At 39.1% G+C, this 144179-nt stretch overlaps 4 protein-coding genes across 7 annotated transcripts in view; 3 read left to right on the top strand and 1 right to left on the bottom strand.

Annotated features, from left to right (window-relative positions):
* LOC114660678 (uncharacterized) overlaps positions 1-37121 on the top strand; it is a 157849-nt gene extending 120728 nt beyond the window's left edge. For both annotated transcript variants that reach the window (XM_051934012.1, XM_051934013.1), the window contains 8 exons: positions 8088-8153; positions 11604-11732; positions 16173-16281; positions 21388-21441; positions 26380-26448; positions 30888-31012; positions 31787-31869; positions 36381-37121. In XM_051934012.1, the coding sequence (XP_051789972.1) occupies positions 8088-8153; positions 11604-11732; positions 16173-16281; positions 21388-21441; positions 26380-26448; positions 30888-31012; positions 31787-31843 (609 nt within the window). In that variant the 3' untranslated portion in view covers positions 31844-31869; positions 36381-37121. The remainder of the gene's footprint in view (positions 1-8087; positions 8154-11603; positions 11733-16172; positions 16282-21387; positions 21442-26379; positions 26449-30887; positions 31013-31786; positions 31870-36380) is intronic.
* A 38115-nt stretch (positions 37122-75236) lies between these two features.
* Positions 75237-98671, top strand: pih1d1 (PIH1 domain containing 1). Of its 2 annotated transcripts, none has more exons than XM_051934011.1 (11): positions 75237-75341; positions 80595-80696; positions 81661-81734; positions 82090-82275; positions 82371-82432; positions 84062-84143; positions 86141-86237; positions 88491-88517; positions 89707-89797; positions 94256-94399; positions 98483-98671. In XM_051934011.1, exons 2-11 carry the CDS (start codon positions 80662-80664, stop codon positions 98522-98524), a joined length of 840 nt encoding a protein of 279 aa, XP_051789971.1. In that variant the 5' UTR covers positions 75237-75341; positions 80595-80661; the 3' UTR covers positions 98525-98671. The 2 variants fall into 2 exon arrangements, with proteins under 2 accessions (XP_051789971.1, XP_051789970.1); XM_051934010.1 differs by having other exon boundaries at positions 75253-75341; positions 81665-81734.
* Positions 98672-98704: 33 nt separating this feature from the next.
* prl (prolactin) lies at positions 98705-131995 on the bottom strand. 2 transcript variants are annotated; one of them, XM_028813528.2, is made up of 5 exons: positions 131657-131995; positions 102774-102943; positions 100053-100163; positions 99695-99877; positions 98705-98975 (listed from the first exon to the last, which is right to left on the bottom strand). In XM_028813528.2, exons 2-5 carry the CDS (start codon positions 102936-102938, stop codon positions 98766-98768), a joined length of 669 nt encoding a protein of 222 aa, XP_028669361.1. In that variant the 5' UTR covers positions 102939-102943; positions 131657-131995; the 3' UTR covers positions 98705-98765. The 2 variants fall into 2 exon arrangements, with proteins under 2 accessions (XP_028669361.1, XP_028669360.1); XM_028813527.2 differs by lacking the exon at positions 131657-131995 and adding an exon at positions 114401-114533.
* Positions 131996-140638: 8643 nt separating this feature from the next.
* The window catches only part of tnnt1 (troponin T type 1 (skeletal, slow)), a 13436-nt gene continuing 9895 nt past the window's right edge, over positions 140639-144179 (top strand). The window contains exons 1-4 of the mRNA XM_028813526.2: positions 140639-140781; positions 141086-141146; positions 141242-141358; positions 144166-144179. The exon at positions 144166-144179 is cut by the window's right edge and continues 64 nt beyond it. Coding sequence (XP_028669359.2) covers positions 141260-141358; positions 144166-144179 — 113 coding nt within the window. The 5' untranslated portion in view covers positions 140639-140781; positions 141086-141146; positions 141242-141259. The remainder of the gene's footprint in view (positions 140782-141085; positions 141147-141241; positions 141359-144165) is intronic.

The raw sequence follows: 144179 nt of genomic DNA, 5'->3' as shown, positions 1-144179 counted from the left end.
CTTGATCGCATTGAAATGCGAATTAGCACCTTCAAATGTGATGTCATGGTCATTGCTCAGAAAAGAGTAACTTGTTCTCTTCAGTTAAGTGGTGAGTAGCTCCTCAAAGTGAAGGGAATTCAGGTGCCTTAGGGTCTTATTTGTCTATGAGAGTGATCATCAGAGTGATCAAGTCATCACTGCAGCAGCGGTTTCTCACCAAGGTGGTAAAGGTGTAGCTAAGTCCTAAGATCAAGCTTTCAGTTTTGCCTGTAAGTCTAAATCTTAATTCTAAGCTATGGTTACAAACACTAGGTACTGATTGAAAAAAGGATTGTAAGTACAAGCTGCCAAAATGCAGTTCTGGAACAGGGTTGCTGGGGTCTCTGTCCATGATAAGGAAAGGAGCAATGCGTCACTGGAGCCCTCAAAGTAGAGCCATTGCTTCTCCATATTAAGAGGCACTACAAAAATGATGTGGGTAGGATGCCCTCAGAGCACCTCCCTCACAAGTTACACTAGGCACAGCCCACTTGGTGAAAACCCAGGAAATGCTGGAGGGATTATATCTCTTCATTTGGACTGAAATTAATTAGAACTCCCCAGCAGGAGCTGGAACAAATTTCTGGGAATAAAGTGGCCTGGTCTATCCAGCTCTGCCTGTTTTTACCACAGAACTCACTTGAATAAACAGAGTGAGACAGATTAAGAAAACTGAAATGTTTACCTATAACTAACTGAGTGTGTGTGAATTTTATAACAGTAATAGTGTGCCTCACCTGCAGTGCATCTCATCCCAATAGTGCAGTTACATTGCAGCACAGCTTCCAGTGGTACCTACTGGGAAAAAAAAAAACTTTGGTAATGGTCGCTAAACAGAGAAGAATGCACTGCATACTTTATGCTTCCTCTTAGGTTTTTAACACAAAAAACGGAGGTGTTGCATTGCTGTGAATGGCCATTTCTTAGAAAAAAAAACAGAGCTCACTAAGCAGCTTCACTAAAATAGTCTCTCTATTATAAAAGGAAATCCTGAGATGAGACTTTTTCAAAGAGATAATTTCAAGTCACACAAGATGAGACTTTGGCCGTGAGATTTTTTCAAGTCACCTCTCAACCATATTCAGCCACGCACAAGTCCCTCTCATCTCTCATTCGTGTGAATGCTTTTGACAGACACAGTTCCTGCTCTCTTAGCTCTTATAAATTTTTATGTTTTCCTCACTTTAAGTTCCCAATAAAAGAAGACTTATTATGTCCAAATCTTATTGAAGAATTTCATCCCGAAGGTTATCAACAGAAGAAATGAGTACACACACGGGCAATCCTAGCACAGAGGAACGATGAAGTCAAACAAATTAACGTGAAAATTGTTGATCAGTTACACAGCAAATGTGTATCAACAGACTATGTTGAAACAGTTGGTGGTGATCGTGTGAAAGATGAAAACATCAACTTATAATATCCCGAAGAATATCTACAACCGTTAACACCGTATGTTCTTCCACCGCCCGAATTACTGTTGAAAGAAGAATGTATTCAAGAAAGGTAATGTAGTACATCTCCCGCAGATAGCATTAGACACCAAAGGAGATCTTGATATGCCATTCATATTAAAGCATTAACAGTTTCCCTTTAGAATAGCTTTTGCAAAGACAATTAACAAATCACAGAGACAAACATTCGAAAAAGTCGGTTTATTTATTAGAAAGAAAGAAACGAAATTCACTCACGGGCAGTTATACGATGCCCTGTCACGATGTAAGTCCAAACACACAGAATCAAAATTCAATGTGATATTGACAAAAATTTAATTAAAAAAATTGTTTTTACTGAAGTTTTACAGTAGACGTGTAAGTTTAAAAAGTATTTGCATGTTAATTTCAAATACAAACAGAACTAAATCATATAATGCAACAAATAACTATTAATGCAACATGAAACATAATTTAGTTTCAAATTATTATGTTTCACTATTTTTTAATAAGGCTAATTACTTGCTGTAATATAAAATAGTTAGTTCTATTATGCATATGTAACAATTCCCATGAAAATAACAATCTGTTTAAATTGTACATCCGCATCCCCATACGCGAGCGGATGAACCGCAAAGTGGCTAGTGCATAGTGCCGGCCCGGGGGTTGGCTAGCAAAGCGTTTTAATAGAGACAGGAACAGGACATTAATAATCCAGACCTCAGAGGAAAACATCTTTAAGCACATTTTCCTTGCACAGTGATACATATCACAAGATAGCAGTCTTTCTCCATTATGAAAATGGGTTTTGGCATCGTGAGACCTTTTTAGTTTCATCTCTAGACTGTTTTGACTTGTTTCTGGTGGTTCATATGTTTAAGTGTTTTTATTGTTGTTCTGAAATTAGGTATGGTTGTTTGCTGTGGTGTTCCATGTTGGTTTCTAATGGTGGTGGCTATATTATGTATGGTAACTATGCCCATTGACAGTCATGAAATCAGATAGCATTGTCACAGTTGATGTCATTGTGCAGCCCCAATTTGAGATAGCAGTACACATATCTAGATATCCTTTGTTTGGATCAAAGAACTACGTATCTCTTTGTGGCTTTTTCTAGTGTTAGAGAAAGTGAAAAGTTGCTTCCAAGGTAACGTTAGCGTTAGGACATTTGCTTTGCTCTGTAGACTTTGATTCTCATGTTTTAATTTAGCCCCTTGCTCTCTATTTTTCTGCCTGTATTTTGACCCTTTTGTCTGACCCCATCTTAGATTTTTGCCTCATCATTGTGTGTTTATCTCCTAATTCTTTTCTTATTCCCAACCCTTGTAATGTCCTTACACTTCTCATCACCAAATTAGTGTGCTGGTTAGAGGAGGCCATCACTGATGTGGAGCTTGGCCTGCCCCAGGAGTTTAACAGTTGATAGGACATCATAAATGCATTATTTTGTTCATTTACTCATTGGCTTGTACCATATTTTTTTAGTACTGAATGCTGAGAAAAGAATATTATATTCATATGCATTAACTATGAAATAGGTAATACATGTATGTATTTAGTATGTAGATATTTAAGTCATTATAATATGGATATTAAACTGCTATATTGACTTTTAATTTTGTGTATACTGAAACCTTTTGCATAGAAGGGTTCTAGTCAGAACTCCTGCAATTGAAGATTAACAGTAGTTTCTTGGACTATAAGAATGTTGTGTCAGCTCTGATGCCTGTGACATTTTTTCTGATTTACATCTGAGCTTAACATGACTTAATGGCTTTGAGTTCAGCTGCAAACTGACCTGTGACAAGCTTGTTACTGTTAAGAATAATTTGACATCAGACAGCAGTATCTATATATATAATTCAATAAGTCCATGGCAAGCAAGATGCACGCAAGACATGGCAAGCAAGACGCACGCAAGACAGAGCCACACCCGCCAATGGCAAGCAAGACGCACGCAAGACAGAGCCACGCCCGCCAACTCACAGTTCACTAAGCAGCCGACCATGGCACGTAAGACAGAGACCAGACCATGGCAAGCAAGATGCACGCAAGGCCATGGCAAGCAAGATGCATGCAAGACAGAGCCACGCCCGCCAACTCACAGAGCCCCGCCCACCAACTCTAAGACCATGGGATACGCACGACAGAGCCCCGTCCGCCAACTCTAACCCTCCTCCCAAGTCCACCCTCGCTCTCGAGGCACGTAGCACCTCACCAAACACTGCCTTAGTCACTTTCGTCTCTGCTACAGTCCACATGCACCTCTAAGCCACGTTGACTTTTCATTGTTCTTTTCGGTTCCGGCTGCTTTTCTTCTATATATAATCCACCAAGTCGCCTGACCATGGGATACGCACGCACACAAGACAGAGCCCCGCCCGCCAACTCTAATCCTCCTCCCCGAGGCATGCGCACTTCCTGCTCATGTGCCCGCCCCCAACTCCTCATCAAACACATCCTGAGTCGCTTTCTCCCACGTCCACCCTTGCTCTCGAGGCATGCGCACTGCATGCTCATGTGCCCGCCCCCAACTCCTCACCTGAGTCGCTTTCATCTGTGTACAGTCCACATGCATCTGTGAGTCACGTTGACTGTTCATTTTCCAAACACATCCTAAGTCGCGTTGGTCTGTGCTACGGTCCACATGCACCTCTGAATCACGTTGACTGTTCATTTTCCTAACATGGCCACCACTTCACATGTATTTCATGGAAGCAACTCTTCTTTCAATGTTATACAAATTACTGCATCAGGTAACTGTTTGTTTCTATCAGTCGGATATTGTTGGAAAAAAGTCATTGACGAAACTGTTGCTCTCGAACTTCGCAACATGGCTGTAACCTTTGTTTGCCAACATTGGGATAACTTTGGCGACGTGCTGTCCGGTGTTCTTAGTCCGTTGTTCTTATTGTATAGTCATACAGTATGCTCAACAATACGCTGACTACATGAATACTTCCGGAATTTATGGTGGTGAGGCAGAAATTGTGGCGATGTGCCAAATACTTCCAGCTACTATCACCATTCACTTCCGAGAACGTCCTCATGCCTCTCCTCGAGTTTACAATCTGGGCCAACGTCTCTCCATATCCCTGCTCTTTAGCGGTCGTTTGGATCATGGGCATTACGAAGTTCTCTTGCCTCTCACAAACACACGTGCTGACCTTCTGTTGCCATCTATTGACAATGTCGGTATGTGCACACAAAATACACACCCACGTGATCTCCACACTGATGTGCCATCACCTTCCCACTATCCTCTTACTGAAAAACATTTACAAACGCATTTCACACCGGAATTTCAATGCAATGTTTGCTCCAAGACCTTCACACTACAGAAATATCTCAACGCACATTTAAAAAAACACTGCACTGAACAGACGCATCCCACAAAGTACTTCAATACACCATTTGTTCCAAAAGCTTCCGATTGCGGAGATTTCTTAAATAATTATGCGGCGTATGCTACGCCGCGGGTTGGCTAGTAACAAATATTAAAAATAGTATGTCCAGAGAAATTTCTAATCTGGAGTTGCCAGAGTAAATTCAGTAGTAACTGTAGATATTGATATCCAGAGTACAGTATATTGTTCTAGTACAGTATATAATTAATCATTTAATGGAGAGATTCATCCACCAATCCATCTATTCATTTTCTAACCTGTTTATTTAGATGTGCTTGCACATATTTGTGGTCTCAGTCAGCATTCTAAAATAAATTAGTATATTGTATGTATAATCACACTAATTATTTCCAATTACCCATTCCTGTAATCAGCCTGTGATTCTGACAGATTACAAATGCAGGTGGTGGTGTCTCAGTATCTTTGAGCATGTACTTCATATTGTGTTCATAAGAATTATTATGAACACTTTGATATCACTTCATTTTGTTTTTGTCTGACACCTCCTGCCTCCTGACGAGAAAAACCCTATGCGTGCTGCACCATTCGATTTGTCTTGATATCTACTTATGCAAGAAATCAAATTTTTTGGGGTTCCTCTCAGTTTTTGGCCTAATAGACCCAAAACACTCATCTATAAGCCATTTTTAGACCATATTTTGTGCAGGAAATTAGACTTCAGCAAAAATGTTTAGAAGATTTTAAAGTTGTACATGCCACATCAATCGACCCCAGGGTTTCACACCTTTATCAGATAAAAGAGGTCATATTTACTCCTTTTCACAAAACTTCAGAAAAACAGGGGTTGGTAAGATAGGCATGTGGGGTATGGTGGGTTTTTTTTTGTTTCTGTTTCGAGGTCGTTGATCATTTGATATTTTATTCTTTCCAAAGTCATAGCCCTCTAAAACAATCCCAGCAAGTTGAAAGTGTCAAATTTCAAACACAAGCATGTGGGGCATCATTTTAGACTATTTCAAATTCAGTGATTATAAATATGATGTTATTTTTGATTTTTGAACCTTTACTAGGGATCTAGCCCTCTATGGATCTCTATCAGAGGATGTAACATTACAATTTCTATCATAATAGTGTGTAGTACTAGGGTGTTGTACCATGTTAGCCATTATGAATGTAGAGAAAAGCCAAGCAAAATAACACCTTTTATTGGCTAACTAAAAAGATTACAATATGCAAGCTTTCGAGGCAACTCAGGCCCCTTCTTCATCTTGCCTGAAGAAGGGGCCTGAGTTGCCTCGAAAGCTTGCATATTGTAATCTTTTTAGTTAGCCAATAAAAGGTGTCATTTTGCTTATCATAATAGTGAATATTTAGACTTAACATTTAAATTGGAGCACATATTTTAATATTTTAAATATGTGATGCTACTGTTCTTGTTTATTATGCATTTCTATCTCATGAAGTAAATCGTTACATTTCTTATGAACACTTTGGCTTACTCTATTTCATACATTTTAAGTTCTATTATTCCGTAGGTCTCTGAATTAGGACAGGGATAGGCATTAAAACCAATATGGTTAGGGTTACAGGGTTTTGGAACATTCTCCAAATTCATTACGCACAATACAAAACATTACAATATTAAAACATAAGAAAAACTAGACAAGATCAGACCATTCAGTTCAACAAAGCTCACTAGTCCTATCCATTTAATTCTTCCAAAATAATGTCAAGTCTAGTTTTGAAGGTCTCTAAAGTCCTTCTATCTTCTACACTACTTGATATTTTATTCCATGTGTCTGTGGTTCTTTGTGTGAGCAGAAACGTTGTAATGTTTGTGTGAAATTTACCATTAACAAGTTTTCAACTGTGTCCCATGTTCTTAATGAACTCATTTTAAAATAACATCTTGATCCACTGAACTAAACCCTCATAATTTTAAACATTTCAATCATGACACCTCCTAATTTATTTTCTCTTAAATAGAAAAGTTTCGGCTCTTTTAATCTTTCCTGGAATCAACCTAGTTGGTCTCCTGGATTTTTTTTTTTTGTGTTGCCACATCCTCCTTTAGCCTAGAGACCAAAACTGCACACAGTACTCCAGGTGAGGTCTTGCCATTGTGTTATAAAACTTACACATAATCCCACAATTATCAAATTTGGAGTTGCCAATTAACCTAATGCACAGCTCTTTGGAACGTGTAGGGAAAACTGGGGTACAGACAGTTGGAAAACAAATCAGAGGTACAAAGAGAACACAGGACTTTGACAAGGACATCGACCAAGTCAGGAATCAAACTCACTGTCCTGGCACTCTCAGGAAACACTATTAGACAATGTGCCACAAAACCATCTTCATCTTGTACAAATGTATGTACAGGAAAAAAAAGATCATGAAAGGTCGTCTATGTATACCCTGTTTATTCAGCCCTTATACACTCATGTTTCACACATCAATCCATCCATTTTCTAACCCATTTAATTTACTTCAGGGTTGCATGGGACACAGTTTGTCTTGGCAACATAGAGTATAATACAGACAAAGCTTTGTCAGGGCACTGGTCCCCTATGTGGCACATTCAAAGGAGGTCCAGTTTGGAGTTATCAATTAGTCTGCACTTGGGATGCAACTTATACAATACCAAAAATCCAACCCACTACCAGGTTTTGTTACAATTACATAAAGTAAGTTTTAATTCCTTAATTTGAATCCAGATACCCATTTTTAGTAGTTACTCACAACAACCTTCAACTGGATGTGTAACATTTAAAAATAGATGGCTGGACTCAAAATAATTTATGTAATTATAAAAAGAATCGGTGGTATAACTGTTTCTTGAGTTGGCTCTATCGCAAGGTTGAAAAATGTTTTATATACATACAGTTAATTCAAAACGCATTCAGACTTCTTCACTTTCCACAAAGTGCTGAGTTAAAAGCTTGAACACTTTCATATAGTAAATGAGATTTCATTTTTTTAATTTTAAGAAGTGTGCAAACCTTTCTGAATACATGTTTTTACTTTGTTATTATGGCTTATTTTGTGTAGATTGATGGGCACAAAAAGTATATATGTATCCATTTAAAATTAAATCTACAAACAAATAAAATGTGCAAAAAATGAAGAGGTCTGAATACTTTCCAGATCTACTGTATATATATGTTCACTTATCCTGTGAACTGTAGTGTATTAATAATGCATCCAAGATGTTTTTAATCTTCCTAACCCCAGCTCTAATGTGCATTTACTTTTTCCCCTCCAGATGATGCGTCTTCCTTCCGATTACCTTTTCCCCATCTTCATCATAAGGCAGGCGAATGTACAACAGGTGAGTGACACATTGTGTAGCCTGGACTCTCACAAGGTTTTTTTTTGTAAGCCTAAGTGACAGTGGGAGTTGATACTGACTGAATGGTACACTACAGACAGCAATGGAAGAATATGAAACTAGCTTTGTGGATATTAGGATAAGTTCAGTATTTTAAACACTTTTTTTTTTCATAATCGTGGTTTACATTCATTTTCCATGGTAAAAATTGTTGCTAGATAAAACTTTAATTATTAATATAGAAAAACGCATCTCCTCATGGCAGCGTACACAGACAGTCTGCGGAGTACCAGAACAAAAGTGAAACAAAGACCTTAAAACTTGTTAAATATTTTCACTTTGCATCAAAGAATGTTCCCAAGCATCAGTTCACCTTTTGAGAAGCCACACATATTGGAAAAGTGCGTATCCATACTGTAGTTGTACTTGTTTCTGCAAGAATGAACTATTTTAAAGAGTTCCGGCTCTCCACTTCATTCCTTGTCTATGTACTTGGCAACCTTTCACCTCCAGGACATGGTTTCTGGTTGCTAGCGTAATGATTTTTGCAGTTACAGTTGTATTTTGATGGCAGTTCTAGCACTTAAGCCATACGTTTTTCTGGTAAAGTTTTAATCTATCTTATGATCTAAATAAATAAAAGAAGACAAGGACACATTTAGCCACATTACTGAATGTAATCAGTATTAGCTAGAATAAACCAATAAATGGTTGTAACAAACTGAAGATGAGAAAGGAATAAGACAGGACTGAATAGAAATGAATGTACAATGAAGCTCAGGATAATGGCAATTGGTTGTGCACATGTGGGAATAGTTTTATAATGCCTAATATGAAAAAATTCCTTTGCTGTAAAAAGTGTGACTTACTACTGTGACATCTGTAAAACACAGAGATATTTAGTTACAGGCACACTTGGTTCATCTAGGCTACCATTTGTGACAGCGATCAAGATGATTTGTAAGCCATCATCAATTACTTAATCCATTCTTTTTTTGCAATTAAACTGGAAGAAGTAAGCAAAACTGGAATGAATAAGTGGACAACTTTCGTTAGCATAAATTAGCTGATCTTGGTAGCTGCAGCAGCTTTCTGAAGATCTTAACTAGAAGTATTAAATATAATCTAAAAGTTACAGTAAGGGGAAACTATTGGCACTCCAACTTTTACTTTGTTTTCAAGTCCTGAGTATGTGTATTTTAATAATAATAATAAATTTTATTTATATAATACCTTTCCCATGGTCAATGTGCTTCTTATTCAAACAATTTTAGCTAAAAGGCAAAGTTATTCTAAATACTGGAGCTACAGACACATGCATTTCTTTGTCATATTCTACGTTATCACTTCGGATTTGCACCACGGTGTCTGTCATACACACTATTGCTTACATCAAAATGCGTTTTTTATTTATAAATAATGATTCAATTAACTAAACAAATTTCCAGAACAAATGAACATTACGCACAATTTTCAAAACATTTGACTTCAAAAGCAATTAACTAGTCCTATAAGGGGCAGTGTTCTTTCAACATAACTAATGTTGTACTTAACACTAGAATCCCTGAACCCTACGAAAAAACTCATAACCTCAGGCCATCTGAAATTCCTTCGCAACTCACCATTCAGAGTCTTTTGTGCTGCAAATGCGTCAATCAGCACAAGCAGCCTGCTATCCCATCCCCCTACCTCTTCAGCTCAACTTGGGCAAAACGTTCTCCCAGCTCAAGTGTGTTTATCTGGGTGTAATGTGCCTGGAGTTGTTATAGGCTAAATGTCCAAAAGGTGCAAGTATAAAAAAACAAGTGTGCTTTTTAACCTAAGAAAAAGAAATCGGGTTAGGGTACGACGCTGACACGACTGCTTGGGCGATATAGCTGTAAGAACTGCTGACATAATCAAGGGTTTGATTCTGAGTGCTTCCTATATTTACCATTTGGAGTAGTGAGCTGCTCTTATTATTACTATAAAATAAAAACATACATTTGATTTGAGTCTGTAACAGCTGGTGTAAATTTATAGTACTTGTAAAAGGTAGCTTTTTTTTATTTTTCTTGTTCAGTTTTATTCTCTAAGTCACATTCACGCTCCCCCCGATCTGACAGTGCTGTTTCCAAATAAAGATGTGCTATAAGTAAATAAAGTAAAGTAAAGTAAAGATAAGTAAATAAATATAGGTAAACATCATTTAATGTGGCATTTACATAAGTAATATATAAATGTTTTTCATATAAAGACCACTAAAAACATAATCGCAAATGGAACTTTGCACGATACCTTGGTGAGCTCTGTAAGCCCTGCTGTTTCGTTGAATGACATGTGTGTGGCAAATTCACTGGTAGGATGACGGCCAACCTGTTGTTGCATCCAAACAGTGCCATATTTTGCCTTTATGCCTGGTGTAGCTGCTTTGCCCTTATGTGTGAGTGGACTTTTCTTGTGGGGAGGGCTTCTGTTCTCTTTCTCCGATGTAGAACCCTCATTCTCATCTGAGTTCACTTCTGTTAAAGCATGTCAAAAAAAAACAACCTTTACAAGCACCATAAATTTACACCAGCTGTTACAGACTCAAATCAAATGTATGTTTTTATTTTATAATAGTATAATTAGAGCGGATCACTGCTCAAAATGGTAAATGTAGGAATTGCACAAAAACAAACTCGCAGCCTCTTGATTATGTGTTAGTAGTTGTTACCGCTGCACCACCCAAGCGGTTGTGTCAGTGTCGTACCTTAACCCGATTACTTTTTTTTGGGTATAATCTTGAACAAATGTGCATTTGTTTTGTTGTACTTGTACCTTTTGTGAAAGTGTTTATTTGATATTTGGACTTCACACATTATACACTTCATGTCAAAATTTTGTCATTAATACTATAACATGAAAATAGTTTTTGTTTTAAGTATGTATTCAACATTTCCTGTCATTCTACATTTACCTAGATCGTTGTAGACAAGGAACACACATGAAATGCATGTGTTCCAAATAACGATATATTATTTATTCTATACAACTCCAGGCTCCTCACACCCAGATAAACAGACTTGAACTGGGAGAATTTTTTGTCCGAGTTGAGCTGAGGTGGTGGGGGGATGGGACAGCAGTCTGCTTGGTGCTTGTGCTGATTGACACGTTTGCAAAACAAAAGATGCTGATGGAGAGTTGCGGAGGAATTCAAGGTGGCCCAGTATTACAAGTTTTTTCGTAGGCTTCAGGGATTGTAGTGTTAAGTAATGGACTACATCAACTGCATTGCAGTTTTCCAGGAAAACATCTTCCCTGCACACCTTTTCATAATTTTTTGTGTCCCACATAGTGACATTGGTAAGTGAGAACAGGTGTTCGTGTACTGATATTTCAGCAGGGCATAGGTGTGGAATTTTGTTCATATTTTGGGAGGGGGCCGAGTTCTCAGTTCTCATAGTTTTTTTTTTTTTTTTACTTTTTCAGAGTGTACTCGACCTGGCAATGATAAAAAATGCATTGACTCATCTGCAACAAAAATCAAAGAACGAGCTACAAAAGAAAACCAGTGAAGTTCTTGAGTCAATTTCAATGGAAAATATGAATTGCTATGAGGTGAGATGACTTTCTGTGTCTATTCAGGCAGTTACTATTGCAAGTAGTCACCACTGCGCCACTTTAATTCCATATTATAACAGTCAGTCATTGTCCAACCCGCTATATCCTAACACAGGGTCACGGGGTCTGCTGGAGCAATCCCAGCCAGCGCAGGGTGCAAGGCAGGAACAAATCCTGGGCAGGGCGCCAGCCCACCGCCAGACACACACACACCAAGCACGCACTAGGAACAATTTAGGATTGCCAATGCACCTAACCTGCATGTCTTTGGACTGTTGGAGGAAACCGGAATACCCAGAGGAAACCCACGCAGACATGGGGAGAACATGCAAACTCCACGCAGGGAGGACCTGGGAAGTGAACCCCTCATATTATAACATTCCTCCTGAAAACCTCATTCTAAAAAATCAATCAGACATAGCATATGCTTTTTGGTCTTATTTATTGAGTAGATTCAAAGCCAGCATATAAATTAGCAGGATGCTACTCTGAGCAGGTTAGAATTAAACACTATAGTATTAATCACTTACAGTTAGGTCCATAAATATTTGGACAGAGACAACTTTTTTCTAATTTTGATTCTGTACATTACCACAATGAATTTTAAATGAAACAACTCAGATGCAGTTGAAGTGCAGACTTTCAGCTTTAATTTAGTGGGGTGAACAAAGCGATTGCATAAAAATGTGAGGCAACTAAAGCATTTTTTTAACACAATCCCTTCATTTCAGGGGCTCAAAAGTAATTGGGCAATTGACTCGAAAGCTATTTCATGGGCAGGTGTGGGCAAGTCCGTCGTTATGTCATTATCAATTAAGCAGATAAAAGGCCTAGAGTTGATTTGAGGTGTGGTGCTTGCATGTGGAAGATTTTGCTGTGAACAGACAACATGCGGTCAAAGGAGCTCTCCATGCAGGTGAAAGAAGCCATCCTTAAGCTGCGAAAACAGAAAAAACCCATCCGAGAAATTGCTACAATATTACGAGTGGCAAAATCTACAGTTTGGTACATCCTGAGAAAGAAAGCAAGCACTGGTGAACTCAGCAACGCAAAAAGACCTGGACGTCCACGGAAGACAACAGTGGTGGATGATCACAGAATCATTTCCATGGTGAAGAGAAACCCCTTCACAACAGCCAACCAAGTGAACAACACTCTCCAGGGGGTAGGCGTATCGATATCCATGTCTACCATAAAGAGAAGACTGCATGAAAGTAAATACAGAGGGTGCACTGCAAGGTGCAAGCCACTCATAAGCCTCAAGAATAGAAAGGCTAGATTGGACTTTGCTAAAGAACATTGTGGCATGCGGCTGGGGGTGGCACCCAGCTGGGATGCCCAGGAAGACCGGAGGAGGGCTCACGCCTCCTCCAGAAACACGAGGGGGCGACCGCCCTGGTTCCTTTGGGGGCCACGGGTACAGAGCTGGGAAGCTCAACCCTGTAGGGGCCCGTGGTCACCGTCAGGGGGCGCCCCCATGCCTGGAGAACCCTGGACGAGTGGGGACACCCAGAGTGCTTCCGGGTGCGCATCCGACACTTCCGCCACACTGGGGAGTGCCGGTGGAAGATTGCTAGGAAGCACCTGGAGCACATCCGGGTGCGTATAAAAGGGGCCGCCTCCCTTCATGGAGAGGCTGGAGTCGGGAGAGAAGCAGGACAAGGTGCTCTGGAGGAGACAAGGAGGCGGCCTGAAGAGTGAAAAGGCAGTGTGGTTTGGCCTGGACTTTTGGGGACTTTGGGGTTGTGGTGCACTTAAACTTTGTATATATTAGTGTAAATAAAAGTATGGTGGTGCTTCATAACATGTCTGCCTGTCTGTGTCCGGGGCTCGTACCACACTGGCGTAGTCGGTAGGAAGCTCCGCCTGGTACAAGGCGGGGACCTGTTACAAAGAATAATGTTGTGGATGGCCCGGCACAGCAGGGGAGCACACCCACGTGCCGCAGGAGCGGCGTGCCCACAGCCCCGCAAGAGAGACTTGCCCCACAGACCGCTAACGGACTGTGGTCGCAAGGTTATCTCCTGGTGTGGCGGAAGATTGACGGGCCTTACCGGAGTGCAGCGGGCTCCAAGGAGTATGCAGCCGCTGAAGGCGCCCGGGACGGCGCGGTGTCGAAGGAGGCCATGCCGAGGCAGCTGCTTCGGATAGATGGGGCCCGACAGGTAAGTTCCCTGCTCGCCGGCAGCCAGTCCTGGGGGGCTGAGCTTGTTTTAAGTTTTGCAGGCAGGGCCTGCCCGGGTCTGCGTCAGTGGCAGACACGCGCTGATCTGCGGGGCTTTCCAAATGCGGCAGCAGCAGCAGGGGCTGCAGAGAGGGAGACGCTGCAACACAGCAAGCTGTCTCATCACCGCACCAGGAGGAGAAGAGCCAAAATGGCTGCGGACCGGAAGTCCCTCCCCGTGACAGGCACGGGATTGGACGGTGTGTCTTGTGTGCCCGACGATGATTGGATGGAGGTGGGACCAAGGAATGTCTGTCTCGTGCTGGGGAGAGACCCAATTGGGCCGGAGGGAAAGGCCCACAGGAAGCAGTCGACGTGTTTTGCTGAAGGACAGGTAAGCTCACCGTCGGCTGACTTCCTGAGGCGGGTAGGCGGGTCTCCAACAGTAGATGCGGCGCTGAGAGTTGTGCGCGAGATGAGGGGAAAGCCAGTGAGAGGGTTGGCAGGACGTGGGCTGATGAGTGCCCTGGGTCCTAGCGCCCTACTCCCAGACCTGCAACAGTCTCACGTCGCTCTGTAGGGACACAAACCGGACAGGGTCTGTACCTTTCCCATAGGCAGACTCAAACCGTTACAGCATCCCAGAAAGAACGGAGGAATCGAGAGGAGAATGCCGGTTCCTCCGACAAAGGAGGACGTGATGCTGGGGCGCCCCCATGCCTGGAGAACCCTGGACCCCAGCACTTCCGCCACACCAGGAAGTGCTGGGGGGAAGACGAGTGGGGACACCCGGAGTTCTTCCGGGTGCGCAGCCGGCAGTTCCGTCACACTGGGGAGTGCCGGTAGGAGATTGCCGGGAATCACCTGGAGCACATCCGGGTGTGTATAAAAGGGGCCGCCTCCCTTCATGGAGAGGCTGGAGTCGGGAGAGAAGCAGGACAAGGTCTCTGGAGGAAACAAGGAGGCGGCCTGAAGAGTGAAAAGGCAGTGTGGTTTGGCCTGAACTTTTGGGGACTTTGGGGTTGTGGTGCACTTAAACTTTGTATATATTAGTGTAAATAAAAGTATGGTAATGCTTCATAACATGTCTGCCTGTCTGTGTCCGGGGCTCATTCTACAACATCTAAAAAAGCCAGCACAGTTCTGGAAAAACATTCTTTGGACAGATGAAACCAAGATCAACCTCTACCAGAATGATGGCAAGAAAAAAGTATGGAGAAGGCATGCATTATCCAAAGCATGCCACATCATCTGTAAAACACGGTGTAGGCAGTGTGATGGCTTGGGCGTGCATGGCTGCCAGTGGCACTGGGACACTAGTGTTTATTGATGATGTGACACAGGAGAGAAGCAGCCGAATGAATTCTGTGGTGTTCAGAGACATACTGTCTGCTCAAATCCAGCTAAATGCAGTCAAATTGATTGGGCGGCGTTTCATGGTACAGATGGACAATGACCCAAAACATACAGCCAAAGCAACCCAGGAGTTTATTAAAGCAAAGAAGTGGAAAATTCTTGAATGGCCAAGTCAGTCACCTCATCGTAACCTAATTGAGCATGCATTTCACTTGTTGAAGACTAAACTTCAGACAGAAAGGCCCACAAACATACAGCAACTGAAAGCAACTGCAGTAAAAAAGTATCTATCTATCTATCTATCTATCTATCTATCTATCTATCTATCTATCTATCTATCTATCTATCTATCTATCTATCTATCTATCTATCTATCTATCTATCTATCTATCTATCTATCTATCTATCTATCTATCTATCTAAAGGCCTGGCAGAGCATTAAAAAGGAGGAAACCCAGTATCTGGTGATGTCCATGAGTTCAAGACTTCAGGCTGTCATTGCCAGCAAAGGGTTTTCAACCAAGTATTAGAAATGAACATTTTATTTCCAGTTATTTAATTTGTCCAATTACTTTTGAGCCCATGAAATGAGGGGATTGTGTTAAAAAAATGCTTTTGTTGCCTCACATTTTTATGCAATCGTTTTGTTCACCCCACTGAATTAAAGCTGAAAGTCTGCACTTCAACTGCATCTGAGTTGTTTAATTTAAAATTCATTGTGGTAATGTACAGAACCAAAAAATTAGAAAAAAGTTGTCTCTGTCCAAATATTTACAGACCTAACTGTATTATAACTGGGAAATGCAAATTTTCTTATCAAAAAATACAAACATAGAATGAGTTACCATTTAAGTATTTTGCTGAAATACAGAGATGGTAAGACAAACTAATTTTCCAATGTCTGCTCTATTTTACAGCACCTGTGCCCCCACAGCAGAGATGAGGAACACTGGAATATTTCTACAATAATTGAAAAATACAGACTTGTATTAAAGACAACAAACCTTTCTGCCGCTGCTTGTACAGGTATTCCTCATGCTGGGTATGATAAACCACTACAGATTATCCACAACTGTTTTTACATTATTTTTTAAAACTGTTATCACAGTTGAAGAAGCAGAGTTAGAATCCTTCAACTTTCCCACCACAATGCGCAATCCTGTCAGCTTTATTTCACTAATGCTGACATGTCTTCAATGTCCCAACCACTTATCAGGCGATGCTCATTCATCCAGTAAATATTTGTGATAGTGCCATCTATAGTGATAGTCTGCTCATCACATGCCGAACTTTAGAAAGCGCTTTGTTTTGGGGATGGTTGTGCAGATGTATACAGTAATCCCTCCTCCATCGCGGGGGTTGCGTTCCAGAGCCACCCGCGAAATAAGAAAATCCGCGAAGTAGAAACCATATGTTTATATGGTTATTTTCATATTGTCATGCTTGGGTCACAGATTTGCGCAGAAACACAGGAGGTTGTAGAGAGACAGGAACGTTATTCAAACACTGCAAACAAACATTTGTCTCTTTTTCAAAAGTTTAAACTGTGCTCCATAACAAGACAGAGATGACAGTTCTGTCTCACAATTAAAAGAATGCAAGCATATCTTCCTCTTCAAAGGAAACAGAGAGTAAAGCAAACAAATCAATAGGGCTGTTTGCCTTTTAAGTATGCGAAGCACCGCCGGTACAAAGCTGTTGAAGGCGGCAGCTCACACCTCCTCCGTCAGGAGCAGGGAGAGAGAGAGAGAGAGAGAGAGAGAGAGAGAGAGAGAGAAACGAAGTCAAAAATCAATACGTGCCCTTTGAGCTTTTAAGTATGCGAAGCACCGTGCAGCATACTTAAAAGCTGCACACAGAAGGTAGCAACGTGAAGATAATCTTTCAGCACTTTTAGATGAGCGTCCGTATCGTCTAGGTGTGCGAACAGCCCCCCTGCTCACACCCCCTACGTCAGGATCACAGATAGTCAGCGCAAGCGAGAGAGAAAGAAAAGTAAGTTGGGTAGCTTCTCAGCCATCTGCCAATAGCGTCCCTTGTATGAAATCAACTGGGCAAACCAACTGAGGAAGCATGTACCAGAAATTAAAAGACCCATTGTCCTCAGAAATCCGCGAACCAGCAAAAAATCCGCAATATATATTTAAATATGCTTACATATAAAATCCGCGATAGAGTGAAGCCGCGAAAGGCGAAGCGCGATATAGCGAGGGATCACTGTACACTACATTAAGTAGACATGCTTGCTGTAATTTATTGGGAAGGTGACCTAGGGCATCATGTATAATGCCACGTGTAGAATTCACACTATAACATGGCGTAAGCACAAAAGCGTAAATGTTCGTACGCACGAAAAAATCCAGATGCATAAATCTGTGCGAACGCCAACTTCCACCTTCTTCCACTACATAAATCCCGGTCAGCGTGAAAAGTAACGCACGTGCACGCACCTGCTGTTCCACCCTAACTCATCCCAGAATTACGCCTCTTTGAATATGCAAATCAATATAAATAGCTCTTAAGCTCAGCCTTCTGTGAAAAGACAATGGCAAAAGCAAGAGGGAAAATGGAAGAATTTCAGCGAATACCAAGCGGAGGCAATGAAAAACGTACTATTTGTTGGTTTAAACAGTGGTATAAACAACAGAAGGAAGTTGATCGAGTGACATAGCGTGTCGGAGAAACTCGAAAGCTTAAGTTTACAAAGTCGCACAGTGCCCAAAATAAAAAAGAAGTTGTCACATATCAAAGTCGCCGTGAAAAGGCGAGTCATAGCCTACCGTCTGAGTGTCATATGAAAGCTTATTAGGGTACAGAGAAAAAAAAAGGAACATAGTGGGAAAAAAGCATGAAATGTCAACTTTAATCTCGAAATTCCCACTTTAATCACTTAGTTTATTTTGTCATTAAAGTAGAACATCATAAACTTCATCTTAAAATCGTTTAATTTATTAGTTTCTCAAATCCCGTCGTAACTATAGTAGCACGTTAAATGCTTTGTTTTGTATTTGATCTTCTATGTGCTCTATGTGTGTGAATCACTACGTGCTTCTGGGCTTTCTCTTCCTCCGACAGGACACAGAATCCATTACATTCATAATATTACAGCTCTCTGAATAATTAAAATACTGAGATGTATACGTGATATCATTTTCATGATGATAGGAGTTAAAACATGTTATTAAACATGGAAACACGGTGGTGCAGTGATTGTTCATTTCTCACGCAAGATGCTTGCTGCGCTGTGCGTGACCTTTGATGAAATAATTTATTCCAGCAGTACTGTCTCTTTCAAACGTACTAACCCCCAATTCCTGTCCTTACTTTTCTTTCTCCAAATACCCAATCGCCACACAATCAGCTCTGTAATAGACGTTAAGCCACAGGTGTCGAACTCCAGTCCTCGAGGGCCGCAGTGGCTGCATGTTTTCATTCTAATCATCTTCTTCATTAATGAGCCGTTTTTACTGCTAATTAACTTCTTTTGCTTTAGTTTTAATTAACTTGACTCAGGCCCCTTAATTGTTTATTTTTCCTTAATTAGTAGCCAAACAATAATGACACATCAAACAAGCCACCTGTGCCCATCACACAATATCTGAAAATAAAGAAAGGTGAAGGTCTCAGTAAGGTTGATCTCTCAGGTCACCAAAACATTTTGAAAATGTTCTTAGAAAAAACAGAAAAATCAATAGATTTGGAAATGTCTGCTGTGGCAGAATGAGAGCAGCAACAAGCCATTGAATTAAATAACGGGCTTAATTAATGGCAAGAATCAGCTTCTCATTAAGAGACTGTTTGGAGTGAAATTGGTTGGAGTTTGAAATCCCAGTTTAGCTAGTCATCTGTTGGCTCGTTTCACGTCTCATTTCTGTTTGGCTGTCATTTAATGAAGAAAGAAATCAATTCAGAGGACTGACTCCTTAAAAACAGGGCTATTAAAATGAAGGGAAAAGGAGTTAATTAGCAGTGAAAACTACTCACTGATTAGGAAAAAGGGTTAGAATGAAAACCTGTAGCCACTACGGCTATCCAGGCCCAGAGTTCGACACCCCTGCGTTAAGCCATCTGTAAGCTTAGAACGCCGATTCTTCAAAACTTTTAAGGAACATTGAAATATCTTTGTAGTATGTGTTTAATTATTCTATCCATCTATCCTTCCAGTGTCGCACAAGCACCAGCAGAATACAGCACAAGGCAGGAACAGTCTGTGAAAGGAGCGCTAAGGCACCGTGTCCTCACATGTTTAATTATTAACAATATAGATTATTTTAATGAAGTTAAAGTTTTATCTGTATATATATATATATATATATATATATATATATATATATATATATATATATATATATATATAATAACATATTTTGCTGCATTTCATCTTAAAAATGATATCGTCATCATATGTAAATACGCGCTTTATAAAGTGGCTCAGGTTGTGCAATATTATAACTGTAGTGCAAGTTTACAGTGAGGTAATTGTACTTATAAGTACAAACAGTTCTACAAGGAGCACGTGAGGGACTGATTGAGTGCGTTTATAGTTCTTGGGATGAATCTGTTTCTGAACTGTGAGGTCCGTACAGGAAAGGCTTTAAAGCGTTTGTCGTGTGAGAGCAATTTAATAGACAGCATGGCTGAGGCAGCATGTGCTTGATGCTGTACACTGATTATTCTCTTTCTGATCAGCTGCTGTAGATCAGTGATTCCACACTCAGATACAGTGATATAAATACTCCAAGTGGTGCAGTGAGAGTAATATGGAAAAAGATGATCCGATGTGGCAATCCTTAACGGGAGCAGCTGAAAGAAGAAAAAGAAGGTGTAGTGAGAGTAACAACGCTAAAGCAGCTATGATATTTGGAAAAGTTTAGATATTCCCTGGACCATTATATTGTTACAGGTTAATTACAATCAGATGCCTTAAACTAATAAACAATATGCAGTTAGTTTCAGTGTATATGATTAAGCCGCGTCAGGGACGTGGATCTAAAAAAGAAATGTTAACCACACAAGAGCAGTAGCACTGCTTTGACACTGGGTGCCGCCAGTTTGCAAAACTGAGCGGAGAACTTGCGTACACCAGGGTTGGAGCTACCTTGAAAATGTGCGTGGCTTTACGCCAAGTTTAGGTTTTATACATCGTGATTTGAGCGTGGAAACGTTTATACGCAACATTTTTGTGCTTACGCGCTGTTTATACATGAGGACCCTGGTGAGGGAAGAATGGGACTCTGGAAGAGATGGAGCAGTATTGGTTCCAGTATTTTTCATACAGCACCTTTTGTGATTAATCCTATTACAAAGTCTTTGGAAATAACCTTCATTTTTTAATAGGTGTCATACATGCACACATTTATGAAATTTCATATCCAAATCAAAGTTGTGCAGAAATGAGTCCATGTCAGAAAATTTGCCAATAGATGATGCCAGTACATCTGAGAGTAAATAATTTGGACACAAACAATTCAGAGATAAGTTGTCAAACTTACAGCATGTTTTGGGAATGTGAGAAGAATGAGGATTCCATAGACAGTATTTGTGTAAACACAGGCAGGAAATTTCACACCCTAAAACTGATCTGGTGCTGAGTGAAGTACTGTTTGCTACACCACTTTCGTATCTTCAATATTAGTAAATCATGACAAACTATTCAAAGTAACACACACTAAGATTGCATATATTGTACATGAGAGAACATTCGGACAGTAAAGAGATTCCACTGAAAACATTAAGGTTGGTTGTAAAGAGATGTGCATTGTTGTTAATAGCTGTGGGACAAGCAGTAGGTTGAACTTCTTGTAGTCAGTTGTGCTTGGGTCCTCACAAGGAGGAGTTCTTTTGTATAGGTTTTCACTTCTGCATCATTGGCTGAGATCCCCATGTTGAAATTAATGTCTAAGGCATACTGTATCATAAACTGAGGAGGTTTATTTACATAGTTTACAGGGGTCATTGGCATCTTTGTTTTATATGAGGTAGTATCAGCAAATCCCACAAATAAATGGGGGATTTGCTGATACTAATAAATAAACCTCAACCGTAGTTTCTGAATTGAGATTACTCAGATGGAGCTACCTATTCACTGTCCCAGTCTATTGGTTTGATTCAGTTTTTTTCTTTTCTTTCTAGAATATACATCACAGGAGACTGTCCCTCCCATTGGGACAGAAGTCAGCACGTATGGTGAGTTTTGTTTTTTCTTGCTTTTGACTACATTGTCCAAGCTCTTAGAGGGTAAAAGGAATTATTCATCATTCACTTCACTCCCCATCTTCTACTACAATATTTGGTCATCTGAAACAATACTATAAAACACACTTTGAGTATACAGTAGTGTACTTACGTAGGTAGCATTTTTCATAGTAAATATATCTTTAACCCTTTCCAGTCTATGTTTTGGCCACACTGCAACACAGAAACAAATCTTGATTGCTTTGCAAAAAACGTCTTTATCATCACTCTTTTTCCTTTGACTTTACTGCTGTTTTTGCCGTGGTTTATCACCAAATTCTCATGGACCACCTGAAGAGCTACACTGGACCGCCTTCAACCTCCTTACACCTTGGATGCACCTTTCTTGCTCTACATTGTTTATCTACACTATGGGTGAAAACACTAGCAGAATGCTTGTGAAATGTGGTGTTTATCAGGTCTTGTTCTTGGTTCACTGTCCATCTGTATCCATAGAGTCCCATTGGGTTGCCTTATGCACAAACATAACTTCATACTTAGCCCTTGCTGAAGCCAAATAGTTTTACTGGGAAAAAAAAAACTCCTTGATGCAGACAAACTCAGTATCTGCTTCAGTGACATAATAAGACACAAAAGTCTCTGGTGGAACCTTCAGGAACCTCAAGACACTGAGCATTTCCCTATTTAAATACTCAAATATTCTACTGTATCTTAAATTTTGATCATCATTCTACTTGTAACTGTCACACCTTCTTATCTGAATTCCCATAATTCTCTCGTCAACTGCTTCTTTGTAAATATAGCTTCTAAATTCCTGGCTCTGTCCTAGCACAATAGTTACCCCAACAACTCTGGCCTCCTAGCAGACACAGAGTCATCTAAAACTCTGCTATTAACTTGAACTGTGAACATGATATTGAATCTAAACTTTATTGTCAGGCAAAGTAGCTGTTAGGAATTTCTGTTGGTGTTACGTCCATACATATAAAAAAATGCATACAAAAGGCAGCACACTATATAATAGTGTATTGAAGGGAACAAATCTGCTGAGTATTTTTTGATAAGAGGAGTTATTTTTTCATCCCATTTCATTCAGAATGTGAGTGATAGTGGAGACAAAAATGGAAGTGATTCCATCTTCTTCGCAGTGACACCATTTATAACCAAAGGAGTGAGTAATGTGGAGTTTCTCCCATTATCTACAACCATTTCCACTGTTTTCAGAGTATTCAATGTGAAATTGTTGGGGTGCACCAACTAGTCAGCCAATCCACCTTCCACCTGTATGGCACCTTGTCCAAATCAGGGCACCGTAACCAGGCCTTTCTGGGTGGTGAGATCAGTAAAACTCAGCTGTTTAACAGATGGGTCACTTGAGGTACAGTCATTGGTGTAGATAAAGAAAATAAGAGGTCACAGAACACACCCTTAAGGGGACATGTATTTATAACCAGTAATCATTATTAAAGTATTCCAGACAGATATTCTATCACTGGCGCTTAAGCCTTGACTCCACCTTTTCCTGCTTCCAACATTAACTGTTTCATAACATTTTTAGCTTTTTCTTTTTAGAAAACTGTGGTTTGTCATTATTTTATTGGATGATTGCTTTTTTGGAACAACATTTTTCTGGCAAAAACCTATGTAAGAAGTAACTGTGTCTGCATTTTCACCTAATCCAGCAAATGCTTCTCTGAATACCTCCCAGAGAGCTGAGTCCATGCCATCCTGTAGTCTCCTCACTCTCACTACCCTCCACTTATTCACTGGTTTTATATCTGGTTTAGCATGATCAGAGTTGCCGTAAGTGGTGGGTGGAGTGCGATTGTAAGAATATGGAATAGTTCTGTAGCAGTAATCCAAAGTTTTTCCATCTCTAGTAACACATTTCATCATCTTGTATTTAGGGAACTCTGAGACCATGGTGGAATTATTACAGTCGCCTAAAGTCACCAGTGACTGTGGATTTTGGGTAATTATTTTTAGCAGCTAAGGTTTTATCTGCTAAAAGCTGAATTACACTGGTGGCATTTGATTGAAGGAGAAAATAAACTCCATTCACAATGACTGATGCAAATTCCCTCAGCAGCTAGAATAGTTTACAATTAATTGTCAGCAGTTTCAGATAAGGTGAGCATCATCTTCCCAACACTTTGACATCTATGTACTACAAGCTTTTAATAAAGACACACTCTGTCATCTTTGTTTATTGCACTGATAATAATCAGTGATTGGCTCCAAAATTATTTTACTCAGGAAAATTGACAGCTTCATTGCGTTTTAAATCATTTAGCCAAGTCTTGGTAAAACAAAACCCTGAAGCAAGAGAGTAATCAGTCCTAGAGTGCCAAAGTAATTGATACTCATTCATTCCATTGCACAGCGATCTGAAGTTTGAAAGAAATTTACCTTGTAGAAGTGGATGAAAGCCTTGTCTCTTCTACAGTTGGGCAAGTGTCCAAATCTACAGCCCTGCTTTCTTTTGTTAGTGCCTGGCAATGCTCCAGCCATGCCTCCCTCCTCCTCCACATTTAGCTCCCCTGTCATGTTAAGGGATACCTACATACACTGCTGACCTGAGGTCCATCTGCAGTGAAATCAGACATGTGAGGAAAAATTCAGAAACTGAAGATAAAAAAAAATGGTTAGAATCCTTTTACCGTTGAATCTCTTATTTACTACAGATTAGCATGGAAATGCACTGTATAGTTGACTTCATTTACTAACAAAAGTGACAAAACAAACAGATATAATGAAACCATATTGCCTTGCTTCAATGCCATCGTTAAGGCAGAGAACACTTTTAGAAATAACTGTTTGTCCATCTGTGTAACCCATAACATGTAAACCCATGAGACAGCTAAGATCTTCTCTTTCCCCAGTTATATTGGCAAGGCACCATCAATTGCATAACTAAAAGCAAAACTGTTCAATTTTGCATTGTATACAGTAATCCCTCCTCCATCGCGGGGGTTGCGTTCCAGAGCCACCCGCGAAATAAGAAAATCCGCGAAGTAGAAACCATATGTTTATATGGTTATTTTTATATTGTCATGCTTGGGTCACAGATTTGCGCAGAAACACAGGAGGTTGTAGAGAGACAGGAACGTTATTCAAACACTGCAAACAAACATTTGTCTCTTTTTCAAAAGTTTAAACTGTGCTCCATGACAAGACAGAGATGACAGTTCTGTCTCACAATTAAAAGAATGCAAACATATCTTCCTCTTCAAAGGAAACAGACAGGAAAGCAAACAAATCAATAGGGCTGTTTGGCTTTTAAGTATGCGAAGCACCGCAGGTACAAAGCTGTTGAAGGCGGCAGCTCACACAGAGAAAAACAGTCAAAAATCAATACATGCCCTTTGAGCTTTTAAGTATGCGAAGCACCGTGCAGCATGTCGCTTCACGAAGCAGCTGCACACAGAAGGTAGCAACGTGAAGATAATCTTTCAGCATTTTTAGACGAGCGTCCGGATCGTCTAGGTGTGCGAACAGCCCCCCTGCTCACACCCCCTACGTCAGGATCAGAGAAAGTCAGCGCAAGAGAGAGAGAGAGAGAAAGTAAGTTGGGTAGCTTCTCAGCCATCTGCCAATAGCGTCCCTTGTATGAAATCAACTGGGCAAACCAACTGAGGAAGCATGTACCAGAAATTAAAAGACCCATTGTCCGCAGAAATCCGCGAACCAGCAAAAAATCTGCGATATATATTTAAATATGCTTACATATAAAATCTGATAGAGTGAAGCCGCGAAAGGCGAAGCGCGATATAGCGAGGGATCACTGTAGTTGGTTTTCCTGACTTGAACTGTCTGAAATGGACTTTGCTATTTTTTAATCTGCCACATCTTCAGCTCTCGACTCAATGCAAGCTCTTGTCCAAGCTCTTCCTGGTAGCAGTCACTACAGCATTTCTTTCTTATAACCCTGTTGCTTTTTCATTTCAGAATGAAATTGAAAAGGTTGTGAGGAATAAAGGTTGTTACTTCCTGGAATGGAGATATACAACATTAACTAACAAAAAACATTGTTCTCTAAAAGCCTTCTGTATACTTCAACAGATACGAAGTGCGTGTGTCCATATGCGCCCTCAATGCACATTGTTATCCTTACATAGTGTGTACAGTCTGTGTGATTTCACCTGCAGCACATCCATGGTCAAAAGTTTGATCCAAATATGCAGTTTAAGTATGAAGTGAAAGAAGGAAGGAAGAATGTGGGGATTTTTTTAAACAAGATTATGCAAAAGAAAGTTAAAAGCAAGTGACCAGCTAGTCATGCTGATTATGGTTTGATATAAAGCAAAAAGAAAAAAAATGAAGTCACTGATTCCAAAGTCCATGCATCTGACCGTTGTCTTCATTGTTCTGTTATCTGCATTACTACTTAAAAACTGCAGTTTCTCAGTGGTGTTGTTTCCTTTATTTTGTTTTTTATTTTTTTACTTTTTTTTTTGGATTTCCTTAAAGAAATACTTGTTAAGAGTGTTGTGGAAATGGCTCTACTGTGTTCTGATTCACATTTTAATGTTCCTTGGTACTATATTTTGGTGACTGAATTCTCCAAACTCTCAGTGGAAACTCTCACTGTAGAAAGGAAGCTAACTCAACATATAAACCTCCGAAGAAAGTAACAACCAAGTTTGGTCTTTAAAACAGAAGGATGTTCAGCCTCTAACCCTGCTTCAGACAAATCACTTTTGAGAGCAAGGTCCAGCCATTTCCCCAGCGTACATTTGTTTGAAAATTGTAGCAAGTTATTTAACCTGTTGCTTTTTCAAATATATACTGTATATATACAATAAACTGTAATGTATCTTGATCAAGTCACCTGAGGCATAGCTATTTGACAAATATGTAAAACCACTTCAGTTTGCAGAATTTGTTTGGTTGGTCTGTATTCAAAGTTTTTTTTTGTTTGTTTTTTAGGAATGGATATTGTATCTCCAGGGTTTGCTAAAATCCCACAAGGGCAAAATGCCAGCAGCTTTGAAAAAGGTAAGTTATACAGCCATTTGGCACAAAGTACTAAGGATCAAAGGCTACAGGCACACGGTAAAAAAAAACCAGTAAAAAACACAGTAAAATGAAAATATTCTTTGGTCCTAATCTAAATGAATATCCAGCACAGCATTGCTTAGTTTCTGTGTTCATTACTAAATGGAGTCTTTTTCCTTTTATTGCAAGTAAGCGTTCGTACAACGTCCAAACCTTTTTTTTAACTACAGCTCTGATTATAGCAGTGAAAATATTGGATGACCTTCCTCCTCCTGTCTCTTTTGAAAAGCTGCATGGTTTGTGTAAGGATTCACATGACATGATATTGTCCCTCACTTGTCTGTCTTTTAATTCAAACAGTTTTTAATTTAGAAGCACTGTGTCTCAATTCATCAAAATTGCCTACCTCTACACAATTTTCTGTTTGCCTTGAAGATAAAAAAAGATAATAGTTGCTTGCAGAATCATGTCAAGACCTGTTTTGCATAAATACACAGTACATAGAAGAACAAGTCCAGCAGCAGAACAACAACATGTACTAATCAGAGGTCCCCATATCAGCATGAAATGTTACTGAAGCTCAAAGAAAAGCTCAATAAATAAAAATCCATGGATGTGAAGTACAAGAAATGTCTTTACTGCGTGCCCAAGCAGTTTTTATATTTCATATTTGGAAAAGTCACAAATAAATATTATATACATCAGGCCTTAAAGGAACACTCCCCAGAAAAATTGTGATTTTTTTATCAGCTATTTACTCCCAGCTGTTTGTTGTGATAGCTGATAAAAAATTTTAATATTTTGTTTTTCATGGAGAACACAAATCAAAAAGTTTGATACATTGGACTTCAACAGGGTCAGTGCTGAACAATAATAATCAATATCAAAACACCCATAAAAAACAGCTATAGTATCATGATGTAGAACATAGTGGGAGGTAAAGCAAAGAATTGTTCTTTTACATTCAAAAATCAGATTTTCCCTTTGAATTAGACATTTTAATATAATTACAATTAAATAGTGACATTTGATCAGACAGTGGGCAACATAGTGGCACAATGTAGCACTGCTGCTTTGCAACAAGTAGTTTGGGGTTCATATCCCATGTCCATGTGTGTTTCCTCTGTGTGCTCTGGCCTCCTCCCACAGTCCAAAGACATGCAGGGTAGGCAGTCTGGCAATGCTAAAATGGCCCTAGTTTATGTATGTGTGCATGTGTTCTTCCTTTGACGGCCTGGCACCCTCTCCAGGGATTTTTACTGCCTTGAACTCTGCTTGTTTAAATAGGCTCCAGAGTCTGTGCGACTTTGCTCAGGGGAAAGCCAGTTTGGAGGATGGATGGATGGATGATCTGATGCTTGTAGTGGAATGAGGTTACACAGTGATATAATGTCAATGCTGTGTATACTTCCTGGTTGTCCGAGATTATGGATACAATCAAAGTCTTACAGTGTATTATTGTAAATTCCAGAATCATTTTCTAAAAAAAAATGTTGTTAATGATTCTGACTTGTCTTCTGTTTTTGAGGATTTCTTGGTTTGATCTTGGACTTTGTAAGCAGATTTTGCTATTATTTAGCACTGGCCCACATTGAAGTCCATTGTATCAGGAACTTTTATCTCTATTGACCATGAAAAGAGATTGAATTTTTTATAAGCAACACAGCATAAGTAACAAATAAAAAATTATATTTTGGGGGTCGTATTCCCTTAAAAATATTTGTGCAATCATTCTTTTACAGGACTATTCTAATTGAATTGAATATACAGGTAGTCCTCTACTTACGATGGCGTTACGTTCCGAAAATCAGATTGCAAGTCAAATCAATCATAAGACACATAACCTAGCCTAAGGTACTATACTCATAGCCTACTTAACCTAAACCATGGAAACTGTGATCAATAATGCACTAATTAGTTAATAAATTGGGTAATATTTTAACAAAACTCAGTGTCGGCTACAGCAGTTTACAATAATTACTAAACCATGGATGTTTTATTAATTATTGTAAAGTTTAAAAAAATGCAAAAGCTTTGCATACATGTACTGTAAAAGGGTATCCTTTTGCACTTCACTTACCAATGGAGTCAAGTTCATTGTAAAATACACACTTGGCTAATGTTAATTGGTGGTAAGTTATAAATAATACACTAAATAATCCTATCTGGTACATGCTTTGAAAAAACATGAAAGGCTAAGCCTTTTATCATATTGTACTCACCAATAAATTTGTCTTTTGTGTGCATACGTGACCGACAATATGTTGTTGATGCCTTAAACTAACATTAATTATTGGATAATACAGAAGCAGAGTCATAAATACATTCTTTTTCAGCTCTTGATTCAATGAAAGTTGCATCACCTTTCAATTCTGTCTCTCTGTGACTTTCACGAGATGTTGAAGGCTGGGGCTTGGACGCATCGGATGATGTTTTCTTTAAAACGATATCTATTGATTATTATTATTATTGTAGCTTAGACTGTCCATTTCTTCATACATAAGTTAATAGCAAGCTAATGCATCATGAATATATTTGTCAACTTTTGTAAATCAATCATAGCTAACATCCATCTCTTCAAAAAGTTTAAGTCCTTGCTCGATGAAGGAAAATGCCTCTGCCATTTTCTTTGTTGTGGACTTTTTTTCTTGATCTGCCTCAATTTCTTCTTCCTCTTCAAATTTCTTTCTTTCTTCCTCAAGTTCAATCAAGTCTTCAGTTAAGTCTTCCTTCTCAACATCTAGATGTTCTTGAATATCTTCTACTGCTACTTCCAACGCCAACGTTTTGTCTAGCAATACAATCTTTTTATTTATTTCTTTGACAGCATCATCTTTCTGAAAACCTTTAAATGTGTTCAAATACACTTTCAAAAGATTTTTTCCATACATTCGTGCATTCCTTTGTTACTTCTTTCCATGCTCTAGCTATGTTCCTAATTGCATTCAGAATGTTGAATTCCTTCCAAAAAAGTTTGAGTTCCCTTTCTTTGGTAGCTTCCACAACCTGAGCGAAAGTGTTAATAATACGCCTTGAATGTGGCCACAGCACATTGAATCCATCTGCAACTTGCCATAAAAGTTTGAGTGTAGGTAGGGTCGTCATAGCGTTCCTTAAGCGTATCAAAAAGCATATGTGCCTGTATCATGAGTAGGCTAAGCGGTATATGCTTTTGTTGCTGATCTTCCATCCATGTTACAAGTAGTCATTCCATATCCTCTTAAGGCCCTGCTCTCTTCTTAGTGATTATCGTTGAATGCACTGAAGCAGATGCCTTGATAGCCTCCATTATCCTTTTCTTGTCTTTGATAATTGTAGATATCGTCGACTGGGATAGCAGAAGATCATGTGCAGTGGCCATGACCGGCTTTCCCCATTCATTCAGGCTTATTATCTTTAATTTCTCTTCCAAACTAATGGCTTTCTTTTTCTTCTTTTCACCACCAGCATGAGAGGCATTTGGGAGTATGGAAGACACATTTGCACACTGTTCAATGGGCTTTGAAAAGAAATCACAGAAAAAAATTGTGAACTACAACAACAAGATCAATGATCTCTATCGATCGTTAGTGAGATTGAGGCATCTCACAAGGCGGGAGTACCCGGCTTCCTGGCAGCATCCCAACGTATCATACCGCATCACACAGCCCACAGAAACATTTGCTTGCCGCGCCAACTTGAAAATTTAGATTTTACACAATTTTATAAAAATTCTCATATCGCTATTACCATTGTAACTTCAAAAAATCGTAAGTTAAACCATCATAAGTTGAGGACCATCTGTATTTGAATTGTTGTTATTTTTTATCAGAAGGAAACATGGTCACTTTTCTCCTGCTTTTTGAGGATTTACTGGCACACTATCTTCTAAAGCAGTGTTTCCCAACCTTTGTGGTGTCACAACCCGGTTTTTCACATGCTAGAGTGTTCGTGACCCATTTAGGGGTGGGTTCCCCCTCCTTGAATTTACCACAATTGTCTGGGCCCTCCAGAACGTCAGAGCTCTAATAAATCGAGCACTATTTTAAATGTTTTTTCCTCCTTGGTAAATCAAGCACGATTGTCAGAGCGGGAAGGTCACATCGGCTGCAATCCAACTGCGATGCTTCTACTGTGAATCTGGAGCAGTGGGAGGATGGGATTTTGTATCCAGTCAGCTGTGGCTTACCTGCAATGCTGCTGCAACCCACAGGTTGGGAAATGCTGTTCTAAAGTATTTCAAGTTAACTGCCAGCTGATTTGATGCATCTTGGTGTTATGCTGTTGTGACCTAGGAGTCCAGCAGAAAACAAGGTTCTCACAAATACCTTTGTTTTTGCTAATATTTTTTTTCTGGAAGTAATGAGGAGATTCATAGTAAGTGTATAAGTCTAAGGTATAAAAGTAAAACAAATTTTTGAATATAATAACCAAATGAAAATGTGTTTTTCTCTTTTAAGCTACAGAAGACTACAACCATCTTAAGATGCAAAGAGACATCCTCCTGGCATATTCTGCTTTATTTACCCTTCTTGCCATCCTTGCACCTATAGTTGCTATCAAATGTTCAAGAAACCGACTAAGGGTAAGGCTGTCTGAAAAGATTTGGCATGTATATAAAGCTGGAGCAATGTTTTAAATCTGATGTTTCTACATTTCATATTCAGAAACTGAGCTCCTCCTGGAGAGTGTGGTGAATCTGTTCATTCTTTTTGCAGTAAAGAATTATATATAGCAAAAGTGAAAGTTTGCAGGGTTCGCTTCCCAGGTCCTCCCAGCGTGGAGTTTTCATGTTCTCCCCGTGTCTGCGTGGGTTTCCTCCAGGTACTCTGGTTTCCTCCCACCGTCCAAAGACATGCAAGTTAGGTGCATTGGTGATCCTATATTGTCCCTAGTGTGTGCTTGGTGTGTGTGTGTGTGTGTGTGTACCCTGCCCGGGGTTTGTTCCTGCCTTGCGCCGTGTGCTGGCTGGGATTGGCTCCAGCAGACCCCCGTGACCCTGTGTTAGGATATAGCAGGTTGGAGAATGACTGACTGACTGACTGAAAGTATGCATTTTGATAACTGGTCCCCCAAAGTCATTAGAGTGAAAACAGATGGACCAATAACCCAATGCCTATAAAATGAGCGTGGGAAAAAAAATCCTCACATTAGAAGATATTTTTAAAAAGATAGGCAGGACAGATGCACTGCTGGAAGTGTGGTACCCCGTATTAGCATATACATTTAATTAAATGTCATTGACCATATAACCTGCCTTCTACAAGATTCGGAAAAGCACTGAAATTAGTTGAGTAAGTACCATGTATATCAGAAATGGGAAAAATACAGCCATGTTCTGCACTCTTGTTTCCCTCAGAACTCAGGCTTTCCTACCCAAGCTGAACAATTACCATTAAACAAAGCAAACCCGTGAGGCAGTGGAATGCACTTAAGATAAAGGTATCTTTCTATTTTAAATTCATAGAAGTTCAATGTGTAAAACCTGTTTAAAAGTTTTTATGACACTTGTAAGTTTTTAGAATTATATGCCTATCAGAGTGAATATGTTTCTGTGTAAGCATCCATGCTAGCAGTGATATTCATTTCAGCCATTAGATTCAGGCTTTACCACCCACACTCTTGCAGTACCTCCCACAGGATGGTATACAGTTATAAGCCTTCTCCATAATATGATCCCAATCTTTAGAGCACGCCCTCTTGTCCCCATTTTTAATGATCAGAATCACAACCTTAGTTTGTCAGTCTAAAAACTTTGTTCTCTACCATTATACACAATTCTATACAATATTAAAGAAGCTTGCAAAACAAGACACCTCCCAGAATATTCTGTAATAACCAGTGTGCCTAAGAGCAATCCAAAATTATAACTAGCAAGATGATGCTCAATTTTGTTGGACCTCATGCAGAACAAGAATAACAGGACCCACTCCTATAGCCAGGCCTTTAGCTGGTGGCCAGGCAACCCATAGAGCTCAGTCAGGCTTACTAAAAAAAGCCACTAGAAACTGCAAGATGAATGATGAAGACTGGGCGCGATATCAGTTAAGTGACAGGTATAGGTATGACAGATCTTAATATTCTGACTTAAATTACTTTTCAGGAATACACTGTGTTTTCTTGTATTGATGGGATGACAAGCAAGGTGAAGTGTTGGTTACCAGTAAATGACATATATGTTATTTTATTTACATTAAATGAACAAGCAAGTTCAGACAAAAATGTGCAAATGTGGATGTTTTTGATTTCTTTCAATATTTGTTCTTACTAATATTAAACTTTGCAACAAAAAATCCCAGTAGCTAAATAAGAGCTTAAGCTCGTTGTTGTTTCAGTATTGGCATGATGTGCTGGTAACCTATCTGATTAACACAAAGTGTATATTCAAAATCAGAACAGCTGTCTTACTTCTTTTTTCATTTTAATTCTCATATAATATTATATGCACAGAAAAATGCACCCCACAATGGTTAATCAGCTCTTACATTTAGTTCACCCCGCTGTTAGCGTGGATTGAAACTTTTGATCACTGTGCGACAACTTACCTGCTCCGGCTCAGCTGGAGTGAAGTCCAGACTCGGAGACATTAAATCATACTTATCCACCCTCCACTCAAGCACCCCAGTCGACAGCAGAAACAAACAAACTTTTCTTTGGTCAAAGAAAAAAGATTCAGTATGTGAAAAAATGAATATACTGGAAAAAATGCAATGTAATAACATACATCCCAATATCCCAATACAGATGCAAATAAATACAGTAATAGAAAAAAAAAAGAAAAACCTGACAGTGCTCTGACCTCCCTTGTCCTCCGTTGTCTTATCCAGAAAACATACATAATTCACAAAATAACAAACAAATATTCATATACACAAAAAGTCCAATGAAATCATGCAAACCTTAGAGATTGAAACATGGATGAAAGTCCCAAATGATGAAATGACAGAAAACTGTGATATTCTGAAGTATGAGCCCAAACAGTCCCACCGTTGACTCCAGGAGGCAGTCCAACAGCCCTGGGATATGGCTGATGAAAAGTCCAAACTCGCTTACTGCCATGTGTACCAGGATAAACAGTGATGATCTGTAGATGCCTTTGATGCAATAAAGCAGTGTTTGATGTGACGGATCATGGTTGTTCGATGCCTTCTTTTTCTCTTTCTTTATGAAATGCGGGGTCCTAACTTATACTGTACACAACCCAGAAGTAACAGGAACCCCCATCTCCTCAACAGTTAAGTGCCATGCTTGGGGACATTCTTTGCAAATGCAGTGAAAAAACTCTTCTTCAGGTATATATATTTTGTACATGGAAAAGGTCAAACAAACACAAATGTATACTAAACAAATCTGAATGTTATGTAGCCCTGCTACAAGCTGAGTACCAGTTTCTGATCCTTTTCCTATGTAACCCTCACCTAGGGAGAGGCTATTAGGTGGCTTTTATTCCCCTCTGCCTACCCCCAGAACCTCTTCCCAAATTTGAGTTGCTGCAGACAAAGCAGACTTTAACTCTCTCTTGTAGCCCTTGGACTATCTGCGCTCCTGAGTCATCTGAAAGTCATAAAGGCCTATATCCTCTTCCTAGTAGAGGTCACAAAACATTGTCCAAGACTAGGATGCCGCCACACTGAAGCCTTGACCTTTTCCCGTGCAGTGTACCCTGTTTGGAGAACACCACACATTTACAAGCCCTACAGTCCCCATGGGGTAGTATCCATATTATTTTACTTGCATGGCAAGTTATACTGTCAGCATAAGCAAGTTTCATACATGAGGCCCCTGGAAAACGTGCATAAGCCATTTCTTTCACAAAGTTGGGATTCATAAAGCAATGTTAATTGGGTTAAAGTTACAGAACGTTTCGACCACCCATAAGTCCTACGCAGAAAATCTTACTTCATTGCATATTTCAATTAAATTTTAAGACAAAAGAGTTAAGTAGCAGCACTGGTCACTAATTAAAGAAAGGGTTATACAGTAATCCCTCCTCCATCGCGGGGGTTGCGTTCCAGAGCCACCCGCGAATAAGAAAATCCGCGAAGTAGAAACCATATGTTTATATGGTTATTTTTATATTGTCATGCTTGGGTCACAGATTTGCGCAGAAACACAGGAGGTTGTAGAGAGACAGGAACGTTATTCAAACACTGCAAACAAACATTTGTCTCTTTTTCAAAAGTTTAAACTGTGCTCCATGACAAGACAGAGATGACAGTTCCGTCTCACAATTAAAAGAATGCAAACATATCTTCCTCTTCAAAGGAGTCAGGAGCAGAGACTGTCATAAAGGCAGAGGAAAATCAATAGGGCTGTTTGGCTTTTAAGTATGCGAAGCACCGCGGCACAAAGCTGTTGAAGGTGGCAGCTCACACCCCCTCCGTCAGGAGCAGAGAGAGATAGAGAGAGAGAGAGAGAGACAGAGACAGTTTGTTTTTCAGTCAAAAATCAATACGTGCCCTTCGAGCTTTTAAGTATGCGAAGCACCGTTCAGCATGTCGTTTCAGGAAGCAGCTGCACAAAAGATAGCAACGTGAAGATAATCTTTCAGCATTTTTAGACGAGCGTCCGTATCGTCTAGGTGTGCGAACAGCCCCCCTGCTCAATCCCCCTACGTCAGGATCAGAGAAAGTCAGCGCAAGAGAAAGAGAAAAGTAAGCTGGGTAGCTTCTCAGCCATCTGCCAATAGCGTCCCTTGTATGAAATCAACTGGGCAAACCAACTGAGGAAGCATGTACTAGAAATTAAAAGACCCATTGTCCGCAGAAACCCGCGAAGCAGCAAAAAATCCGCGATATATATTTAAATATGCTTACATATAAAATCCGCGATAGAGTGAAGCCGCGAAAGGCGAAGCGCGATATAGCGAGGGATCACTGTAATGAAAACCTGCAACCACAGTAGTGCTCCAAGTCCACAGTTGGAGACCCCTGGATTATAGTATTCATTGGTCCATTCATTCTCTGAATCCACTTATCCCGGGCAACTGGAGCTTAACCTAGCATGCAACGGGTAGAGGCAGGAACAACCTCTTAACAGAGTGACAGCCCATCACAGTATAAACACTCATACACACACACACATACATCAGGGGACGACTTAGCATTACCAGTTCACCTAACCTGCAGGTCTTTGGACTGTGGAAGGAAACTGGAGCAAACCCATGGGGACTCAAACGCAAACTTCCTACAATAAGCACCTGAGTTAGGCCTCCAGACTTCTTACTATGAGGCAGCAGCACTACTGCTATGCCACTGAGAACCTAATTTGTCAATTAACATATCCTTAAAATTAAGGCCACTGTATTTCTAAGATATTGTAGTAACATAGTACATGCACTGGGGGAGGCCACCCAGCCACTCCTTAAACTCCACCAAATGTCAGCAATACCTGAAGATCACATTCAATAACATTTTGTTTTCAGTTTTCTCTCATGGTTTGAAAATAAAGACTTGACTCAGGAACATGGCCAAATGTAAATGGTAATTAGATATTTGAATATTCAAGAAGGGCATTTTTTAAGCTGTAGAGGGTTACTGGCTAGAGGTGGTGGCTAAAAGCATGTGAACACACATATAGTTTTAAGTTAGGTGAGATTTATGAAGACATTTGGCATGGACCCTGGCATACATTTGACTTTATAAGTCTTTCTAGAGCAAACAAAATTTCAGTATGGCATCTAAACAAGGCCCTGGTGATTAATAGTAATTGTTAAAATTGTGAAATCTACCAAAAATCAGCTAAATAAAAAAAGTATTTCCATGGATCCATTAGTTTTCTTAAACACAAGTTTTTAAAGTACAAGATGTACGTATAAAAAAATGTTTTTTTAATGTATGTTATTTTCCAGAAAAATCATGACAATGCTAGTATAAATATCGGAGTTGAAAGATTGGTGGTCTGGTCAGACAACAACAGTTACACGTCTAATCTCTCTTTTTTGCCTCTCTCAGAGTTTGGTGGTTTCAGCCCAAGCCTCCCTCATAAGTTGTTAAAATGGAAATCACCTGCAGAGAACACAGGCACTGGATTCCCCAGGAGCATTGTTTACATCCCTTACTTGCCTTCCATGGATGGAGTTTGGGTGTCACTACAGTGGACTGCAAGCTTAGCAGACAAAAGTGTTTTTCACTCTGTCAGAGAACTTGATGAGGACAAGGAAGATAAAATTGAGGGGCCAAATTACACAAGTCTGTGATGGCAGGAAGGCTCAGTTTTACAGGATGCTCTTGAATAAACATCTCGGAATCAAGATGATGACCATGAGGGCTCATGCTGTGCTGTTCAGGCTCTTCAAATGGAAATGGAAGTGTTGGAGATCTGAATGTGCAAACTAAAGGGAAAGTGCAGTATTGTTCAGTGACACTTAATATACTGAAAAAGATCCCATTGTAATTTGGAGCCCTTGAAAAAATTAGTTTCTTTGGTCAAATGTTACATAAGTTGCTGTTGCGGACTTAACCATCTGTGTCATCAACCCAGTCATACCTGTAGGACTGAAGAAATCCATGAAGTAGTGTAGCTGCTGAGCAGGACAAAGATTCAGTATTGGCTACATGTTAACAACAAACATGGTGGTTCACATTAAGAACACTTTCTTTGGTCTATTAAGTATAAATTTAATTAGACATTCAAAAGTCAAAATTAAAACTGAATAAATACATGGATATTCTTATTAACTATCCAGCAACGTATGATCACTTTTTTAAGGTTTTATTTATTTTTTCATGCTTACGTACTATGTTTTCATCTCAAGCTGCTCATTAATTCAGTTAATGTTTATAATATTTCTCAGTATGGATTATTGTAAAATATTTTAAAAAAAGATTAATCTAACAAGTGTGTTATCATACCGTACTAGTACAGGGGTACTCAAACTTTGTCCTTTGGAACTTCTGTGGCTTCAGGTTTTTGCTTCAACCAGATTCCTAATCAGTGACAACAACCGATAACACCGATGTCATTTAATTAGCTGGTATTTTTTCTCTTCTCTTATTCTACATTCAGAAAAGCACAGCAGTATGATTTTTATATTTATAAGACATTTAGAAATATTTCTATTTTTACAATAGATTTAAATGCTTAACTCTCTTTTGTCGATTTCATTACATTTTGCCCTTTTTCTGTGCAGTTTGCTCCCTTCATTGTATCTTAACAGTAACAGTTAAAAGCGAGCAGAGCAGACACCCATGCAAACTACACTGAATCATGAAAGGCTGCAACTACTTTAGTGACATTGATTAAACAGTTAAAACACCTGCAAAAGTACAATGAAAATCAAAATGAAAATATTGTTAAAAAGAAAAAAAATACATTATTCCCATATAACTGCTTAGTACATTTTAGTAAAAAAAATATTTTTTCCAGACTTCCATCCATCCATCCATTTTCCAACCCGCTGAATCCGAACACAGGGTCACGGGGTTCTGCTGGAGCCAATCCCAGCCAACACAGGGCACAAGGCAGGAACCAATCCCGGGCAGGGTGCCAACCCACCGCAGGACTCACACAAACACACCCACACACCAAGCACACACTAGGGCCAATTTAGAATCGCCAATCCACCTAACCTGCATGTCTTTGGACTGTGGGAGGAAACCGGAGCGCCCGGAGGAAACCCACGCAGACACGGGGAGAACATGCAAACTCCACGCAGGGAGGACCCGGGAAGCGAACCCGGGTCCCCAGGTCTCCCAACTGCGAGGCAGCAGCGCTACCCACTGCGTCACCGTGCCGCCCTTTACCAGACTTTGTTTTCTAATTTCTATATTATTCCCAAAACAGAATAAGGGAAATAACAGTTTGCTTAATTAGCCTGGGAGCAGGTTGGAACAAATACCTGCAGCCACAGTGGGTCCCCAGGACCGAGTCTCACGACCCCTGTACTAGTATGTTGCCTAATTGGTCTTTCATCCATCCAACTATTTCATGAAATGCAGTCAGCATCAGGAGAAAAGCAGAAACACATTGCAGGTTAATCTACAGGTGCCAGTTAGCCTTTGTGATAAGCTAGGAAAACACAGTATGCAGATGTACAAAGTGCACATAGTCAGGCCTATCCCTGGAGCAGTGAAGAAGTATCCTTAAAGGGCAACAGTCACAATTTTATATCTTTTAATAGTAAAAAGTACTCTTTTCATATAGGAGTTTTGAAAAAAATCATGACCTGAAACAATGCAGTCATCCTTATGTAGATTGCCAGAAAAGAGAGGCCCACTGATGCCAATCCTCCAGTACTGCACTTAGCTGTTATTCTTAAGATTTCAGTTCTTCTCTAAGGCCGGGCTGGCTATGCATGGCGTAGTCCACACCACAGCATTGATTCTTGGGATTTGAGTTCTTTTCCAAGTGCAGTTCTAGTACAGTGATGTCATTTTCTGCACTTTAATACTGAAAATGTATACAAAAACTGGCATGTTGTTTCATGCTGTGAACTCCTATATGAAAGAGTACTTTTTACAATTAAAAATACAACAGTTCTCCTTCAACTCCTGCACCTCCAGGCATCCAAAGTTGTTCTAAATTGTTTTTGTAAAGAATCCTCTTTTTAGGCAGCTTCCATATCAGCAAGGTTAGCCACTCATTATTTTACATGACCAAGACACAAGGGTGATCTGACTTTTTGCTGCGTGATGTCAATTTAAAAGTTCTTTCTGAATATTTCTGAATCTAGTGTAAACAAAAGCCTTAATCTTTTGGGTTTGGTTTCCCCGATATTGTCAAAAATTTACATGTTTTTCTTTTGTGGCATTTTCCTGTGTGACCCCAATTTAAAACATTTATTACAAAGCTGCATTTGGACACTCTGTGACACAATCTACAGATTGTTCCAAAGTGTTATCTAACTAGCTGTTTAATTAAATAAAATTTAGAGGTCTGGCACAGAAAGCGTGAGGATATGTGCCTGAAGCAGATTTTACAAGAGTTTAACAGTTAATAGTGCTGTCAGAATAAAAAAAAAAAAATACTATCTATTTATATTATAAATGTAGTAAGAGGAGAGCTGCAAAGATGAAACAGGGAACAAGAGGAAATTCATTAAGGGAAGGAATCCCTGGGATTGTGTCTTGAGCATATTAAATATAAAGATGAGAAGAGAAGTGCATCATCGCTGTGTTTGAAAATCCCACCTCCCTCTCTCTCATTTTATAGATAGATAAATATATATTAGTGATGAGCGAACTCCATGCTGTTTGCTTTGCATCGAGTTTGGAGAAATCACAGAACTCGGCGATATGCATTGAAGTCAATGGAGAAGGACTAAATTAATTAGATTTGACTGGATTATAATGGTGCTATCATCTTTAAAGTGTCCCTGAGGTCTAGGAAAACGTCTGCCTGTACACGACCGATTATTGTGGCCAAAAAGATGACCTGAGCTCTGTGGCAACAGTCCCAACCACTGCACCACTGTGTCTCTTTGAGATCAAAGAAGGAATAATGCAGTCAGAGATGCACAGTCACATGTTTCGTCAAAGCAAAGTGGAAATGCTGAAATCGTAGTCAAAAGTCAGAAAAAATATATAGGTCTTCTAAAGGCAGAAAATTGAAAGTGGCGTGTCATGATTGAAGCCAATGGCTCATTCTATTTTTTAAAGTCGCACTGAAGGCTCTCCACCTCGCACGTCTCTCGCACCTTTTCTTCTATCAAAAAGATAGAAACGTCTTGTAAATAGTAATCAATCTTTTGTTATTATTTCATAGAGTATTTTGTGTTATTGCGGCTTCAGGCTCCTTCAAGGTTTGTTTTTTATCTCCACGTGGCTAATTATGCCTGCACAGGGCATGCGCCTCCTTCTCTTATACTGATGTGGAACTCGAAGATCAATCAGCACATTTGGCGACAAGCAAAAATAACTCCTTATTTATGCTGTATATCCATCCATCCATCCATTTTCCAACCCGCTGAATCCAAACACAGGGTCACGGGGGTCTGCTGGAGCCAATCCCAGCCAACACAGGGTACAAGGCAGGAACCAATCCCGGGCCAACCCACCGCAGGACGTACACAAACGCACCCAGCACACACTAGGGCCAATTTAGAGTCGCCAATCCACCTAACCTGCATGTCTTTGGACTGTGGGAGGAAACCGGAGCGCCCGGAGGAAACCCACGCAGACACAGGGAGAACATGCAAACTCCACGCAGGGAGGACCCGGGAAGCGAACCCGGGTCCCCAGGTCTTCCAACTGCGAGGCAGCAGTGCTACCCACCGTGCCGCCCTTATGCTGTATATGTTTCATAAAAAATACATTTTGAGAACCTGCATTATTTAATTATATGTTCTACTACTAAATAAGTCCTGCAGAGTCTGTAATGCAGATGATCAACTTTATATTTCCTGGAGACGGTCCCATCCACTGGTGGTTTCTACAGCTCCAGAGGGTGTTGCATTGGCCTCACAAAGCAATATGGGGCACTGGGGGAAAAAAGTTCTCCTAAACCGGCCAAATTATCAGTAAATAATTCAACAAACAAGGGTGAATGCAAATGCAGCAAATGTGTTGTGAATAATGCTTTGTCAAAAGTCGCTGATCAACACTAATGGATATCTCTCTATTATAAAAGAAAATCTTGAGACAAGACTTTTTCCAAGAGATTTTGTCAAGTCCCGCCCTCCTCTCAACCATTTACAACCATGCCCACGGTACACTTACCTTTCATTCGTGTGAATGCGTTTGTCAGACACAGTTCCTGCGCTCTCAAGCTCTTATAAATTTTTTACGTTTTCCTCACTTCAAGTTCCCAATAAAAGAAGACTAATTATGTCCAAATCTTGTTGATGAATTGGGCAATCCTAGCACCGAGAAACAATGAAGTCAAACAAATTAACGAGGAAATTGTCGATTTGTTACACTGCAATGACATGTAAAAGTATAACAGGCGACAAGAAAGGTAATGTCGTACGTCTTCCACAGATAACATTAGACACCAAAGGAGATCTTGATATGCCAATCGTATTAAAACGTTTACAATTTCCCATTAGAATAGCTTTTGCTATGACAATTAACAAATCACAGGGACAAACATTTGAAAAACTTGGTTTATTTATTAGAGAGGAAGAAACTAAATTCACTCACGGGCAGTTATACATTGCATTGTCACGATGTAACTCCAAACACAGAATCAAAATTCAATGCGATATTGACAAAAAGTTAATTCAAAAAATAGTTTTTACTGATGTTTTACAGTAAAAGTATAAGTTAAAAAAGTATTTGCATGTTAATTTCAAAGCCAAAAAGAACAAAAACGTATAACGCAACAAATACCTCTAACGCAACATGAAACATAATTTTCTTTCAATTCATTAACGTTTTACTTTTTTTTCTATGGATAATTACTCGCTGTAATGTAAAATGGTTAGTTCTAATATGCAAATGTAACAATTGCCATGCAAAAAACTAATAAACTAAATATTTGGGGTGGCCAACTTTTGCCTTCTGTTTGGTCCACTGTCATTCAGTTTCTGAAGGTCCTCTTACAGTCAATTGTTCCAAGCCTCTTGGAGAACTTGCCACACTTCCACTGCACATTTTAGCTGCCTGACTTGTAATTCCTGACTGGTTCGATAATGCTGAGATCAGAGCTCTGTGAGGGCTGTACTGTCTCTTTCGGGGTCCTTGTTCCTGTTTTAACTGCATGTTTATGATTTTGGTCATGTGTAATGCTGCAGAATGAAGCTGACACTTCCTTGATTGTACTGCATGATGGATAAAATCTACTTGTGCTTCTTAATAGTGAGGAGGTCATCAAGTCTGATGAAATCGCCAACTCCTTTTGTGGAAATGCAGCCCATAAACTCCACTATGCTTCACTATTGCCTGCAGAAATTCATTGATGTACTGTTCTGTAGTCCTTTGGCCGACAAGCTGCCTTGCGTTAGAGCCACAAAGTTCAAATTTTGACTCATCAGTCCAGAGCACCTGCCTCCATTTTTCTGCACCCTAGTTATTGTCTTTTCCTGCATTAGTTATTTTTTTGGCTTTATTTCAACCTCAAAGGCTTTTTGGTCACAACACATCCATTAAAACCAATTCTGATATGGTCTCTATGTGCTGTAGAAGCGTTTACCAGGGTTAAAGTTGATTCTGATGGTTCAGGGCTGATATCCATGCTAGATATCTTCTGATTTTGAGAAGAAGTATACTCAATGTATTTCTCATTTGCTGCACTCAGTTTTTGTAGCTGACCACTGAGTTTCCGGTCCACAACTTATTCCTGTTTGTTTGTGCTTCTGTAGAACCGCCTAGACAGAACATCTGGAAACATCATCACCTGTAGAATATCTGCTTGGGAGAGACAACAATGATACAGAATGACCATATTGTGTCTTATCACTCTTCTCATTTTTGCTATGGTGCAAAATTCAGTTAAACTGCCACATCTACCACAACCTCAGGTTATTATTATGGCCAACTCCATCTGTTTTTGAATCCTACACACAACTGTTTGTTTCATGTAATCATTTTGGTTCATCCTACACACAATATCAGTTGCCATTAGCACCTATTTGTTATATTTGCATAAAGTTAAACCCACAAGCTGCACTGTTGCAACGACAGTTTTGTAAGCTGCTGACAAATGTGAATTGTGAGAAAACCTGATGGAAAAGGAGAGGGGATTTCAAACCTCATTAAATTGCTGTCCAGGAAAAATGTCACATTTTACATTTAATAGCAAATAGTAATTTTTATTCAGTTCATTCTTATTATATATTTTTATTATGTAAAGCACAAGTGTTAACAAAAAAAAGTATCTGGTTGGGGCGGGGGCATGGACCCCCTGTGGTGCAAACCCTCTTTGTCAAGCTCTTTCTTGTTCCATTTTTAGAGACAGTGTTTATTAAGTATGTAAGTTAGTAAGCAATATTTAAAATCTCAAAATGGAGGGGGAGCTGTTCTTCTGATTGGAGGATTTTGACTGTAGTACCTGGCAACCCTGAAGGTCACCACGCCTGTCAGTTATGTACACACACTTTCAATTGAAATGCTTTTTGTCCCTGCCATTGTTACATTTGCTTCTGAATTTTCAGGTGTGCTATATTTTTTTAGACGGGAGCTCTGTATTTAAAAACTAAGTGAGCTTTGTAAAAGGAGGGTGATAAAATGACACTTTTCAGCAATTGTTCAGGTTTATCTTCAGTTTGACACAAATACTTCAATAAGAAATCAGGTCCTTAATCAGATCTCATCAACAAATAAACATGTAAAAATAATTCAAGTACAGTAGAATAGTAATAATAATAATAATACAGTAATTGACACCCAATGAGTCTGTATGAAGGCATTTAAGGCAAAATGACAAATCATTAAAACAAATTGACTTATCCACTTGCACTCTATACGTAATGCCTTGCTTTCTTATTTAGATATCCCATTTTACTATAAAATGTATTATTCATTATTACATCTTTAACAAATAACTTTTGTTATATGTACTTGCAACAAAACCAAAATAAAATATTCTTGGACTCAGTTTTTCGAAAATAACATCTCCACTATTTCTCCAACTCAAAGAAGCATTTCATTGTGAATGACTATCAGAAAAATAAATAAAGAATAGTCTTGAGTAGTGATGAGCGAACACCGCGGAGTTCTCTTCGTCATGAGTTTGGCAAAATCATGGAAATGTTTGTGAACTTTGCCAAACCACACAAAATACACTGAAGTGAATGGGGAAGACAGAACTGAACTAGTGTTGATTGGCTTTTAATGGTACATTGGTGTTTTAAGTGTCCCTCAGGGCTCCTGCCAACTATGTTGGACTCATTATTGTGCCCAGAAATGTGATCCGAGTGAGCTGTGAGCCTGCAATACTAACCACTGCGCCACTTTGCTTCTGCAGCAAAAGAAGCAGATGGAATGATTATCAAAAACAAAATAAAACAAATTGCCAAACACTAGCAGTTAGCTAAAAAAAAAAATACACGCGTAATTAGCCAGGCAGCATTGTATGGTCAATGCACAGGGATCAGTGTTATATGTCCAGTGGCAGTACTTCAAGTTGAAAATACTGCAAGTTTTTATTATTTTTTTTTTAACACATGTAGAGTGGAAGGACGGAGTACTCATTGGATGGTGACATCACGCATGTCCGAAGCAGCTCTGCAATGATCTTACAGTTTGCTTGCATTTCAGTTCTGTGTTTGGCTGCTCTGTGATGTTATGCTTCCTTGCAAAGCATCATGGGATGCTGTGGAAAAAAATGTGTGCCTAAGCCATCAGCAAGGCGAACTTCCAGGAAAATATTCAGTGAACAAGGTCACCGGTTGTGTACATCATATTTGTTGTGAAAAAGGCTTTGGTGAATTTCACAGATTATCATTAGGGTAGTCTTGAGTTATCACTACAAATTAAATTCAAAATGGACGTCTTTTTATTACAATTGGCCAGTGGAGTCAGGCCATGTGAATAGCTGAGTTCTCTATTGTAAGACTCGAGATATCTAACAGAACAGCATCCTTTATTAGTTAGGTTCATTTGCATAACATGTTTAAATACATTAATTTACACCAAACAGCAGACAGATAGATAGTACTTTTAATAACATCCTTATGTCTCAATATAATCTAATGGTCCCATAATAGTTATTTCAAGCACTTTTTCACTTAAAATGATGGATTAAGCATTTGCAAATCCATTTCATTTTCTAATCTTCTTATATAATACGCTACCATGGCTGTCCATTTGTCTGTCCAGGATTTTAAATCACCATTAGGCCTATTGACCTGAAATTTGGTACACATATACTACATGACCTCTACTGTCCGCTTTTGGAGTGATGAATTTTATTACTCTTTTTATTTTTATTTTATTGTAGAGTCAACTCTCGGCAGCGGGCTACCAGGTGGATGTGCGGCACATGCATACGGGCACCATTTTCATCCCTACCACCTTCACCGTCACTTCCTCTACCTCTTCATATCTTAAACCATTCTTGAGGCAGATTGAACTTAAGTGAAAAATTATACAAAACATACTAAGTAATTGCAACACAAACACTCAGTTTTAACGCGAAAAGATGCCAATGGAAGAAGTGAAGAAGCAGGCAACTAGAATGTAGAAAATGAGCTGCTCACAAAGCAGCAAGCGCATCAACCTCTGAGCAAACGAATGCTAAATGTACAGAGAAAAAAGGATGAAAGCTATGAGTCAAGTGTATTCACTGCAGGTTATCGTGCAGACCGCCATTACTGGTTTAATATATTTAAGGCAACACATTCATTTCCTTGCTTTGTACACCAGTCATTTTTTTATTGCAACATTATCATTTTCATGGATTGCAGAAAGCATCAATAGGGGTGTTGTATGATGTGAAAGAGATTGCAGCCAGACTCACACTACAGGCCATCACCAATGGTGGTATTTGGTAATGTTACAAGGGTTGATTTATTCAAAGCTAAAAACTGCTACAAAGAGCAACTCTGCATTGTCATCAAAGCATAAAATTGGTACTGCCCCATTATACAGTGGGCTTGCATAAATGTCTACCAACCAAAACAAGTTACTAATTACTTTTACTCACTCAAAAGGACCATCCTCAATTGTTTTTTTTTTCTATTTTTTCCCCCCTGTATTTTCTTATTTCAAAAAGTAAGAAAAGCTGGTTGTTTATTAGTATTTTGTGAACTTAATGGCGATATGCAGGTGGACAACAGTGTTGGCTTTTCCAAAAACGCAAGGCTGTGCATGATAAAAAAAAAAATGTTGTGTAATCAGCTCATTTCAAATTTATTGTGCGGTGTAGTGTATACAGTAAAATAAACTGCATGCTTGGTCAAGTGTATCACTCCACCACCACCGTCTGGCAGCCTGAATCTTGCTTCGTAGACTACAGTAAGTCAAATATAATATTGCAATAGGTAGTGATGAGCTGAACAGCGGAGTCTCCTTTTGAGTATGTTAACATTTCACGTCTGATAACAAAACTCAATAAAACAGTTACTTGGATCTGGGAGACAAAAAGAGGTACTGCAAGATAAATGCTGTAATCCCATGAGGTAATAAAATTGCTGTCACAGATTGGTTGAGGAAAAAATTACAATGCTTTCTGATGACATCCCACTTTTGCCAAAGCTTCTGTTTAAACCTGGTTGGCACTGTTCAGATTATCTGCCACATCATACTCCTTTCACCCTAACCCTAACCCTAACGCCTAACCCCAATGGGCTCAGTTTCACTTGAATTGCTGTAACATCACTATAGGCTAAAATTAGTGCCCCTGGTTCCATGGTCTATAATTGTTTTTACTGTTTCTTTTACTTACTGAGGTTGTGGTACATAGCATGATTGTTTTTCTTGGTGGTTTTACAATTTTTGACCATTCATTGAAAAATGTGGTGTCTGTTTTTGATAATTTTTTAAATTACATTTTTATTAGAGTTATTGAGTACCTTTTATAACAGATTTCTGTTTGCTAGGTTAAAAAAATGGTTTCTATAAAGAATGGCACAAGTAAATAAAGCATGAAAATAAAAACTGGCAAATTAAAACCATTGCGTGACATTGTGTGAATGTGAATGAACAGTATATTTCATTTTGAAAATTTTTCAGGCAGCATTCCATTTGGCAGTTGCTCACCATACCAGGATACATTGCCTGGCATCCCATAGCCTGTTACCTGAAACCCCACGGCCATCTACAGTACCGCAGATCCCACAGGCAGAAGGAGAGTCAGTACTGATTCCAAGAATACATTTATCACCATCAAATACAGACCTTCCTGTTAATATAAAGTGTAGGCAGTTTGTAATTAAGGCTGCATTTGCAATGACAATGAACAAGCCACTTGGGTTAGTAGGAAGAGCATGTGATGTGAAGGTATTGCAGAAACCATTGTAAGGAGATTAGTAGCAACCTCAAACATAGTTTATCATGAATATTTGATTAATCCTGAAACTAAAAAACAGAGGTGGCTTAGATTAATGTACCACCAGTACCTTCAAAATAGGAGGAAAGTGGGGCAGCCCCTACAGAGTCTGGTTGCAGACCCCCAGACACAGGACCATGTGATGTAATTCAGGGGCCTATGGCTGAAGGTGGAAGTGACGTAGGTTTAGAAAGCCAGTCCTCTGTCCAAAGAGGAAGTGATGCTGATGTTCAACACCCTAAAACACCATTTTTATTAGGTTTTTTAGATTGTGTGTCACCAACCTATTAAGTCCCACATTCCTTGAGTAATTCCTTGGAATTAGCTTACACATATGATTGCAAAATCAGCACACATCATGCTTGCTACTGGCTTGACTGTGTCCTTTCACACTGGACAGAACATCCATTTCTATAGCGTATGCCCTCCGCCACCACCTGCAAAATTAACAATAGATGGGTTAAAAACGGTTAAAAGTACAGTGCGAACAAACTGAAACGGTGTATTTATATCGAGGTCACAGTAAGTAACCCACTTAAAGAACTTCCAACGCTACTGAATAATGCTGTATAACACATTATTCTGCCTTTCGCTACAAAGGAAGCTTCAATGGCTTTTGTACTTTTTCATACCTTTGCCTGCAGATGTCGGGTGTCTCGGAATTCAACGCGCCTTTGATTTAGCGCAGGCGCATTAGGACGTGATGGTCTCTCTTGAGCGTTTGGATTTCACGCATGCTCAGTGCCTAAACGCCATCGCGCACGTCACTAATGTCGGAGACGCGGCGGCTCGTTCAGCTTTTTCATTCCGCACAGTGCTGATGGTAAGTGTGCATTGGAAAGTACACTTGTGTACTAATAACGGATCTTAAACATGTCTCAAGCACCCTAAAATATCGGGCTGCGATCCAGTTCAAATTTCACTTTCGAACCTGGGAACCCTAATTTCCATCCATTTTCCAACCCGCTGAATCCGAACACAGGGTCACGGGGGTCTGTTGGAGCCAATCCCAGCCAACACAGGACGCAAGGCAGGGAACCAATCCCTGGCAGGGTGCCAACCCACCGCAGGACACACACACCCACACACTAAGCACACACTAGGGACAATTTAGAATCGCCAAACGACCTAACCTGCATGTCTTTGGACTGTGGGAGAAAACCGGAGCACCCGGAAGAAACCCACGCAGACACAGGGAGAACCCAGGAAGCGAACCTGCTAAACATCCATCATAGCAAACAAACGCTGAGTTCTTTTCACATTAAATATACTGGTAATTACTGCAATTTTTCGGATTTTTCTTTTACATAAATAAATTTAAAATCGATACAATAAAAAGCGCTTTTCGCCGTCTGGAAATCTTCCTCAATCAACATGTATGTTTTGGAGGCTGCTGGCTTGACACAATTCCGAACGCATTGGCGTTGATATTGTAGCGACTAGGGAGGGTGAGACACAAAACAAGTGCTGGAAAACGTGGTGCTCCAAAAATGCTGAGTTTATTAAACAAGACTGGACAGAACAGCCATAAAAAACCTTCTGCTCCTTTCTTTCTTTTAGGGTCCTACACACCCCCCACCACACCCCCTCCTTCCTGTCTCCACCTTCCCCTTGCGCATGCACCTTCTATCTTTCTATGTAGTTATAAAAAAACACGAAGCCTTCCCTAAACAGAGGGAACAGAAAACATTAATTACAGTACGTCACACTGACCCCCCCCCCCCCCCCCCCAGTCCCTCGCCCCGAGGGATCACAAAATCCAATAAGCGTTTTGGTAGCCTTCTTCTGCGTCTGGGCCGTGGAGGGACATGTTCCTGAGATCCAGATCTGCCACCATTATGCTCCCCTGAACCGGTGCTTTCAATTGGAATAGGGATGGGAGTCAATGGTGGGGCATCTTCGGGATCCATGTTTGAAGGAGAAACTAAATGGGCACCTAAATATGGTGCAAGCCGATCTCGATGAAGAACAAGTTTCTTCCCTTCTGGTGCAATTTGTACACGATAAACTACTTCCCCTAGGCGAGCAAGGACCTGACAAGAGCCTACCCATGGGCTATCCAGCTTTGGGCAACGCCCTCTTCGACGCCGAGGGCGGTATACCCAGACCTGTTCTCCCTCTCGAAAGTGCCTTCCTTGGGCTCAGATGTCATAGTTGCGCCGTTGTCGCTCCCCTGCAGCCTTCAGCTGGTCCCTGGCAAAGGCATGGGCTTTCTCCAGTCTATCTTGCAAACGGCGGCTATATTCGGGACCTGGGCAAGGAAAGAGCGAATCAGGGGGAAAGCCATAAGCAAGGTTTGGGGGAGTCCTGATCTCCCGTCCTAGCATCAAGAGTGCAGGTGTACACCCAGTAGACTCTTGGACAGCAGAACGGCATGCCATGAGGATAAGTGGTAATTGGTCATCCCAGTCCTTCTGACCGTGGGATGTGAAAAGTGCAAGTTGGACACCCAGAGTCCGATTAAACCGTTCCACTAATCCATCACTTTGTGGGTGTAAAGGGGTAGTCCGAGTCTTCTGGATCCCCAGCTGCTGACACATCTGCTGGAACACCCGGCACTCAAAGTTGCGCCCCTGATCAGAATGAAGTTCATTTGGGATGCCAAAACGGCTAAAGAAATCCTCAATAAGTGCCTGGGCAACAGTCACAGCCTCTTGATCAGGAAGGGCATAAGCTTCTGGCCATTTTGTAAAGTAGTCCATTGCTACAAGAACATACCGGTTTCCCTTCTCTGACCTAGGAAAATGGCCTAACACATCAACACCTACCCGTTCCATGGGAGCTCCCACCTGATACTGCTGTAGGGGCGCGTGGGACTGTCCGGGAGGGCCTTTCCGGGCTGTACATACATCACACCTCCTGCAGTGATCTTCTACATCCCTCCGGCAATGACCCCAGTAGTATTTCTGTTGTATCCGGCATAAAGTTTTTCTTATGCCAAAATGCCCAGTTCCTGGGGCCCCATGGTGGTCTTTAAGAACTTGCTCCCTGAGGGCTTTTGGAACCACCAGTTGCCACTGCAGTTCACCTGTGGCAGGTACGCACCAGGACCGCATTAGAATCCTATCCTGTAGAGCAAGACTGTCCCACTGTGCCCACAAGCCCTTCACTTCCAGGGATTCTTTTGCCACCTCTACCCAACTGGGTTTACGCTGGGTCTCTAACCACTGAATGATCAATTGTAGGGCTGGATCTTCTTTCTGTCGGCCCTCCCAATTTATGAACATGTTTATCAAATTTAAGGCTCGACACTCCGGACTTGTCTCACCTGCTCTTTCAGCATCCTGGGCTTCCTGACGATCACAATGACCACAACCCTCGGCTGCACACGGCCTCCGGGACAGAGCATCTGCATTGCTGTGACGCTGTCCAGCTCGATGTTCCACACAGAAATTGTATGCTTGAAGCTGCTCGATCCATCGGGCAACCTGTCCCTCGGGTTCTCGGAATGTCAGCAGCCATTGTAGAGCAGCATGATCCGTGCGGATGACAAATGGAAGCCCACATAGTAGATGTTTAAAATGCTGAACTGCAGAAACTACAGCCAGGAGTTCCCGGCGAGTCACACAGTAGTTTCTTTCTGCTTTTGACAATGCCCGACTATAATAGGCCACCACCCGTTCACCATCTGAATGTGTCTGGGAAAGTACTGCCCCTAAGCCCACATTACTTGCATCAGTGTCCAAGAGGAAAGGCAACTTCAGGTCAGGAGGAGCTAAAACAGGAGCCTGGCTGAGGGCTTGTTTAAGGCCACTAAATGCCTCCTGACATTCCTCTGTCCAGTGATAAGGCACATCTGTGTGCAAGAGATTATGTAGAGGTGCTGCAATTGTGGCAAATCCTTGGATAAACCTGCGGTAATATGAGGCCAAGCCTAAGAATTCTTTAACTTGACGTCGGTCACTCGGTTCTGGCCACTGCTTAACAGCATTTACTTTTCCCTCCTCAGTGGCTATACCTTCGTGGCTGATCTCATGACCCAAAAATAAAATTTTCTTTCGCATCAGGTGGCATTTCTGTGGGTGAAGCTTTAGTCCTGCACTCTGTATCCTCTGTAAAACATCCTCTAGGGCTTTAAGTGCATCATCAAAAGTATTCCCATGTACTAAGAGATCGTCCAGGTACACCAAACACTGTGTAGGTGGAATCCCAGCAAGTACTCGTTCCATCAAGCGTTTAAAAGTCGCAGGGGCATTGCATAGTCCAAAGGGCATGACCCGGAACTGCCACAAACCTCGCCCTGTAGAGAATGCAGTTTTAGATTCCGCAGGTAGCTGACCTTCACATGCTGACATCTGTTGCTGCAACCCGTCAGGTCCGTGCTCGGCTTGGGCCACCTTCGAAAACACCCGCGGCGGGTTGTTCCATTCATTGCTCAGCATATCCGGATTTATAGGCAACGTACCTCGCTGAAGCTCTGCAACCTGGCTGGGCGGGCTTGGTGTCTCGTAAATGCGTCTCGTTTCATCTTCCACGTGTACCACATCGTATCTTGGCTCTCGCTTTTGTCCCCAGAAACTTCCTTGCAAAACATTATCGCACTCTATTGTTACCATGTGTTCATGACTCACTGCATCGTGTACTTGAGGCTCCGTGTTAACGCTGCGGCGAGGTGGCGTTTGCGCATCCCATACGTTTGACAGCATAGCCGGGCGCTGTGCACTTTCCCCAAGGACCCGTCTAAAAGATGCGGTTAAGTCTTGTATTTCTTGTTCGTTCACTCTGGTAGTCGCTATGGGAGTTCGCTCCATCGTCCCACTCCTGACACCACTGTAGCGACTAGGGAGGGTGAGACACAAAACAAGTGCTGGAAAACGTGGTGCTCCAAAAATGCTGAGTTTATTAAACAAGACTGGACAGAACAGCCATAAAAAAACCTTCCGCTCCTTTCTTTCTTTTAGGGTCCTACACACCCCCCACCACACCCCCTCCTTCCTGTCTCCACCTTCCCCTTGCGCATGCACCTTCTATCTTTCTATGTAGTTATAAAAAAACACGAAGCCTTCCCTAAACAGAGGGAACAGAAAACATTAATTACAGTACGTCACAATATTATTTTATTCATTTGTTTTTAGTTTTTTTTTTACTTGGTAGTTGAATTTTAAAGTTGCAGTTAAAGTGTTTGCCAAATAAAAAAATATAATGAGGAGCTAGTACTTAAAGATCATTACAGCTGAAAAAGGCAAACAGGCTCACCACGCCGCGACCTATAACAAATATCGACGAGCACTGACTTTGCATCTTTTGCACCTCGGGAGCAAGCTGGGGACTAAAGAGTGCGTTTAATGTGTTTAATTAATCAGGAGCAATTTTGTAGCCTTGTAAAGCATCATGGAGCGCTGGGGGAAAATGTTTGTCTAAGCTGGTAGACAGCAAATTTTCAGGAAATACCAACAGAACAAGATGCAGAGTACAGAAAGATATGGAAGAAGATGATCCGCTGTGGCAACCCCTAACGGGAGCAGCCGAAAGAAGTAGAAGAAGTTCAATGAATAAGGGCGGTGGGCCAACCCAACAAATCTTGCTGTGAAAAACGCTTTTATGGAGTAAAGACATGGCAATCTCCCTACATGAAAGTGTTGGGAATGCTACACCTTTGGGCCACGGGGGGAAACGACAGCGATGATTTGGGTGTGGCAACCAACCGTTGTTCTAATATTGTACCAGACTTGCAACGCACCAGGCAATACGCAAATTTCATGTGCAATGAAAAAACCTAGTAACCACTTTTTTTTTTTCAAAATTGAGTTGTTTTTGGAGTTACTAGGTCTTTCCATATATTATAAGGTAGTGGTGATGGCCAGATATGTCTTCTTTGCGGTCATAGCACAATGGAAGAAGGTAGTATGTACACAGTATTTTACAAACTGCAAGACAAAAACCTAGCAACTCCACTGACCAATGAGGAAAGACCACCTACCAATGAAGACGTCGGATTACGATTGCGCGATTTAAAAGCTGCGACTATGTGCTTTAAATGACAGTTGTTGTTGATTCGTGAAAAAAAACAATATTGTGTACGTGAAGCTCAGGAAAAACGAATTCTAGAGATCGTTAATTGTACGGGCCACTTTATTTTCTCAATTTGCCGAAAATTTGAAAGATGTGATATACTAGGTTTTTCCATAGTGGGTGAGAGATGTATGCATTTTCCACTGCTCCATGTGAGGTAATATTGAAGATGTTTGGTACTTTTCATGTCAATGTTATTTCTTCACACTCGTGATATATATTCATTTGCCACATAAAATGCTTTCTAAAGTGGAGCGTTTTTAATGTAAGTTTTAGAAGTACCTTGTCTGTGCAGCCCTCAATGGGACTAAATCGTAACCTTTCATTGCCATCCTGGTGCACCTTTAACCCAAAGCTGCACTCGCGCAAATCGGCACATACAAAAGATCACTGCCTGTAGAGTGGATGAGCAAACATCACAAGAACTATCACAGTATCAAAACAAAGGTGGCCATGGATGCAAACTGTACTGTAGTAGCCATCATGTTACCAAAACAGAGAGACGGTGCTGCATCAGTGATGGACATTTGCGTTCACTTTAAACGCCCGGGAATATTCAAGAAGGCAGGCGGAGACAACTGGAACATTGGATAAAAAGGGCCTTAGAGAAAATAAAGGGGGATCACAGAGAGAACCACACACGTCATGCGACTCTGACAGAAGATCAGGAACACTGGAAGAGTGAGTGCTGCTTCAGAAACTGTGGGAGAATAGCCATGGCTAGTTTAAGTAACTGTTAATTTACCAGGCATTTCTCATTGCAATAACAGTGGGAAGGCGATTCATCTGAAAGTTTGGCTAAAAATCATTCATTGTTAAGTAAACATATCCCATTATCGAGCTTAACCCTCATTTGTTGTGCGTGCTTCGGTCCTTTCATCTACTGTAGGTTGTTTGTTGTGAAGTGGCAACACTTACATTTAATGTCCTACCTTATGTTTTACTTTTGTTCTGCTACTATCATTATTATCTTTGTGGTGAAGTCCTAACATTAGTATCAGAAAACAGAAAAATGTCATCATGAGCGCCACTTTGCGGCTCAGGGTGTTGTAAAATCGTAATGTAATTCACGTTCAAATGTGGACTTCTAGTGTTTTGCTGGAAGAGGGCGTAGGACGCTTCATAACTACTTCTCCCGACTAGTACAAATTCTGATCCTACTCAGATTTTTAGTGCAATTCCTAAGATTAATTCTGGAAACATTCCCCTTTACCAATATGAAATAATAATTGGCCCAGGTAAGAAGAAAGAAGTGTAAAACACTGCCTGAAAGCTTTTTGAATGCATGCTCATCGGATTACACGATTTCAACTGCGTTAGTAATATAATGGAGATAAGGTCCAGCACCAGTATAAAATGACAGGGAGTAGAACTGGTAAGAAAACGTCATCGAACACTGGATACAAGTCTTTAAAAGAGGTAAGGGACAACTGGGACAATTTCTGCAAGTAGCAGACGGGCATGCATTTTCACGGCTTGGCCCCCCAGCACTGGAAATGGACGTTCCTTATGTTGAACTGACTGCCCATCGTTTTAAAAGTGCATATGATGAGTTTTAATCATCCAAGTTCAACCGTGCATGTAATGTACTTGGGGAAAAGAGTTTCGTAGTTTATTGTACAAAAACGTTTGTTACAAAAAAAAAGTGCTACCACGGCCTGTCATTTAAAAACTCCACCTCAGCTGAATTTCGAACATACTATAGCACCAAAACCACTGACCTGCTCAACACTGGGGCGTTTGAATTGCATCTCTCTGTAAACTTCCACCCTCCAAAGTACACTGCAACAACACCTGGAAAAGACAGCAGAGAAAGAGATCGAGTAGGAACATCTCAACCACTACGGCAACATTCTCAATATTCAGCTGAGGTCTCCAGCAAAGCCTATTGTGGACTGTACACTGATTTTAAATACAGCTAAGTATAAAATAGTTGCTTGTGTCGTGATCGACTTTTGCTGTAGTTCTGGCGTCGATATTGTACTGTAAGCAGACGGACTTTCAGCAGTGCATTTCCCAGCAGTGAACCAGGCTGAGATGAGGAGCTTACGCCCCCTGCTGGACACACTCTGCAAACTGCATTTGATGGGTGAGATATGCCTCTTGGAGTCTACTTTAGGGTTATCTTTTTCATTGTTAGATATGATAGTGGAAATTAAGTTGTAGACTTCCCTTTATTTGCTTTTATTTGAAAAAATGAAAGTGTCTTAAAGAAAATAGTTAAGATAATATTGTGATGATTGTAGCTTTACAGAAGTACTGGAGCTTCTTTTTTATTTTATTTTAGATACCTGATAGTTTTGTCTTAACCTGCATTACTGTTTTAAGGGTAAACAGCTTTCCATAACAAATTGGTTTCTGGGCTTTAATTTCATTGACCGTCCTTATAACTTGTTTTCCTCATTGTTGTAGGGTACTACTGAAGTTTAGAATCAGATTGTTTTTTATGGTGGTGAAACTTGCAGAATATACTCAAAGCTTGAGATTTTGTTATAGTTTATGTGAGATCCATGACAAGGGATTTTTTTTATTAAAGCTGTAACCTTATTTAGTTTCTTTTGTAAAGTACTGAGAGACTTATGTAAGGAATGGTAGGGAATTTTAGAGGTTGTTAATGAGAATGGCGTCTCATCAAGATTGCTCCCCTACAGTCATATGAAAAAGTTTGGGAACCCCTCTAAGCCTGCATAATAATTTACTGTACTTTCAACAAAAAAGATAACAGTGGTGTGTCTTTCATTTCTTAGGAACTTCTGAGTACTGGGGTGTTTTCCGAACAAAGATTTTTAGTGAAGCAGTATTTAGTTGTATGAAATTAAATCAAATGTGAAAAACTGGCTGTGCAAAAATGTGGGTCTCCTTGTAATTTTGCTGATTTGAATGCATGTAACTGCTCAATACTGATTACTTGAAAAACCAAATTGGTTGGATTAGCTCATTAACCCTTGAACTTCATAGACAGGTGTGTCCAATCATGAGAAAAGGTATTTAAGGTGGTCAATTGCAAGTTGTGCTTCCCTTTGACTCTCCTCTGAAGAGTGACAGCATGGGATCCTCAAAGCAACTCTCAAAAGATCTGAAAACAAAGATTGTTCAGTATCATGGTTTAGGGGAAGGCTACAAAAAGCTCTCTCAGAGGTTTAAACTGTCAGTTTCAACTGTAAGGAATGTAATCAGGAAATGGAAGGCCACAGGCACAGTTGATGTTAAACCCAGCAGGTCTGGCAGGCCAAGAAAAATACAGGAGCGGCATATGCACAGGATTGTGAGAATGGTTACAGACAACCCACAGACCACAGTCAAAGACCTGCAAGAACATCTTGCTGCAGATGGTGTATCTGTACATCGTTCTACAATTCAGCGCAATTTGCACAAAAAACATCTGTATGGCTGGGTGATGAGAAAGAAGCCCTTTCTGCACTCACACCACAAACAGAGTCACTTGTTGTATGTAAATGCTCATTTAGACGAGCCACATTCATTTTGGAACAAAGTGATTTAGACTGATGAGACAAAAATGGAGTAATTTGCTCATAACAAAAAGTGCTTTGCATGACAGAAGAAGAACACAGCATTCCAAGAAAAACACCTGCTACCTACTGTCAAATTTGGTGGAGGTTCCATCATGCTGTGGGGCTGTGTGGCTAGTTCAGGGACTGGGGCCCTTGTTAAAGTTGAGGGTCAGATGAATTCAACCCAATATCAACACATTTTTCAGGATAATGTTCAAGCATAAGTCACAAAGTTGAAGTTACGCAGGTGTGGGATATTCCAACAAGACAATGACCCAAAACACAGTTCGAAATCTACAAAGGCATTCATGCAGAAGGAGAAGTACAATGTTCTGGAATGTCCGTCATAGTCCCCTGACTTGAATATCATCGAAAATCTATGGGATGATTTGAAGCAGACTGTCCATGCTCAGCAGCCATCAAATTTAACTGAACTGGAGAGATTTTGTATGGAAGAATGGTCAAAAATACCTCCACCCAGAATCCAGACACTCATCAAAGGCTATAGGAAGTGTCTAGAGGCTGTGATATTTGCAAAAGGAGGCTCAACTAAGTATTGATGTAATATCTCTGTTGGGGTGCCTAAATGTATGCACCTGTCTAATTTTGTTATGACGCATATTGCATATTTTCTGTTAATCCAATAAACTTAATGCCACTGCTGAAATACTACTGTTTCCATAAGGCATGTTATATATTAAAAGGAAGTTGCTACTTTGAAAACTCAGCCAATAATAAACCAAAATCCAAAGAAGTAAGAGGGGTACCCAAACTTTTTCATATGACTGTATGTAGTAAATGTTTGTATACTTGAAGAGGAGGTTAGTTATGGATATCTTGGCAGAATTCACAAATGCCTAAATAATCCTGGGACCAATCTCTGCTCTAAACACTGGCTATCACAAGGACCTTTTAATACACCTTTGAGGTGGTGGTGGTGGTCCAGGAGATGTTTCTGCCTGGCTAGAGTATAAGCTAAAAAAAACCCCAACAAATTATTGCAAATGTAATAAGAATGACTGCAACGCACTTCAGCCATATTTGTCTGTTTTGGGTACCTGTGTTTAAAACAATTTTGAATCACAGTTTGTTGTTTTCACATATGGGGCATTGACTGTTAAAGAACATTTATTTATTTTGATTTATTTTTTTAGTGCAGTCTCCTTGATTGTAAGGACCTGCATTCCATTATTTTCATATGGTGATGCCCTTCAGCTGGACAACCGGACTGTCAGTATTCCATTGCTGTTATGAACTTTATTTTTACTATTATTATTATTATGTTACTTTTTGTGCAACTGTTCCTTGACACATTTTTGAGTTACAGTGTCATTGACTTGTACTGTCGTTAGTCCACTGATGTTTAATAAAGAGTATTCTTTCTGTGCAGTTTCAACGCAGATTATTGTGCAGGTGCAAAGTTATACATTTTGGCAATGCTTTAAAAGTGAAGTGTTAATAAAATATTTAAGGAATTTAATTTTTGCCAGGTTTTATTCATTAAATGCCATGTTGATGTGAATTGTAAAGTGTAATATTTACAGTAACTATTTTTCTCCTTTTTGGTGCTGGCATTGTAGTTAGATGAGCTAAACACCTAACTCCTAACTTAAAAACAAGTAACTAATAGAGTTTCAATTCTTTCAAAAAAATAAGTCAATGAATAATTGTAATTTTTGTTCCTCCTTGTTCTTTCATGTAGTAGGTCCCAAGTTCATATAACCATGTTGGTGCATCCCTGGCTGAAACTGCTTAAACCAAAATAATTCACAGGCCTAAATGTAACATGTAACTTTAAACCAGAGCTGTCTGCATAGTGTAAGTGTATCATAAAATGATAAACCCTGACCTATTTAACATTTCTCCCTCATTATCCTTTTTTTATTCTGTTGATTTTGAAGAAGTATTTAAAAAAACAAACCAAAAAATGCCTCAGTGACTTCATTATTTCTTAAATCTTGATGTTGTTAGTCTAGCAGAAACCTCATATACTGCATAGCCTCTTCCCACTTTTTGCCTTCTGCTCATGATGGCTTTTGCTTTTTAACATGGACAATCTGCCCGGCCAAGATAGGAAATTTACAGTCATTCATTTTTTTTCTTACAGATGTGCCACTTGGTCTTCCTCACGTCCTTCATGCACATTGCTACTATCTGTACTGCTCTCTTGTCTGTCTCCTTTGTAGTGGTCCATCAGACAAACTGCTACAGATCCTCTTTGATATCCAATTTCACCATAGATAGATAGATAGATAGATAGATAGATAGATAGATAGATAGATAGATAGATAGATAGATAGATAGATAGATAGATAGATAGATAGATAGATAGATAGATAGATACTTTATTATCTATCTATCTATCTATCTATCTATCTATCTATCTATCTATCTATCTATCTATCTATCTATCTATCTATCTATCTATCTATCTATCTAGCTATCTATCTATCTATCTATCTATCTATCTATCTATCTATGGTGAAATTGGAAGTTCTTTTATAATGCGTTCATTCTTGGTGAATTCATCATCCATGTTGAATGTTCTTCTGTAGCTTCTCATACTAATCACTGTCTTCCTGACGCTTTTGAACTCACACAATCTTTTCAGTCTGTGGCTCATGCTGTATGATATACTGTCCTTTAGGTCTCATTATCTCCATTGAGTTACGTCAGTACATTTGTCTGTCTCTAATGTCACACTTTCTGATCATTTCCTCATCTTTGCTGGCATCTTGCCATCACCTTCTTATTCTTTTGCTTTGCAATCTGTTAACTCCCAAAGAGATTACTGCTGACCTATCATTTTCCAGCCTTACATTATTTTGTCCATTCTCAACCTCCTTGCATCAACAGTGGATGGCACTGTCAATCTTTGCAACTCAACTCTGACATACTTCACACATCTTGTCCTCAGAAGTAGGACTGTTTATGAACAATTGCTCTTCTCTGTGCTACAATAATGAACTTAGGAAATATGACTTAGGCTTATCAGTTGAAGCAAAGCAGATGATGGCCTAGTTTCTCACTATTTATTATGAAACACTTGTTGGTTAGATATCTGCCACTCATAATCGCAAAATAAAACTGAACAACAATAATCTATTATCCAGGCGCATGTGTTCATTCATGACACATTCTACCACTGGCTGCTTTATTTGGCGTCTTGACCTCGTGTCACTCTGATATTGATAAGACCTAACTCTAGTTGAACAGCGCCCCAGCAAGCACATCATCCATGGAAGAACTGGCTGCTGCTCTCCTTCCTTTCTTGATCACTTGGCCTGAATATTGGCAGCCTGCCTCCAATTGAAAACACACAAAGCTCAATTCATTATAATTCTTGTGGTATCGCCATGGTAGCTTGCTTCTTGCAAAATGATTTCATTTTTCATCAAGTTGTATTTGAAAGGACCCTGACTTTTTAAATTTCTGCTATAGTGAAAAAGAGTGTTATCATATAGAAGACAGTACCAGGGTCCAACTTTACCCCAGTAGTAGTTTGCTGAATCTGTACACAAAAGCCACTATGCTAACCTCCTAGGTTCGTTTTACTGGTGAACAAGAAGAAATGCCTACATGTTTAAGAACGCTTAGTTCAAAGCTGGTTCTAGGATTTTTATAAATGGCGCCCCACCACCCTGTATGCTTTGAGAGGAATCGTCATTTCCAGACATGTACATTGACACCTGAAGACCGGACTGGGAACAGCAAAGTATTTAGGATCTCAAATTCACAATATGAGAATATCGAGTTATAGCAAAATCGGTTAACAAGACTGTCTCAGAAAAATATGTTCTTGAGGGGTGCCATTTCATGAAATAATTAGGAATTGGACTGTATTAGTAGTCTTTATTTATTGCTTTTAACATTTATCTAAAGAATATAAAAAAACACTTTAGATATTGTTGAAACTGGAGTTTCATTTCTGTAGTTTTATATTTATACCACCAGCTAAATGTGTTACTTTTTGATGATGGTGACATTCTGTATATAAGTTTGTTTATTTATTTTTTTTAACTAACGCATTACCATAGCATATACATGTTTAAATTAATAAAATAAATTGATAACTTAGCATGATAACAACATTTAGTGAAATTGATCATCTTTAATAAGGAATCTCTACCCACAATTCCTATTTACTGAATGCTAGTGTATGCAAATGACGCAATCTACCTATCCAAAAAATGTACTGCTTTATTGTGCCCAGAGCACATCTTATAAACAGTGGCATAGGGAAGGGTGGGCCTGGCAACCCAGCTAAGCAGTTCATTGTATATGAATTTTTTTGTTAAATTTTGTATTTGATTCAGTATTTTTTATTTGATCTTTCTTTTGGTTTCGAAGCGGTATGTCAAATCCCGTTAGTTTACTGAATTTTCAGTAAATAAATAAATGGGGTGGTGTTATGGTGTATGTGTAACCTGATTGGTCGTAGTCATTAGACAGTTAGCAGAACCTTAAGTTGCTTAATTGAGTATTTTTGACAAACACCAAGAGAGAGTTTCTTATTTTGGGGGATTATTTCCCATATGGCAAAACAAACGGAAATATCAAGGTTTTTCAGAAAGCCTTGTTTAGCTATATGGAATAAATATCCAGGATGCAAAATACACACAGTGTTTGTCTAACAAGTTAACAGAAAAGTGGAAACAAGACAGCAAAAATGGTCCTGTGTTTTGGAGGTGCTTGACAAGTGCCCTGTGGACATTTTCACTAATGCTAATGCTTTGTTGCAAGTAATGGTCACACTTCCAAATACAACTTGCAGTGCTGAGTTTTTTCCCTTCATAAATCAGATCAAGATGTGTTTGAGATCATCATCGTCATCAGTTGGTTTCAGTAACTTGATTATCTTATCATTTGAACACAATCTTGACTTACACAATCGACCAGTTCAATCTAAAACCTCGACGCCTGTGTCTCTCGTAAAACTTTACAGGATAGGTAGGGACTGAGTTTGTTATTTGTGTGTGTGTCTGCCGTAGCACAATAACGCTTGATTGCCTTGATAATTTTTGGTCAACTTTTGAATGTACCACAGTATGAATAGATGTATTTTTTTGGAAAAGTGCCTTTATACGAGTAAAACTAGAACACCCATTTTTACACAGGCCCACCCTAAAATCTATTCCTGGCTACCCCCCTGCTTACAAATGGTGGTGAGGAATAAAGGACGATATTTGCTCAGTTTTAACATACTGTATGTCCATTTGGGAGACGATCATAGTTTGGGTTAAAGCAGCTTTTAGCAATTCACACAATGAGCTACAGTCCTGTTGCCATTTTAATCATTTAATGTTATTTCACCATGTCTGTCTCTTCTATGCTACAGTTTTAGGATTATTACAGTATTGACATCATCATCATTGTTGTTGTTATTGTTGGACTGTGTAGGTCATCAGACTTTAAGACCGAACATTGTTAGTATGCAAAAATAATATGGAACAATATAATTGCTTTGAGTCTGAGTGTTCATATGGCTGTGTTATAAAAAAGTGTCACGTCGCCCAGGGCTGTTTCTGGGCAACAGATTATGCTGTGCATAGTGCAGATGCTGCTGAGGTGCACAACATAAACATTTCTTTGTGTTTTGGTCTGGACAAACGGAGGTGCTGGTGGAAGCATTACCAGGGACACCCTATGGCAAGCCAAATTAACATTTAGAGATATCTCAAAATGAATTTTATGATATCTGGAAATGCATTTTAAATATCTCAAATTGAATTATAGATATCTAAAAATACATCTATTTTAAGATATCTAAAAAGAATTGTATGATATCTCAAACAGATTTCAAGATATCTTGAAGTGATATGCTGTACATTTTCAGATATCTGAAATGCATTTCAAGATATCTTAAATGCAATTTGAGATATCTTGAAATATGTTCATGTGCATTTTGAGATATCTCAAATACATTTCAAGATATCTTAAATGCATCTGCAGGCATTTTGAGATATCTGAAATACATTTTCAGATATCTTAAAATAGCTTTCTGCACATTTCAAGATATCTCAAATACATTTTCAGATATCTTAAAATAACTTCCTGCGTATTTCAAGATATCTCAAATACATTTTCAGATATCTTAAAATCACTTCCTGTAATATTTCTTATACTTTCAATGGAACTTCCTGCCTATTGTAAGATATCTCAAAATGCATTTAAGATATTTCGAAATGCACAGGAAGTGATTTTGAGATATCATGAAATGTATTTGAGATATCTTGAAATGTGCAGGAAGTCATTTTAAGATATCTTGAAATGTATTTGAGATATCTTGAAATGTGCAGGAAGTCATTTTAAGATATCTTGAAATATATTTTAGATATCTTGAAATGTGCAGGAAGTCATTTTAAGATATCTGAAAATCCATTTCAGATATCTCAAAATGAATTTGGGATATCTTAAAATGAGAAGGAAGTTATTTTAAGATATCTCGAAATATAATTTCGATATCTTAAAAAGCATTTAAGATATCTTGAAATTCATTGTTGTTTCAGATATCTGAAATACATTTTTAGATATCTAAAATTAATTTCATGATATCTTAAAATGGGTCTCTGCTCTATTTCAGATATCTAACAATGTATTTCAAGATATCTAAAATTGTATTTCAAGATATCTAAAATGCATTTTAAGATATCTTTAAAAGGACACTCAATTATTTCAAGATATCTCAATAGCATTTTCAGATATCTACAATACAATTTAAGATATCTTAAATACATTTCCAGATATCTCAAAACAGCTTCCTGTCCATTTTCAGATATCTCAAATACATTTTCAGATATCTCAACATCACTTCCTGCTCATTTCAAGATATCTCAAATACATTTTAAGATATCTTATAATAAACAAGAAGTCCCATTGAAATAATAGGCAGTTTTACAGGAAATGATTTTGAGATATCTTGAAATGCATTTAAGATATCTTAAAATGCATGAAAGGTCAATTTAAGATATCTGAAAATTCATTTGAGATATCTTGAAATGCAGACACAATTATTTTGAGATATCTGAAACTGTATTTGAGATATCTTGAAATGCATTTGAGATATCCCGAAATGTATTGCAGATATCTTAAAATGTAAAGGAAATTATTTTAAGATATCTCAAAGCGAGTTTCAGATATCTTAAAAAGTAAATTACATTTTAAGATATCCGAAATTCATTTTGAGATATCTCTAAATGTTAATTTGGCTTGCCATAGACACCCGGTACCCACCACACCAGGAAGTGCTGCAGGAAGCTCATCAAGGGGCACCGGGAGCATGTCCGCGTGGACATAAAAGGGGCCACCTCCCTCCATTCGTCAGCTGGAGTCGGGTGGAAGAAGACGAAGCGCTGAGGAGAGGAGTGGAGGCGGTGAAGAAAGGACAGGATTGTTGAGAGGCCTGGACTGAGGGTGCTTGGTGCAGGGGCATTGGGTTGTGTGTGGGACTGAATACTTTGTATATAGTTGTAAATAAACGTGTGGTGGTGTTTGAACATTGGTGTCTACCTGTCTGTGTCGAGGCTGGGCTCCACAATAAATATATATATATATATATATATATACAGTATATATACACACATTTATTTCTGAGTATATAAAGTCAAAGTGTGAACATGCAATCAAGTATATATTTGAATTAATTCAGACTTTTGGCTTTATATATGAAGAAATTACTTTATATATTCAGGAATGAGTCCTGCGGTGGGTTGGCACCCTGCCCAGGATTGGTTCCTGCCTTGTGCCCTGTGTTGGCTGGGATTGGCTCCAGCAGACCCCCGTGACCCTGTGTTCGGATTCAGCGGGTTGGATAATGGATGGATGGATGGATTCAGGAATGACTTTATATATTCAAACTTCGACTTTATATATTCAGGAGTGACTTTATATTTTTAGACTTTAGATTTTGAAATTCAGAAAAATCAATATATTTGCCTGTTTGGCACCCATAATTATACATGTAGACGAATAGATTTTTTTTTCACTCATTGCTAATTTTGTTATTTTATTTGACAGTATTGTTCTGTCTGTGTCTTGTATTGTTTGAGACAATTGCAGTGCAGTGGTTAGCAGATTGTCCAGATCAGAGAATTCATAAGCAGTAACAGCATTTCTTCTACTCTAGAGCTTTTACTGTTTCTCAGAGAGAGAGAAAAAAACTTGGAAGACATTTTCCCCCGATGCAGACACTGTCTGTCACAATTGCAAGTGAAAGAGACCTTTATCCAAGCTCCAAACTCAGATCCACAGTGGAACAGGAAAGACTGAATGAGTTGACTCTGATGTCAATTGATGGTGATCTGGTTTGGAAACTGGACTTTAGTGATCATCTAGTAAAGTACAATTTTGTAAACCAAGCATTTGTCTGTATTAACATATGGAACGGCCTATGCCTTATTTTAATATTCCTTCTTTTGTAGGTGTTCACAGAACAACAGAGTTCAATGGTTGACTTTCAAATCTTAGTTTGTGATGGCTAAGTGTTCCTCTATCCTGTAGATTCAGGTTCTTGGGGGTTTGCTAGGCCGTGACTGTTGAGTGTTCATTCTTGTTCACTTAAGTGAGAGTGGTCTGATATCAGCTGACATGTGGACTCTACATTGGGCTGACCCCACTGCATTAACACGCGTATGCAAATTTACACCCCATGGGAGGGTCTGAGGGATCCTAACCACATGCCTAAAAATTGCTAGGGGTAGCTGGCTCGACATGTTTGCACTGTGACCTTTAACAGAGAAAGTGGATTGAAAGTGAAGTAAAGTGAATTGGTAAACTAATTCGAAACAGACTTTCAGTATACACAATGCTTATAAAAAGTTTTTATGTTTTATTTTTACACAACATTGAATCACAGTAGCTTTGATTTGGTTTTTGACACTGATCAACAGGAAAAAAGGCAGATGTTTGCAAAGTGATCTAAATTAATCACAAATATAAACTACTAAATCATTGATTGCCCCCTTTAATATGGCACTCCTAAATCATAACTGGTGCAGCTAACTGGTTTTAGAAGTCACATAATTAGTTCAATTGAAATCTGTAGTCAGAGGGTGTACGAGCCATTTGCTAGTTATCTAAGAGTCAGCAAAGTTAATGGATGGACGCTATTGCATTAATCTGCCTTTTAAAGATGAGACGCTTAAAATGCATTGCAGAGCAGTGTGCCATTAGCCTCAAGAGAAAACTTAAAAAGAACCTGACATTCCATGAGGATTACAAGATTTTCATGAAAGACATTTTAGAAAAGGGATATGCCATTAAGGTACCCTCAGCACAGTTGTCACTCAAAGAAGAAAGAGTGTGCTACATCCCTCACCATGGAGTATATCATCCAAAGATAAATAAAATTACAGTGGTTTTTGACTGTACAGCCACTTACCAAGGGTAATGAACAGTTGCTGAAAGGTCACGACTTAACTAACACCCTCATTGGAGTTCTTACAACATTCAGAGAGCAGCCAGCTGCAGTAATGGAGGATATCAACTCAATGTTCTACCAAGTAAAAGTTCCAGATGAACTTTTTTCCTGTGGTGGCCTGAAGGTAATCTAAACAATGGACTAGAGCAGGGAGTCCATGGATGGGTTTCAGAGGGTCCATGAGGGTCAGATAAAAATTAAATTTATATTCAGTATATAGCCCAATACTGTTGATTTAGAGTAGATGTAGTAGTAGTAGTAGTAGTAGAAATGGTAGTAGGAAACATAGTAATAGTAGATCTGTTTTAATTTGCACAAGAGGATTGTATTTCATAATTATGAGTGGCCATTACTTTTTACATAAAAATTAGTTTTTTTTTAGATTGTTTACTTCAAAGTTTAATAATACTTTGTGTAAGAGACAATCAAATCTCAATAAAGTACATTAATTTCATTGCATGCAACATTGTGTTTATGTGAATATTTCTAAGGAAGGGGGTCCATAGCTTTCATCAGATTCTTAAAGGGGTCTGTGACTCAAAAAAGGTTAAGAATCACTGAACTAGAGGAATACAAAATGACAGTACATCTTTTTGGTGTTACTTTTAAACCCAGTTGTGCTTCTTATGCTTTACGAACAACAGCTAAGGATGCAAGAATCACCGCTTCTGAAGAAGCCACTAACACTGTGCTTCACAATTTCTATGTTGATGACTGTTTAAAGTCAATTGCTACAGAAGAACAAGACATAAAACTGGCCAAAGATCTTCAAGCATTGCGTTTCAAAGGAGGATTTCACCTTACCAAATGGGTGAGTAACAGCCGAGCAGTCTTATTGTCCATACCTCAAGAAGACAGGGCTATTGAACAAAACGATGTAGACTTAAGCCATGACTTGTTACCAGTTGAGAGAGCCTTAGGTGTTCAATGGTGCACACAGACTGACAGTTTCAAGTTCCAGGTAAAGCTGCAAGATAAGCCTACAAGATGTAGATTCTAATGGTCAGTTCAGTATACGATCCACTGGGAGTTTTAGCACCAGTTATATTGCCTATGTCGCAGGAGGCTGGGGGTCAGACCCGGCCGGGACGCCTGGAAAGACCGAGAGGTGGTGCATTTGTCCTCCGGGCCACAAGGGGGCAACCGCCCTGGAGCAGAAGAGGGCCACGAAAGGGGAGCAGGGAGGCTCAAGCCTGTTGGGGCCCGTATCCACCGCTAGGGGGAGCCCCGAGCCTCATGGAGCCCGGGACATATTTACTTCTGCCACACTCCCGGAGGACAATCCTTCCAGGGACACCCGGAGTGCTTCCGGGTGCTCTCTTGACGCTTCCGCCACACCAGGAAGTGACGTCAGGCAGAGCACCTGGAGCTCATCCAGGTAAGGATAAAAGGGGCCGCCTCCCTCCAATCAGAGAACTGGAGTCGGGAGCAGGAGCAGGATGAAGCTCCTGGAGAGAGGAAAGGTGGCCCACGGACTGAGAGAAAGGCCCGGAGTAACGGTGATTGGTGCAAGGAGCACAGTGTGCTGTGCGGGACAGTTGAGTTGTGTGTTGGAGAGAAGAAAAATAAACGTGCTTTTTATAAAGATGTGGTCTCTCTCTGATGGTGTCCAGGCAAGTCTCACACCTACTAAACTTATTTTAAGGGAACTGCGTAAAGAGAAATATGGATGGGATGAAGAAGTGGAAGTTAAGGATGTCCAGCACTGGAAAAAATGGGTGGACGATTTGCATCAATTTGTGCATTACAATGTAAGCAGGTGCATTAAACCGACTGGGTTTGGTCACATAATGTCTGCACAAAAGCATTACTTTGGAGACGCTTCTGAAGATAGATATGGCACTGCTTTTTATCTTCTCCTAACTGACAAAGAACATAAGAGACATTGTTTATTTTTAATGAGTAAGTCAAGAGTGGCACCAGTGAAACCTGTCACTATACCAAGATTAGAATTAAAGCAGCTGTGGCAGCAGTCAAAATAGATCAGATGCTAAAACACAAACTGCAAATTCCTCTGTAAGAGTCAACCTTTTGGACTGACTGACTGTGTTAAGGTACATTGCAAATTAAAGTGCTTGCTACAAAACCATTGCTGCCGACAGAGTTACAGTGATAAGGGAGCACTCACCGCCCTCACAATGGAGATATGTCATATCTGTTCTAAATCCAGCAGACCAGGCACCAAGACAATCGACCATAGAAAGCTTCATCAATAGTAAGACATGGATTCAAGGCCCAAACTTCATGATCCAGAAATCAACATCTGTGTAGTAAATTTAACAAGTGTAGGGAAAAAAAACTGAAACAGTTAAAGAACTTACAGACTACTAATCAAAATGGCTAAATCTGAAGAAAGCAGTAGTGTGGTTCTTTAAATTCAAGGAAGTGCTACTGCATATTATAGATGAAATAAAGGCACTCCAGTATACTGTATGGTCAGCCAATCTGAACACAGCCCAGAAAGACAAAAACCAATAACCACAGAACATATGAAGGAATACAAATCAACAATGAAGATAAAGCCACTTTCTTTAGAAGACTTGTCTAAAGCTGAAACAAAACTCATTTGTCTGAGCCAATTACAGGCTTATCCAGAAGAGATTAAATAAAGCCTTACACAAAAATCACCATGTAAAGAAAACTAGTCAAATTTACAAACTCGATCCAGTCCTGCAAAGCAGAATCCTAAAAGTCGGAGGCAGACTCAGCAAAGCTGCTATGCCAGAAGAGGCTAAGCATTCACACGTTGCCACCCTTATTTTGCAACTGAGAAAGCAGAAAAAAACATTATTATTTGTAGTGATTATAAGTATCCATCCATCCATCCATTATCCAATGTGCTATATCCTAACTACAGGGTCACGGGGGTCTGCTGGAGCCAATCCCAGCCAATACAGGGCACAAGGCAGGAAGGACAGCCCACTGCAGATGATTATAAGTATTTAACTCACAAAATACCAATGACTGTATTTTGTATTAATCATGCTGCAGAGAGCTATATGATTTTTATTTCTATATGATTTGATCTTCATTTAGGTAGGAAAGGAATTATGTTTATGCACAGAATATGAGACTGGCTTACATTCTTCTATGTGAAATTGCTGACCTCTTGATATTAACAGAACACCCTGTGATATTATAAATCAATGTGATCGTTTTCTTCACTCTTGCTTAAAAATGTAAGACAAAAATGTCATTTATGAATTAATAAATAAGGATTATTAATCTAATCAAACAAATATAATCTAATGAAGATATTAAAGCTATAAGAATGTAATCTCTTTACAACTAATGAAATGGAGAATAAGAAAATTGCTTAAATTGGGTTTGTGTGTGTCTACTGAGAAGGGCACATACCTTAGAAATGTGAGTGCCTGGCAGTATTTGTTTTTGCTCTACTCCTGTATGTCATAAATTAAAGATGTAGCCCATAATCTATGTATGACCTCAGAATGAACTGTTATGTTTTTTTTTCTGTTCTCTCTTTGGCTAATGAATAAGCTAGGTAATATAAAGAGGAATTTTTTCTTTTAAGCAAGACTGTCTGTTCTGAGCAGCCATTGGCACTGAGCTGGGGAGGGGGGCTCCAGTCTCTTTGGAGGCATGGGGGGGGCTGCAGTCTCTCTATCTCACCAAGAATAAAGAAATTATTTTTTATTTTATATATTGGGGTCCGCTTCTTTGTCGTTCCCGACTTCCAGCGACCACACAACACATCCATAAAGAACATGGACATTGTGGACGTAACTACATGCTAGCACAGTTGTGTCAGAAATTTTGGATCCCTCGAGCCAATTTAGCTATCAGAAAAGTTATTTCAAAGTGTATGACCTGCAGAAGATACAATGCCAAAACGGGTGAGCAACAAAAGGCAGATTTGAGTCGATTATTTTGGACCTTTTCGAGTAAAAAGAGGACGAAGCTTAGTCAAGATGTATGGAGTAATTTTCACTTGCCTAACAATAAGAGCTGTATATACAGAAATTGCGCACAGCTTGGACACTGATTCTTGCATCAATGCCATACGTTGATTTATTTGCAGAAGAGGGAAAGTTAAAATTATACGTTCAGATAATGGAACAAACTTTATCGGACCAGGAGAGCTGCGAGAAGCAACTAAAAATCTTGAGCAAGAAAAAATCTGTAATGCCGTGATAAAGAAAGAAATCAAGTCGATTTTTAATCCATCATTGGCCTCCCATAAAGGCAGTGTGTGGGAAAGACAAATTAGAAGCATAAGAAAAGTTGTAAATTCAGTACTTAACCAACAGATATTAGACTATGAAAGTCTCGAAACAGTGATGTGTGAAGCTGAATCCATCATCAACAACAGACCCCTTACAAAGGTGTCAGATGATCTGAATGACTTGCTGTTACTCAAGACTCAACCCAGCACACCCCCAGGACTTTCTTCTAAAAATGACCAGTGTAACCGAAGATGCTGGAAACAAAGTACCTTGCTGATTTGTTTTGGAAAAGATGGACTAAAGAGTATTTACCAATACTTCAAGAACATCAAAAACGGCTTTCACTAAGAAGAAACTTTGAACCAGGTGGCATTGTTGTCATTGTAGATGAAGTGGCACCACGTAACTCCTGGGCCATGGGTCAAGCCATCAAGACAATGCTGGATGCTAAATGGGCAATCAGAAGAGTTTGTGTGCAGACCAAAACCAGCACACTGGACACTGGACAGGTCTTGTGAACAAACTGTGTCTGCTACAAGAAACAGCAATTAATTGAAATGATTAATTTTAAAATCTGCATGCTTGAATTATGTTTGTGCTATTATATTTGAGTTTAAGTTTACATTTAAGCCTAGAATGAAGTTTTAAGTTTCCTATCCATCTATCCATCCATCCATCTATTATCCAACCCGCTATATCCTAACTACAGGGTCACAGGGGTTTGCTGGAGCCAATCACAGCTAACACAGGGCGCAAGGCAAGAAACAAACCCCGGAGAGGTTGCCAGCCCACCGCAGGGCACACACACACCAAGCACACACTAGGGACAATTTAGAATCGCCAATGCACCTAACCTGCATGTCTTTGGACTGTTGGAGAAAACCGACGCACCCGGAGGAAACCCACGCAGACATGGGGAGAACATGCAAACTCCATGCAGGGAGGACCCGGGAAGCAAACCCGGGGCTCCTAACTGTGAGGCAGCAGTGCTACCCACTGCGCCACCGTGCCACCCTTAAGTTTCCTACGTTTAGTTTAATTTTTCATGGGATAGTTAAGGCTCTTACTAACTAATGTTAAACTAATTGATTTTTGCCCTTAGCATAAAGAAGTAGGGGTTGGAAGTGTAAGAGCCATTTGCTAGTTATTTCAGTTATATTAAATGTTTGCCTATACATTGGTGCATAGTCTATGGGAGGTTCTTATAACCCCCACCAGCTGAATTGAATTGGTATACTCTAACTATTTCTTTTCCCTAGATTACTCTCAGTTAGTGTGTGTAAGGCATGGAAGGCACACGGTTTGAAGCCGTGCCTTAACATGCACAGTTGTATGTGCAGAGTCATAAGTTTAGAACATACTGAACGTGAAGTAAAGCCTAGTGAAATAATTCATCCTTAAGTATAGAAACAATTGAAGTTTAACAAGAAGAAACATTTTTCCTTTTTTTGTGTTTTATTCTACGTGTGTAACACCTCTTCTCTATTCTCGTGTGGACTGTTTGCTTGAATATTCAGTCCAACTTGTGGTGAGTCAGTATTGTGGTCTAACCTACATAATGAAGACAGAAGAACACTTCATGCAACTCCATGAAAAGGTAAATGAAAAGCAAAAAGTTGCTGAATACCCCTTGAAGTACAGCAGAATCAGTCATTAGCGAATGGAAAGAGTATGACACAGCCGTAAATCTGCTAGACTGTCCACAAGACGCTACTCTACAGTAGACCTGTGTAGCGGGGCTACATAGTTTACAGTGTCGTCAAATGTTAGTACTGAGTGCGTCTTGTTTCCATTGTCCCGTTTGCTGTTTATGTGTGTGTCAGATGATGGAAGGAGACCGCAACCCCAAACCTGGAAAACACATGTTCACTATTAATTAATTACAGCTGTCACAGGACTATTTAAGCAATCAGGAGGGAATAGCACCAGACCAGACCAGACCAGACCACACCACACCAGACCAGACCACACCAAACCACACCAGACCATACCACACCAGACCAGTTTTTCAACCACGGATTCAAGTTACCTGCTGTTTTTTCACATCGCACCATCGCACCATTTTCTTTTTCATTTTGCCGGACTGTCTTCCATCCCTCATCAGCAGAGACCCCGGGGTTGGAACATCATCCACCACACGCCGAGGAATCATGGTGAGGTTGCTCCAATTGCCGGGAAAATCAAACAACTCACTTATCTCTAGTTCAGTCATCCGTATTCAGGACAGTTTTTATAACAGGACTCAAATTCACGATCTTTCATTCCGTATATCATTCATTGTTGTTGTTCGTTGTTTATTATATGTTTCAGGGGCAAGGGAGCGTTTGTTGCATTTATATATGGTGGTGTCTCGTTGTTGCTGTGGTGGAGGGATATTTATATATTTTTTTTTTATTTATTTATTTTGCATTTTTATTTCATTTAATACAATCAATAAGTTTAATTTTACATATCTGCTTTTGTGTGCTTATATTTACACTGTCGATTGTGGGGGAAAAGTTTAATTTGTTAGAGGTACGGCTTGATAGTTAGATTTAACCTGAGTAAATTATCCAGGCCACAGGTCTTGGAGGTGTAGCTGCCAGCTGGGTGAGGGGTCGGCCGTTACACCTGTTAGGGTGTAAGGTGAAGTAAATGCTGCAAAAGACCAGGAAATCCTGAGGGTGGTCTACAAGAAACCTATGTCTTGGGAGAAGTGTTTTCCTGACAGGTTTGAGCAGTTTTGCCAAGATGAATGGACAACAAAATTGCTGTGTAAAGATGTGCAAACGTGACGGGGAGATTTATCCATACAGACTCAAGGCTGTCATGGCTGCTAAAGGTGTATGTGATTAATTATTTTGTGTTTTATATTTGTAACTAGTTTACTATGAAATGAAATCCTTTTATGATTCAATGTTGTATAATAATAAACTGTGAAGTCTTCCAAAGGGCTTGAATACTTTTTATAGGCATTGTATACTTCTTTTTCAGGTTCTTTTACGTGTGCTGTGTTTTAATGAGACACACAGATTATTCCAGTCCTGTAATTGTTAGTATGTGATGCTACTGGTGGCAAATGAAAAGTTTTGTAAAGAAAGCTTTCTTTTTGAGTGAGCATGAAAATTAAACTGTTGATGTTTTGAGCATTGTGAACTTGAACACGGACACAGACAGACACAGACTCAGAATGTCCCACAAATACACGTTTTATTACCATTCTGCACAACACAATTAACACAACCAATAAAGCTCAGTCCTTATCTCTTCACTCTTCTGTCTCTTTTCTTCAGCCACCTCCATTCCTCACATGCAAGCTCCGTCTTCTTCCACCCGACTCTGGCTCCCCGAGTGGAGTGAGTTGGCCTCCTTTATATTACACCTAGAAATGCTCAGGTGCTTCCTGATTAACATCCGGCAGCACTTCCGGGTGTGGTGGAAGTGCTGCATGCCAAGGCTCCAGAGATGTCCAGGCAGCCCCTGGTGGTGGCCGTGATGTAAACCAGCGTGTCCTGGGGGAGGTACTGTTGGTGATATGTCCATTCCCCTGGTCTTCTTCTCAAAAGGGCATCCCATCACAGCATATGCAAAACAGCATAACTACAATGTTCAATCGTATATCATTATTTTGTACTTACTATTAACTGGCATTGCCCCACTGAAGCTTATTTGGAAAGATGAGCCGGCCAGGGTGACCTGTGCGCATTACCTTGTTATCCTGTAACTTGCCCCACATTGGGTTGTGCATCATGCTAGTGTGCGTTCAGTTCAGGTCTTGTGTCTTGTACTTCTGATTTTTCTTGTTTCCCACATCTCTAAATTCAAGGGACTTAAATATTTTACCAGCATTTTACATAGGCAAAATAAATGAACCAGTATGTAAAAAATCAATGCATCATACTCAGTACTCACTGAGCGATTTAATACTATGATTTAAAAGCAAATTATGCATATTTTATGACTGGATTTAGCAGAACTGGTAAATGATGGATGGATGAATGTATCAGACAATTTTGCAATAATTATTCTGGAGCCTGATATCACCCACTTACAAATAAAATACATACAGTATTAGTATTTGAGGCCACAATACATTCTCGATTGGTGCAGACAAATACAAACCCCAAATTCTGATTCAAATCAATTACTCAAATGTTTAAGCCAACGCCTTCATTTGCAGTCAAAACATGTCTGTCTGCTCTGCATGCCACACTCCTTACGATGGACAATAGACGGTAAAGGACAAATGAAAAATAGCGAGTATGCCCTGGTGTCTTAGCATGGTCTGCTGTAGGAAGCACATTTTATTTGACACACTTACCAATACTTTGACAGGTGAAAGTGAAAAGTACTGCTTAAGTTCCAATACAAGAATCATTGTGAAAATGCTCTTGATTCTCTTCTTGACATAACAACTTAGGAAAAAATATTTTTTGTAGGTACATCAAAAGATGTCTGTTGCCATTCAAGAAGTAATTAGAAATGGGGATACAGATTGACAAGTATTCTTTCAAACACAAAATGAGAAATAAAACTGAGGCAACAAAAAAATCATAATTTCATGACAAAACTGGATTTTAATTCGCTCTCCGCCCCGTTATCCAGTTGAAGAGCCGATCCTCGCAGTATTGCCTTGACAGAACGCCAGTCTGTAGGCAGGCACAGCTAGCACGCAGTTCATCAATTCGAAAACAGCATTTCAAATTTGGGAAAACTATGAAAGCATCACGCCGCGCATCACTTCTCGCGAATTGCGGCTCGGTAGGTTCGCTTCATCCTCTAGCAGATATGCTTCCGTTTTAGGGGTCTCTTATTTTGATACATCGACGCGCATGAAGTACCGGAAGTTGCTGTTTTCGGTTGTGAGTCGTTGCTAGCGTCATGCGTAGCACGCGTTTTGTCGGTGTTGATACCTTAGAGTCGGGGTGACATAAACTGGTGAGTATCTCGGAAGCTCGGCGAGTGAGAGCACAGAAAGACTTTCCAACACGTTCGAGTCACTGTCACTCCACTTCGTGGATATTTTGAAAAGCGGGACTCCTGCAAACGAAATCTACTAACGCAAATACTCTTGTCTACCAGGCATGTCAGAAAATGCGCAAAACACGAGCAGGTCTTGTTAAGCAAAGGGCTGCATGTGTCACAGAGAACGGGAGAGTGTCATATTGTATATTCACCAACGTGCTTGTTTTGAGTTTGAAAAACGCCCGACGGAATGACACGGTTCCACATAACGTGCGTCGCTTACTGTCTTGCTCGGGTTTACATTTTTAACGCACCGCGCAAGACAACAAGCGCAGTCAATTAAATGAAAAGAGGAAGCAAACGCACGCAATGTCAAATTGAATTCGTGGAGAAGTACCATGTACTGTAATGACTTTACCGTCCAGTCTAGTCTGCTGTACCTCATACCCTGGCACTGGTAATAAGAAACTGTTCATCCCGTCGTTTTGAGAACTCGCTTTACAGTTACGCCGTAGACTCAAAGAGCGAGAGACTGAGGAAGTTATCAGAACAGAGGCACTGGTCACATTGTATGATATTACTTGGCATAGTTTATAGCCCCAAGTCGCAAGGTTTCTGAACATACAGTCATAAGAGAAAATACTGTAATATAAATATATTATACTTGCAAGTACATGTTTGTATATGTATATAGTATATTGTGTATACAATGGGGCAAAAAAGTATTTAGTCAGCCACCAATTGTGCAAGTTCTCCCACTCAAAAAGATGAGAGTGGCCTGTAATTTTCATCATAGGTATACCTCAACTATGAGAGACAAAATGAGAAAAAAAATCCAGAAAATCACATTGTCAGATTTTTGAAGAATTTATTTGCAAATTATGGTGGAAAAAAAGTATTTGGTCAATAACAAAAGTTCATCTCAATACTTTGTTGGCAATGACAGAGGTCAAACGTTTTTTGTAAGTCTTCACAAGGTTTTCACACACTGTTGCTGGTATTTTGGCCCATTCCTCCATGCAGATCTCCTCTAGAGCAGTGATGTTTTGGGGCTGTCGCTGGGCAACACGGACTTTAAACTCCCTCCAAAGATTTTCTATGGGGTTGAGATCTGGAGACTGGCAAGGCCACTCCAGGACCTTGAAATGCTTCTTACGAAGCCACTCCTTTGTTACCCGGGCGGTGTGTTTGGGATCATTGTCATGCTGAAAGACCCAGCCACGTTTCATCTTTAATGCCCTTGCTGATGGAAGGAGGTTTTCACTCAAAATCTGAAGATACATGGCCCCATTCATTCTTTTCTTTACACGGATCAGTCATCCTGGTCCCTTTGCAGAAAAACAGCCCCAAAGCATGATGTTTCCACCCCCATGCTTTACAGTAGGTATGGTGTTCTTTGGATGCAACTCACGACGAGTAGAGTTTTTACCAAAAAGTTCAATTTTGGTTTCATCTGACCATATGACATTCTCCCAATCCTCTTCTGGATCATCGAAATGCTCTCTAGCAAACTTCAGACGGGCCTGCACATGTACTGGCTTAAGCAGGGGGACACGTCTGGCACTGCAGGATTTGAGTCCCTGGCGGCATAGTGTGTTACTGATGGTAGCCTTTGTTACTTTGGTCCCAGCTCTCTGCAGGTCATTCACTAGGTGCCCCCGTGTGGTTCTGGGATTTTTGCTCACCGTTCTTGTGATCATTTTGACCCCACGGGGTGAGATCTTGCGTGGAGCCCCAGATCGAGGGAGATTATCAGTGGTCTTGTATGACTTCCATTTTCTAATAATTGCTCCCACAGTTGATTTCTTCACACCAAGCTGCTTACCTGTTGCAGATTCAGTCTTCCCAGCCTGGTGCAGGTCTACAATTTTGTTTCTGGTGTCCTTTGACAGCTCTTTGGTCTTGGCCATAGTGGAATTTGGAGTGCGACTGTTTGAGGTTGTGGACAGGTGTCTTTTATATTGATAACGAGTTCAAACAAGTGCCATTAATACAGGTAACGAGTGGAGGACAGAGGAGCCTCTTACAGAAGAAGTTACAGGTCTGTGAGAGCCAGAAATCTTGCTTGTTTGTAGGTGACCAAATACTTATTTTCCACCATAATTTGCAAATAAATTCTTTAAAAATCAGACAATGTGATTTTCTGGATTTTTTTTTCTCATTTTGTCTCTCATAGTTGAGGTATACCTATGGTGAAAATTACAGGCCTCTCTCATCTTTTTAAGTGGGAGAACTTGCACAACTGGTGGCTGACTAAATACTTTTTTGCCCCACTGTATACAGTACCTGTCAAAAGCTTCAGAAAACATCAGTTTTTCCAGGTTTTATTTAAACTTAAGCGTTTAAAGTCTAGTGAGTAACCTGAAATGACATCAGTGTAAGTGGTAGACTTCCAAAGATTTAAAAAAAGAATTTATTGCCTAAAGTAAAAAAAATGTCTTTTTAACAATTATACACAAGGGTCTCTTCAGGCAGCAAGTAATGGGTTAACAACTTACAGCATTTGTACAGAAAAGAATATGAATTAAGCCTTTAAAGTTGTTGGGGAAAAAAAAAACTGAACTCACAGACACCTTGGGCTTTCTTTGCAATTTTTCCAAAGCAAAGACCTATACTTTAAGTGTTGTAATGGTTTGCCTGTCTGTCATCCTTTGTTAATTGCATTTTTCTTGCAATTATGACTGCAATATACAGTGCAGTTATTGAACATATAATGCTTCAGAGGGTGTAGCAATACATTTTGTTCCCACATATTGTTTGTGAGTAATAGACAAAAGGTGGGACACCAGTAGGAATTGTTTGCATCAGATTTCAAGGCTTAATTCATTTCCATTGCTGCAGAAAAGCTGAACATTGTTTATTATAGGTTACCTGAAAGAGGCATTTTTGTTTAACTCTGAAAATTAAATTATTTTTCATTTTTTAAAAAACAAAAAATTGTTTAAACTTGTGGTAGTTTACTGCTTACCCCTGTACCACTCAACTTAAACTTTGTTACAATAACAACTGAAGAAATGTGTGTGTTCTAAAACGTTTGACCATTTCTATCTATCTATCTATCTATCTATCTATCTATCTATCTATCTATCTATCTATCTATCTATCTATCTATCTATCTATCTATCTATCTATCTATCTATCTATCTATCAGAATGATTATACTGTGTGTGAAATGTCTGTATTGAGTACTGGATAGTACCATCCCACTTCAAGCATTGACTTTACCTCACCTCCTGATGTTCAACTAATCCTGTCCGAGTAGGGCTTTGCACTATGCAAGATGGGAATAAAATCCATCCGTCCAGTGTTTGTATGAATCAGGCTACAAATGCTCATATGAACTGGACCAATAAAGCCCAGATGAGTTGCTTCCCATAAACATAAGAGAGAAAGTTAATGAACTGCTGGAACTTTCTCAGAAAGATGTATCCCTGTTTCCTGCATCTGTAAACCTTTTATTACATACATTAATGATCTTTCTGATCTTGAGATGGAGCTAGTTAAGTTAAATCATTGTAAGAAGTTGAAGAAATTACATGACGGGATGGGCAAGCAGAGTAACAAAAGAACAGCAGATTAAATATGGAAACAAATTGGACAACAAGCAGAATTGGTCAACGTGATGTTTCAATGGCCGTCTATATATAGAGCACATTTAAAACAACATTACTATTGCTGTAGCCAAAGTGCTTTACAACAAAATATGCAATAAACATAAATAAAATACATTAAATCACAATACAAAGTAGTAGTAAATTGAAACAAGTGACTATAAGGAACGATCAGTATCACTGAAGGCCACAGAAAGCAAGAGAAGAGAAATGCATCTTCCATTTAATTTTTAATAGTTTAATTGTGACTCCTTAATTTAGTTAGGTAAAGAATTCCACAGACGAGGTGCAGCAGTTGCAAAAGCCTTGTCCCACATAGTTGTGCACGAGTCAACTGACTGGTAGATCTAAGCTCTGTGGATGGCTGGTGTATTATAACACACAATTCAGATAAATAGGCATGAGCATACACATGTATTGATTTAAAAACCAGCAGCAAAACTTTAAAATCAATTATGAAACTAATGAGCATCCAGTGTAAAGAAGCTAAAACTGGAGATCATCTTCTTTCGGCTGCTCCCGTTAGGGGTCACCAGAGGGGATCAGGAGATGCAGAATCAAAACCTTCTTGCCCTGACCAAAAACAGGCAGCAGCATTCTAGACCAGCTGCATATCAGGGATTTTTTGCTGATCCCAGAATACAATAAGTTACATTTATCAAGCCCAGAAAAGATAAAAGCATCAGTAACTTTCTCAACATCCCTAGGAGATAAAAAGGGCTTAACCTTTGCTAAAAGACAAAGCTGGAAAAAGCAACTCTTGACCATAGAATTGATCTGGTTCTCATAAGAGAGTTTACTATCAAAAATAACCCCAAGATTCTGAACATGAGGTTTGCAAAGGTCACTGCAAGAACCAAGGAGTTCAAAACCAATTTGAGCTTTGACAATAGTACCAGCTATCAGCACTTCCGTTTTATTTTGATTAAGATAAAGAAAATTGTCTGCCATCTAGGATCTTAGTTCTACAAGACAATTGTGCAGCCAATTCATTGCAGAGTATAGACCTGTGTGTCATCAGCATAACAATGAAAAGAAATATTAAACTTCCTAAAAATAGTTCCTGTAGCATAAAGATAAATATAAAATAAAATAGGACCCAAAGTGGATTCCTGAGGAACACCACATTTAACAGAAGCAGTTTACGAAAAAGAGGATTTGAAAATGTCTTATCAGTAAGATATGACCTGAACCAGTTAAGAGCAGCCCCTCTAAGCCCCATCAGATGCTCAAGCCGCAACAGCAGGATCTCCTGACCAGTAGCATCAAAAGCTGCAGAAAGGTCAAGGAGGACAAGGACTGCTGCCAGACCTGAGTCAGTAATAACAGAGATTGCATTGAATACTTTCAGGAGGGCTGTCTCAATACCAAGGTAACACCTAAAGCCGGATTGGTAGATCTGAAATATATTGATTATAAATAATTCTTTCTAATGTTTTAGCCAAAAATGGCATTGGAAATTGGGTGAAAAAAAACCTGTACATTAAAAATAAATAAATAACAGACATTTACATGAGCCGTAAAATTATTACAATAGTCACTTGACATCTATTTTGCTCTTGACTACAATTGTATAGTATTTTTTATATTCCTTTACTCTTATGTGACTTTTTAGGAATTTAAATTCATGAAAATGTCATCCAACACCACAACTGATCAGTCCCTCCTTGCCACAGAGATGGATGCAGAAGATTTCTACAGTCAAATTCTGCTTCAGGTGCAAAGCATTTGTTACTTTCTCTTCACATCATAAAGAGTTTGGTGAATGTAAACTAACATGATATTTCATAAGTCAAATTTTGAACAAGGGCTTAAGTTTTGGTTGTAAATTATATTATCAGTAGTTTCAAAAACAACATAAACATCCCTGTCATATAAATTAACTGAATTTATAAGGGTAATAAGGCTAAATTACAAGTTTAATGGAAAATAACTTGGGCAATACAAATTATTTTTCTAAATGCTGAAGATGGTTTTTCACTTTGCATTCAAGACCACTTTTACAACTGTGCCTTGATCAGCAGCCAAACATACCATAATGAGTACAATTGTCTGTTCAAAAACTGGCACCTTTCCAAAGCCATCTTTTCAGAAATCCCGCAGCTGTCAGTTAATGACAAAGTTCTAAAGAGACAGCCTGGAGTGAAGCTCTCTTGAAAACAAAACATAGTTTTTCAAGGTATAAAATTTGTGCATTTAATAATCTTGTAGCAAGAGAAATAAATAACTTAAATAAACCGTTTAAACAAAGACATGTTTATACTATAAACACATTTAAACACTCTGGCCTACAGGCAGTGTTTTTTTAGTTAATTAAACCCATATGATGTTTCTATGCTTGGCACCTAATAATTGTATTTTGATTAACTGGCATGTCATTTAGTACATTGATTCAACATTTCTTAATTTTTAAAATAGAATGGAATAATAGCGAAGAAGTGTTGCTTAATGCAGTGTCCAGATTTGGATTTTTGTTTTTCTGGTCCCAAAACTGAAGTGAAGATTCTTTTTTCATATTTTCACAGTTAAAATACCTTTGTTGTATATTATTACTGTAACATACTGATTTGAAACTCACAACCATTAAATGGATATTTGGTAACAAGTCCGTCTGTTGTATGAAAAATTAAACCTACTGTTTTTGCTATGTTTAACTGAATGGCTGTGTTTTATTTTGTCAGACAGGCTGCTCAAGAGATGCAGAGTCAGGCAGCAACTGCAGACCCTGGATCAAAACAGATCAGACCAGAGCCAGGTAGGTGACCATACTAGTCTTCTTTCTAATCAGTGACTGGCAGAAATAGGAGAATCTGGTTATTTTTCTGACTTCTGTTGATGTGGTCTTTTCAAAGTTTTCCCAGTAAGGGAAGACTACATTAATCAAAGTTAATATATAACCGAATAGGCTTCTTCTTGGCGAAGGTTACAAGGATATAGTGAATATGGTTCAATATTTGGTTGAGGTTTTTTAGAGTACGACGGAGTAATCAGTTGTTTTAATTTTAGAATATTTTACATGAACCGTTTTATTTTTTTCCTTTTTGTAATCAAACTACAGATATTTTTTTCATTCACTCTTACTGTCACTCCTGTTTCTTTTGTTATTTTAGGTTTGTGTGTGAAGACTAAGTGCAGTGACGGTGGGAAAGTGTTTGTCAATGTGTGTCAGTCTTCACAGGTTCCTGCTCCTCCTCCCTTGTCCGAGGCTGAACTTATCCAGCTGCTCGAGTCAGATGATCCATCCAGCTTTAGGGTTCCCATGAGTCTCGGAGAACCACATGCAGAAGTTGACAACAGTAACTGATCTTCAGGATGATTTAAACCACTTCTTTTGTTTAACTTGAGTTTGAAATACAAAAAAATTTTTTATTTATTTTTTATTTTTTTGAAGGTTCGCAAGGCTGCACTGCATATGATGTTGTGATAAATTCAGACTTTTTTCAGAAAGCAAAGGTAATGTTTTGAAATATTTTTTTATATCACTCAAGCTCTGCTTTAAATTTATGTCACTTTTACGTGCTTCCTGTTGCTGTATATATCAGAGAAGATCAACATCATGTGGCAGGGTTTTCTTTATCCATCAAAATTATATTTTTGTTTGTTGATTTCACCAGTCTTTAAACAAAAATATATCCATCCATCCATTTTCCAACCCACTGAATCCGAACACAGCGTCACGGGGGGTCTGCTGGAGCCAATCTCAGCCAACACAGGGCACAAGGCAGGAACCAATCCCGGGCAGGGTGCCAACCCACCGCAGACAAAAATATATAAAAGGCTTTATTTTTAAGAGTATTTTTATGATTATGCAAGTTATTGAGTAAATAAAAAGAAGGTATTTTTATTTGCAAGAGTTATCGTTTGATAGTTTAATTTAGCTTACCACTTTCTTCTGCTGCTAACTGAGCTCTGTATTTAATGAAACAGACCACAATTACTTTTCACTATATTCTTAAGATCTTAACCTAAATGTATTACTGTTTTATTTTTGTGACATGAAAATCTATTCAGTCCGCTTTTTAATTATCTAAATTTTGATCAGTTATACTTTCTCAAAGCAGTCAGATGCCAAATATCAAGTCAGAGGTTTACTTTGATGAGAGGGCAGCTTAACACAGTCTTAGATGATAGTATGAATACTGCAAAAAATAATTGACATGAAACCCTGCTTCAAATCTTTGAAAGTTCAGTTTATGTTTATTTCCGATTTGGTGGACTATAGAAACAAAAAGTAGCGTAATAGATTTTGTGAAGTAAGGGGGATATGAAAAAACGAGAAGCCTGTTGGAAAGACACAAGCAGGCATGGCACAATACAACATCCTGAGTTACATTTTCTATTATTTTCATTTAAAATTCTGTTCTAACTAAACAGTGTCATGTTGGCTTTAACAGTTTGCTTTTGAGGAGTCATACTGAAAATGATCTTGAATAGGATGTTCATTCTATTTTTGTTATATGGACTCACTTTAATGCTTACCTTAATTGGTGTCAATGCCATGTTTTTTTATTCCATCTTTTATGTAAAATTTTTAATAACTATAATTTATCCACTGCTCCCTGTAGGCACACAATCAGTATTAAAATTCTCTTTTTAAACAGACAAAAGATTTTTCCTGTGGCTGTAAGTAGCACAAGTTTTTCAAAATATTTCAGTACTTTTCAAATTAGTCATATTTATTTAATGACATTTTTTAAATTTAGGAAGTAACACAATTTCACTGTAAATTTGGAATGAACTAATTTGTGGGATTGCCCTCAATTTCCTTTCTTGAAGACCCTGTAATACAGAACACTGCTTAGTCTCACCTGCTGTGAGCATGAAAGGAAATGGCTAGAAAAATGAGGCTAAACATGAGCTGTTTTTAAGGCTTTTGAAACAATATTTTTAACTCAGTAAATCAGTTAGATATTGAAAGCAAAGTATAAATTAAGAAAAATCTGAGCAACAGATGAAAAAGTTTTGAGTATGAACATAGAGAAACTCGTAAACATTATTGTCAAAAATGGTGGATCTGTATGATCAGAGGGAGTTGCTTTTTGGTTTCTGCACACATTTACTCTTTTAATTTATTTTTTGTAGTGTAATCAACTCTTCCTTGAGTTTATCATTGCTGTCTGCTTGGAAGGTCTGGAAATCAAATACAACATACTTCTATCAAGAGGTGAGTATTGTAATTTAAAGTATAAAGCAGTTGCTTTGTGAGTTGCCCTTACAAATTGTTTTATATTTCAAAAATAAGTTTTCATTTTGTGTTTGTTCACTCCTTTCCCAGCAACAGCTATAGTGTACATACTGTGAATAGAGGTCTGTACTAACATTAAAAGCATGTCCACCCCCCTCCCTCTGCTGCACAATTGTAATTATTTTCTATGTCACTTCACTAATGTATAGCTTTATGCTAGTGTGTTTATAATACTATTACCTAGATTTTTATCTAATGTTAAAGATATTATTGTGATGCATCTGTTCCAGTTCTATAAAATGACAGCAGTGTATAGACATTTTTTTTAAATGTGTTTTTGAATTAGATGTTCTTCAGTCAAAATGGTTTATTTTCTGGATGCTTCTCACTGATGTCAGGCCATTCTCTGATTTAAGCTGATCAGCCTTGGATTTTACTTCCTTTCTAGTCAGGAAGGAGATTTGATCCACTTCTTAAATCTGTTTTTGGGCTAATTTGGCCTATTGATTTCTTTGCAAATGTCTCTTAATTGGGGGATAATTTGTAGTTACAATTGAATTTATTTACTTAGAATTTTAAGTTAATGGAGTCTTTAGTGTAATACACACTGTTTTTGTAATATTAATCTCTATAACCACAGTAAATACTGATTTGCGAAATAGCCAGAAATCTAAAACGACAAACCTGTCACTGTATTGCCACACCTATTAAGCCTACTTGCACAAATATTTGACCTATTGCTTCTTGTGTAAAAATCCATACTTCTCCAAGGGTTCCCTGGTGAGATGCAGGAAAACAGAATTAGGATTTAAAGAATGTATGAATATTAATGGCAGATGATTTTATTATTAAGTGAAATATGCAAAATAAAGTTGGGGTTGGGGGTGTCAAATGACAGAGAAGACTGATTTGTGAAATTCCAGATGTACCAGATGCAAATACCTTGGTTCCCTTGTGATTAAACTGAAAGTTTTTAAAGTTTTCTCAGCCTGTGGTGCCTAGAGTTAAAGGGTGGTATGCAAAGGAACACAAAAGTCTGAGTGAAGGCAGAGAGTGAAAAACAGAAGATGTCACTGTTTAGTTATAGATCAAGACACATTCATGCAAAAAAAAAAAAAAAAAAAACCCAACTTTTAACATTTTTCTCTCTTTATGGAATTAGTTGTGAATTTCCTGTTGGGATTAATAAAGCTCTCTCTCTCTCTCGTTTTGACAGCATAATGATGTGACCAATCAGTTGCAGTCATTTTTTAGTTGTACTGTCACACATTTGAAAGAGGCATGATTATTTGTGGTTTAATACAACACCATCCGTACTCCCGATAATTGAACAGATGCTTTGCATTCATCCTTTTGATTGTAATGAATATGGCTACAGTTGTGCATGCAACCTTCTATCCATTTTATAACCAACTTCTCAAATTCAGGATCATTGGGAGCAGGTGTTCAGTTAATGGACAGAAACTGTAAGTGAATACATTTAGTATGTGTACATGGTAAAGATGAATCGGTCCACAATGATCATATAATTGTTTATAATCACTATGCCGAAAACTCCAAAGCCAATAAGATCACCCCCATTTCTTATTTCTGGGTAAAATTCTGAGCTATATATTTCTGTAAATTAAAAGTATGGAAACTTTAGACTTTCTCATTTTTATTCCAGATTAAACCACACTTTTATTCGTACAAACAATTGACTAAAAATAGTTTTACATTTGAAAAATTAAAAGACACACACATGCAAAAACAACATCTAATACTATATATTGTAAAACTCCCAGATACAATATTTGGGGGGTAAAGAAATATCTATCACCTTTAGTGTTACCTAATAATAGTTCAGCACTTGATAATTAGGCCAAAAAAATTGTGTTGCTTCAGAACATTTCAGTTCCTGGGATGGTATTCTAAGGAAAAAAAGGTTTAGAACCCTTGTTTTAAACAATATTTTATTTTTCTCTTTTTATGTGCAGAATGGAAACTATTGAAAAATCGCAAGTTTCTGGGCAACATCTCGGAGCAGCATATACGAACCAAATCTAAACCGGTCATTCAGGAAATTGGCTCTGGGTAAAGTTTACTGTTCATGGTTACTGAAACATTGAAGTGCACTTTAATGTTAATTTTTAAATGATTTGTAATTTATCTCATCTTTGATGTTGTTTTCAATTGTATTCATGTTTTTGTGAAGAGCCTGATTTTATGGTGGTACAATATTTATTTTTTTAATGAAAGTGTGCTTTACTGAATAGGACTGTCTTCTGAACCAATAATTTAGATTTAAGTATCTATTATTAGAAATGTAAACTCATTTGAATATATTTTGAGTTACATATTTTTCATATGATCGTCTGCGACAAAAATGATAAGGAGACCATTAACATGCTTTTTAGTGCATTTATTGAGGTTCCATTATTTATCATGATGTGGCATAATTATTACTTAAACAAAATGTACTTAACACAATTGGGTTCACAATACTGATGAAAGTTTCATCTTAATGAATTACCTGGGAGTATTTTGACATACTCCTCATCGCCTCCCTTTTATGGAACATATTTTATTATGAAAAGAAAAAACTTCACTACTGTAAAAATCAAGATGTCAGAGGTAAGACTAAGTTCTACATATGCAAGTCTCAAGTAAGCTTCAAGTCAAGTCTCAAATTAAAATAATTACGTTCAAGTCAGATCAAGTCATAGTTGAGACGACATGAGTAAAAAAAAAAGTGCTTACACTTACAATCAGTCCAGCCATTATATACTATTGATTTTTCCAGTTTTCATGTGCAGTTTATCTCTTACACACAGTATTTAAAAATACAGTTTTAAAAGCTATGACAGTTCAGAGTATCTGTGCACTTGCAATACCTATTGTATCCTCAGTAAGGTCATGGGAAAGCTAGAGCCTATTGCAGCAAGCAAAGGATACATGTCAGGAACAATCTGTGGACTGGGCGTCAGCCTGTTACAAGGTACACACACAGACACACACATACACTAAAGCCAATGTAGTATTACCAGTCCACCTAACCTGCAAGTCTTTGGACTGTTGGAGGAAAGTCACACACAACATGCAAGCTCCATATAGGAAGGACCTGGGACATGAACTGTGGGCTCCTTACGGCGAGGCAGAAAGTCTACCATTTCACTACTGTGTTGCCCACTTCAGAGTATGTTTGCATAATCAGCTCTCATTTTACATAATTTTACATATTTATTAATCAACTAAATATTTCCGCAGTCCCCCATTATTTAGAACATATTGCGCTTACAGAAAGTTAAATTTTGTCATGTAGTTGTGAACAATGTGGCCACATTAGCAGCCCATCATGACTGAATGCCTGCTCAAGTGGTTGATGGCATTACTAGTATTCTCACTAACGCTTTGAACAATTCAGAAATCTTAACTTGAGTTTTTTACACATATTGGTAATAAAAAAAATGACCACAGTTATATTAATAGTTCAGTTTTGTTAATTCACACAACGAGATACACTGTGACAAATACAATACTGCATACTTCAAACAACATAGACGTTTAGTAACTAACACGATAGATAGCAATACCTGTGGTTTGGGTGAGCTCAGAACAGAACATCAAGAAATTCAATTGGCGTTGCATCAAATCCAGGCTATTCATTGATCACAACTAACTTTTCCAGCAGCTACAGCTGATACAAGGCATTCTGTGTAATGGCTCAAAGACATCAACAAACAAAAAAGTCAATTAAAAATATCATAAAATAAATATCAAATGAAGATGTCAACACAAAAAACTAACATATTGTGATTATAAAAATCTAAACAATGACTGTATGTAAAACACAATAACCCTGATAAAACAAACATTCCTGGGATGTTCCAATCTCACCACATATTAAGTATTCTTACTTTGGCAGACACTTTTTAATACATATTCAGACGTGTTCTAAATTCAGATATAAATGTGACAGGCCTACTACTTGAGAAATGAATGCAAAGTTTTCTTCACACAACTTAAAATTTGCTAGGCTGTTTCAGCTTTTGATTGTCTTGCAACTATGTGGCCTGTTTTGCACTATTTTAATAATAATAATAATTTATTTATATAGCTATTTTCCTATGCTTAAATGTTGTGCTCGTACATGTTCCCTTACCAACCCACAGATCAAGAGCACTATATTTGAATCCTGTGCCCTGCAATTTTTAGTTGATTTTTGATTCCAGGGTGATCCACTGTTAGTGTGAGTGGTGTGTGAGTGGGTCCTATCATGAATGGTAAACTGTACACAACTGTTTTATTATGTTAATGATACTCACCATTTATGTTAATTTTCTTCAGGTCACCTCAGATCTCAGATGGAAATAGGTGAGATGTATATATTTTAGTTCAGCAAGTAATGAATTATTTGCTTATGGTGTGGTGGAGGGGTTGAAGTGTGGAGACAGAAATGTCTGATGGCATGCTGTGTTGTATAAAAGGGCTACACCACCAATGTAGCCTTTTAATGTGTCAGCATTAATAGGTCATATGCATGATGTTTCTGCCAGTCTGTTGTAAACTAAATTTTCCTTCTACAACTAAGCACAGGATGATACACAGACATACAAAATAAAACTTCTTAGTGCTTCTCAGGAATGGGCTGGAGGAGGAGTATAGGGACCTAATCAATGACTTTGTTAAATGGTGCGACTCAAACCACCTACACCTGAACACCAGCAAAACCAAAGAGCTGGTGGTGGATTTTAGGAGGCCCAGACCCCTCATAGACCCAGTGATCATCAAAGGTGACTGTGTGCAGATGGTGCAGACCTATAAATATCTGGAAGTGCAGCTGGATGATAAATTAGACTGGACTGCCAATACTGATGCACTGTGCAAGAGAGGACAGAGCCGGTTATACTACCTTAGAAGGCTGGCGTCCTTCAACATCTGCAATAAGATGCTGCAGATGTTCTATCAGACAGTTGTGGCGAGCGCCCTCTTCTACGCAGTGGTGTGCTGGGGAGGCAGCATTAAGAGGAAAGATGCCTCACGTCTGGACAAACTGGTGAGGAAGGCAGGCTCTATTGTTGGCATGGAGCTGGACAGTTTAACATCTGTGGCAGAGCGAAGGGCGCTCAGCAGGCTCCTATCAATTATGGAGAATCCACTGCATCCACTAAACAGTATCATCTCCAGACAGAGGAGCAGCTTCAGCGACAGACTGCTGTCACTGTCCTGCTCCACTGACAGATTGAGGAGATCGTTCCTCCCCCAAACTATGCGACTCTTTAATTCCACCCGGGGGGAGGGGGGGGGGGAAACGTTAACATTCAACATTATACATAGTTATTGTCTGTTTTTCACCTGCATTATTATCATTCTTTAATTTAATATTATTTATTGTATCAGTATGCTGCTGCTGAAGAATGTAAATTTCCCATTGGGATTAATAAAGTATCTATCTATCTATCTATCTAATCTATCTAATCTATCTAATCTATCTAATCTATCTATCTATCTATCTGTCATCACGATTGCTGCTGTTGATACGGTTCTGCTTTTCACTCTGTAGTTTAGGAGAGAAACCTCACCTAACCCTCACTGTAGAGCCAAGTGTTGGAGACCCACAGCATCTCATTGCAGAAATAAAACTTCCAAAAGTGGTAAGGAAGCCTTGCATCTATCTTGAATTTCTTTCTGTGTCTTCATTATTACCTCTGTGAATGCAAGTACAATACACAGAACAGTTTATTATTAGAATGTGCAGTATTTTTACAAGCACGTATTTCTTAGTATCATGATGAATACAGTGTCCAATTTGTTGTATTGATCATTCTTACTACGTGTATTTCAGGTTTGTCTACTTTGTAAAATACAAGATATTTGCCCATAGGGGATATTTGGCTTTTTACAGAAGCACATTAAATTATTAAACAAATAGGTAAATACACACCGACAATGGTCTGAACACACCCCAGAATGACTATTATGAAAGAAAACTTCTGAGTTGGCAGCCCCAGTACCAGTGAGGCATTATGCAGGCACACTGCTTTTGTTATAAAGGATCCCCAGTAGCCTTTCTTGACACACTTATGCTGAATAATTTGTTGGCTGAAAGTCAGAGAGAGGATGTGCAGCATTGCTCATAATGACACTGTTTTATTTTAATTATCTTCTTTGCTACTACCTCCAGGAGGACAAGAGTGCTGCCCATAAATGAGCCTGTTTTAATTACAGTAATGGTGGAGATATCCTGAAGTAATGCTTCTGGCTTAGCACACTGCAACATTGAAAATTGCACTGGTCATCACAGAATTGTAGAAGATGTGAAGGATGTCATTACCCACATTAAAGCAATGCAGCCTCATCTGCTCTTTCTTATATAATTCCTCTGTGTTAGGAGACCAGTCCAACCTTTCATTGATGTGGAACGAAGTACTTGTAAGAGTGCACCACTTTTACATCTTCTCCCCAAATAGTTAATGGACATAGTTCTTTCTGCATCAAAAAGCAAAGTTCTCCGTCTAACTCCTATACCCATATTGATACACCCCATAAGTACAGAATCATCTGAGAATTTCTGTAGGTGACATGACCTGGGGCCTCATGTATAAACGGTGCGTACGAACGTTTCCACGCTAAAATCGCGATGTATAAAACCTAAACTTGGTGTAAAGCCACGTACATTTCCACGGTACCTCATACCCTAGCGTACGCAATTTCTCCACTCGGTTTTGCAGACTGGCGGCACCCAGCATCAAAGCAGTGCTACTGTTCCTGTGTGGTCACCCTTTCTTTCTTAGATCCACATTCCTGATACGGCTTTATAAATACACTGAAACTGACTGCATATTGTTTATTAATGTAATGCATCTGATTGTAATTAACCTGCAGCAATATAATGGTCCAGGGAATAGCCATAGTATTCCAAATACCATAACTGTTTTAGCGTTGTTACTCTCACTGCATCTTCTTCTTCTTTCAGCTGCTCCCGTTAAGGGTTGCCACTGCAGATCATCTTTTTCCATATTACTCTCGCTGCACCACTCGGAGTATTTATATAACTGTATCTGAGTGGGGAATCACAGCAGCAGCTGATTGGAAAGAGAATTATCGGGATACAGCATGAAGCAGATGCTGCCTCAGCCACGGCAAAATGCTTCAGAAACTTTCCTGTACGGACTTTGCAGTTTAGAAAAAGTTTCATCCCAAGAACTATAAACGCACTCAATCAGTCCATCAAGTGCTCCTTGTAGAACTGTTTGTACTTATAAGTACAATTACCTCACTGTAAACTAGCACTACAGTTATAATATTGCACAACCTACGCCACTTTATAAAGCGCGTATTTACATGTGATGACGATATCATTTTTAAGAGGAAATACAGCAAAATATGTTGATTATATTATACAGATAAAACTTTAACTTCATTTAAATAATTTGTATTGTTAATAATCAAACATGTGAGGACACGGTGCCGCAGCACTAGCTAGTTCAGGGATTGTTCCTGCATTGCGCTGTATTCTTGCTGGTGCTGACACGACACTGGAAGGATAGACGGATAGAATAATTAAACATGTACTACGAAGATATTTCAATGTTCCTTAAAAGTTTTGAAGAATCGCCGTTTTAAGCTTACAGATGGCTTCACGTCTATTACAGAGCTGATTGTGTGGCGATTAGGTATTTGGAGAAAGAAAAGTAAGGACAGGAATTGGAGGTTAGTACGTTTGAAAGAGACAGTACTTCTGTAATAAATTATTTCATCGAAGGTCGCGCATGGCGCAGCAAGCCTCTTGCATGAGACACGACCAATCACTGCGCCACCGTGTTCTTATGTTTAATAACATGCTTTCATTCCTATCATCATGAAAAAGATATGACGTATACATCTCAGTGTTTTAATTATTCAGAGAGCTGTTATATCACGAATGTAATGGATTATGTGTCCAGTCGGAGAAAGAGAAAGCCCGTTTAAGAAGCAGGTAGTGATTCACATAGAAGATCAAATACAGAACAAAGCATTTAACGTGCTATTTTAGTTACTATGAGATTTGAGAAACTAGTAAATTAAATGATTTTAAGAAGTTTATGATGTTCTACATTAATGGCAAAATAAACTACATGATTAAAGTGGAAATTTTGAGATTAAAGTTGACATTTCGTGCTTTTTTCCCCACTGTGTGCCTATTTTTTTTGTCTGTACCCTAATAAGCTTTCATATGACACTCAGACGGTGGGCTACGACTCGCCTTTTGATGGCGACTTTGATATGTGACTTCTTTTTTATTTCGGGCACTGTGCGACTTTGTGAACTTGAGGTTTTGAGTTTCTCCGACACTCTGTCACTCGATCAACTTCCTTTTGTTGATTATACCACTGTTTAAACCAACAAATAGTACGTTTTTCCTTTGCCTCCACTTGGTATTCTCTGAAATTCTTATGTTTTCCCCCGTGCTTTTCTATTAAAGTGTATTTTGTAATGTATCTATATATATATAAAATCCCTATGTGCGTCCAGGTGTCCGTGTGTGGGTGTCTTCTGATGAAGCGCGCATGCGCGGGGCATGGTGCGATGCGCAATATTGCTGTCAGAGAAAGTTAGAGGCGTTTTACGGAAATACAAACCAGTATTACTGCGAGAGGAAATTAAAGGTACACAATACAGTGACGCATATTACAGCCACATACAAGCCAGTATTACTGTCAGAGGAGATTAAAGGCATATTACCGACGCGCACGCCTGTATTACCGCCAGAGAAAATTAAAGGTATATTACGGACATACAAGACGGTATCCTTCAATAAGGGCGCGCACAAAAAGGTGAGCCTCAAAAGGGCGACCTCAATTGGGCGCAGCGAATAAAGGCGCGCTCAGTTGAGGTCGCCTTTTTGAAGCTCACCTTTTTGTGCGCGCCCTTATTGAATAGAGCCGTACAAGACAGTATTACTGTCACAGAAAATTAAAGGCACACAATACACGGCGGCAGCCCACGAAGAATGGTCAGCTCAGCAAGTAAACATCAAGAAAAGAAAGGCTGAAAGAAAGAAAACTACGACCAACAAAAAGAATGAGGTCAAAGTCCCTTGCCATTTAATATAGACTGTTCCTACTAATGTTTATGCACTACTGTTCTAGCGCCCGTTATTGTAACGGGCTAAATGACTAGTGTAATAATAAAATGCATTGCATTTGTCATTCCAACAATGGCAAGTCACAAACATTAGCACTGCTTTTTTTGAACCCCATTCCAAATAACATAACAGACATAGCAACTGGACAGATGCACAGAAACTTGTCCTTTTATTAAGGTGGATTCCAGAATGAGAGAAAAGGGCAGCGTTACATCGAAAATTGGTTTAATTCATGTAACGCTATTTTCTTTGAATTGTTCCACTACGAGCTTCCAACGTGAAGGGCATTTGTGTGAAATTTCCAACTAGGTAACTTGTATTTCCTATTAGTCACCGAGCACACAAACCCGGTAGATTACGCAGTCCTTGTGTTTGTTTAGAGTAGTAGGGTGTTGTACCGTGTTAGCCATTATGGATGCAGTGAGAAGGCAAGCAACATGACATCTTTTATTGGCTAACTGAACACATTACAATATACAAACTTTGAGGCAACTAAGGCCCATTCTTCAGGCAAGATGTTTGGAATAAGACCGTTTCTCTTTGTACCCTCAACCTTACACCCCACAAACGTTCTTTTGATTTTATGATTGCTGAATGAAAAGCATTTCTTGCATGCTGTGATGCTTATTGATAATAAATTGTTAGTTAACATCTTATCTGTCCCAAAGGAATATTTAGATCAGTAGTTTTAAATAATAATAATACTATTAGATAGTAGTACTACAGTCAGCTACTAAACTTAACTGCTACTAAACACAGTCTACTGCTAGTATTTTACACTTGTCTGCTTTTTACATTACACAATTTATATGATTTTTTTAAGAATTTATATTTTATTGTATGAAAGAGCCTTTTATACAATAGTTTTAACTTCACTTTCAGATTTGTATTGAACTTCCCTTTATATCACTGCTCCTATTGTGCTGTTTTACTATATTCTATAATGTGCATCTTATGACACTGTCTTGTTCTGTTTTTACTCTAGTCTTCCTCCCGCTCCCTTATTCTTGACCTGGGAGAGGACAGGATAGTATTGTCAGCTCAGCCAGCTCTCTACCATATGGACTGCTATTTTCCGTTCTTAATTGATCAGGAAAACAGTCAAGCTCAGTTTTACAAGACAAGTAAGGTAAGTAATACCTGTATCTCTCAAATGATTGACAAAGTTGTACGATGATTTAGAAAGCTTCCTTAAGAATTTCATTGGCAATTTAGGGATGTGTGAAATGAATTTAAATGAATTTACATTTTTTTCATACTATATTCTCAAGATTCCAAATAATTGATTGCTGTTACAAGATTATTCCAGCCTCTGAGGATTATTTTTTGCATATATTTAATTTGAAATGTACTATTTTCAGGGTGGTTTTTCTGAGGCCCACTGCAATTCTTACTTTTATTTTTTATAGTTGCTCACAAATGTATAATATAATATATATTTTTCTGGTATTCTTTTTCATAGAGACCCCCTTATGTGTTCTTGGGTTAGGCTGCTTAGGCCTGCATGGTGATTACTAGATGGCAGAGTGGCCTAGTGCTGTCTGTAACACGATTAACTGTCTAGGGCGAGGGTTATGTATTCCCACTTTATCATTTTAGGCTTTCCGTCTGGCTATTTCAGTTTATTTTCTCGCATCCCAGAGACCTGTTAGATCACTGTGGTGTGTGTAAGAGTTGTAAAGAACCAATGTCCTTTTCCTAATGCTAATGCCAGGAGAGGTACATGGGGCCTCATTTATAAAAGATATGTGTGGATTTGAGTTTGAAAATGTGCTTGTGCCAAAAGTCAAGAAAATGCATACAGCAAAAAAAAAAATCTGATTTATAAAGCCTGGCCTACATATATGTCTATTCAGTTTACCTTTATAAATCACAATTTTCATGTAAATGTGTATATGTGAACACACTTTGAACTCCAGAAACAACCAAATATGTACTATACTAATCAACCTTGTGCAGATGCAGTCATGATACTGCAGTCCTTCATTGGCTGGTAGAGCAACCTCCCTCCTGACAAATTGTGCAGCACTCCACAACTAAGTGTGCCAAGAGCATGTGTGGTGGTGTAGCACCTCTCCTCCATGCTCTGGGCACTGGAGAAGCATAAGGGCTTGTTTATACTTCACGCTCAGAACGCGTACGTGCCCGCATCATGGCTGCCATGCATTCCCAGCGTTCATTTGACGCGTCTTCTGAGCAGGTCCTCAGAAATTAACGCGATGTGTGCGCAAGTTGCAGTACTAGCAAAAAGACAGGGGCGCAGTGTGCTAAAAGTTGGAATGTGACGTCAGAGTCTCTGTTTACTATCTACATGTGACAGAAAGCTGCTTCGAGGATCCTACAGGATCGGTGTGCTTGCTTTGATGTTTGATGAATGGTTTGATGTGCTGAAGCAAAATGCTGACATACAAATGCATTTGTGGTGCTTTTATATTCAAGTGTTGCATATTTCCAATGATAATGACATGATTACTTTCATGATGAAATGCATTAAAGTATGTATGTTACATTTTACAGATAAATCGTTAATTTCGTTTAAATAATGAATACTGTTAATAATTACACACATTGGGGTGACACAGTGGTGCAGTGGTAGCGCTGCTGTCTTGCATGGAGTCACGTCGCTAGTATTCTCTGCCTGGAGTTTACATGTTTTCCTGCTGGGTTTCCACAGTGTGCTCCGCTTTCCTTCCAAAGAAATGCAGTTTTGGTGACACTAAAATGACACTAGTGTATGTGAGTGTTTGTATTCACCTTGCAATGAGCTGATGCCTGTCCAGAGATTGTTTCAGCCTCATGCCTAATGCTTGCTGGAATGGACAAATCCCTGGGTTGATGGGTTTAATCATTAAACATCCTTTTCAGAGATATTGCAGTAAGGTGTCATCGGAATTTAATGGGTCTTACATTCTATATAAAATCCATTAGGTTTTATGTATGACCACCCACACCAAATGAAAACTGAGTGTAGCACCTTGTAGGTCAGTTAATGGCTTCCAGCACAGCGGGCGTGATTGAGAATTTCCTGACTTGTTGGCCTTTTCTCAGAGAAGCGACAACAGGTTGTTGCTATAAATTGACAAAAAACCAAGCAAGTTCTTTAGTCATCGGAAGTATGCAAAATTGACGGCCTTAAAGGGGAACTGAAATACTCTGTATATCGTGTGTTGGAAAATCTTCAAGGGTAACCCCCTCATTCTGAAGCTGTTACAAGATGTGAAGACAAGCAGTAGGCAAAATTGCGTCAAGAAAAAAAGTTTTAAGAACCACTACCCTACTTGATCCAGGGTATCATCATGTCCCAATTTCTCTGAAATGTTTTGTATAGATAGGTCAGAGTTGCCACAAATATACACGTTCTCCCGTCAACTTTTCTTTTATAAATTCTTATGTTTGCATGGGAAGTTATGTACACAGAATTCTGTCTCTCTTTGTGCGTACTCAAGTTTTATAAAGCTGACCCCTGGTCCCCACTTCTGTTTGTCTGTAGCTGTGGTTTGAGGCAGAATGAGCTGATAGGTTTGCTAATTTGGAACAACTATAAAACACCCTGAAGTTGACATAGGCAAGTATCCGCTTGCTTTTTACTTGATTTTGAGTTGTATTCTATTGTTGCAATACAGTATGTTGAAAGTAAATTCTGCCAACATAACTTTGGTTGCGTCATTTTTACGCTTAATTATTTTGTGAATATTAAGTGCAAGTTATAGCAGAACTGCATGAAGGAGGCGTGGAATGAAATAAGGACTATTTCTAGCTACAGGTGGACTGTAAAATCATCTGAGGAAGGGAACAACAACAGAGCTACTGAACTGAACCAGCTCTTCAACAGGTTTGACTCATCCTTGTCATTTCAGCTCTCCCCCAACACTGCTAGCCTCTATTTGCAAGCTGAGGAGGTTCTGCACTTCCAGCTACAATCTCTACCCTGCAAGACCTCCAGTGATATCACTCCTGTTGTGTCCAGGTCTTGATCCTCTGAAGTTTGCCTGTCAGGCACATATAGGTGTGGAGGATGTTCTAATCTACATGCTCCACAGAGCCTACTAACACTTGGACAAAACCAGCATCACAGTCAGAATAAAGTTGATTTGACCTATTCCATTAACTCCTTGTAACAACAGACATGAGTTTGAGAGGCTCAGGGACTGTGTCACAAGTGATGGTGTGCAATACTGAGGCACCTCAGGGAACCGTCCTGTCTCCCTTCCTGTATCCTCTACACATTGGCCCTACAGTATAACATCAGTGTTTAAAATACACAGAAATTCTCTGATGACTCCTCCATCTTAGGCTGCATTGATAAATGAAGATGAGTCAGAGTATAGGAGGCTTTTCCAGGACTTTGCTTTGTGATACAGAGAGAACCAAGTTCAGCTCAACATCAACAAGACAAAAAAATTAATGGTGGACTTCTGGTGTACCATAGAGCATTTGAGGCCAGTCACTATTCAAGGGGAGGACATGGGAGTGGTGCAGAGTATTCAAGTACCTGGGGTTTCGTAAACAACAAACTGAACAACACCGTGGCAGTGTGCAAGAAGAACCAGAGCAGACTGGACTTTCTGAGGAAACTCCATTCTTTGATGTGTGTAGCAAGCTGCGTGGAGATTTTCCACAAGTCTGTTGTTGTCAGTGTATTGTTGTGTGCTGAGGTCCCTGGTGAAGCAACTTGAGTTCAAAAGATTCACAAAGCCTGAACAAACTTATTAGGAGAGCCTGCTCCACCACAGGGCTAACCCTGGACACATTGAAAGCTGTTGTAGAAAAGAGAATGATGGCAATCTCCTCTAGGAGGTACTCTGTTGGAGCACATTTAGCCACAGGCTTGTTCCTCCACTATGCTAAGTAGTGCCTCTTTTCTGCCCACTGCTATTAGGCAATTCAGTGCTTCCTCCTGATGCCCAGACTAAATACTTGTTTATACTCTGTAATTTGCCGTTTCTTTTTTGCCCAATATACATTATTATTTATTTATCTATTGATTGAGTTTCTATTTTTCTTTTATGTTTCTGCTGCTGTATGTATCTACATTTCCCCTCTAGATTAATAAGGTTTATTCAGTTTCAATTTTTTTTTGTAATTAACTGTACTAACAGCCAATTGTGAATTAATCTTGACACATCATAACCTTGGATTAAGACTGAGCTGGAGCCTAATCCTACACTGTAGTGCCAGCCCATTGCAGTCATTTACCAATTTGCTTTTTCAGGTTCTGAAAATAAAGATGCCTGTTGTGTCATCAGTGGAGTAACCAGAGCAGATGAGCATGCAGTTCCAGTTGGGGTATTAGGATGAGAGTTCTATATATGAACCAAGAAGAGGGATGAACTTCAGCAGCATGTTTACTGTAAATCTACATATTTTTGCACAAATAAATGTACATATGGTTTTTACTTTATTTTAGTCTTTTTTTTTTGTTATAAATGTATGGTTATTACTGTAAGGATTAAAATGCCTGTATTGGCCAGATTTTCTTTAGATGTCTGTCAGCCTCAGCAGGATTCAGGATTCATCTTTGTGGCCCTACAGCGCAGCAGCTTCACAAAACTGTCAATCTTGTTTGAATCTCGACGAAAACAGGATAAGAGGAAGTGAAAGTTGAGTAAGTGAGACTTCTTGTCGCTGCCCATCTCCAGACCAGGGCCTCCACTCCATGGCGAAATAAGGTCAGTTGAGAAGCTGTGGAAGCCTGTGGGGTCCAGCTGTGAATGAAAAGGTACTAGTGAGTACTTGAGTACAATCACCGAAATTAGGGCCTCCCCATATTCTTATATCTGACATTGTCTTTTGGCTAATCCACATCCATGGATTATATTAGCTAAGTATCATTTATCAAATATTCAGAGAGATACTACATACAATATGCTGTACTAGTATGGGGTAACACTCCTCATTTTATAGTTTCAGCCTGGAATGCACCCAGTAGCAGCCATACCTTAGAATGATTTGTGTTGATATCACAAACTGATCTTTTAAAATTATTTTTATGCATTTATTAACAGAGTAATAGACTTAATAAAATGATGGTTTACATAGAAAACTGAAAAATGGTTTGCTACTCATGTTGCCACAGTCAGTTTCCACAGTGCTATCGTATCCCAGTCATACTGAACGTAAACATCTTAGAAATTCTGTGCACTATGAGGGGCTGGTTTACAGCATGCAGCTTTTCTGTTAGCTTTTTCTAAATAAAAAAGATACTCTTTATTACACATAAGTGAGACTCCTGTGAAAGTATTTCTGGGTTGCCAGTTTGGGGACTGGAGCAGCTTTGGCAGTGAATCCCGTGTGTATGCTGAAAAATTAAGTTTGAAGGCGATGATAATGTAAATGGCCATGTATTTAGTGACACCCCACCCGTCCTTGCTTCGCTTGAGTGTACTTGTATATAATATGGTCTGCTAATACTACATCCACTCACCTTGTTGAGGATCTTGTCTATCCCTCTTGCTAGGTTTTCTGTCTGCTGGGATAGCTCAGCCATCTTCCACAGTAGAGCGTCGTTGGCAGGGTGAGGCAGTTCCTGGGCTTCCTTGACTAAGTATAGCAGTGGGGTGCCCCAGGATTTCAGCAGCAATGCAACCATTGTGAGCAAGTCTTCTTGCTGGAGCATTAAAGATACAGAAGGACTCTTTATATAAGCTATTGAGAGCATGGCAGGACTGACCTATGTGTAAATTATTTTTGTGATTTCATGTTAAGGTAAATAGTTCAACATATTTTTACATTTAAAGACTTCCAACCCAACCACCTGCAAAGCAGAAACTTTTAAGACTCACGCTGAGTTGGAGGACTTGCTCTTTGTCTTCAGGCGTGTTCAGTGAGGATGTGTGGCACAGAGACAGAGGGCGCATCATTACCAGTTTAAGGGCAGGGGCAAAGTGGTTATTCTAGTGAGAGAAAAGAATAGGTTTAGATACAAGTTCAGTTTCTAGATGACTTCTGCTGTACATCATCTGCCTGGGCTAACTGTGAGGACGTCTTGTGACATTTTGCTACTTAACATTAAGTCTGACCGGGTCCTGCTTGATAGCTGGTCAAATGTCCATGTTCAGAATACAGGCCTTACTGCAGCATTTGTTTCAGTACAAGTATTTTGCCCAAAGATCTACATCCATAATTCCATACTGAACACCACTTAATTGAATTCCAGTTGAAGAGTGGAGCCAGTTACTGACAGGACAGAGTGCAATATAGGATCAATATTGTATTTTTTTTGTATATTAATGTGAATGGTACTACAGCTGTGAAGGCATCATAAGACAAGCATAGCCCTGTCCTCATAATAATGTGCTGTTCTAATTCTTACTTCTTTATACAACAACAGTGCTGTCCTCACCCCAGCCATTTTTGTTTTCTGCCTTGTGCAGAATTTTGCCAGGATCAGTTCTGCCTAACCTTGACTTCGTACTGGAATGAGAGATTTCAGAAAACAGAAGGATTGATGATGAATGTGAGTGCTTGCCAGGAGTTTCTTCTGGCCTTTCAAGGACCCTAAGCAACTGTACCAGTTTTGCGGCTGAAGAGCTGGACCACTGTCCTCTCTGTGTGGGTTCCTGCCCCCTAGACAGTGGCGTCTAAGCAGCCATTAACGAGTACTTTACTTATGTCAAGAATAACCCTTGTGGTTTGTTTGCAATGCTGTTGTGAGTTTTGGGCACTTAATTCCTACCTCGTTCCCAAAGCCTTTGTGTTAAGGCTTAGCTCTGCACAATCTGGCATGGAGAAAGTGGATCCACAAAGTTTAATTCAAATAGAATAAAAGTAGACCCTTAATTTTAGATATGGGTACCAGCTTCTTTGTGGACTTTTCATAGGTGGGTTGTTGTTGTGAAATGCTGTCACTTATAATCGAGTCATGTTCAGGACCTTCACCTCCAGTTTAGTCATGGAAAGCTGGAATGTGAAGTAACAGTGTGGTAAACTAAATGTAGCAGATGATCAGCATACAGTTGCTCTGTCTGCAGTACTAGAAAGCAACTGGACTTTAAAGGAATTTTTTATTTGCTCTTGGTTATTTTAGAACTTTCATAGGAATGATTTTATTATGTATTAATAGTGGTCCAGTGCCCTGGCCAAGATTTGTTCCTGCCTTGTGACCTTGCATTGTTAATAAAAATATATAATACATGGAAGTTTTACTTTGTCACTGTGTGAGCCCAGAGCCCAGTGTAATGATTCTACCACATTGATGATCCGCTTTATTCAGACTGCGCTCCCTGTTTATAATTACAGCTGTGCTGCCTTCACAGTCCCTTCATAAATCGAGTGCTACAGACTATGATGTTAGGATTTTCTTAGACACACCATGAGCTTTACTTTGCTCTTTAGTCGCTAGGTGGCCCCAGTGCAGCATCTCTGAAGACAGCTGAATTTCTAAAGTGGCCATTCTTTATTAAGCCACTTAATCCAGTACAGGACTGCAGGGAGCACATCTTATCCTAGAAGCACTGGGTGTGGGGCAGGAGTCCGCTGTATGCGGGGAGTTGGTGTAGTGGTCAAGGCCATGGACAAACTCCAAGGCAGCCAATTCCTTTCCTGCCAACATTATATCTGCCAGTGTTTCAGGCATTAAAAATATCTTCTAACAATCATAACCTATCCTGTACTTGCATAAAAGTGTTAGTCAAATGTACAATAATGAAATAAACCCTGGATGTAGTGCCAGTCCATTGAAGGACATGCTCATGCGTGTATCGACGTGGCATCAATTAAAAGCGTCTTTGGGAAGAGATAGAACCCCCCATATAGTCACCTTGAAAATACGCACACTGAAAGGCATTTGAGCCCAGGACTCTGGAGCTGTGAGGCAGTAGCTTTGCCTGTTTTGTTGCCTAAAATTATTTACGTTTACATCAAATTATTACATTTTACTGCTTGGTTTTTACTATTCAGACTGTGCATTAAATCTTTCTGTTTTCATAAATGTGTAACATTTGAACCAAAGCCTTCTGTCTTTGATTTGATGTTTAATATTTCAAACTTGTTTTTTGATGCTGCGGGTGTATTAATGCAGCAGAAGACCTTGACGGTGTATGATCAGACATGCCAGCCTTGTCTCTCCCAACAATGCTGACTGGTGTAAAAATAGCCGAGCCATCATCACCGAGACCTATTTGTAACACAGCCTTGTTAATAAGGCGGGTCACAGACTGGGCACTTCCAGAGTACAATGTGCCCACTGCCATTAGCGAGCTGGAAAGGAGCATTCAGACAGTCAGAAATACAGTATACCCCTCAAAGTTTTAGGGTGTTGTGTCTAACTCAGTTGTACCATACTGGACACAAGATAACTGATTGCCACCATTCCAGTTACTGGGCATGAAACTGTAATGGCCACTCCAAAGTGAGCGCTTCGAATTTAAGTCTTAAATTACTGAGATAAAGCCTAGAGCGGTGCTGTAATCTTGTCTAGCCCATTATTCCCAGCACAATGCTTATCCTTTCTAACCCCAATATCAGGTGTCCAGTTCACACCAGACAGGTCATCGTCAGCTTACCAGATCGTTGGAGGCGGCCGTGGAGAGGGCATGAAGGCGGTGAGAGACTTTTGCAGCTCTGTCCAAAAGATCTGTCACAAGAATGGGCTGACAGCTGCCTGCTCCACACAGAGGCTGGGGTGAGATGACCCAGTGAGGAGGCATAGAAGTGACCAGCATGGTCATCAGCACTGAAAAATACAACAAAAATACAACTTAAACAAAGTGATAGTAGTATTTATGGGTTTAACAACTTCACCCTGACTGAGATCTCCATTCATCTTCTGAGTTGTCCTCAGAGGGTGTTGGGAAGGTGATATTAAAATCAATGCATTGAGACTGAGGAGAATTGGTTATTGATAGTAATGAGAGAAACCTGAACCAAATGAGACGGGCTTGAGCAGAGACCAGAGCAAGATAGCATTGGTCCATCAATGTTCAATTTAGAGGCCAGTGGTCCTAATCCGCATGTCTCTTGGATTTACTTATTCTGATTCATGGTCACACAACAGATACTGACCGCCTACAACGTACCAGCCTGTCACACTTGTGCAGGATGAGTTTACTTATATGTTGTCAATCTACTTATTCCAATTCAGAAATTAGATAGAAAGCAACATTGAATGGCCATTACAAGGAAAATGTAGAGTGGCCAATCATGGTAACCTGCACCTCTTTGGATTGGCAAGTGTGCCTCCCTCAGAGAGCATGTTAATGCCAGAAATACCATCTCAGCCAGTAATCAAACATGGCAAGACTCATCTATGGATAGAAAGCAGCTCACAACCCACAATAGTACTGATAACAGGCAACAACAGAAAACAACAACGGCTCCATACAGAGAAAATGATGAATACTAAAATGAATCAGAATGACAACTTCCATGGTACACATCAACTCGGACCTCATGTGGAGCTCCAGCAGATTCCACTGCAATATCCTCTGCTAGATGCAGTCCAGCAGCCTCACAAAGCCATGCAAAGGCCAGCAGCTTTCAGAAAGCTGCTGAAGGAGCTCAAAGGCCATGGCTTACCTACCTGCATCTCTGGGGGTGGACAACCATCACATCTGGACCCCTGTGACCCAAACACCCAACCTCTCAAACAGACAAGGCAAGCAACTCACTTGTGAAGGATTTCCAGTCTGCAATCTGTGGTGCCATCTCTTCTGAGTCTATTTCTCTGGTAGTCCAGTCTGCACTCCCAGTCTAGTTTATATAGTTCCTTGCAGCTCATGCTTTAATGCAGGGTTCGGGTGGAGACGTAGACTGATACACAGAGATGAATTTTCCTTCAGGAAATTGGACCATGAGTGACGTCTTTTCAAAAATACTGAATAGGTACGAGTTGGCCGCTAGGTTGCTCTTACGTGTCGCCACAGACGTTTTAATGAATAATGTTTTTTATCTAAGTGTCTCTAATTAGGGAATCCTACATTATTCATCTTCAGGAGATGTTCTAAGCACCTGCTCTTTACCGGGAGTGGTGAAGGGGTCCGCTGCTGTTTCACTTTAGATTTTCTTTTGTTCTATTGACGTAGTTTGGGAAAGAATAGATCCATTCCCTAATGCACCTTTGCTAGGTGATCTTAATTGAGTTATTAGTGGGGGGGGGGGGGGGGTGTACTAGAAAATGATTTGGGGTATAATGGCAGTGATGTGCCATTGTTGTCATTTAGGCTATTCATGGTGAACTCTACTTTGCCAATTGCCTTACAAGAGCAGTGTAACATGTGGTCAGGAAGATGAGCCCTGGCGAGTTGAGCTATGTTACAAAGCAGGGATCTATAACCATGACTTTCCGAGTCCCACTCCTTGAGTGTCAACTGACAGTAATGGTTGATAATACAAGGAAGTTAAAGGTGAAAGAAGCCCATAGAGCTGGAAATCGCTCCCCAAAGAGGTCCTAGTTCTTTCTGGAAGTTAAGGAGCCTGGGGGTGACAGGGTTTCTGCTTCATTTGGGCCCTTCTTTGACATCATGCCTGGTCTTTGCCAGCTTGTAATTTATATGAAGAAATTTAACTTATGGTAAGAGTCCATTCAAGCTGCCAGTACTATTTCATTACCAAAACTGATGGATTTCTTGTATCTTTTAGCTTTCTAGACATTATTTGAATGTCTTCATGGCCTCTACTTAGCTACATGCATCAGCAGTTTGTTCCAAATTGTGAAAAGGACTGCTTTCAGGGTTCCTTATTAAAAGCACTTCTGCTGAATTACTGGTGGTCTGTTTAACTGAAAGAACTGGGATGGATCAGTTTGAGAATTTTAAAGTCCTGGAATACTGAAGGTGTCCACGCTGGAAGGGGATCCAATTCTGGATTTCCAAGTTCACAAAGGCTTCCATGTAATCACTTCATCAGAATTCTTTCCCTGCTGTACTTCGAGAGCCTCTTTCACTGGAAACTCTCCTGTCAAAGTCCAACTCGCCCTTTAGCCCATGGAGGCACTTGGGTCCACATATGGTGCTGTGCAAAAGTCTGGAGCACTTTAGGTAGCTCACAAAAATGTTCACCTTATAAAGTTGTTGTATGTCTTCTGAGTAAGTGTGTCAATAGAAAGCATCACATTTTAGAGTTCCAAACATTTCTTTTGCAAAAAGTGAAGCGATACAATAAGATATTTGAATGTCCTTGAAGAAACCAACATAGTACTAGATCTTTGTAGGCGTACAGCCCAGAGGTTGATTAGTCAAAAATAACAAACTGGTGCTAATGATCACGGGCAGAATGTGTAGGTCGAAGCAAAGTGATTAACTGAAACTGAAATAGAGAGAACAGAACTGGTCAGGGGACCACCAGACTAAAAAGAAAAGGTCAAGGTAGATGGGGCAGTTTAACCTGTAAATCGGCAAAAGTGAGCACAGCGACAAGACACAGGGTGGTCATCCTGCATCATCAAGGTATCTCTAAAATGTCATGGCAGACAGCATTTCCAGATGTGCTGCCCAAGCTCATCTTTAGAAGCACAAACGGGGAAGGTTTAGGACTAGGAATGTACTGGTCGGCCACAGACACGGAGTGAAACGAATGTAAAAAGCATCAAGCCCACTTCCTTTGGAAATCAGAAGATGTCCAATGCTAATATTCACTCAGAACTGTCAGAAATCACAGCAATGCTGGTACATCCATCTCCAGTTCAGAGAAGTCCTATCAGAAATGGTCTTCATGGAGGGGGTTGTGACCTAAAAGCCAATCCTCTGAGATAGCAATAAAGCCAAACCACTCGCCTACGTGTGAAAACACAAGGACTAGGGTGCAGAAAAGTGGCAGCAGGTGTTCTAGAGTGAGGTGTCAAATTTAGATTTTTTTGTCACAAAATTAGTACAAAAAAGATTTGGAGCAACTTACCACGTGAGAACTTTCAGAACGTGCATGACAGTGGACCAAAGAGAATTGCTGCTGTTTTAAGGCAAATGGTCTTCATGCCAAATTGATTTCTTTATGTTTCTTCAATTTATTGCACTTTCTGAGAAGTTTATTGAATAAAAGAACAATGGTATTTATGAAAGTATTCCCCCCTTTACAGCATTGTTGACTTTGTAAGTGACGCAGTTACACAATCCACAGTGAAGAATCAGGGGCTCCACACTGAAATGAAGATTACTAAACTCTACTGCAAACTAATGTCAGCGTGAGTCCAGTCATCTTTTTCTTGCTTCTTTTAATGGCCACAGCCAGAATGGAGTGCCTTGTGTGAATGTGTAATATTCTGGTGTGCTTTTCTGTTAGGGCAGCATGCAAAAATATGATGATATTGACTGTTGTGAAATGTGTAGGTCACTTGTAGAACAGTCCTAGTTACGAAGTTAGCTACAAAGATGTTGCTTTTCCATGGAAGAGTTCATTTTTGCCTACTAATATTTGCATCAATTAAACCTGACATTTGGCCGATTGAACTTTCCAAATTGAGCTTGACGAGTGATCAACCAGGTCCACTGTGGCCGTGTCAGCGTGTGGCTCACAATCCTGAGTATCTCACCGCTCATACTGTGCTACGACTTTCAGAATACTAAATTGGCGCTCTCGTCATTCAGTTAATTCTAATTTAAGACCCTCAAAACTGAGCAATGGGACAGGACTTAAAAACTCTCAATGGAGATGTAATTTAGGTGACGATTTTGAAGGAATGTGGTAAATAAGAATCTGTTTTTATTCCCCCAATATTTTCCCACTAGTGCCTATGTAATGGGCTAGAATTCAGTATTCTAAAGAAAATGACATTTCGGTGTGTTGCTTAGTGTAATGGGCTGTAAACAAGTGTTTTAAAGAAAAGGCAGAATTTCTGGAAAATTCTGCTACAGGTTATTGTTGATGGCTATCTACAGGACATAAATATTCACCTGTCTTGCTAAAGAGTCACCTGCTTTGAATAGTCAGACTGCTTCGGTTTAGTGTCTCATCTACACACAATGTGGGGACACAGAACTGTCTGAGTTCTGGGGACATTGGTTTCTAATCACATAGTTTTTGATAGCTGGCCACACTACGATTGTTGAACCAAACTAAATGTGTTTACACAATTTGTTATGCAGAGGAAATTGGCTTGCACCATTGTTTCACTGATTGCCATGTTGACCTATGCAGAAACTGAAGCATTTATATATTTCTGGGTAAAGGAGAATAAGAAAAGAACAGAGAAGTATGGTGTGGGACTGGTGACTGCTGCCTGCTTCTTTTATGCTCTTTCTCCATATCGCTGTGGCTACAGTGGCTTGTACCTGGTAGGCCCGAGGCCGGTCACACCTATAGTGCCCTGACCATTAGTAAAGCACCGGGCCAGACTCTGAGATCAGCTGCTGTTTACACCATGGTGAGAAGCAGCACTAAACAGTTTATTTATGCCCCAAAGATATCTAATAATGTGTGTTTCACCGGGGAGGACTGCACTTTGTGTGTTACCTTATGCCCTGCACTAACTGAAACAATATGTCAGTACCCAAGAGTGAAACTGAGAATTGGCCTGTGTACGCATCAGTCCTCCACTGGAAAGGCATCTATGTTCAAGTGTCAAAGACAATTTCCATTATTACAATATTTACTGTAAAATGATTTGTAGTTCAGTGTTTAAATTCGTTTTTATAAAAGTCAGTAGTCCTTAAGGTGAATAGGCTCCTCACGTAGTTTGTAATATGTACAGGGTTCCTGTTTTTTATTTCTTTTTAATATGTTGTCACTTTTACTGGTGACTTCAGATTGTCCTGCTGTGAACGAGTACGCCTTGAGATGGACTGATGCCCAGTTGGTTTATACTTTGTGCCTAGTATGTTAACCTGGATGGATGGATGGATGTTTTTTTTTATATTGGATAAATGAAAATGCTTATTTTTGTTCATTAACTGCTTGTTTTCCTTAAAGCTTTCAGGAATGTAGGACTGTGTGCCAGAGAGTGGCAACGTGGCTGTATACACATTTCCCAGTATTCTGTACATCTGACAATAAGGAAACATGTACTTCAAGTGGGCCATGGCTCCCCTGCACTGCATCTGCTATGCTCTGGGTTCCCTAGTGTGTTGGCACAAACAGTGTGATGCCACTGCCATTAAAACCCAGTACTTCACGTGCTAGGGCAGCACTGCAGTATAGCAGTTACTGCTGCTTCATGGATCCAGCTTGTTGGGCCTGAAATCCATCTCTGGTTGTTGGCTGTGTGAAGTTTGCGTGTTCTGCCTGTGTCTTCATGAGTTTTACCTCCCATGTTCCCAAAGTTAATCAGCATCTCTAAACTGACCATCTGTAGGCCATGCGATGGACTGGTGCCCATCTGGAGCAGGCTCCTACCATGTGTCCTGTGCTGCTGAGATGGGCTCTGCTCCACCACAACCCTCAATTGGTTTAAGTGACTATGACAATGTTATGTTACTTCAAGTGCTTGGAACACTTAATTTTGGCAAGAGGTCTGAAAGTAAAAGATGAGAATGAATACACCAGTCACCAATGAGATGAAAATCATACATCGTGGTGCGGTTGTGTCAAAACCAGCATTTTCTGTGAGTGCTGCTGCTTAGTAATTTCAATTCGATAATCCATCCATCCATTATCCAACCCACTATATCCTAACTACAGGGTCACGGGGGTCTGCTGGTGCCAATCCCTGCCAACACAGGGCAAAAGGCAGGAAACAAACCCTGGGCAGAACGCCAGCTCACCGCAGCAATTCAATAATAAAACTGTAAATTCTCTAAAGATTTGAAGGGGCACCTGCTAGTAGCATCTTCATATATAATGCGCTACCATGGCTTGTTCGTTTGTCTGTCCAGGATTTTAAATCACCTGTAGCTTACAAACTGTTTGACGTATTGACCTGAAAATTGGTACACATATACCATGTAACGTCTACTATCCGCTTTCAGGGTGATGATTGACTTCCAAGGTTATTCCTATTTTTATTTTATTGTAGAATCAGCTCTTGGCAGCGGCCAGCACAGCGGCTATGCAGAGCATGCGTACAAGCGCTGTTCTCATTCTCTCCCACCTTCGCCGTCACTTCCCCTACCTCTTCATATCTTAAATCACTCTTGAGGCAGATGGAAGACTTAAGTGCCAGCTTAATTGAAAAATTGAGGAAAATGTACTAAGTAATTGCAACACAAACACTGACTTAATCAGTTTTAACACGAAAAGACTCTTAATGAAAGAAGAGAAGAAGCAGGCCACTAGGGTGGAGAAAAGAAGAGCTGCTCAGGAAGCAGCAAGCGCATCAACCTCTGAGCAAACAAATGCTAAACGTATAGAGAAAGAGGATGAAAACTATGAGTCAAGTGTATTCACTGCAGGTTATCGTGCAGTACGCCGTTACTGGTTTACAATAATTGATGCAGGATGTGATAAAAGTATGGACACGTTTCTCAGTGTTAGAAAAGGAGAGGAAGGAGCGAACACATGATATGTTACAGAGGTGAAAGTAAGAAAGTTTCTTAATGTGGTTTATGTGGGCAGAAAAAGTAAGGGAGGAGTCAAAAATGACACCAAGATTCCTTGCATCAGAAGAAGGTCTGATGAGATCACCGTCAAGAGTGTCTGAGAAGGAGCTCATTTTCTTAAGTTATGCTTTAGTGCCAATGTGCAGGAGTTCAGTTTTGTTGCAATTTAAATTTAAAGAGTTCCGCTCCATCCAGGTTTTAATTTCACTGAGGCAAGTTGTGAAATGAGAAAGTCCTGATGAAGTTTCACTTTTAACATTGACATAAAGATAAGTATCATCTGCATAAAAGTGATAACTCAGTCCATAGCTACGAATGATATGGGGAAGCATATAGACAGAGAAGAGCAGAGGGTTGAGGACAGAGCAACAAGGGAGTCCTTGTGTGACCAGCGCTGAGCTCGATCTGCTGTTGCCAAAACTAACAAACTCTTGCCTGTCAGTCAGATAGGACTTAAACCATGGGAGGGCAATGCCAGAGATGCCCAGCATGTTCTCCATTCTGGACAGTAAAATGTCATGTCTGACAGTGTCAAATACTGCACTAAGATCTAACGGAATTAATGCTGCTTTGTCCACAGTCTGCTGCCATATGCAAATGATTAGTTACTCGAAGCAGAGTAGTTTCACCGCTGTACTGTGCCCTGACAGCAGACTGAAAGGGTTCTATCAAATTATTAGAAGTTAAGTAATTAGTGAGATGGGAGGCTACAACATGCTCAAGAACTTTTGACAGAAAAGATAAGTGAGTAATAGGCTGAAAATTGTTAAGATTGTCAGCATCTAGACCAAACATTTTAAAAAAAAAAAACCAGGCATTATAGAAGCAATTTAAAAGTGACTGGCACAAAGCTAGTGTCAAGGGATGTATTTATTATTATTTTAACAGTCAGGATTATTGCATGAAGGCAGGATTTAAGAAGTGTGATGGGGATGGGGTCCAGTACACAAGTAGTCTGCCTCATCTTACAAAGCTGGTCGTTTACAAATGCAGATGCAACTGGTGAATATTTAGAAAAAAAGCTGAATGGAGTGGGAAGACAGGTAAAGATATAAATGGATGATGGATTTATGTTAGTTTAATTATTTAAATCTTTAGTTTTGTTGCAGAGATCTAGAGGATTTTTTTCCTAGACTTCGGTAAAGAAGGTAATAGGCCAGATGCAGGTTGAAATAGTTTATTAACTACAGAGAACAAAACCTTCGGGTTATCATGACCACTTTCTATTATTCTGCCATAATGTGTGTTCTTAGCTGCTGTCAGTGCATCCCTGTAAGCCCTTTGATGGTCAGAGAAAGACTGGATGTTCACAGTGAGGCCAGTCTTACATGACATTCTCTAAAGGCGTTGGCCAGCTGTTTTCATAGACCATAATTCTGAATTATACCATGGAGCTGAACGCTTAAAGGAAAATTCCTTATGTTTTAACGGAGCTGTTTTATCGAGTGCTGAATGAAGGGCTGAGTTATAGTGATCAGCAAGACTATCTAGTGTTGATAGAATAGGTAAAGACAGAAAAAGATCACAGATGAAACTAGCAGTTTTTCTGGTTTGATATTCTGATTTACAGTCCTGAATCTTAAAACGATAGGCCACTAATTCTCCCTAATGAAATATCAGGTTAGGTTGGGGAGCATGCACTGCTAGAGCATGTTGCTGCACCCACCACATGACGAAACAGCTCAGGATCCCGGTTGGAAACCCTAACCCAGGCAGACACGCGGTCCAGTCCCACCCTCAAGAAATGAATATCTATCTGCCACAGCCATGTGTTACATGGGTGTCCCCTTGGCCTGGTCCAGCCGCTTGGGTCCTCAGCAATGAGGATCCTGTGACCCGGATCACTCTAGGGGAATTGTGCCACATGCCCGTAGTGCCGTAACTGACACTTCCTCACAATGCAGGTAATGTGCCTTATTTGGGACTCTCTGAGCAACTGCTCGTTTGACAAAGTCAGACCAGTGTTACCCAAAGATTCTTTGAAGAAACACGGCACTGTAGGAGTCCAGCCTTGCAAAGATATCGGGAGCGCTCCACACCCCTTTCCAGCGACCTCATAACCCCCCTGTGCTCTCCCAATCTGTCTACTGACTGAACAGGAAGAGTTACCAGAGACACGAATGTTGCTGCCAAGGTAAGTAAACCTCTCAATGAAGTCAACATTCCCTCTGCAGACAGACACACTGCTGATGGCTGTGCCTAAGAGGTCATTAAAGGCCTGGATCTTAGTTTTTATCCAGGACACTTGCAAGCCCAGACACTCAGACTCCTCACCATCAGTCCCTCGGGAGCCATGCTCAAAGCTTCCATTGACTCTGCGAAGACCACATCATCATCGGCAAAGTCAAAATCAGTGAACCTTTCTTCGCCAACAGATGCCCCACAGCCGCCGGACCCCACAACCTTGCCCAACACCCAGTCCATGCAAGCATTGAACAGAACTGGAGCAAGAACACACCCCTGACGAACCCCAGAATCAACTTGGAAAAACGCAGAGGTTCTGCCTCCACTCTGCACAGCACTCACAGTACCAGTTTACAGGCCAGCCAGGACATCCAGTAACTTTGGGGGGATCCTGCGAAGTCTCAGGATGTCCCACAGGGAAGCTCAATCAATTGAGTTGATTTACAAAAATTGACAAACGCTGCAAAGAAACTCTGCCGATATTCGTGTTTGCGCTCAATGAAAACCCTCAGTGCCAGGATGCGGTCAATGGTAGACTTCTTAGGTATAAAAACAGACTGCTCTGGTCCCTGGTAGGTAAGCAAGTGATTCCAGATCCTATAGAGATTGATCCTAGCAAGGGCCTTACCCAGCACTGACAGCAGTGTTAATCCCTTGTAGCAATCCAGCCAATAATCCTTGTCTATCCAGATAGGGACCAAGTCCCGTTTTCCAGTCAGTTGGGATGATGCCCGTCTCCCAAATGGAATGCCAAGAGGACAGCCTCACCACCAGCCTGGAGAAGTTCACCCCAAATACCACATTTTCCAGCAGCTTTACCTACCCTCGACTGGTTCACCAACTGTGCAACCTCAGTGAGACTGGGTAGTTCATAGCTAATTCGAGGATCAACCTCAAGAACTGTGGACCCAGAGATGTCCAACATCCTAGCCGAAGGATCAGCTTTAAACAAATGTGAAATGTGGTGAGGTGAAGTATTTTCTTCAACAATAATGTCAAAGTTCATTGAGTATTTGCAAATGAGTTGCTGCCACTTTTGAATAATTCTACCATTCCCACTTTTCCATAGCTAAATCATCACCATTGACAGTTTTTTTTTTATTAATTTGTTATTATTTTTATGTTCAGGTGAAAGTGAAACTTCCAACTATGGCATGGAAAAGATGTGAGAGTAGAGCACCCAGCCCCAGGATGACAATGTTAAAAGGGCTGACTTCATGGTAAAAAAAAAAAAAAAATGGAAAAAAGTTGTATGCTGTACTGGTACCAGCTTTGAAGCTGGTGTCCTCTTGCCAGCTCTGCAACTTTTCATATGGACTATGGAAGAATAGTAAAAGCAGAGAGTCTTATTGCAAATTTGTCAATATTTTACCTGCAGAGGAAAAGAAAATTACTCCCCAATTAACTGAACATTTTCAGTTTTGCACCTAAAATATGATGGGATTTTGGTGATATTTTCTGAGACAAAGTTTGTGTGTGTGACCTGTGATGGACTCCACAGTAACCCTGACTCCACTTCCTTGGTACCTAAAGAAGGTCAGCCTACTTTCCCCCATTCTCACCACATTCTATAGGGGCACTATCGAGTGCATTCTGACTTGGTGCATCATTGTCGGGTTTGGGAACTGCGGGGGTGCACTCAGCAGAAAAAAATCAAGGTCCTGTGTCATCATGCATTTTCCCCATAACCTTCATATTGTGTGAAGAACTGTGGTGGTGGTGATGGTTGAGGTGTGTTGATGCTTAAAGTAGACCCAGAAGGAAGCCAGTAACGTAAAATGTGACAACCACCAGACCCATCACTACTAACCTTGAGGAGTTGTACACAAACTGGCTCCAACACTGCTGGCCAGAACAATTAGGAGAACAAGAGGTATAATGGAAGACAAGAAGCAGAAACTGTGGCCAACACATGATGTCACATGCAGAGCCAGGTGTCTAACCTGAAAACGTCATTCATTCTAGGAAGACAATCATATTCGGTTCTTAGCAAAGCTTTTGCACAGACACAAAGACATTCTGAGAAAACCCAATCATCTCCCTGGTACTCATTCAAGCGTGCAGCAGCTGTCTGCCCAGCCCTTCTAGCGACCTTCTCCCTCCTGTCTGCCATGATATTTTGCATGGGTGTAGCAGGATGTAATTAATTAGCATGTCCCATCCGAGTGTCTGCACAATACCTGAACGTCATGAGAATGAAAGGGGCTTGTGCTATTTAAGAAAGGTTTCTGAAACACCAGCCTCCCCTTTTCTGTGTGTGTGCTGGAGACATCCTTCAAATTTTTGTTGTGCTCTTTGGTGACTCTTCTTACTGTGGATTTTTGACAGGTGGGAAATTGTAATCTTTCATATATCAAGCTTTCAGTTGATTTTGTCTGCGATTCTTACATGTTTCATTTTTAAACCTCAATATTCTGATACTGCATTAATTTGGAAATGTGTAATAACTGTAACTTAACGTCCATTTACACTTTATTTATCTAATGAAATACTGGAAGACTTAAATAAAGTAAAACAAGTATTGTTGATCAATCTTTACTTACCTCTTCACCCTCTAGCAGGTTACACTTGAAACACACAGTCTCACAGCTCCCACAGCTAGGATTCTTTCTGTGGGTTTCCTGCACAGACTGTGACTGTTACTCTTCACTGACCCCCACGGACATCCCCTGTCTCTTCTTAATGTCCATCCATCCATCCATTTTCCAACCCGCTGAATCCGAACACAGAGTCACGGGGGTCTGCTGGAGCCAATCCCAGCCAACACAGGGCACAAGGCAGGGAACAATCCTGGGCAGGGTGCCAACCCACCGCAGGACACACACAAACACACCCACACACCAAGCACACACTAGGGCCAATTTAGAATCGCCAATCCACCTAACCTGCATGTCTTTGGACTGTGGGAGGAAACCGGAGCGCCCGGAGGAAACCCACGCAGACACGGGGAGAACATGCAAACTCCACGCAGGGAGGACCCGGGAATCGAACCCAGGTCCCCAGACTTCTTAATGTCTTCTTATTCAATGTAGCACAAGGCACAGATCCTAGTTTGAAAAGGCAAGGGAGATAATGAGACTAGATGCAGGTCTGACACAGAAGATGAAGTCCTGAGCTATGAACAGAACAATCAATCTGAGGTACTGTTGGTTCCTGACTGGTACTGCAGGAATAAACAACAACCTCCGGGGATCCTGAACTGAAGTAAGTTGATCTGAGAATATTGTGTTATTGATTCAGCAGTTTTATTTTTAATATACTGTTTTGATTTCTGATTTTTTCCTCTTTTGGTAAAATGAAAATTAAAGAGAGGAAAATGAAGAGTGAACAAAGTGACAAAGCAGTGCATGAGATTAGTGTATGCTACTACACTCGTACAGACAGAGTCCTTGAGATTAGCTGGGCTCTCCCAGCCTTCTTAATGCAGCTGTTCTTATCTCAAATTTCAACTGATGAGACTAGACTAGGCTTTGATTCAAAGTGACTTTCTCACCATCGGCTTAGAAAGCATTTGTGTTTTTAAATATACATTAAATGAAGAAAATGCAGAGGAACTGTAACTGACTTCTCGGTGTATTTAATAGGCACATTTGGCTCACTTTAGATCCCAAACATTTTTTAAATATATTCATGTCAGTTTTGTATTGGCATAGTGATGGGGGCAACTCCAATATCAGGATGATATCAAGAAGACCATACTATATAAATATAAGCAAACAAACATAAGGATGAACAGAAAAAATGCAATTTAACAAATTAAAACATAAGATAATCAAACCCATGCACCCTCTTTATCAACAGTTACTGAGTCCATCTACCCACACTCTTAAAAATAAAGGTGCCAAAGTGATTCTTTAGTATAATGCCAAAAAGGAACCATTTTTGGTATCCAGGAGAACCACCCACATGAACATTCCAGAAATAACCTTTATTCAGATCTGAGGTTCCACAAATAAGCTTGAATAAATGGTAAAAGATTTGTGACCGATGGGTTCCTCATTTTAAAAGGGCCCTTGCTGCATACAGTTACACAGGCTAAGCTCTGGTTTTCTTGATCTCTTAGTATCCTGATAGGTAGCCTATTAGATATTAAATATTTCTGTTTTGTTCACATATTATGAATCTTTTAAAAGCCCAAATAACCAGCTTCACATGCCTAGAATTTTTCTCAGAATTAAATAGTTCTTTGTCAAGCAGTGGTTTTACAAGGAACCACACAACCCAGTAAAGTGCAATTTTAGAACCAATATTTTAAAAGTGTAGCTAGATCGTTTGCCCAGTGGAGCACTGTTACCTTACATGTTACCTTTCACCTGTCTTTGTCTTTCTCTCACTCACTTTTGAGGTCTGTGAGCTTAGGCTCCACCTACGCTCAAAAAGGGCCTTTAGGTATCAACTGGGCTTAAACCTATTCTGCCAAGGCCAGGATTATTAACAGAGATACCAGGCTAGATGTACATCAGAAAGGTTAAAAGGGGCCCTGTCCTCTCAGCCAAGGGCATCACCCTGTTGGTGTAGAGGTCTGTGCCCATATTTAACAGGAGTCACAAAGTTACTCCTAGGAGCTGCACTAAATGTCCGAATAAGATAAGAATTTGTCCTACCCCAGAGAAGGACATTGCCAACTTCCACGTTCTTCAGCTACATAAATCCTGATCAGCATGAAAAGTAACGCACGTGCATGCGCCTGCTGCCCCACACCAACTCCAGAATTACGCCTCTTTGAATATGCAAATCAATATAAATAGCCCTTAAGCTCAGCGTTCTGTGAAAAGACAATGGGAAAAGCACGGGGGAAAATAGAAGAATATCAGCGAATACCAAGTGGAGGCAAGGAAAAACTTACTATTCGTTGGTTTAAACAGTGACATAATCAACAAAAAGAAGTTGATCGAGTGACATATAGTGTTGGAGAAACTCGAAAGCTCAAGTACACAAAGTCGCACAGTGCCCAAAATAAAAAAGAAGTTGTCACATATCAAAGTCTCTGTGAAAAGGCGAGTTGTAGCCCACCGCCTGAGTGTCATATGAAAGCTTATTAGGGAAAAAAGCTCGAAATGTCAACTTTAATCTCGGAATTTCCACTTTAATCACGTAGTTTATTTTGTCATTAAAGTAGAACATCATAAACTTCATCTTAAAATTGTTTAATTTAGTAGTTTCTCAAATTCCATCGTAACTAAAGTAGCACGTTAAATGCTTTATTTTGTATTTAATCTTCTATGTGCTCTATGTGTGTGAATCACTATGTGCTTCCGGGCTTTCTCTTCCTCCGACAGGACATAGAATCCATTACATTCGTAATGTTACAGCTCTCTGAATAATTAAAATACTGAGATGTATACGTGAAATCTTTTTCATGATGATAGGAATGAAAGCATATTATTAAACATGGGAACATGGTGGCACAGTGATTGTTCATGTCTCACGCAAGATGCTTGCTGCGCCATGTGTGACCTTCGATGAAATAATTTCTTGCAACAGTACTGTCTCTTTCAAACGTACTAACCTCTAATTCCTGTCCTTACTTTTCTTTCTCCAAATACCCAGTCGCCATACAATCAGTGCTGTAATAGACGTTAAGCCATCTGTAAGCTTAGAACGACGATTCTTCAAAACGTTTAAGGAACATTGAAATATCTTCGTAGTACGTGTTTAATTATTCTATCCATCTATCCTTCCAGTGTCGCGCCAGCCCAGCAAGAATACGGCACGAGGTAGGAACAATCCATGAACTAGCTAGCGCTGCGGCACCGTGTCCTCACATGTTAAATTATTAACAATATTGATTATTTAAATGAAGTTAAAGTTTTATCTGTATAATATAATCAACATATTTTGCTGCATTTCATCTTTAAAATGATATCGTCATCATATGTAAATACGCGCTTTATAAAGTGGCGCAGGTTGTGCAATATTATAACTGTAGTTCAAGTTTACAGTGAGGTAATTGTACTTATAATTACAAACAGTTCTACAAGGAGCACTTGATGGACTGATTGAGTGTGTTTAAAGTTCTTGGGATGAAACTGTTTCTGAACCGCAAGGTCCGTACAGGAAAGACTCTGAAGCGTTTTACCATGGCTGAGGCAGCGTGTGCTTGATGCTGTATACCGATAATTCTCTTTCCAATCAGCTGCTGCTGTGATTCTAAACTAAGATACAGTGATATAAATACTCCAAGTGGTGCAGTGAGAGTAATATGGAAAAAGATGATTCGCTGTGGCAACCCTTAACGGGAGCAGCTGAAAGAAGAAAAAGAAGGTGCAGTGAGAGTAACAACGCTAAAGCAGTTATGGTATTTGGAATACTTTGGCTATTCCCTAGACCATTATATTGTTACAGGTTAATTACAATCAGATGCATTACATTAATAAACAATATGCAGTTAGTTTCAGTGTATTTATAAAGCCGTGTCAGGAACGTGGATCTAAGAAAGAAAGGGTAACCACATAGGAACAGTAGCACTGCTTTGACGCTGGGTGCCGCCAGTCTGCAAAACCGAGTGGAGAACTTGCGTATGCCAGGGTATGAGATACCGTGGAAATGTGCGTGGGTTTATGCCAAGTTTAGGTTTTATACATCGCGATTTGAGCGTGGAAACATTCGTACGCAACATTTCTGTGCGTATGCACCGTTTATACATGAGCCCCCTAGACATCGAAAAAAAAGAAAATATAAGTATGATCTCACTCATTCTAGTGCATGTCACAATATTTGTTCTTTTGTAAGATTAAGGATGATCTATGTAAATAGATATTATAAATTAATGCTAATAAAATAAAGTGTTTAGTTTTCTTATATTTAAATTCCTGTTTGGTGTATGTAGTGTTATAGTATACATACAATTGCTTTCAATATTGCATTTTTTAACAAATAAAAGCATTAGATTCTAAATAATATAATTTAGTAAAAAATAGATCCTTAAAAAAGACAACATAGATTCACTTTTGCAACAGACCACATGGAGATTTTCACATTGAAACTGAGCAGGCTGAAACAATGGGGTGACACAAAATTATGAGTAGGTTCTTATGTAAATAACTTGCTATAATTCCTAATCGAACTGGAAACTACTACAATGCTTTTATTGACCCAGGTTAACCTCTTCTTCAAGGCCCAGTCCTAGAAACATTTTTGCATCCCTTTTTGGTTATAACAACTGTGTCCCAGTGTTCTTGATGAACTTGTTTTAAAATAACAGTCTCAATCCACTGTACAATGTCCCTTCATAATTTGAAACACTTCAATCATGTCTCCTCTTAATCTTCTTTTGTCTAAACTGAAAAGGCTCAGGTCTTTCAATCATTCCTCAAAATTCATCCCTTTGTAGTCCTGGAATCAGCCTAATCACTCTTCTTTATACCTTTTCCAGTGCTGCTATATACTTTTTGTAGCCTGGAGACCAAAACTGTACATAGTACTGAGGTGAGGCCTCATCAGTGCGTTATAAATCTTAAACATAACATCTTTGGACTTGTACTCTAAACATCATGCTATACAGTATAACCTAACATTCTCTTCTGGCACTACAAAAGCCTTGAGTAGTGTTAAGAAGTCGACTTCTCCAAGGCAGCTATGCTGCTACCCACTTTTGTAAAAGGGAGACACGGTCCTACTCATCCAAGTTAGGGCCTTGTGCTGCCTCATGGTGACCAAGTGGGAAAGTACACACCTACTGCCAGTGTCCCCTACCTTCTCTATTAGAAGCCCTATAGGCCTACTGCCACTTACTGACCTGAAGGTTTTCTTGACACCTTCCAGATCTTTTTAGCATGCAGGGTCTGGGGGGTTCGGTTATGGAGGGTGTTATCTTAACACAACTGCTGAGACCAAAGTCTATGCTAGCAGCATCTTACCAGCTATGCCACCCCCTGCACTGGCTGTGTGCTATCTAACTGTGCTATCTAACTTACTAACTGTGCTTCTAGTTATGAATTTGTACAGACATGGTCTACTTATATAATTTTGTCTGTTGTGTTTTTGTACATGTGATTCAAATGCTTCATTTTACATTTGTTTTGTGTATATTTGAAGTGTATGTTACTTTCATTAATGTCTTCCATTATTGGATTTCTATTTTGTGCTTAATGTATTTTATTGTATTTTCTTTTTAAATGCATTATTTCTGTATGAAGATGGATTATATAATGAAAGAGAAGTATCATGATACTTGATTTTTCAATTCTAAAACTAAAGTACAGATTTGTCATATTTTATTCTTTAATGGCAGAACGCTGCAATTATGAATAATTGGATATGTTGTAATACATATCACATTGAAATTTATTATCATTTGTAAAATCAAATATTTATCTATTTTTTATTTATATGTGATATACAATTTTCTTATTCATTGTGAAGAAGAGCTTCCAAGGGCATGGATACCACTAGTACAGTACAAGACAGTACCTATATGTTTCTGTGGTGTCCTGAGTTTTAGTCCAGGAAATAATGAGATGTGGTATGCTTAGAGAAATGCAATGCTCACCTAGACACTGAACCACGCAGTTGCAGGAATGCCTGACCTTCTGAGAAAAAGAAAGATTGAGATTTAGGGACCAGTCAGTGTGGGTAAGAGGAAACAAAACCTTCTTGCTCATTGGAATCAGCATAGTGCTACTAGCTAGAGAACCTGGAGTCCATTAGCCAATTCAAGGGTGAGCCAGGAGAGGACTGAGTGGAAGCTATTATTCTCCTAGCCATTCCTGAGGTGAAAGAACAGCTCTGTTCCTTTAAAGGAGTAGGAAGCTCAATATCTACCCCTGAGCCCCCTGCGCTTTAAAAGTAACTGAAGGCTGAGGGAATGCAGAGACACTAGGAATCAACAGAGGGAATTTTAGCCAGGTGGTGTTGTACACCTTATTCACTTTGGCTTGAAGGACAGCACAACATTCACATATTTCAGGTTCATACTTCCAGTTTAGAAGTGGAAAGAAACAATGGAATAGGAAAACCCTAGCATTACTTATCCTATTAGCATCTGTCATTAGAATTACAAAAAATATGCTGATCTTGTCCTAGAAATATTTCTGTGCACTGGCTTGCAGTGATTGAATTTTGACTATGTACTGCATTTCTATCTGCTGTGACTCTCCGGTTGAAGGTAGGGAAATTAAACATCTCAAAAAAGATGCCAAGTTTTTAGTAAAGCGCATGTTAAGAGGAGATGACCAATGACCATTTCTGCTGCTAAACAGGTTTAGGTGCAGTGCTTCTGTTATGAGAAAACACAGACTTGAATGTATGTAGGTGAATGTTGATAAAATGTTTAGGAAGCACCTTGCTAGTTAGCGTGATGTGTAAATAATGTGTAGATAGCAAGAAAGACAGATTCACCAATATCACTGTCCCTTTTAGAAATTAGTTACATAATTATTGATATATGGTCATTATAATTAAATAACTTTTTTTACATAAGCAAAATTTGAGTAATGTGAATTTTGTAGGGTTTATTGTTTATTATTATTTAATAATTATTTATTATTCAATGCTTTCCTTCATCTTTCCTAACATTTTATAAAATAATACAGAATTCTGAGACTACAACAGTCACATCTTGATATGACAACCAGGCTCAGAACAATCCTTTACACCCTGCCCCTCACAAGACTTCTGACGAAGACTAGAAAGGGAAATAAACATTTTTTCTTTTTCTGGCGGGCACAACAAACAGAATAGTGTTTAAAGAGAGCTGGTCCTTTTCTTGAGAAGTGATTTTGAGAATGTGTCAAAAAAATCACTAGTTGACAACCATGTGCTTTACGGTTTAGCTATTTAGGTAAATCAAACACAGTGACTAATGCTTTTCTCACATCAACAATATGTTTAAAATCCTCAAAGTGTAAAGCTTTATTTACCTGTATTTTAACAGATGACATTGGTGGCACGCACTCCATATAGGTAAAACTGTATTTGTCTCAGGAGGAAATTGTTTTTTTTTACAGAATTTCTTTAAATAAATAAATACATTTTACCTAATTTTCAGTTTTATTACTGGGCAGCAAACATACAAGCCATAAAAACCTGGACACAAATAAATGAACATACACAGGCTTGGCCTGCAATAGAAGTAAAATCCTGTAGTACTTCTTTATACTCCCTGCTCTGTGCTCCAATAAATGCAAGTTATCGCAAATATACTAATAACCCAATTGTGCTTCACTCACTCAGAATATGGAACCAATTTAGAAAGCAATTTAAGATGGAAAATCTTTTATCTTTGGCACCCCTGCAGGAGAACCACCTCTTTCAACCCTCGCAAACATATGCAGTTTTTAATACCTGGAAAAGATTTGGGATTAAATTGCTCAGAGATCTTTATATAGACACTATCTTTGCATCCTTTGAACAATTACGTTCCAAATTCAACCTCCCAGCTACACATTTCTTTCACTATCTTCAAATTAGAAACTTTGTTAAACAGAAACTGCCCGATTTTCCTCATCTCGTACCCTCCACTATGCTGGAAAAAATACTGCTCAATTTCGAGGAATTAGACTCCATTTCTGCATTATATAACATTTTATTAGAGTCCCTTCCTTTCAAAGATCCAAGAGGACAATAGGAAAAAGATCTCTTAATTAATATATCAGAAAAGGAGTGGTAGGTAGCAATGCAGAGAATTCACTTGAGCTCCATATGCGCAAAGCATAGAATTATTCAACTAAAAATTATATATCGCGCTCATCTGTCTCGCTTAAAACTGTCCAAAATATTTCCAGGGCAAGATCCAACCTGCGAACGCTGCAACCAAGCTCCTGCCTCACTGGGTCACATGTTTTGGGCCTGCATCAAACTAACATCATTTTGGACCAAAATTTGTAAGTGCCTTTCAGACAGCCTTGGGGTCACAATCCCTCCTAACCCATTAACAGCTATGTTCAGTGTTCTTCCAGACGGACTTGAAGTGGAAAAGGACAAGCAAACGGTGATTGCATTCACTACACTTTTGGCACGCAGACTTATTTTGTTAAATTGGAAGAATCCTAACTCTCCTCTGATAAGTCAGTGGGAAACCGATGTTTTATATTATCCGAAATTGGAAAAAATCAAATTCTCAGTTAGAGGATCTGTACAGAATTTTTTCAAAACCTGGAAGGATCTAATCAATAATATTTTAGAATAAGAAGAAATAATTATTTCCGCATTTCTTTCCCTTCTACATTTTTTATTTATATATATATATTTTTCCTTTCTTTTGTTTATCTTTGCCCTATTAAAAAGCCCTAAGCAATTCTCCTTTGGCCATGCTCTCCTTATCAAGGGTGGGGTTTGATTTGTCTTCAATTCTTTTTTGTATAAATTGATCTATTTGTATGGAATGATTACAATAAAATTAATAAATAAAATTAAATAAATAAATACATAAATACTGTATATATATACACACACACACATGATATTGTCTGAACACACACCAGAATGGGGGAAAAGAACAAAAATGTAAAAAGAAAGAAATATCCACTGACTTCAGCCATTGCTAAGTTTTGTTGATTATAAAAGATGCATTGCACTTACAAAGAGTACAGGTTGACACCATCAACAGCAACAATTACTGCATGTTTACATGTATTACTTCATAATTGAAAGTAACAATATGAGTGCAGGGTTACTCCAACCACCTTGAACTTGATAAGCAAGTCAGAGAAAAAAATTAATAGTCATAATCAGTGTACTGAAACTATTTACTCACAAATGCATAAAACTTGCATATGCTTTGTGAAAGAAAAATATAACAAATAAATGGCATGTCTGTCTGCAGAAACACAGTTGTGTAATTAAATAATTTCCTTGGCCTGCAATATAACAACAGCCTATCATTTCCTCAAAACCATAATGGCTGGTCTTGCACCCAGAAAACGTGTCTCTCAGTGATGGACATAACATCCATTCCATCCAGTTTATGAAGAAGGACTCGTCTTGATTTACACTGTAAACAATGATATGCTTCACTGTCCCCACATTTTACCATTGTCTTTCAAATCAACCCAGAGGGGCTGCACAAAGGAATTAACAATATCTTATACTTGACATGCTGACATTTCCTTAAATTGACCTTCCAGTTTGTGGCGTTTGAGAATAATACTGCCCAGCTTCAATAAATCTGTCAAGTTTTGCTGCCATACCTTTTCATGGTCTATATTACCTACTGCTTATTAGATCAGAAGTCACACATAATGAAGATAATAGAAAAACTGTAGACTGTGACGGTCTAGTTTGGCTCCACGTTCCTTGGTTGCTTCCAGGAGCCTCTTGAATTTAGAACTGCCGATAGTCATGAACCGAGTAGAACTGGGCAAATGAGGACTCACAGAGAACTTGTCCAAATACTTTTGAGCCCCTGAAAATGGGAATACCATGTATAAAGATATATGTATTTTCTAAACAGTTTATACAATATTTTTGTTAAACCCCTTAATTTAAAGCCGAAAGTCTATACTTCAATCACATTTTGATTGCTTTGTTTCAAATCCATTGTGGTGGTATAGAGAGCCAAAATTATGAAAAGTGTGTCACTGTCCAAATACTTATGAACCTGACTGCATATTTGAATATAGGACCCTAAGATTGTTTTGGCAGCAAAACTGTAGAACTCTTGCAGAATATAAAATAAAACAAAGAATTGTTTAAAGGAACAGATAACGTTCTCTGCATTAGCTTTGCTAACTTTCAGGTGACAAACATTAAGTTTTTTCTTCTCTGCTTGGTCAAATTTTGACAGCCATGGCTAAACTATTACCATTCATTCTTCAGTACCTTCAAAACAATACACGGATGGACTACAGACAAATAAAAAAGCATTATTAAGGTAATTAAACTTTTAAAGATAATCAGTGATGTCCAAGTAGGTGGACTGACTACTCAAAACCATAGAGATATTCCCAAATGATCCGTTGTTAGCACACAAATACCATATAAAAACCTGCCTTAATTTCTGAGGTTTCAACATCAAACTGTGTAATCATCCAGGGTGATGAGGGGCAATAGCCAACTGACAGAAATTTTGGGTTTCCCTTTCGAACAGGGCAGGGTACCCATCTGAAACACAAGCTCTCCGAGCAGCTGCATACAAATATAGAGAAACACGCAGATGACAGCATTGTCTGCTTTTGGGGTAGGGGGAGAGTTGCTAACTGACAAGGACAATAACAGAGATGGGGATTTGAGTAATGACAGAAAGGAAACAGGTGAGGCGAACAAATTCTCATAGCTGTGCTTCACTCCCATCATCTCATTGTCCATTTACAGGCAGAACAGAAGTGCTGCATCTGTCTTCCTTCATCTACCCCTCCCTATTGTGAAACAAAGCTCCCCCCATATCCACCTCCCAACCCTCCTTTTCCAATCCTCTGCCCTCCCACCATCTCTCATTTCAGACATCTCCTATAAAACATCATTGTTATTCCATTTAAATTCAGATTCTCCTTTCTTTGTCCATCTTAGCCTTTGGAGCCCTTGACAGGTGGGTGTCTTTCATTTGTGGATCATTGCTGTCTTTTTCGCTCTCTCTCACTTTCTCTTTCTGCCTGTCTATTTGTTTCATCACTATTGACAACTTTATTGTGTGAAACTCTTCATGTGGATTCATTCAAAACGCTGGCTGTATATTTTATGGCTTGGTAGAGACAGTTAAAGGATGCACCTATCTTACCCGGGCTGTCATCTTTTTATTTACCTTATCAAAAGTAAGTTAAGAACAGCTAAAGAGTCCAACGGTATATATATATATATATATATATATATATATATATATATATATATATATATATATATATATATATATATATATATATATTAATCTAATTAAGTTGTAATCCCTAGCGGTTTTTTTATTTTACGGTGTAAATGTATCCACTCATCCATTGCTTCACAACACGTTTTCGGTACACTAAATGAAAAGATAGTTTGTTCTGATTTACTTTTTCCTTAACCAGATGTTTACAGTTATAGTAGCTGAGAAGAAAAACTGGTTTGTCCAATTACAGTAACTACGAGTATTATGACCTTTTTCTAAAGAAATGCAAATCCTACAAGAGCCGTCGTAACTATTTTTTCCCCTTTGTGGTTGTGACTGTCTTCCAATTTCAGCGCACGGCCGGCTCCACAGTGACGCTCGTTTCTCGTTGGCGCTGAGATTTTATAAGCGAATTAATTGCTTGCGTGGACAATAACGTGAAATGGGACAACGATTGACACAACTGGAGTCTGCAGACATGTGAAATAATTCACCGATCGGCAAAGGACTGAATGTCAGCGGAGCTACGAGGACCGAGCTGAAACCGATGAGGGCTGATAGGTGAAAGACTTTTAGTGCAGCAAACCAATAGTGTAAAGCTGCTCCTGTCTCTCGCCCTAGGAATTTCCATCGCAATGCTATAGCAGCTGCCGTCGGTTACTTTAGATTCTCTATCCTATTGTGTTCTGAGAACTTGCCTTTTTCTCATCACTTACAGCATCGCTTCGAGTGTTGCTGGGACAAAATAGCTGTCAAGGCTGTCGTCGCCTTGTGCCGTCCATGCGTCACAGGCTTGGCATCGTTTCCCTTTTCACTGGGACAGATTTGAAGCATCGTTGTGCCCGTAGCTCAGCCAGGGTGCGGACTGGTATTTCAGTGTAACTGGCTAAATATAGCAGCTTACATTCTGTTGAACAAGGACACTTTGAGTGATGATCTCTTTGTTCTGTCCAGGGAGCGTAGAAACACAGTGACACGACGAGCTATTCCTAGAGTGGTGAACTAACAGTGGCTTAAAGGACAGTCAGGCAGATACGACATTTTATCGATTTTTTGTCCATCCTTTTATTTAATTCGCTGATTATATTCCAGTTGGGCAAGGTACGAGATGCCTCGGAAAGCTCGGTCACTTGTTAACTTTCAAGTACAGCTTACGTGCACAATTTCCACGGGGGCAGGACAAGCAGCGCAGATGTAGCCCTTGTAGTTGTGTCGGGTCAGGATATAGTGGGTTAAGGCGAGATGTATACCCTTCATTGTTCGGAAAAGGAGTCGGTGCTTCACCACAGGATCACCATCAATCGAGTTTCCCAAAGTATATTTTTCGGAACAAAGTGGATTCATTTATATCTGAGAATATGTATACGTTTGGGAATATAAATCAGTTCGGGGACTCAGATTTGTTTTAGGACAGTTGAATCTGTTAAAATTCAAGCTTGGCTATACGAAATTTTGAACTGCTCCTAAGGCAGTGGTTCTCAACATTCAGTCCTCAGGGCCTGGTTGGGCTTTTATTCCAACCCATTTCTTCTCTTAATTGGACTCCTACCGTAATTAGGCAAGCCGTTATTTCCCAGTTTCTATGTTCCTGTTTTTTGTTTTTTTTTTACAAACATCCGGAAATTAAAGATTGGTTATGTTTTTAGTGAATGAGGCATAATTTTATACATGTTAAATATGGAAAATTCATTTCAATTCATTCAATTTGCATTTTTTTTTCTGGTTATTTAGACAATCATTTACCAATAAGCATGCTAGTTAGTAATAGCTGCTCCTTTCAGAGTCATTTGCACTGGAGTCAGCTCTACTCAATATTAATTGTATTCAGGTACAATTATGATAGCAAACTCCACAGAAAAAGTGAAATAAAAAAGTAAGCTTTTAAGGATACATAAAAAACACAAGTTTTAATTTTATAATAAGTGTCAATCTGACACTACAGTACTTTTCTAAATGCCAAATACAATGAAAAACTGGTCAGCTAATTAAACAATTAGATTAATTAAAGGTAACAGTGACTGTCTGACAAACTGGTTGGAACAAAAAAATGCAGCTACAGGGAGATCGGAGGACTGAACATTTAGAACCACTGTACCAGGGGAGTTTATCAGATAATCACACATTTTTAGCAGCTCCAGACACCAGTAAATGCCAGTAAGTTATAATGTTTTCTACCATTTGTGAGTAGGTTTTCTCCAGGTATACTACAGTATATGGCTTTACTCATGCCTAGGCCACTATGGATAAGTTGTAGTATCATCCAGTTCAGGGTAGGTTACTGCCTTGCCTGATGCTGACATGGTAGACCCCAACTGTCCGTGAATTGGAAAATTAATACATCACTGAATGTCTTTATAGACTTTATAGCTTGCAGAGCAAATACAATATAGAGTTATACAGTATATGATCATGACAATATTCTACTGGTATTTGTTACATTTTTAAATTGTTTTTAGGTTGGGATAAGGAGTAATCTGCCTAGTGTTTGGTGGTCAAGGGTCCTAAGTGATCTCTGGCTTGTCCTTTCCCTTACTTATTTTGACATATTTTCTTTGTGTCTTTCTATACTTTGTAAAAACACTTGGCAAAGATATCCAAAGATAATAATAATGGAATTAGTACTCAAAAAGACGATATTTTAAAAATAAAATTACCTACAGGCAGTTTGGTTATGTATCAAAATTTAAGTCATACAATTCTTATGCTCTTCTGTTATTGAGACATATATATAACGTAGCGTAAAGTAATGGCTTTTTTGATCTATATTAGTTTGCCTGCTGCAAGTGGTGACCTAGTTTATGAAATAATACAATCCCTTTAGCTGCCTATTAAAATTGCTTATCTTTTTTTCCTCATTTACTTTTTTCTGAAGGCACAGTCTCCCATTTCCACGAGTGAATCATATAAATATAACAGTGAACATACACTTAAAAATAATGGTTATTTAATGGCATTTTATAGTGCTTTACTGTGTTGTATGGTTCCTTGTGGTATTATTGTTTGACAAAGCACCATTTCATTTTGGGACAGACTATTTGCATATAAAGATGGTCCTTTGTGCTTTAAAAAAACTTTATAATTTGTAAAAAAAAGAAAAAAGAAAAAAAAGTGAGGTCTTTAACAAAATATATACAAAGTTTAAGAAAACTTAAATTTAGCCTGAGTTATTGTATGCAGCAGGAGTCCTTTTATAATCATGACTCATTGGTATTGATGTGTTATCGGCTGTTCGTGGTTATTTACTGTATGAAGCTTTTTATAGATGTAGATAAATAAAAAGTTATTTCTGGATTCTTCATGTGGATGGGTCCTTTGGGGACCAAAAATGGTTCCCTTATGGCATCGATCTGAAGAACTGCTGTGGCACCTTTATTTTTAAGAGTGTACATGTTAGGTCAGTCAGTGTGTAACCCACTTAGCTCTGAATGGGTCATGGGGGATACTGTAGCCTATCTTGGCTAGCATAGGGTGCAAGACAGGAACAAACCCTGGACAGGGGGCCAGTCCATCACAGGGTGAACACACATATCAGACACAAACTATGACCAATTTATTATTGCCAGTTTCCCTAACTTGCATGTCTTTAGACTGTGGGAGAAAGCTGGAGCACCCTTAGGAAACTCACACAGACATGGGGAGAATATGCAAACTCCACACAGGGAGGACCTGAGATGCAAACCCAGGCCTCCTTACTGCAAGGCGGCGGCTGTGTCACTGTGCTACCCTATATGGTAGGTGTGTTTACATCAAATATAAGAAGACTCACTTGTCTACTCAGTTAACTGATTTGCTTAAGGAAATCAAGAATCTAGCTAGGTCCTGTCAAAACTGAAGTCCATACCTGAAACCTTTAGACCTTACCAAGTTTGAATGGTACTGCCAAATTTGAAACTCAGACTTGATCCAAATGCCAGATCCCACCTCCTCTTTTCTTCTCAGAGAATGTAGACACACAAACTCACACAGGGGAGTCTCACATGTGCAGTTATACAATGCTTAGCTCTGTTGCTAAGTAGAAATGCTCACAATAATAGTGCAAATTCATCCCAGCTAAGTCAATTAAACTTGTTCTCTGTATCACCATATGATTTAAGAATTGTGTGCAAATATGATCTGTAAAGCTTTTGTCAGGTAGACTTGCACATGTGTTCTAATATCTGTCAGTAATCAATTTCTTTGGCTGTTTTTATTTATATTTGCTTCACTTATTGAATGGTACTGATCTCTGCATATTTAATGCAGCACAGCAATCTTATATACAGTACCTGACAAAGTACTCTCTAACAGTGCATACTTTAAGTGGTACTATATATGAAAAAAAAAACAGACTGGTGTACTACTACATATTATTTGTAAGCAAATGTGTTCATTATACCTTTGTAAACCAATGAAATGAAATGACCTTTTTTCTTCACTATAACCTGACTGTCCACCTGTAACTTGCAGCTTCTGATTTCCTTTTCACAGGAAGCCTTATACTTGACACCCGCCATGTCAGACATTGAAGAAACAGGAGAAGAGTATGAGTAAGTGCTGGTTAAAGTAAACTGAGACTGATGAGAGGGATAAAAGAAAAAAAGGATGAGCAAACAGCATCTGTGAGCGCAAATTAAGGAGAAGCAGGAGATGGGTGGGGACAGGAGTACAGTGATTAATGAGTTAAAACGGGGTTTTGAGCCACTGCTTTGAAACATCTCTAATGCTATTTTATATCTTTTATTTCAGGGAACAGGAGGGTAAGTACATTTATGACATTCTGCACTTGTCTGTCCATCTGATGAATGATGCTCATCTCAATACCCTGTACAGATTTAAGTGTGACACATAACATGAACAGTATGGCAAAATTAAAATATAAATTGTGATATATACTCATTTTATTAAGTGCTCTTCTTATAACAAGGCCATCATGCTTTGGAGATGATGCCCACTCTTATATATCCATTGTGTCTTGTAGTGACAGATTAATATAAATGGCTGATTGTAAGTATAGCTTTGTAATCCGTTTAAAATTATAGAGTGTAAAAAAAGCCAACAACAAGTGAAGGACTTCTAAGGTCATCCTTATGTGTCAACTGCAGGGGTTACTCACGTCCTTCACAAAGTCCTAATAAATGGCCCTTCCAAGAAGTGTTAACTTCATTTCTCTTCCATACGTTTCTGGCTAAATTGGGGTGTATTGCGGGGGGCCGCATATTGGATAATATATTGGGTGTGTGGGAGCCGACTTAAAACTTTTACAGCTCAGGGTAACAGTTGAGTGTATGGGGTGGAGAGTTCCATCCATCCATTTTCCAACCCGCTATATTCCTAACTACAGGGTCACGGGGGTCTGCTGGAGCCAATCCCAGCCAACACAGGGCACAAGGCAGGAACCAATCTCAGGCAGGGTGCCAACCCACCGCAGGACACACACAAACACACCCACACACCAAGCACACACTAGGGCCAATTTAGAAGGGGTGGAGAGTTGGTGAAGGAATATCCATCCATCCATTATCCAACCCTCTATATTCTAACACAGTGTGACGGGGGTCTGATGGAGCCAATCCCAGCCAACACAGGGCGTAAGGCAAGGCTCCAGCCCACCGCAGGACACACACACACACACACACTAGGGACAATTCAGGATAGCCAATGCACCTAACCTGCATATCTTTGGTGAAGGAATAACAAACGGGAAACACTCGAGTTCTCTTCAACTCTGCTTTTAGACATGTATGCCCGATCTGGAATTATACTTTGTAGTAATTTTAAATATACTTTCAGATTGATTTAAATAATCTAGCTGTATGCAATGCACTGTTCAAAATGTACATGGTCCTGTTGCCCGCGTATTTTTTAACTTAATAGGCAACCTACAGCATATAGTATCAGTTTAGCATCATTAAGTATTTAATACATCGTATGTTATTCAATAGCTTAAATAACCATACAACTTTTAGAAATACATTTCCAAGTGCGTCTTGTAACACATGACCCTTTTTAACAATTAAATAAATTATACTACATAATAGTAAATAGTGCTCACATGGTAGTGTAACTGGAAAGTTGTACTCACCCCAGGTCGGCTCTCAGAGGACACGTTGATCTCGCGTGTTTTCCAGCTTCTTTGACAATCGCTACGCTTTATTAAATGACGAATCTGCGGTGACTCGCTGAGAGCACCAGCCCGACCTGAAATTAAGTGCTTACAAAGTGTCGTCTGCCCCGCGTATTCGCAACTTTATTTTACAAAAAAAGCAAATCCCAAAGAAATCAACTAATCAAGCAATTAAAGTTTAAGTTTAAAACATGCAAAGACAGCATTTTTCATAGTCTGCAGGAAGACGCCCGCGTAAATGAATGCCAATCAGTGACCGCCACGTCACGACGGTGTTATGACAGTCTTCACCTGCGTATTTTTGTCTTCGTGTGACATTTTTTTAAGTACGTCTTCACGAGCTCTCGTAAAGGAAACTGGCAGAGATCAACCTCCCGATTCCTGCTGCAAGTGATAAAGCGATACAATACAGCGTTCATTTTAAACGATTAGCAGTTTCTACACGTGCTGTGAAAACCTTCCATGCACTTTACTGTCCAACTAGTAGTAAAATATAGAACTTCATAGTACTAAATAGAAAACACAAATCAACTTACGTGATGTACTCCTAACTCTTGACTTTGTGCTCTAGTTACCTGAAACTTTTGACTCTGTTCACAACTGGTAATAAACTTACCAGTGATCTTGATAAGAATATGGGTAAGTACACCTAGTACACCAGCCTTCTGTCAAGTATATATGCCAGACAGAGCATCTGTATATTCAGATGTGTAGAAGGTTTACTACAGATGTGTGGTTCATTCTCTCTGTCTTGAAGATTTCCTTCTGGATTTGGCTGCCCATATCTGTGTTTGGTCTGTCTGTCTGTCTGTCAGTGATGCACACATTTATAGTTATCAATTGGTAATAACAACCATCTGCACACATAGTCTTTATAACATATTTCTATAGCATGTATTCATGTGAGATATGTAACTCAAAGTGCTTTACCAGAAGTTATAAAAATTACAGGTACAAATTATAAATAACGGAAAAAAATCCAAAATTAATAAATAACTACAAGCTTTTGTGTTTAGTCACAAAATAAACACGTGAATGATGACTTCACTGGTAAATTATGAATATACTCCCACTCCTGAATTGCGGCCAAGCGCTGCACTTTATTAGCCACAAGGTCTTTTGCTGTCCTGCCAGCCTTCTATGTCCTTTTAAGTTCCAGTTCAAAGTGGAAAGGCATCCCTGTAAAGACCATTGACGTAACTTTCCTTGGCAGTGGTGAAGAGTGGCCTTTGAATTTTTAATCGTGGCTTTTTTTTACACTGTGTAGAGGAAGAACAGGAAGCAGAAGATGAAGGTAAGTTTGTGCCTTTACCCTTTGGTATTGCCTCAGCACTTCACCCCCAGTACTCACCCCAGCAGTGCTGTTTGAATGTCGTTCCGGTCATGCTCTTTCTTTCATGTACAAGCCTGCAACTCATATTTTCCTCCAATCCTCACTGACTGAGAAAATGCGTGCTCTCTATTCCCCTCAATGCTGTGGTTCATAAAAACATACAAGGTCACTGCAAAAACATCTGTTGCAAAAGCAACAAAATCAAATAACATTAAAAAAATATTAACAGTTAATACTTATCAACAATGAAAGAAGTACAACGAGAAGCTGGAATGGTAACTTGTACCTTGTGGGCAACACTGAAAAGAAAATGTCTCATACTTTTGGCTAACTTATCTTTTTAGATTGTTCCCACTTTTTACATTATCCATAATTTATATCTTTTTTCTTATGCTTATCTCTGTTATTGGCAAATGCCATCATTGTATCATCATTCCACCAATTAGGCGACTATACTGAATATCAAAGTACCTGTGTGTGTGTGTGACTTTGACTGATGAATAAAGTAATATCAAATATTTTGCATGGGGAGCAGCCTGACATTTACAAGATTCTAATAAGTAATGCTAAATAAGTAACACTAAATATATACATATATATGTGTGTGTATACTCATGGAAAAAAGAAACACAATCTTTTCTGGAAAGTTTATATCACAGTTATTAACTTGTATACTTTAACAAAAGCTGTCAGTTTCTTGTATCCGTCAGAATAGCAATCCAGTTTATGCAAGGGTGCATTTCTACTTGCCAAGCACACTCTTAAAAATAAAGGTAACCAGAGTGGTTCTTAAGAGTGATGCCATAGGGGAAACAACTTTTGGCTCCAAAAAGACCCATGCACATGAAGGTTCCAGAAAGAACCTTTATTTATTAAGATCTGTATCAGGCTCCAAACAGTAAATAACTATGACTGGATGATTACAAATTTGTGAAATACCAATGGGCCATGATTTTAAAATGACTTTTGTTGGATACATATGGTTAACACAGGCTAAGTTCAGGTTTTCTTTAATCTGTTAGTGTCCTGCTAGGTAGTCTACTATACATTAAAAATTTTGTTTTCTTCTACATATTAGGAGTTTTTTTAAATTTTTTTAAATTAAATTTATTAGAATCAAATAACATTCCATACAAGCAAGTCAAGTTTTACAAAACTACGTTTGAAACAAATCAACCCTCACCCCTGAGAAAGGGAGCTAGGCCAACAGAATAAAACTTTCATAGTAGGAAAAATAAGTAAATAAATAATAGAACAAAAAAGGGAAGAGAGTCCACTTCTTTAATTTAAATGCTTATTCTAAGATGTTATAGATTAGATCATGCCAGGTTTGGAAGATGTTTTGTACAGATCCTCTAAGTGAGAATTTCCAATTTCAGGTAATATATAACATCAGTTATCCACTGACTTAACCGAGGTGAATTAGGATTCTTCCAGTTGAGCAAGATAAGTCTACATAGTGAAGTAAAGACAATTACAGTTTGTTTGCCCTTCTCCACTTTAAACCCATCTGGAGGTACACTAAACACAGCTATTATGGATTAGGAGGGATTATGACACCAAGGCTGTCTGAAAAGCATTTAAAGATTTTGGTCCAAAATGGTGTTAATTTTGTGCACATCCAAAACATATGGCCCAATGAGGCTGGAAGTTGATTGCAACATTGACAGGTTGTTTATCAAAGCACAAAGAATCTACTTCAAATGCAAAGAACCCTTTTCAGAATGAAATAGTTCTTTGTGAAGTTCCATGATGAACAATGCCTGATTAAGTCACCTTTAAAAGGAATTTAAAATCTTCAGTTAGAGCAAAACAATGAGCACACTTAGCCAGTGTGTACAGTGCCTTAAATATAACCAGAAGCAAGGGAGAAGTTACAATTGCCAAGACTTGGTTAACCTCATGTAAATATACCAGAGCAGGGCCAATACAGTAGCTCATCTGAGAGATTGTCTTCAAATTTTCTACCCTTACTGCTGCAAAAACTGCCGGTAGACACAATACATATATTTGTGACAGGATGGTGAGGAACAGTGTCCGAGTTGCTGCCCTTAGAGTTTGGTGGCCTGTTAGATGCCATCTGCGCATACCTAGTACCTGAACGCCTCGCCCACAGCACGAAAATGTCAGGCCAAATACAGCTGCTGTGGTCACAGCTCTTCTGAGGAATGTACTCTGGGGTGCAGGGATAGGAGGGTAACATCCCATAACTGCACATTCAGAGGCTCATGTGCAAGACTTGGTCACATACAGGGCCGGATTTTCCTATAGGCTAACTAGGCTTCAGCCTAGGGCCTCAAGATCAAGAGGGGCCAACATTCAAATTATTAGCAAAATTAAAATTACACTATTTTAAAAACAGTGAACACTAAAACACTGAACCGAAAATAAGGAGAAATTCTACGCATATGACTAATAAACAAACATAAAAATGTATTGGTTAATCACAGTAATGATGTATTTTATTATCCCTCATGTAATTTACAAACTTAAAAATGGAAGGTGAAAGGGCCTCATAAGTGGAATAGCCTAGGGCCTCTTTTCATATAAATCCGGCCCTGGTCACATAAGATACTGAAGGACTGTAAGACGACTGTTGGTAATGTTCACAATTGTTTTTTTTATTGTGGTCCTTTGTGTTCGTATTATTCTTATTTATTTTTATTTAAGCAACAAAGGTTGAAATTTCAATCAAACAATGAGTGCTGCATTTCTTTTTTCCATCAGTATATTTACTAACTAATAGTTAATATATGATCAACAGTAACCATTAGGAAATATGTTTATCTGAATGCCAGTGCAGAAATTTGTTCAAGCCAAACTGGAGAAACAAATCTCTGTGATGTGAAGGACCTGTAAGTCCGAAACATACTTTTTTCATTTTTATAATTGCATGGACAAATTGCTTTAAATTTGGGTTAACTGACTTAAACGTAGCTAGAAAACAGAAAAAAAAATGTAGGAACATAAATGATTAATTTCATGTTACTGTCTTAATATCAGTTATTTATTACCTGCTACACTTGTCTGGATGGATGGAAAATGTAATAGACAGCGTTGTAGTGCCACCTAGTGACCAAGAGGTGAATTTAAAATACTCAACCTGATACTCTTCATAAAATTAAAACCTATTAGAACATTCTGTTTTATTAATAAATGTAATACCCAGTCTGTCACACAAATTTAAGGGAATCATCCTGGATGATACAGTGATCACCATCACAAGAGTACACTTAAGCGCATACCTAAAGTCAAAGAATTCCAATTCACTTAACCTCCACATTTTAGGGCTGTGGGGAAAAATACTCCAGAAAGAAACTGGGATTTGATCCTGGTCTCTCGGACCTGCAAGCTTGCATTTTCCATTGCACCAACTCTTTATTTTTTAACCTTTTCTTTTCATTCTTTTACGCATTGATCCATTTATTTTTCTTGTCCAAGATTATCAAGAGACAGAACACATCCCAGCATCAAAGTAGGAAAATACTCTGGAATTAGTGCCTGTTTATTCTAGGGAACATTGGCAGACATTCCCCATCTCTTATTGGTGCTGTTTGTCATGTTATTTATACACTTTATATCTAGTGCAGTGTACCACATCACCTGCTATAAATAATGTGGGATCACTGTTAGGCATAGATAATATTTATTAGGGTGCATCTTTGGAATGTGGGAGTAAATCCATACAGGTACAAGGATGCTTCTGGAACTGAAATGCCACACTGCTAATCACTGAGCCGCCATCCTTTTTCGACTAAGTAAAAATCTGTCCACTCATGAACTAATGTTAATTGTGTTAACTGTTTTATTACATTTTTATATTTCTTGTGGGCAAAGATTATTCTGGCAGTATTGGGTAGAAAGGGCCAGTGTACTAAAGAAAAATATATTTTTTTCAGATTTAAAAAATGCAATTTCTTCATAAATTAAAATATATTGTTTTGCTTTAAGTTATAATTTGATCTAAACTAATAACAGTATAGAGGTCCCTGATAGATATGTAGGCACTAATGTGTTTTCTTATTTTTGTGACAATAAAATTTTGGTAATTTAAGACTGCTTAAGAAAAGGTTGGTCTTCTCATATCTCATTAAGCAGTTTTCTTTACTCCAATTTGTAGAATCAAACCTCTTGCCATATTTTGCAATGACTCGGTAACAAAAACAGTTTTTTTCCTTATATCACTGACACATCAGAATACCTCCTTGTGTTTTCCTTCAGTAAAACACATGATTGCAGCTTGTTATACAACATACATTTCATAAGAATAGTACAACAGGAACAGCAAAAAATGGACGTGAATATAAAGTGTAAGTCATTCAGCAGCCTTTTAATACCGACCTGAGTGTAGGTATGGGGCGTGACCCCCAGGGTCAGATGTCATAGCTCAAAATTGTCCAGTTGTGGTGCTAGTGTTGAAGACACCTGACTAAGTAACACTGATGGAGTGACAGGAGCAGACAGGAACAACTAAACTATTATTAAGTTATTAATTTATCATTAAGTTACAGAAGAATCTTCTTTTGTAACCATACAGAAGTATAAGACATGGTATTCTGAGTTTTGTTTATCCCTTTTAAAATATCCACCTAAGAGTATGTATTTGTAACAGCTGCATAGGTGAAGCAGAACATTCAGTACTGATGAACATGGCCTGCTGATTGGGCATACGTTTGGCAGAGAACTATTAGCCAAAAAAATAAATAAATAAATAAAACAAACAAACTTAGTGTTTTGAGCACCACCTTGAACAAAATTAATGGCAGGACTATGCATTTGGACCAAATTCTTGAATTTACTCTTTTTTTTTGCTCTGGCATTCTAATAATTATGGCTTGGAAACTGAAAGTCAAGGGCAAGCTAGTATCATGGAGGCCTGGCAGACTTCAATAAAAGTCACTAGCTTGTGTGTGAGACTTGGTGGTCAGCAGGTTTGATAGGAAACAGCACACTGGTTTCAAGACTTGCCTCTGACCACACACCAATTGACTTGTCCCTTGTTTGTGGTTATGTTGTGCTTACCAGTTAATCACTTTTGTGAGGCTCTGCAACTGAGCATGGATGAGAAACTACAAAGAAGCTTTAATGGAAATGCTGACAAGCTATGGCCTCATGCAGTCTCTGAGGAACTGGTCAGGTGCAAGACATGATGGTAGTGTGTCATGTCTGGACCATGTAAGTAAACTGCCACTTCTACAGTGAACACAATTGCATATCCTCATTTAAAAAGGCAAGCCCATTTCCTCAATGAAATATTAAAGGAGCTACATCTACAATCCCAAACCATCTCCCCCACCATCTCACTCCTACCCAGAGTAGTGACTACTGAACTCAGTGAAAGCGCTATACGAAAACAAAAAGTTTTGACTATTGATCAGCATGTTGGCAGACTGCTGCTAGACACACAGCAACATCACGTGTGTGACCAACGAAATCTTCACAGCATCCAACGAGAGGAACCAATAAGCAGGCAGAAGAAGACACAGTGGCTATTCTCCTATTTTTTCTCATGAAACTAACAGAGGTTTAATTCTGAGTATTGTTCATATGTAGCATTTCATTTTATTCATGCTAATAGAAGCTGGATGCACCAGGACTGATTTGAGGTAGGCAATATGTCAATGTAAAAACTATAAAAATGGTGCAGATGGTTCATCTGATTTATCAGATTATAATTACACTAGCAAGCAAATGCATATAATTGGCTGTTGCTTGTTTGTTTATGTAAGGATTAAGGAGTGCTTTTAATCTTATGTTTCCTTTCTCTTCAACCAGAACAAGAACAACCAGAAGAGGGTAAGTTACAGAGTTATTTTGAAAGTGTTTATTTGATTAAAGCAAAGATCTTAAAGTGTCTGTGTGTGTGTGTTTAATCTTCTCTTGTCAATGCAATGCAAAGGTGATGATTGGCAGAATTCTATTGCACCCTTTTAATAATGCTTTTACTGACTTTGTATATACAGTATTAAACCCACTTAATTCAATTTATGGTCACAGGAAGACACAATTTGTTTTGGCCAATTTTGGTTAAAATCATTCCTTAAATAACAAGATGAAAAAGGTTAATGGTTCTTTTACTGGGGAACTGTAGCTGGAGAGGGTGGCCGACTTTTGCACGGTACACTAACACACACATCCAGACTCACTCACAACAGACCAAATGAGAGTTGCCAATGTATGTAATGGTACACGATAAGCTGCAAAGATGCCAAGATATACCAGGTTTTTACTATATGCAAGGAGAAAAAATAAATTAATCCACGCAGTTTAATCCAAGGACTATACTCCATTTCAGATCATCAAAAATAAGGCCATCTTTGGTCCAAGACCTCAAATCAAAACGCCATTCTCTTGTTTGGCATTCTGGTGTTTTTTATGAGTGAACAGCCCTTTATTAAAATTTACCAACCCTTAATCTAGTCAATAAGCATCTAATTCAAAAATTTAAACCATAGCCAATAAACGTAAAACTCCCTGAATGGGGCAATATGCAGAGTTTTCAAAGCTGCCAAATCCATCAATTCTCACTACTGTGTTCCGGTGTTGTGTTTTAAAAATCTTGACACTGAAGTCCTTTATTTATCCATAAATCATCCTCTTGGTGATTTTGTGAATTTCCCATTGGGATTAATAAAGTATCTATCTATCTATCTATCTATCTATCTATCTATCTATCTATCTATCTATCTATCTATCTATCTATCTATCTATCTATCTATCTATCTATCTATCTATCTATCTATCTATCTATCTATCTATCTATCTATCTTTATGTTTTTTTTTCTTTCAGTAGAAGGCCATCAGGCCCACTCTTACCCTTTCTTTGTTCTTCACAGTTCCTCTTATTGATGTCTGATCCCTTTTTAGGACCTCTAGCTTCCATTTAACAAGATTTTACCTAGTCAGTCAGATGATTTACAACATTTGTAAATACATATAAAGTAGTTGTGTGACCAAAGAAAGATAGGAACCAAAGACCTGTATTTTGTGGGGTGTATATCTAGTACTGTTTATTTATGTCTGTTTCATGAGTTTTCTCTTTATTTTTCATGTTCTTGCTGTTCAACAACTTTGGACTTGCTGGCATCTGACTTACACTGAAATTAACTAGCTCAAGGTAACTCTCTAAATTGTCACCCCAGCTTCCCCTTTCCTTGCAGTGATTGTATTGCCTCCTGCATATTCTAAAATTATTGTTTACTTCTGAAAGTTCTATTGCTTCTTGGACTTGCCTTCTTCTATATTTCATATTGTCTTTCCTCTCTTGTATTCTTTCTGTAAGTTTATTGAGTTTATCTGTGTGCATCCAATTTTTGCTTTATTCACCTTTGTCCTTTATCATTTATTTTTACCGTCCTTCACCTCTTTTGCTTGCGTCTAACCATAAACCTGGTGGCTTCTGTCACTTGACTTGGGCCTGATCAGTGCATTAACTTTCTTTAAATGTCTACAGTATGTGTCTGAGTCATCTAACTTAATTTAGCATGAGTTTAAACCATGCCTGCAACATTCATTGTCCAATCCATGGTGGAGTCCTCCATGTTCAATTAAACCTGGTTGCTAAATCAAAGAGTAAGCCTGAATGTGTAATAGAAGTGGAAGTAAGGTGACAAACGTATCAGAGCAAGAACTGCTGCAGAGAAGAGGCTGCAGCATGGATTGCTAGTTATAACATAAAGAAAGGTTAGAAAGAAAGCTAATGAATTTGCTTTGTTTTCTTTTTACTAGAGGAAGAACGCCCCAGACCAAGGTAATTTCACTGCTCTTGTACATGCAGGTCTTTTTTTTAATTCTGTGCCTTTTATTTTCACCTCTGCCTATTTTGTAGTGCTTGTAGGAAATTTCAGTTTTCTCTCTTGGTGATTTGGTGATAAAGAAACAGACTCTGTTGTCATTGCCTTAGGCTTCAGGGTACTGTTTTATTCTTACATTAAACTGAATGTCTAGGGACTGTAGACAGGTGTACAAGTTCTACATCCAACCATTACAGCAGCACAGTGCTCATTTAGTGTTATTAGGGTTTTGTTAGGGCTAAAACATACTTTTTCTTGCAGACCTGTGGTCCCTCAGCTTGCACCTCCAAAGATTCCAGAGGGAGAGAGGGTGGACTTTGATGTAAGTAAATATTTATGGTAAATTTCATTGAGGAAAGAAACGTATTAATGGCTACTGAAGTAAGATTCTATTTTGTAAGTATGGCATTATTTCAGGACATCCACAGAAAACGCATGGAAAAGGACCTTCTGGAATTACAGACTCTAATTGATGTCCACTTTGAGCAACGGAAAAAAGAAGAGGAGGAACTCATTGCACTAAAGGAGAGAATTGTATGTATTTTTGAAATTCCAAGCCAAGTCGTTAAATAAGGAGCAACATTAAAAATAGGAGAAAATGAAAAGAGGGGGAGAGTGTGCAGATAGACTAGTGGAATTGATCCTGGGTGAGAGTAGTTAATCTGGGAAAAACAACTGAGGATGTGGTAATATCTATCTATCTATCTATCTATCTATCTATCTATCTATCTATCTATCTATCTATCTATCTATCTATCTATCTATCTATCTATCTATCTATCTATCTATCTATCTACAGTTAGGTCCATAAATATTTGGACAGAGACAACTTTTTTCTAATTTTGGTTCTGTACATTACCACAATGAATTTTAAATGAAACAACTCAGATACAGTTGAAGTGCAGACTTTCAGCTTTAATTCAGTGGGGTGAACAAAATGATTGCATAAAAATGTGAGGCAACTAAAGCATTTTTTAACACAATCCCTTCATTTCAGGGGCTCAAAAGTAATTGGGCAAATTAAATAACTTGAAATAAAATGTTAATTTCTAATACTTGGTTGAAAACCCTTTGCTGGCAATGACAGCCTGAAGTCTTGAACTCATGGACATCACCAGATGCTGGGTTTTCTCCTTTTTAATGCTCTGCCAGGCCTTTACTGCAGCTGCTTTCAGTTGCTGTATGTTTGTGGGCCATTCTGTCTGAAGTTTAGTCTTCAACAAGTGAAATGCATGCTCAATTGGGTTAAGATCAGGTGACCTTCTGTCCTGTTACACATCATCAATAAACACTAGTGTCCCAGTGCCACTGGCAGCCATGCACGCCCAAGCCATCACACTGCCTCCACTGTGTTTTACAGATGATGTGGTATGCTTTGGATAATGAGCTGTTCCACACCCTCTCCATACTTTTTTCTTGCCATCATTCTGGTAGAGGTTGATCTTGGTTTCATCTGTCCAAAGAATGTTTTTCCAGAACTGTGCTGGCTTTTTTAGATGTTCTTTAGCAAAGTCCAATCTAGCCTTTCTATTCTTGAGGCTTATGAGTGGCTTGCACCTTGCAGTGCACCCTCTGTATTTACTTTCATGCAGTCTTCTCTTTATGGTAGACTTGGATATCGATACGCCTACCCCCTGGAGAGTGTTGTTCACTTAGTTGGCTGTTGTGAAGGGGTTTCTCTTCACCATGGAAATGATTCTGCGATCATCCACCACTGTTGTCTTCCGTGGACGTCTAGGTCTTTTTGCGTTGCTGAGTTCACCAGTGCTTGCTTTCTTTCTCAGGATGTACCAAACTGTAGATTTTGCCACTCGAAATATTGTAGCAATTTCTCAGATGGGTTTTTTCTGTTTTCACAGCTTAAGGATGGCTTCTTTCACCTGCATGGAGAGCTCCTTTGACTGCATGTTGTCTGTTAACAGCAAAATCTTCCACATGCAAGCACCACACCTCAAACCAACTCCAGGCCTTTTATCTGCTTAATTGATAATTACATAACGACGGACTTGCCCACACCTGCCCATGAAATAGCCTTTGAGTCAATTGTCCAATTACTTTTGAGCCCCTGAAATGAAGGGATTGTGTTTAAAAAAATGCATTAGTTGCCTCACATTTCTATGCAATCGTTTTGTTCACCCCACTGAATTAAAGCTGAAAGTCTGCACTTCAACTGCATCTGAGTTGTTTCATTTAAAATTCATTGTGGTAATGTACAGAACCAAAATTAGAAAAAAGTTGTCTCTGTCCAAATATTTATGGACCTAACTGTATCTATCTATCAGTGAATAGATTTTTTGAATGTATGATAATATAGAGTCTGGTAATAAAAATGGTGTAAGTGGTGAGAATGTAAATTTAGGGGATTGGAGAAAGTGAATTAAGTGTTCTGTAATAAGGATAGTAGAAGGTCATTGGTAAAAAGGAAAACATATTTATTGATATATAAATGTAGAGGAAGTTATCTTCTTAAAATGCTGTGAATTTACATAATAGAATTATAAAACATGGATGAATGGCATTTATAAATGTAGGAGAAGTCAATGCATTATCTTGTTTAAAGTAAAACAAATATCAGATCATCAGTGGGAAAGAAAACTCTCCAAATTAGATCTTCACCTTTTCTTTTGTACCCACACATTTGAAAAAATGGAAAAGGAGTGGCTTAGAAAAGAAAAAAGACAGAATGAAATGAAAGACTGGACCAAAGCACAGTTGAGGTTGAACGGCTCAAAGAAAGCAGGCGGTAACAGAGCTATGAGTCAGAAAAAATTAGAAAGGCCAAAAAAAAAAAAAAAAGGGTAACACCAAAATAAGAGACCGGCTTAAAAACTATAGACAAATTGTAACAGCCTAGTACAAATGACAGCATCACTGCAGAATTTGAAAATTCCACAGAAAACAGTGCAAGCCAAGAAAAAGGATATAGCCTTGGAAAAACGGCCTGGTGGAGTGATTTGGCATTATAGTGAAGTTGATTTAGAGAGGAAAATGGTTGGTTAAGTATTAGTACTGTGGCCAGATGACATTGATAGATTGTTGAGTCCAAAACACAGGAAAGGGTTGCAGTTACAAAGACAATTTAAGCAGGTAAAATACTGAGGAAACTGTGTAAAATGTTCATCTATACAAAATAAGGAAAATGGTTGGGTGCTTTTATATATTGATGGTTTATAGGTTTACAGGGTCATTATTATTATGTGTAAAGAGTGAAGTTCATACTGGCATGTGTTTATCAATAGAAAATTTGGATATAAACTGAGTGAAGTCCACCTGAAATTATTTTGTAAAAACTTAATGTGATGAGTAGTTAAAAGAAAATACAAAGAAATGTTTGTATTCAGGAAAACCGGCGCTC

The sequence above is a fragment of the Erpetoichthys calabaricus genome, chromosome 11, assembly GCF_900747795.2.
Source record: "Erpetoichthys calabaricus chromosome 11, fErpCal1.3, whole genome shotgun sequence".
NCBI classification, from domain to species: Eukaryota; Metazoa; Chordata; class Cladistia; order Polypteriformes; family Polypteridae; genus Erpetoichthys; species Erpetoichthys calabaricus.
The sequence above is the reverse complement of the archived record's forward strand: the minus strand, read 5'-3'. Positions and strand labels throughout refer to the sequence as shown.

What these genes read in the sequence shown, in the direction of transcription:
- pih1d1 (XM_051934010.1), top strand. Translation starts at nt 80,607, where the DNA reads ATGAAAATGTCATCCAACACCACAACTGATCAGTCCCTCCTTGCCACA. An exon ending in ACAGTCAAATTCTGCTTCAG is followed by an intron (nt 80,697 to 81,664) that starts GTGCAAAGCATT and finishes TTTGTCAGACAG; the next exon opens with GCTGCTCAAGAGATGCAGAG. An exon ending in AGTTTTACAAGACAAGTAAG is followed by an intron (nt 94,400 to 98,482) that starts GTAAGTAATACC and finishes TTGCTTTTTCAG; the next exon opens with GTTCTGAAAATAAAGATGCC.
- prl (XM_028813528.2), bottom strand. Translation starts at nt 102,938, where the DNA reads ATGACCATGCTGGTCACTTCTATGCCTCCTCACTGGGTCATCTCACCC. An exon ending in CGGCCGCCTCCAACGATCTG is followed by an intron (nt 100,164 to 102,773) that starts GTAAGCTGACGA and finishes TTCTCTCACTAG; the next exon opens with AATAACCACTTTGCCCCTGC. An exon ending in AGCAAGTCCTCCAACTCAGC is followed by an intron (nt 99,878 to 100,052) that starts GTGAGTCTTAAA and finishes TTAATGCTCCAG; the next exon opens with CAAGAAGACTTGCTCACAAT.